This window comes from Ornithodoros turicata, chromosome 2 (genome assembly GCF_037126465.1).
Source record: "Ornithodoros turicata isolate Travis chromosome 2, ASM3712646v1, whole genome shotgun sequence".
Classification (NCBI taxonomy): domain Eukaryota; kingdom Metazoa; phylum Arthropoda; class Arachnida; order Ixodida; family Argasidae; genus Ornithodoros; species Ornithodoros turicata.
Window position 1 is genome coordinate 19,174,241 of NC_088202.1, and position 144,179 is coordinate 19,318,419.

General features: G+C 45.8%; 5 protein-coding genes across 7 annotated transcripts; 3 read left to right on the forward strand and 2 right to left on the reverse strand.

Moving 5' to 3' along the window:
- Positions 1 to 7,147: 7,147 nt before the first annotated feature.
- LOC135384369 (uncharacterized) lies at positions 7,148 to 9,185 on the forward strand. The gene is made up of 2 exons (XM_064613574.1): positions 7,148 to 8,389; positions 9,123 to 9,185. Exons 1-2 carry the CDS (start codon positions 7,148 to 7,150, stop codon positions 9,183 to 9,185), a joined length of 1,305 nt encoding a protein of 434 aa, XP_064469644.1.
- Positions 9,186 to 9,780: 595 nt separating this feature from the next.
- LOC135383183 (uncharacterized) lies at positions 9,781 to 88,368 on the reverse strand. Of its 3 annotated transcripts, none has more exons than XM_064612762.1 (7): positions 88,266 to 88,368; positions 85,748 to 85,827; positions 46,628 to 46,720; positions 44,496 to 44,580; positions 42,796 to 42,842; positions 41,736 to 41,819; positions 9,781 to 9,900 (listed from the first exon to the last, which is right to left on the reverse strand). In XM_064612762.1, exons 1-7 carry the CDS (start codon positions 88,318 to 88,320, stop codon positions 9,838 to 9,840), a joined length of 507 nt encoding a protein of 168 aa, XP_064468832.1. In that variant the 5' UTR covers positions 88,321 to 88,368; the 3' UTR covers positions 9,781 to 9,837. The 3 variants fall into 3 exon arrangements, with proteins under 3 accessions (XP_064468832.1, XP_064468831.1, XP_064468833.1); XM_064612761.1 differs by having other exon boundaries at positions 85,748 to 85,830; XM_064612763.1 differs by lacking the exons at positions 85,748 to 85,827; positions 88,266 to 88,368 and adding an exon at positions 63,638 to 63,916.
- LOC135386403 (uncharacterized) lies at positions 66,646 to 68,989 on the forward strand. The gene is made up of 5 exons (XM_064616317.1): positions 66,646 to 66,839; positions 66,904 to 67,065; positions 67,422 to 67,611; positions 67,726 to 67,845; positions 67,932 to 68,989. The coding sequence occupies exons 1-5, from the start codon at positions 66,646 to 66,648 to the stop codon at positions 68,835 to 68,837; spliced, it is 1,572 nt and encodes a 523-aa protein (XP_064472387.1). The 3' UTR covers positions 68,838 to 68,989.
- Positions 69,049 to 69,882, reverse strand: LOC135383182 (uncharacterized). The gene is made up of 3 exons (XM_064612760.1): positions 69,693 to 69,882; positions 69,550 to 69,614; positions 69,049 to 69,464 (listed from the first exon to the last, which is right to left on the reverse strand). Exons 1-3 carry the CDS (start codon positions 69,733 to 69,735, stop codon positions 69,081 to 69,083), a joined length of 492 nt encoding a protein of 163 aa, XP_064468830.1. The 5' UTR covers positions 69,736 to 69,882; the 3' UTR covers positions 69,049 to 69,080.
- A 38,865-nt stretch (positions 88,369 to 127,233) lies between the features above and the next one.
- On the forward strand, positions 127,234 to 131,397 carry LOC135383184 (uncharacterized). The gene is made up of 5 exons (XM_064612764.1): positions 127,234 to 127,280; positions 128,807 to 129,029; positions 129,369 to 130,309; positions 130,769 to 130,826; positions 131,189 to 131,397. Exons 2-5 carry the CDS (start codon positions 128,825 to 128,827, stop codon positions 131,356 to 131,358), a joined length of 1,374 nt encoding a protein of 457 aa, XP_064468834.1. The 5' UTR covers positions 127,234 to 127,280; positions 128,807 to 128,824; the 3' UTR covers positions 131,359 to 131,397.
- The last annotated feature ends 12,782 nt before the right edge of the window (positions 131,398 to 144,179 follow it).

The window sequence follows — 144,179 nt, forward strand, 5'->3', positions numbered from 1 at the left end:
CCAGATCTCCTTGTACGTTCTATCGATCGTCCATGGATTTATCCGACGTATCTCACCCCTAATCCGCATTCAGTGCCTTTATAACGATTTGAAGTGTAGAGAAGTGGACATTTCTTGCGATTTCCGTTCTTTCACTTGCTCACGCACAAAGGTTTCTAGTTAGTATTTATTCAAGTGTATCTTCGTTGCAACACTATTAATATATGTTTCGTAATTTGTAGTGCACTACTGCATAGGCATGTGATGTTAGTAGGCACGAATAAATAAATAAATAAAAACATTGTGAAATAAAGCACCATCATCAGCGAAGAAGCAGATTTGCGCATCGCAACAGCAATTTATCTTGACTCAAAGTGTCTCATTATGCGTACGTAATTCATAATATTATCATGCATCAGAAACAGCAACACAGAACATGAATGAAAACCGGCTAACAACTCGACGAAGAGAGGGAAGACTAGAGCACTAGAAAAACAAGTACCGCCTACTGCTTGAGTTGACTGGGCTTCGCCTCACGTAACCAGGCAACGCCGCCATTTCCCTTCCACGCTAATTTGACCCGCTCTGTTGACGCTCTGCGACGCTCTGCGCTATGTAAACTCGCGTGAAATTAATATGTAATGTGCCAGACGATTTTCGGCGCTACATAAACTAGTGTGTGTACAGATGTACGGGCATAGACAATTACACAGCGAAAAGGATTTTCTAGGGAGGCACAATATAATATCAGTTATACAATGATTTGATTGAAAAACACACGCGTCTGACTGTAGCATTTTGATCAACAGGGCCAGTGATCTATGGCAGCATTACATGTACAGGAGATAACCAAGTAAATAAATAAATGGAAGGGATATGGTGGATCACGGTCACGTGGGTGGATTCGGCCAATAACCTTCGCGGCGGCGAGGGAAGCGGCTGGCGGGACTCTGCAACTTGTTTTTCTAGTGCTCTAAGGACGACACAACAGCAACGCCACTGTGTTAGTTTGGCGGCTTCTGTCCGTGTGGGAGCATATCAGTACACTTCCTTAGGGGAAATCAGATGTGACTTCCGGAGATTCTCATTGATTTCGCCAATATCAACAACTTGTTTCCGACAAGCAAGATATAGTTCTTATCCACTGTGCAATATTAGCTGAAGTGCATAAAGACCGTAGTCTAAAAATCCATTTCTTTCGTGGTGGGTTCGATCAATTGTTTAACTCAATTCTAGAAACAACACATCAATCTGACCGTTTTAATCCATGACACTTCAACAATCATGAGCAACAGAAACAACCCATGCCGCACACATTACTGAACCCATATTAGCTGAGCATTGACGATACGGATCCAACATGGGACCCATTTTGCCAGGATTTCCCCCATATTGGCTCAAACTTGACAATATGGACTCCAGCTTGCCAAGTGTAACCCATAAGGGGAAAATCTCGGTCATATGAGCCCAATGTTGCCAAGTTTGAACCAATATGGGGAAAACCCCAACCCGTACACCCCATATTGACTGAAAATGCAGATAACGGTACGTACCCGTATCGGTATACTTGTACCAAGTGCCCAAGCAGCACTGCAAGATTGGACGTTGAAGCGTGTGAAATGCCCAACTCAATACATCGTTACATCCAACAACTTCTCGCAGACCACACGCATTGTTCGAAACAGTCAATATATGTGGCAATCCCACCGTAACGTGCACTGCAACTCAACAACTCAACTTTCCACTTGCTGCAAACAGCCGTCATCTTTGTTCGCGATGCCAATCGGTCGAACCAACTGACAGCGTGGTCGTTTGAGCGAAATCACACGTCCTACAACTGATGCGCATGCGCGACATTCGGATCGGACGTTTCATTCGGGATAAAATGTCGCTGGTTCCTCTAATGACAACGGACTTGCAGCAGGTCAAGCAAAAAACACAACGTTTGATAGGAAGGGATGTCTCTTCTGTAAAGCTAGGTGCTTTCAAGTTACTGCAGCCAGTGTGAGTTGCTGCGGCGTATGTCCCTCACCGTCACGAAGGTGTTTCGCTCCTTTGTACTCTAGGGGGTTGGAAATTTTTGTGTGATACACTGTTACGATCTCAATGAAGGCTTCTGAGAGATGTTTGGCATTGGCAGTTCCGTGGGACTGCCTGAGTAATTCGGCAAGTCGGGCGTAGCACCTGTTTTTCGTTTTGCGATGCACTGTTGTTTTTGTAACGCTGTGCAACGTGGATCAATTAGAAGGTCTGCAGAAATACAACAGCTGGTAATGCTGGAAACAAAAAAGGAAAAAGAAGAGAGAAGTAATATCAGTGGTGGATATTATACCAGATAATGCTTAATTATTACGCGGACTCACCGTTGGCGTTATCACAACATATTAGCGCAGTATGGGCAAAATGGGCTTCCCAGTATAGGCAGCCCATATTGGTCCAATATAGTGCCAGGTTGCACTCCCCATATTGGTCCGATATTAGACCAATATTGGTAATCCTGACAGCCCACATTGGTCCAATATTCGACAACTACCAATATGGATCCAATATGCGACCAATATGGAGAGTGCGACCACGCTGTATATTGGACCAATATGGGCTGCCTATATTGGCAAGCCCATTTTGCCCAATTACTAATCGCATATCACTGTTACGTCACTGCTTCAAACTCCGCAGCGGACATCACGGCACTGGGGAAGAAGCCAAGCCAAATGTCGTACCAAGCCAAAACATCCCAGACCTCCAGCGTGACGTCCACACAGGGTTTGCGGGCCTCAAGCCGGAATGTCGGTGGAACTAAAAATTCACTTTTCTGAAAGACTGCGACCAGTTTGGAGTAACTACTTTGCGCACATAACCAGTGTTCGCTAATGAACACGTCGTGTAAGAACCGTTCCGTTCTGTAACAGTCGAAAACCGGCGTAGCTGGGCTTTAAACCGTGCATGGAATGCACAAGGGTCAGCTAAAATGTATTCTCCATTGTTGAAGCCCGACCAAAGAAAGCAGGGCTTTCCCACACGTACACACGATGTAAGGAGTAATCTAAACGGATCCCCTGGTCCCGGCTGGGTTCCCAAGCGGGGTGGGTGGACCCCCTTTTTTAAAATCAATGGTGTCACTCTGACCTCGGATGGTTCCAAAAGTAACAGCTGGAGGACCACAGGTACCATTTTTTCCCCAGAATGGTAAACAGAAACCCACATGAGATCGCAAGCTGGGCAGCTTCCCCGTTTGAGATCTTAAGGGGAAGGATCCACTGTATTCCTTTCTGGTTTTGTTTGATCTACTTTAGATTTCGTTTGATCTATTGCTGTGATCTATTTTAGCACGTGTATCACCTCTTTTTATTGCCTTTTATTATGCTACGTCTGTGATAAAATATATGCAGTAACAGCAATTCGTGCCCATTTCTCATCCAGCGGCGTAGTCAGCAAAATATTTCGGGAGAGGTTCTACGGGGACTCTATATAGGAGAGCAGGATTCCTGGCGTTTCCCTCTCCCAAATCCACTACACTACCAAAGGTATCATTTCGGGAGGGGAGGGGTTCAACCTCGAGAACCCCCCTCTGTCTACGCCAGTGTTTTCATCTAAAAGTGAATATCATAAGATATAAGGTACCAGCTAAATGTCAAGAGACGCATTCCAAAATATGACAAAAAGTTAACTACCTAATTAGAAAACAAAGAAGAAAAGGGAATGAAGGATGCCATCAAGCAGACGACGTCCCGAAGCTGGGACGCTTGTATCGATAGCGATGCCGTACGGACAAAACACCGTTTGGTTGTATCGTGTCTTTTTACGTTAAAAGTACTCAATAAGCTATTTTTTTTTTTTGCATGCAACCTGAGGAAAATTGGTAATGTAAGCGCACGTAATGCAGTGGCTGATGCAATACAGATGCAATAGGTATGAGGTGGTGGTGGTGGTGGTGGTGGCGGTGATGGTGGCGGTGATGGTGAAAGGGCTTGCCGTTGTCGGCCTCACGTATGTGGGCAACATCACGACTGACGCCCTGGGGAAATATGCGTCCTGGGCCGACTTCTAGGGGAACTGTGCTGACATATGTCTGAAAGCGTCTGAGGAAAACCCAGGAAAACCCCCAGACAGCACAGCCGGCACCGGGATTCGAACCCGGGTACCTCCTAGTCTCGAGGTATGAGGGCGCCACTAGACGGCATGTGGCTGGCCAATTCAAATTCAAACCTTCAAACGGCGAGAGTGGGGGTGGTTGCAGCAGTTGGAACTTGGAAGCAGCGTTGCAACAAGTTGCCGTAGCGGGGATTGTGTATCTCCTGTGCAATATTTGCGTGGTTTGTTTTAGTGCGCTTTCTAACAGAACGATATAAGAACGATTCCTGTGAAACATATTGTCGATCCCGGAAGAGCTTCGACGCTAAGAAGACGTACATGGCGTACGGGAAAGAACCGGGCCATGAAACGGCAAACGAGCTGCACACTGTGCTTGTTCTGATGTTTGCAAGTAGGAGTCCTGACTGTAATTTTTTGATTACTATTAATTAGATGTTTCGTCTTAGAAAGTTAGGAGGAACTTAAAGAGAAACATGATAAGAAGACTCTAAGGATTGTGAACGTATAGTGAAGAGAATGGGCGTCCGATGAAGGGCAGCCTATATGATTCAGGCCCGCCTTCACCAACCCCGATTAATATTTGAACCGAGATCAGCTGTACCTCAACTTGAATTGAACCTTTAACCCTGCTTCATCAATGGTAGTCATTGTCACTGAAACATTCATCACGTCACTATAGCTAGCTTTGCTAAAATCGAATTGAGTTGTAACTGTAAGTTTTATCTACCATTGATCTCGGTTCAAAGTTTACCAGTGTTGGTGGAACCGGACCTCACTGTTTCAAAATTGGGACATAGTTAAATCCACTGTAAAGTCGTGGGTCAGAAAGCAACCTTCGGACTTTTTTTTTCAAGCTGGATTTGACGCTTAGGTTCGGCGATCGTTAAATGCTAAATAAAAAAACTAAAAAAGGTAAACGCTAAATCCGTTGGAAGGAACGGTGACTATGTGGAGCAGTAGCTCCATGTGGAGGAGACATCGGGCTATAATATAGGTAACTTTTGCCTTATCCGAGGAAAAAGTGAGTGAAAAGCAAAAACAGGTTCTAGCCTATATGTTTTTGTGGGTTTTGTTTTGGCTTTTTGTGTGCGTGCTGTGTGTGAATTGTCTCCAATGGATTCACAAAACAGGGAGTGCTGTGGCATTCCCGCACCTTTCCCAATTGCTAGTTTAGAATAAGAAAAACTTTCACCTCTTGTCAAAATTTTTCTGATATTGCATTTCGCGTTGCGTCCCGAGCTTTTCTGTTCGCCCTAACTCAGCTCGGTCACCGATTGTCGATCATACAAGAGTTTCAACGCCAAGAAAACGTACACGGCGTACGGGGAAGAACAGGGCCATGAAACGCAAAACGGGCTGCACATAGTGCTTGGTCTGATAATAGTAGGCAAGAGTGCTGACCGTAATGTTTTGATTAGTATTAATTAGATGTTTCATTTGAGAAAGTGAGGATTAACTTGACGAGAAACAAGATAAGTAAAGTCTAAAGATTGCCAACGTATGGTGAAGACAAAGGGGGTACATATCGCCACCTGTATGGAGATCAGGGGTGTCACCTTTTCTGAGAAGGCACAAGATGTGCGGTGGTCAACCAAAGGCCATGCTCGCTGTGGTCCGTCAGTGCAACGCACAGTCAACACAGGCATATACCTAGTCTAGACATAGCTAGTGAGTGATCACACGTACACTACGTGGTACATACGAGATGTGTACGTTGATTGTTTCTTTCTGCTCAGTGTGTGGTTTCAGCATACCAAACAACCTTTGCTTGAACAATATGTGCATTTCCATCTATTATTTTCAGTCATGCATTTATTGGCCCCACCTGTTAAGTGGCCGGCCCCGGCCCACTGGATCAATTCGAGTGGTTCCACTTTCAACTGGTCGCCGTCACTAAATGTGGGATCTGTCCAATAAACGACTTTGAAATAGTCCCAGTCCAGATTTTTGTCTGCGGTGATAGACAGTGAGTAGAGACAGTGGGGTGAGAATCATCTCTATTCAGGAAGAATTGCGCCGACATTCGTTTGGAAAGTCTGTCGCAAAGCCCAGGGAGAACCTTAGACAGCGGAGACCGTAGTATCATTCAAACCCACTACCTCCCTGTCCTCAGCACGACATTGGCTACCACCAACGAGCGGACGCTTTTATCCTCTTGGGCAGCGGATTCGTCGGCTCTTGCTATCGCGGTTGTCCAGGACACTTCGCAGGAGCCCTGTCTCGACGGTCCCTTCTCCCCACACGAATTAGACACTGCGCTTCGGATATCCCCCTCTCATACTTCTCCTGGGCCTGATAGCATTACCTACAAAGCACTCCAGAATCTCCCTCAGTATGCCCGCAGCACACTGCTGATGATCTACAACAATTGCTGGCGAGATGGAGTAGTCCCAGATGATTGGAAGCTTGCTATGGTGGTGCCTCTCTTGAAGCCGGGCAAATCCCCGCACGCTCTGGACGCCTTTCGTCCAGTCGCTCTTATCAGTTGTGTCGGGAAGGTTATGGAGCGCATGGTGTACGCCCGCCTGAACTGGTACTTTGAAACAACACGATTTTACCCTGAGGTAATGGCCGGATTCCGCCAAGGAAGATCAGCTATCGACAATGTGATAGCTCTCGTTTCCTCTGTGCAACAAGCGAAGTCGGAAGGACTCGTCAGTGCTGCCCTCTTTCTTGACGTCGCAAAAGCCTACGACAGTGTTCTTCACAGCGTAGTAATTGCATCGCTTCAGGAAGCCGGGCTGGGTGGCTGCACACTCTCATGGCTACGCGATTTTCTTTCGGACAGATTCTTGTTTGTCCGCACGCGAGAGGGCGATAGTGCCACGTACCCTGTGCGCCGAGGCGTTCCGCAGGGCAGTGTTCTGAGCCCCCTCTTGTTCAATGTCATCATGGCACACCTGCCCTTCAACTGCCTAACCATACCCACATCACCATATATGCGGATGATATTTGCATATGGACTTCTGCTGTGCGGCGGGATACCATACAACGCCGCCTGCAATCTGCTCTAGACGCTACTGTGTCATATCCCGCTGATCGAGGGCTATCGGTATCGCCAACCAAAACCGTGGCTATGGCATTCACGCGGCGCTCATTCTGCAGCTACCCCATCTTCTTGACAGGATCAAGACTGCCGTTTGTTGCCTGGTACAAGTACCTTGGCGTCATCATTGATCGGGGTCTGACATGGTCTCGACAGATTACTGCCCTCGGTGCCACCACAGGCTCTTATGTTAACGTGCTGCGCCGCCTGTGTGGGTCCTCTTGGGGTCCTTCTTGCACCGACCTCCTCCAAGTAAACAACTTTCTTATTATGGGCACTTTACGATACTGCTTGCCTGTGTTGCACGGAATTTCCCCATTCAAGGAACGGCAACTGATTAATCTTCAAGCTCGTAGCCTGCGCACTTGCTTGGGAGTTCCGAAGACTACGGAAACCTTCTCTGCTATCGCCGAGGCGCGGGTTCCTTCCGTGCTTATCATCCTGGACACGGCAACCCTTCAAACTTACACACGCTGTCTTGTACGGCACCCATGTCACCATCTTCGGGATGTTACGCAGCATTGCCCTGCTTCTGCGTACGGCCAAGCTGTTCTGCGACTACAGGGACAAATCCCACCATCGCATACCTTGGTCTCCTATACGGAACCGCTGTGGACTTTAAGTCCGCCCCCAGTGCACACATCTGTTCCTGGTCTCCCGAAAAAGAGCCATGTCCCAGCGGTTGTGGCATGCCAACTAACGCTGCAACATCTCTACTCCCTGCACTCAAATCGATTGGAGATTTACACTGACGGCTCGGTGGCATCCGATGGGTCATCATCTGCATTTTACATTCCTGAGCAATCATACGAACGCGGTTTCAAGCTGGTGCCCACGCTTTCATCAACCGAAGCAGAAGCCTTTGCTATCTTATCTGCTCTGCGGTACATCTCTTCGTCGACACCAAGAGCGTGGACTATCCTTTCGGATAGTAAGTCAGCCTTGGAGGCCGTGGCATCGTATTCGCCCAAAGTTATCAATGACATCTACACGGAGATCCTTTGCCTGCACGCCCAACTATCGTCTCTAGGTCACAGTGTGTGTTTCCAGTGGATTCCGGGCCACGTTGGTATCTTGGGGAATGCCATAGCCGATTCTGCGGCCAGGTCTGCTCGTGCGGCTGGGCCTGTCACTTCTGTCCAACTTACCCAGTCTGTCTGTCAGCTAGCCATTCGCCGCTACTGCAGAAATAGCTATCAGGCCTTCTTTCAAGACGCTGCCAGGACCAACCCTTTTCTGCGCTCTATTGACCCTACGATGACCCACACACTGGTAGGCCGCTACCCCAGGGAGGAAGAGTCCCTGCTTCACAGGCTGCGATTGAATGTGGCGCGGACTCCACTGCTCCTCTTTAAGATGGGCCACCTTTTGTCACCGAACTGCCCCACCTGTCATGTTGAAGGAGACATCCCGCACTTGCTCCTCTACTGCACTCGCTACCACCAACATCGTCTTCTCCTACGGTCGCGCATCGCTCGCCTGCCGGTTTCGGACTTATCTCTAGCTACGCTGCTCGGCCCCACACAATATAGTCAGGTGACAAAGGCACTTGCTCAGTTTCTGCGGTCCTGTGGCCTTCTGGGTGAACTGTGACCAGTTTTGTGTTTGTTTTCCTCTTTGTTCTTTTGTTTTTTCTTTTTGTTTATTTGTTTTTCCTTTGTTTATTTGTTTTCCTATGTTTGTTTGTTCCCCTTTTCCTTTGTTTTTCTTTTTGTTTGCCTTTATTTTTATTTATTTTTTCTTCCTTGGAATAGCAAGCCGCCATAGCGGTGGCTAACTTTTCCCTCTTAGTTTTTTTTTATATAATAAACATATTCCCCCCCTCTTGGGCATGCCGCTGGCATTCCATGGAGAAATATTCTGATATTATCTGCACCGGAACGGTTAATTCAGCATTTATTGTGATACCACACTGTACCAGAGTTATGAAATATAACGTTCCCAAGTAAATATCCGCGCATATCAATTTCATCTAATTCTGTCTTTATCCACATTTCGCATGCAGGCGGCGAATATGCATTCAGACACTGAGGAGTACTCTGAGAAGCCTCGTAGGAATCAGCATTGATGGGAGACAACAGCCCCTTATCATAGTCACCTTCGTCATTATCTCTGCATACGGGTAGCAATATGTACGTTCCCTTCTCTTATTTTTCCGATCTTGACATGCAACAAGACAATGATATTTTGATTCTTAGTCAGTCAGAGCAGGCTCCCCTCAAGTTCTTCGAGCCCATTTTTATGCTCAGGTAAACGAGCCGGGTCTCTTAGTCGGCTGAACTCTCGCCCCCTTCTCTCAAAATTGCTTGGTCCTTGGCCAAGTCCAACTCACGAACGCTCGGCCCTCAAAGCTATTTTGACCTTTTTGGACACCATAGGACTTCGATCCTTATTGTGAAGGGGATCATTATTTTTATTCCACACATCAACACCAGCAATGGGGTAGGGTACCGGCCCTGGCGATGAAACTCTCCATCCATCATCTCAAAATAAAGTTGTTGTTGCTTAGTCATCAAACTAGGGACTGATAAACTTCTTACACTTCCTCCCCTTACATATCAAATAAAAAGCGATCCGATGATTCTAACTGGGACGTAAATATTACACCGCATAGAGAAAACTAATTTCAACAGTTAGTTGTCGCAGAAACACAAACTCGTGAATTAAGTGTTTATTCTTTATTTTCTGTCTGATACGAGATATGATATTTTGAGCATCACCTATCGTATATCTACACAGTATCCATAGCCGTCACATTTTCCCTTCCGCGAAGCCTGTGGCATCTGAAATAAGGAAATAATGAGCGGTGTACGTAACATACTTTTTAAAACTACCATGTGTAGGACTCCAGCGCAAAGCAAGTAGTATGACACTTAAGACAAATATACTGTATGAGAATTAGACATTGCAAACGGCTCTTCGCAACGACCAGGGCGATCTAGCTTACCCTCTGTACGCTATCTAGGTCCACCGCACGCGATATAGGTCACCCCTTCTGTACACCTCCGCCCCCCGCGAGGACCCTGCGAGCCGTCGCAGTTCTCCATAGAAAGTATATACTTTGATTCAAGAATTAATTATTTAAGCACCTACGAACCCACACATAGACAGAACAGACATTCACATTTGTGCATGTGAAAATATGTGATTAATGTGAATTATTGGCAATATGCAATCAAAACAGATAGGTGTAAGGATAGAAAGAGGAATAGCAGCAGGCAACATTAATATTTTATACACACTACAAATTTTACGATATGCTAATATCTGAGGAACACCGCCAAAGCGATTGATACGAAATGGATAGACTCGATGACCCTGCGCACAGACAATCGCAGCGAGCCGTCGCATTTCCCCAAGCAGCTAATATTTATGAAATAACTTCCATGCAAGGAATACATTTCCATTATTATCCTAATTCAATCAATGGATCCAACACAGATAAACGCAACAAGTCATAGCAAGTATTAATTACTCGCGGCTATGTTATTATCACAGGAAGCGATCGTAGCAACAATTAAAATTATCTTTGGTGAGCACTTCCATTCGAGAAATAGGCAAGCAATTATTATTTTACACACACACGCACACGCACACACACACACACTATGTCCATACTGCTCACCAGTAACACAACTTTTACTTAAAAAGCGATTCACAATCAATACAATAACACTCGAAATTAGAATGTTGATGATAACACTTCTCAGCTTCCTGTATGTGACACCATGCTTGCGACAGGTATTCAACAGAGGAGCACAATCAGACATACCGAATCTGGGCAACAAATAAAACTAGGCATGGTGCGTACTACAGGTGTTATACAACAGCGCAACATCAGATAATCATCAGATAGATAGAATCAATCGCAGCAAGCGATCACAGCAATAATTGAAGCTAGCGATAGTCAATGCTACAAACTTTCAAATGTATGAGTGAACAAGTGTGGAATCGGTGTCTCCCTCTTTCACACATTCTTTTCCTCTTCCCTCGAAACGGGTGGGAGGACTCTGTCCACCCCAAACCGACGCTTTTCGCCATTAGACATTCTATATTACCATAATTCACACTACATGTAAACAACACAGATACATGTAAGGAATTTATTATTCTATGCTCACATTATTCAAAAGCTACCAAATACGACTCTATCAACTGAAGAGCACAACAGGGGAACTCGTAGATAGGTGGACAAAGCACAAGAGGTGTAGGGCCAGACACACCCAATCCTGACCATAATAGTAATATGACCTGACCAGACTAGTAATAGTCAATGCTAGAAATATTACACTAACAGATGAACATCAAAGAATCATCAGAAGTATAGAAAGGCAGCGAGCGATCATAGCAGTGATTAAAACTATCGATAGTCGATGCTACAAACTGCCAGAGGGACATCATTAACGGTGGAACAAAACTTTTAGCTAAATAAGAGCCATATAAGCATGCTGTCCTCGCGACCTGAGCTAGGGCGAACACAAAGCTCACAGAGCTCACTTCCTTGAGCATTGAGGACCATTACATGTGCGCACATAAATGCAATTTTGGCTCTCATTATTGCCTTTTGTTGAACATTTCCATGAGAAGAAAACACACACACACACACAGATAGATAGATATATTTATTAACAGACGTCTAGCAGAACAGGTTTCTCCCTCTTTCAAACATTCATTTTCCCTCTTTCCTCGAAACGTGCTCACCACCAACCAGCCGACGCTTTTTCCCAAAACACAGATGTACCCTAGAAACGTATCAATCGATGCATGATGTAAGTCCCCGAGACTAAGGAACACGAAGGGACAGACACAAACACGAAGTCTCAAAAGAGAGACTTCGATTTCCACTTTTGAGACGTCGTCTTTGTGTCTGTCCCTCCGTGTTCCCTAGTCTCGGGGTCTTACATCATGCATCACCTTCACCAGCTCGCTTGCTTCCTAGCTATTTTTTCATTGTATTAATCGACTCAAGATCTTTATGTGTATTGTGTCAGTATGCTTATTAGTGTCATTGGTGCTGGGAAGTGTGCCAATGTCAATTGAGCGAGGGAGAGGACACATGAAACAGACATGTCAGTCAAGGACGATACAATGAACAATTTTTCCACATCAGGGACTGGACCCAATTAATTGCATCATTTCTCAGCTAGCAGCATATATTCGTTAAGTGCAAAAGCGTCATGTAAACAGGGGAAAGGTTGCTCTACAAAGGAAACATTATCGTTTTTCTTTTCTTTTCTTTTTCAAAATCATTCGTACCACTAAAAATTTTGTTTTATACCCACATCATTGATAAGGCTACAGAGGAACAACATTTACACATGTATGAACATATTATTCTTTCACTATTCACAAGCACGAATTTATATTGAAGAATGGATTTGTCATGACAATACGTGCTCTGCGTGACGATTTGTAAAGGGTTCGAAGACTACTTCAACAACAACTGTCAAAATAAGCTACTTGAGAAAATGAATGTTGTGAAATTTTTGAGCCACATAAGTTCTGAGGATCACAATATCGAATACTACACATCGCACGGCACAAGTGGCATTAAGAAGGGGCAGCGAATATTGATTTTGGAAGCATGGCATGGGCGGGCAACACAACTTTTAATTAAATATACTACTGCCAATTTTTATTCTGACATTTCTAAGTGGTAACTCATGTTGTCTAAATAATAAGGTATATGTCCATTAAAGCTGAGAAAAATAATAAATGTACCTGGCGTAATGATTAGGAACTAATTGTCATCAAGAGGTTCATTAAATGCGTAAACCCCCCAAAATCACCTTTCCTGTTTTCTTTCTGTGCTCAGAGTTTGCATGAAATGAAAAAAATAAAAACAATAAAAAGAGCTTACTACCAATAACGCGGTCTAAATTTTTATTAACTGCCACGCTATTCCCGATTCTTCCTACAACATGGCGCATCAACCGTACCCAATCATGATTCTATCCTCATGGCATGTAGTGAAGCAAACTCATACTCAGGAGCATTAATAAATATACCAAATGTATACTGAAAAAAACCCTTTGCTATTTTTTCTCTAACGTGCAGTGAATATTTTGTTAAGCAGGCGGGGAACCATCTTCTTTTCTTTTATTAACTCACACACTAGCATTACCATCGACACTCTTTCGCATGGCACACTCTCTCCTCCAGAGCACAATTCGAGACCTCACTGACACCGATATCGTCAGTGCTGCACAGCGCGATCCAGTCGAGGGTAGTTCCAATCACGCGCCATTCGGGAAATCAGCCCCCACATCGACGCACGTTACGCTACCGGACTCCACAGCAATAATAGAGAGTTTTAGTAGACCGTTACGCAGCGAACGGAAGGAACGCTATTCTCCACGTGAGCAAGAGCGCGTGCGCGGGAACGAAAACGAGGCTTCCGCGTTTCACGTTGGAACGATCGGCTTATCTTTTTGCGTTCCGTCCTCTACGTTGTTTTCGTCGCACAAAACAACATGGCTGCCAGCAACACCTCGTCAACTGTGTCCGAAGTGAAGATTACGAGACTGCGCTTCAGTAGAGGCTACATCTTCTTCTTATAAGAAGCCGTACACCGTGTACCATTCGAAAACACGAACTTCTGGTCTCTGGATGCTGCCAACCAAGTCCGAGTGAGCAACAGGGTCCGCCATAACGGCGGGTGATAGCAATGTACTGACCGGCAGGGAGTGTCCGTTGTCCTATCATTTGTTGGTGGAACAACAAATTAATTTTCAAACACAAAGAAAACAAGAAAAGAGCACGGAAACGTAGTTATATTAGGAAATTCGTTCGAAAGCAGATGCCTAGACAACTTGGGAACGGTAGTTCATGTTATCGCCGTGGGATGGCAACACAGTTCTTACCGTACCGTTCGTAGCGTTGCCTGACGGTTTGCTAAAACTCTGCTGCTATCCGTTTGACGGTAAAGAACTACGTACTCTGCGTTAACGTTCCGTGCGTTACGGAACAGTCTGCTAAAACTCTCTATTAGAAAAAGTAAATAAATTATCTCTTCACTGTGCGAAACTCATCAACAGCACTTTTTCAGTAGGACGCACGGTCACCGACATTGCAAAGACAGTTTTTGGATCCCATGGTTGAATGGACCCCTGAAGATGAACTACCACAAGGACTTTATGAAGACTTCACCAGGAAAAGATTCATTAACGGCAATAAGATAGACGACTTACTGAACAAGATGGGTGTCCAACGAAATCGACCGAGAACAACGTGACTCAATTCTGTTCAAAATACCACATCATCTCGACGAAGCCTTAAAGAGATATTGCGGATACGAACACGTCATAGCTGTAGATATCCTTTAGGCTCTCCCCCTGTTACGCATGCTAGTCTTCTACTGGAACGAATGTTGTTGTATCATATCCGAAGCGAATGGTCGTTTCATTTTTCTAAAGATCGAGTGAAACTGTATACTGATCTGGTAAAATAAAGTTATTTCCCAACAAGCACTCTACTTAAAAATATTTTCGATTGCATAAACAGACTAGACAACGCTGTCTATGGACGACCAGTTGGCACCGATCCCGGGATCAACATGCACAACCTTGCGGCGATACAGAGACATCAAAATGAAGATTTAGAGCCCCAACATGGTACACACACCATCTACGGCGGACATCCTCGCTGGGGGAGAAAGCAATCGAAGATCAAATGCAAATCAATGATGTGCAAGCAGTCTATATTAGGCAATTCATTGCAGACTTTGGAATTTAAGGTGTATTGATATGGATTGCATTCAAGAGTAAAAATTCATTCATATCACGTGATGTGATCCCTTATCACATCCGTGCAATTATTTTCTGCTACCAGTTCAAACGGCCGCTGGGATCAACAATGACCCCTGAGCAGAAGTTCAAGGCGACACTACAATATTTCATGTATGTATCATCATTTATTGAAGCTCAATGACCATATCAACTGTGGTGGACCATTGAGCAAGTTTTACCTGATCCTATCCTGCACCCCTTAGAGTATACCAAATACCAAACCTATATACGAAAAAGCGTAACATCAACAGGAGATTGTGGAAGTTCGTGGCAATCAAGTGCCAGTTACTAAAGTGCTGCAAATGAGGCGAATACAGATCACCTGTACTAATCAACGTTGGATTCAAACGACCTATGATAAGGAACTACTGTACAGTACATTCTCAACTCATCACTCAACAAGAAAAAGACGGCAACCGAAATATTCGGACCTTGGGAAAACTATGTGAAGGACAGCTCTACCATACCATAATAGACAAGTGTATACTTGAAAGAATGAGCATCACCTCTGTTGTCAACGCATAGCAAAGTCGATGAAATTTCAACTAAACACGCGTGTATGCGGTATTTGAGACAAGAGTGGATCCCTGGTGAATTTGCACGATTGCGCTTTTTATCGTTGAATTAGTTTCAAATAATACGTGTTTCTTTTTATTTTCTACGTGTGGACTAAACACGCGTGTAAGCGGTATTTGGGACAAGAGTGGATCCCTGATCAACTTTGAACGTTTACGCGTTCTAAAGTTGGATTATTTTCAGATTATAGGTGTTTCTTTTTATGTTGTACGTGCGGACTAAACAAGCGTGTATGCGATGTTTGGGGAAAGAGTGGACCCCTGATGAACTTTGCACGTTTCGCTTTCTAAAGTTGAATTATTTTCAAATTATAGGTATTTCTTTTTATTTTGTACATGTGGACTAAACATCTGTGTATGCGGTATTGGGGGCAAGGGCGGATCCCTGATGAGCTTTGCAAGATTGTGCTTTCTATCGTTGAATTAGTTTCAAATTATGTGTTTCTTTTTATTTTGTACGTGTGGACTAAACACGTGTGTATGTGGTATTTGGGACAAGAGTGGATCCCTGTTCAACTTTGCGCTTTCTAAATTTGAATTATTTTCAAATTATAGGTGTGTCTTTTTATTTTAAACGTGTGGACTGAACACGCGTGTATGCGGTATTTGAGACAAAAGTCGATCCCTGATGAACTTTGCACGATTGCGCTTTCTATCGTTGAATTAGTTTCAAATAATAGGTGTTTCTTTTTATTTTGTACGTGCGGACTAAACACGCGTGTATGCGGTATTTGGGACAAGAGTGGATCCCTGACCAACTTTGCACGTTTAAGCTTTCTAAAGTTGAATAATTTTCAAATTCTAGGTGACTCTTGATTTTGTACGTGCGGACTAATCACGGATGTATGCGGTATTTAGGACAAGAGTGGATCCCTGATCACCTTTGAACCTTTACACTTTCTAAAGTTGAATCAAATTGTACGTGTTTCTTTTTATTGTGTGTGTGTGGACTAAACACGCGTGTATGTGGTATTTGGGGCAAGGGTGGATCCGATCAACTTTGCACGTTTACGCATTCTAAATTTGAATTATTTTCAAATTATAGGTGTTTGTTTTGACTTTCTACGTGTGGACTAAACACGCGTGTATGCGGTATTTGCGACAAGAGTGGATGTCTGATGAACCTTGCAATATTGCGCTTTCTATTGTTGAATTAGCTTCAAATAATAGGCGTTTCTTTTTATTTTGTACGCGTGGACTAAACACGCGTGTTTGCGGTATTTGGGACAACAGTGGATCCCTGATCAACTTTGCACGTTAACGCTTTCTAAATTTGAATTATTTTCAAATTATAGGTGTGTCTTTTTATTTTGTACGTGTGGACTAACCACGCGTGTATGTGGTATTTGGGGCAAGAGCGGATCCCTGATGAACTTTGCACGATTGCACTTTCTATCGTTGAATTAGTTTCAAATAAGAGGTGTTTCTTTTGATTTTGTACGTGCGGACTAAACACGCGCGTATGTGGTATTTTGGACAAGAGTGGATCCCTGATCAACTTTGCACGTTTACGCTTTCTAAAGTTGAATTAGTTTCAGATTATTGATGTTCCTTTTTATTTTGTACATGCGGACTAAACACGCGTGTATGAGATAATTTGGACAAGAGTGGATCCCTGATCAACTTTGCAAGATTGCGCTTTCTAAAGTTGAATTATTTACAAATTATACGTGATTCTTTTTATTTTGTACGTGTGGACTAAACACGCGTGTATGCGGCATTTGGGACAAAAGTGGATCCCTGATGAACTTTGCACGATTGCGCTTTCTATCGTTGAATTATTTTCAAAATATAGGTGATTCTTTTTATTTTGTACGTGCAGTCTAAACACGCATGTATGCGGTATTTAGGACAAGAATGGATCCCTAATGAACTTTGCAAGATTGCGTTTTCTAAAGTTGAATTATTTTCAAATTACAGGTGATTGTTTTAATTTTGTACGTGCGGACTAAACATGCGTGTATGCGGTATTTGGGACAATAGTGGATCCCTGATCAACTTTGCACTTTCTAAATTTGAATTATTTTCAAATTAAAGGTGTGTCTTTTTATTTTCAACGTGTGGACTAAACACGCGTGTATGCGGTATTTGAGACAAGAGTGGATCCCTGATGAATTTTGCACGATTGCGCTTTCTATCGTTGAATTACTTTCAAATAATAGGTGTTTCTTTTTATTTTGTACGTGTGGACTAAACATGCGTGTTTGCGGTATTTGGGACAAGAGTGGATCCCTAATCAACTTTGCATGTTTACGCTTTCTAAAGGTGAATTATTTCCAAATTATAGGTGTTTCTTTTTATTTTGTACGTGTAGACTAAACACGCGTGTATGCGGTATTTGGGGCAAGAGTGGATGCCCGATGAACTTTGCAAGATTGCGTTTTCTAGAGTTCAATTATTTTCAAATTATAGGTGATTCTATTAATTTTGTACGTACGGACTAAACACGCGTGTATGCGGTATTTTGGAGAAGAGTGAGTCCCTGGTCAATTTTGCACGTTTACGCTTTCTAAAGTTGAATTATTTTAAAATTATAGGTGACTCTTTCGATTTTGTACGTGCGGACTAAACACGCATGTATGCGGTATTTAGGACAAGAGTGGATCCCTGATCAACTTTGCACCTTTACACTTTCTAAAGTTGAATCAAATTGTATGTGTTTCTTTTAATTTTGTGTGTGTGGACTAAACACGCGTGTATGTGGTATTTGGGGCAAGAGTGAATCCACGATAAACTTTGCACGTTTACGCTTTCTAAATTTGAATTATTTTCAAATTATAGGTGTTTCTTTTGATTTTCTACGTGTGGACTAAACACGCGTGTATGCGGTATTTGAGACAAAAGTAGATCCCTGGTGAATTTTGCACGATTGCGCTTTCTATCGTTGAATTAGTTTCAATATTTATGTGTTTCTTTTTATTTTGTGCGTGTGGACTAAACACGTGTGTATATGGTATTTGGGACAAGAGTGGATCCCTGATCAACTTTGCACGTTTCGCTTTCTAAAGTTGAATTATTTTCAAATTATATGTATTTCTTTTTATTTTGTACACTCTAAATCCAGTAACTCTAGACGTTACTTTTAAACCGGCATAACTTCCAGAATAAGGGTTACTTGTCGATGACCGTAGAGGTTACGCCAGATTTATAAGTGGCTTCTTATGTCTGAGCGGTTTTTAGCGGTTACTACACATGAAAACAACGCGCGTAACTCGTAAAAGATTGGTTACGCATAGCCTGAGTTACCCTTAAAAAAAAAAGACAGTTACGATATGCCGCCAAGGATGTAGCTGATTTCGGGCGAACGGTGGACTGCGGTTGGCAACACTTCCACAGGAGTTTGCACAGGAATGTGCGCCGAATTTCATTTGGTTTGCGTTTGCGCTTCGTCGGTGCAACTCAGAGCTGGTGGAACGCTGGCTTTCGCAGCCTGGGAAACGCTGCGACAGTTGGTGAGTATACTTCTACAATAGCTTGGGGTTACTACTCAGTTTAATCTTGTGACATCAACGGATACAGGCGGATGACTTTGAGAAACGCCGGCGTCCGTGGCGTCCCGCGAGGACGCTGCACTGACGGGGACTGCGACTTGACTATGAATTGATGAGTTCGTTACTGACCACGACGATAATGGCTGTGCAACAAGGGTGCAGTGCTGCTACTGCGATCATTACCCGTCGATGCACGCAGCGTTAAAGGGACTATCGCATCCGGGAACGTATGTATGATACCGATAGGATAATGTTCGTCACCGTTTCAGAGTCAACTTTGCCAAATTTTTCTTCCGAAAACAGCTTAAATATTAAGTAATCGAGTTTTAAAGGTCCGCATTCCATCTGCAGCCAACACGATGATGACGTAAGCCAGGCACACGAATAGGAGCGCAGCGCAGGCGATTGTCTCCGAGATCGTCTGCTTGGCGTTCGCATCGCACTATACTAAGTGAAAAGTCCTCGGTAAATACGCTGGCTTTCGCTTACCAGTGTGAGTGCAGACGTAACCATGTTACGTGAAACAAGGCGTTACGCTCCTGACTGTACGAGCACTTTCGACACTAACCCAAAACAACGTTCCGAGAGAAGACGCCGTTCCCTAGCATTCCGCCTCGCTCGCCCGCCCGGCCGTCTGTCTGTCGGTTGCCAAGGCTACCAAAGTCCCTCCGGCCGCTCCGTGATTGGTATTCTCCATGTCAAAGGGCGTGCAGTGATTGGCCTCGTCCGTGTGACGTTTCCGGAGAGGGAACCCCGGAATGCGTCGTCTGCTCTTGCGAAGTTTTATATCAAACTACACAGGAACAACGCTGCCAATTCGCGTCGGGTTTTCGGTGTTATTATCAGTGATGAACGCGGAGTAAAACGGCGCTACAGTTTCGGAATCGACTGAGATGGATGCGATAGTCCCTTTAAGCGAAATAGGTATGTCCCGTGTTTTGACTCAGTGCGTGTGACTGTATGTTATATCGTAACCGCGGAAGCGTATGATGATGACGACGTTCTTCATTGTACCTCGTTTGAATAACACAGGTTCCTACGTAACGCAAAATACGTTCCAAATACCGTTTTTGTTCATGTGAAATACTGTTGCCTTTCCGTTGCTCGCGTTCGTGTCGTCAGGAACGTTCACAGCAGGGCCCGTTAGATCTAGATCTGCTGCAGTACGCTTTGTCGTGATGCGTGCAGTGGGTGACGCAGGTGCCTGCCGGCGTGTGACAGCAGCTGTTGTTCGTTTCCTCAGAAGGGTACCCGGAGCGGCAGGTATGCAAAGTCAGCAGTCTATGCGACGCCATCACATCAGTTTGCCGGTGGACGCCTACAAATTGCGTAACAAATTCACAATACCGTAAGGGCCGATCTGTTTTCGGCAAGTGAAGGCAGCTCCAGAGTTGTAGCGACTCGTCGGGAACAAACGCAAAGTGGAAAGTCGCGGAGTATCCCAAGCGATATATTTTCTATTAAAATCCGTTATGCAGCTTAGCACAATGTTTTTGTCCCTTTCTGGTGATTTATGAGTCAATAATCAGTCAACCATTCCTGGGATCTTTCTACTAGGGAACTCACATAAAGTGCAAGTGTGTGATCCACGTCAAGAGGAGACTCAATCGCCCGCCCCCTGTGTCGATGAATATGGTAAGCTCTAACATGACACACTGTGATGAGAGAGTATTTCCACATCTGTGTTGCACATCACAGGGCAGCCCAGCTCTGATTATGTGCACACCTCACGTTTTAACAGGGAATTTTAAAGCGGCTAGCACAGGCAAGGCTCAGTTCCCAGGTGAACAGCGATGTGCCATCATCGTCGAGGTTGACCAGGGTGGACGGCATCGAACCATCAGCATTGACACAGACCAGGGTGAAGAGGTAGCTGGTAAAGGAGGTGAGTTACATGTGAGCTCTAAAGTAAGCCGTATTTCATTGTGTACTTATTTTCATCCTCAGTCATTCAACCCGGATGGGCAATTGCCACCTAGACCTGCCGTTTTCTTTACGGAACCTGAGAAATGGCTTTATGGTGGCACCCAAGGGAAACGCATACCACTTCACCATGCTAGTACCTTGGAAAAGGCCGTCGTCCTGTGCCTTCTTATGTACGACATTAAGGACTGGTCCTACCCACTTGCACACAGCAAGACGCTGCTGCTGATGCAACAAGTAGTCGTGAATGACGACGTTCAAAAGGCATGCATGAATGGAAAATTGGAGGACCTTCTGAAGGCGGCTCGAGAAGAAGGACATAATTTTAGTGCAATATTTACACCAAAGCCAAGGGGAAGATAAGTGCCGTTTCGTTTTTCGTTCACATGTATTGTACTCGAAAGAATAAAAGCTTCTGTCGCACAGGTTGTGAAGAGAGGGAAGTCCAAGATCCAGTGGCGGCAGAGAGGGATACAAAACCTCAAGAATGGTGCCATCGATATTCCTAGCAGCGGCTGCTCCCTCAAAGTTCGCCGTCGTGATCATAGGTATAGTGCATTGAAAGGTTCGTGGAGACATGCTTAGAAGTTTACTTCATCATTTTGTTCATGAAAAAAAGCTGGGCGTGCTAACATTTGGGAAACTTATTAACACGTCACCACAAACCCTGAAGTGCATTGCCTATGATCAAGAAGGTGAACAGTTCGGAAGCAGCCCCTGCTTGAATATCGGCGGCGCCATCCCTGGGTTTTGTAACCTTCACGGCCTATATAGCATCGCGAGTAACCTGTATTTAAGGGTTACCAGTAAACCACGGCTCGGATGAAGTATGGGTTACTCTGTAACCCACCCCCATGGGTTACACGGTAACTACTAAAATAAAGGTAAAAAACCAGCACACTTTTTACTCTTATTTAGGGGTTACTAGATTTAGAGTGTACATGTGGACTAAACACATGTGTATGCGGTATTCGGGGCAAGAGCGGATCCCTGATGAACTTTGCACGATTGCGCTTTCTATCATTGAATTAGTTTCAAATAAGAGGTGTTACTTTTTATTTTGTACGTGCGGACTAAACACCCGCGTATGTGGTATTTTGGACAAGGGTGGATCCCTGATCAACTTTGCACACTTTCTAAAGTTGAATTATTTTCAAATTATATGTGTTTCTTTTTATTTTTTATGTGGACTAAACAGCTGTGTATGGGGTATTCGGGGCAAGGGCGGATCCCTGATGAACTTTGCACGATTGTGCTTTCTAAAGTTGAATTATTTTCAAAATATAGGTGATTCTTTTTATTTTGTACGTGCGGGCTAAACACGCGTGTATGCGGTATTTGGGACAAGAATAGATCCCCGGTAAACTTTGCATGTTTACGCTTTCTAACGTTGAGTTAGTTTCAATTTATAATATGTTTCTTTTTATTTTGTACGTGTGGACTAAACACGTGTGTATGCGGTATTTGGGACAGGAGTGGATCCTTGATCAACTTTGCACGTTTACACTTTCTAAAGTTGAATTATTTTCAAAATATAGGTGATTCTTTTTATTTTGTACGTGCAGTCTAAACACGCATGTATGCGGTATTTAGGACAAGAGTGGATCCCTGATCAACTTTGCACCTTTACACTTTCTAAAGTTGAATTATTTTCAAATTATAGGTGATTCTTTTTATTTTCTACGTGTGGACGAAACATCTGTGTATGCGGTATTCGGGGCAAGGGCGGATCCCTGATGAACTTTGCACGATTGCGCTTTCTATAGTTGAATTAGTTTCAAATTATACGTATTTCTTTTTATTTTGTACGTGTGGACTAAACCCGCGTGTATGCCGTATTTGGGACACAAGTGGATCCCTGATCAACTTTGCACGATTGCGCTTTCTATCGTTGAGTTATTTTCAAAATATAGGTGATTCTTTTTATTTTGTACGTGCAATCTAAACACGCATGTATGCGGTATTTAGGACAAGTTTGAATCCCGGATGAACTTTGCAAGATTGCGTTTTCTAAAGTTGAATTATTTTCAAATTATAGGTGTTTCTATTTATTTTGTACGTGTGGACTAACCACGCGTGTATGTGGTATTTGGGAGAAGAGTGAATCCCTGATCAACTTTGCACATTTCGCTTTCTAAAGTTGGATTATTTTCAAATTATAGGTGTTTCTTTTTATGTTGTACGTGCGGACTAAACACGCGTGTATGCGGTATTTGGGACAAGAGTGGATCCCTGATGAACTTTGCACGATTGCGCTTTCTATCGTTGAATCAGTTTCAAATTATATGTGTTTCTTTTTATTTTGTACGCGTGGACTAAACACGTGTGTATGTGGTATTTGGGACAAGGGTGGATACCTGATCAACTTCACACTTTCTAAATTTGAATTATTTTCAAATTAAAGGTGTGTCTTTTTATTTTCAACGTGTGGACTAAACACGCGTGTATGCGGTATTTGAAACAAGAGTGGATCCCTCATGAATTTTGCACGATTGCGCTTTCTATCGTTGAATTAGTTTCAAATAATAGGTGTTTCTTTTTACTTTGTACGTGTGGACTAAACACGCGTGTTTGCGGTATTTGGGACAATAGTGGATCTCTGATAAACTTTGCACGTTTACGCTTTCTAAATTTGAATTATTTTCAAATTACAGGTGTTGCTTTTGATTTTATACGAGTGGACTAAACACGCGTGTATGCGGTATTTGGGGGAAGAGTGGATGCCTGATGAACTTTGCACAATTCGGCTTTCTATCCTTAAATTAGTTTCAAATTATAGGTGTTCCTTTTTATTTTGTACGAGCGGACTAAACACGCGTGTATGCGGTATTTCGGACAAGAGTGAATTCCTGATCAACTTCGCAAGATTGCGCTTTCTAAAGTTGAATTATTTTCAAATTATAGGTCATTCGTTTTATTTTGTACGTGTGGACTAAACCTCACGTGTATGCGGTATTTGGGACAAGAGTGGATCCCTGATCAACTGTGTAGTTTCACGCTTTCTAAAGTTGGATTATTTTGAAATTATAGGTGATTCTTTTTATTTTCTACGTGCAGACTAAACACGCGTGTATGCAGTAATTGGGAGAAGAGTGGATCCCTGGCCAACATGTAAGATTGCGCTTTCTGAAGTTGAATTATTTTCAAATTATACGTGATTCTGTTTAGTTTGTACGTGCGGACTAAACGCGCGTGTATGCGGCATTTGAGACAACCGTGGATCCCTGATCAACTTTGCACGTTTACGCTTTCTAAAGTTGAATTAGTTTCAGATTATTGGTGTTCCTTTTTATTTTGTACGTGTAGACTAAACACGCGTGTATGCGGTATTTGGGGCAAGAGTGGATGCCTGATGAACTTCGCAAGATTGCGCTTTCTAAAGTTGAACTATTTCCAAATTATAGGTCATTCGTTTTATTTTGTACGTGTAGACTAAACACGCGTGTATGCGGTATTTGGGGCAAGAGTGGATGCCTGATGAACTTCGCAAGATTGCGCTTTCTAAAGTTGAACTATTTCCAAATTATAGGTCATTCGTTTTATTTTGTACGTGTGGACTAAACCTCACGCGTATACGGTATTTGGGACAAGAGTGGATGCCTGATCAACTTTGACTTTCACGCTTTGTAAAGTTGAATTATTTTTAAATTATAGGTGATCCTTTTTATTTTTTACGGGCGGACTAAACACGCGTGTATGCAGTAATTGGGACCAGAGTGGATCCCTGATCAACTTTGCACGTTTACGCTTTCTAAAGTTGAATTAGTTTCAGATTATTGGTGTTCCTTTTTATTTTGTACGTGCGGACTAAACACGCGTATATGCGATAATTGGGACAAGAGTGGGTCCCGGATGCCCTTTGCAAGATTGCGCATTCTATTGTTTAATTATTTTTGAAGTTGTAGGTGATTCATTTTACTTTGCACGTTTATGCTTGCTAAAGTTGAATTATTTTCAAATTATAGGTGATTCTTTTTGTATTCAATGTGTGGAGTAAACACGCGTGTATGCGCTATTTGGGACAAGAGTCTATCCCTGATGAACTTTGCACGACTGCGCTCTCTATTGTTGAATTAGCTTCAAATTATAGGTGTTTCTTTTTATTGTGTACGTGCGGACTAAACCTCACGTGTATGCGGTATTTGGGACAAGAGGGGGTGCCTGATCAACTTTGTACTTTCACGCTTTCTAAAGTTGAATTATTTTTAAATTATAGGTGATTCTTTTTATTTTGTACCTGCGGACTAAACGAGCGTGTATGCGGTATTTGGGACAAGAATAGATTCCCGGTAAACTTTGCATGTTTACGCTTTCTAACGTTGAATTACTTTCAAATGATAGGTGATTCTTTCTATTTTCCAAGTGCGGACCAAACACGCGGGTATGTGGTATTTGGGACAAGAGTGGATCCCTGATCAACTTGCACATTTACGCTTTGTAAACTTGAATTATTTTCAAATTATAGATGATTCATTTTATTTTGTACGTGCGGACTAAACACCCTTGTATGCGATATTTGGGACAAGAGTGGATCCCTGCTCAACTTTGCACTTTCACGCTTTCTAAAGTTGAATTATTTTTAAATTATAGGTGATTCTTTTTATTTTATACCTGTGGACTAAAGACGCGTGTATGTGGTATTTTGGACAAGAGTGGATCCCTGATCAACATTGCATGTTTACGCTTTCTAAAGTTGAATTATTTTCAAATTATATGTGTTTCTTTTTATTTTGTGTGTGTGGACTAAACACGCGTGTATGTGGTATTTGGGGCCAGAGTGAATCCATGATCAACTTTGCACGTTTACGCTTTCTAAATTTGAATTATTTTCAAATTATATGTGTTTCTTTTTATTTTGTACGTGTAGACTAAACACGCGTGTATGGGGTATTTGGGGCAAGAGTGGATGCCTGATGAACTTTGCACGATTGGGCTTTCTATCGTTGAATTAGTTTCAAATTATAGGTGATTCGTTTTATTTTGTACGTGTGGACTAAACCTCACGTGTATGCGGTATATGGGACAAGAGTGGATGCCTGATCAACTTTGTACTTTCACGCTTTCTAAAGTTGAATTATTTTGAAATTATAGGTGATTCTTTTTATTTTGTACGCGCGGACTAAACACGCGTGTATGCAGTAATTGGGACAAGAGTGGATCCCTGACCAACTTGTAAGATTGCGCTTTCTAAAGTTGAATTATTTTCAAATTATAGGTGATTCTTTTTATTTTATACGTGTGGACTAAACACGCGTGTATGTGGTATTTTGGACAAGAGTGGATCCCTGATCAACTTTGCACGTTTACGCTTTCTAAAGTTGAATTATTTCCTAATTATAGGTGTTTCTTTTTATTTTGTACGTGTGGACTAAACACGCGTGTATGCGGCATTTAGGGCAAGAGTGAATAGAGACTACTTGTGAACTACTCTATCTCCTTACCCATCAATCAAACGAATTTGACCATATATTAAAAGTAGACAATGTAGTAATTTTGCGCAAAGACACCAAGAATGAATTAATTTGAAAATCAACGCAAGTATGCTGTTATCTTCTGTGACAGTATATTGCACGGAGATCCAGAGTTCGTGTAAAAGAGGTTGACCACCGTTCATGAAGAGAACAAAATCTTCCAAGAAAAGTGTCCTAGCCAACAGCTTCTTTATTCAGTATGGAGCTTTGAATATTTGTTGTTGATATGTAGGGCAAGGTGGGGCAAGACGAGACATGGGGCAATACGCGACATCTTTTGCTCGACGCCGCCTGTCTCAGAGACTAGTTGCTCCACGCGCTCAAAACTTTACTCAAAGGTGGCTCTGCATGTCCGCTTTAGTGCGCGTGAGAATTGTCTGGATTGGTGTAGGCGTTGAAGAGAAAAAAATTGGTTACGTCTGCCTGGAATGTAAAGACCCGCCAAAAAGGCGCGATTTTCGGTAGTCTCTTTTCTTCTCATGTGTGCAGCAGCGTTTTGCAGGCTTTTTCTGTTAATGTAAGTTCACATCCTATTTCTTTATTCATTCATCTAGATATATGCAAAATATGAGCACTCTTGGTTAACCTGTATTGAACAGAACAATCAATGGGTCTGATGTTATGCATGGGGCAAGACGCCACAATTTAATGCAACTTAAATTCAACGCAATTTAAATTTAATGTAATTTAGAAACGGATGAGTGAACTATTAGGCTGATGTATGCTTGTTCCTCAGAGGTTTCTTCTTTGAATATTACCTAGGATTTTCAAGCAAATTTTCCTATTTCCTAGGATATTTCCAGGAAAGCAGAAGCGCGTACAAACGCGGGCGACCAGCGACACACCAGACGGGCGGTGCCTTTTTGCAAAGGACGGTGGAGCAAAATAGCACCAGGTTCCGTGTCGTTTTATTGCACACCATGTGTGCGGTGGGTACAGGGGGGTTGCGTAGGGGCCCATGCGCTTCACTTTTTCTGCTTGGATTGCAAAACCGAATTTGCATAGTTCATTATCCCGGTGTGTCTCATCTTGGCCAACGCGTTGTCTCGCCCTGCATTTTTGCATTTCTTGTTCCGTGTTTATATTAGACCGGCTACGTCCGTTCTGCATTTACAGGTCAGAAGCTCTAGACCCCGGAGAATCTGTTGATGGCTATCTTAAAAAAAACACGAAAAATGAAAGAAATCACGTTAAATTGCTAATTTGTGTCTCATCTTGCCCCACTTTACCCTATATATGTTGATAAATTGATATGAATGTTTTTTTTTACTTTTTAATAAAATCCATATCAATGGACAGATGGAATTTCAAACAATCTGAAATGAATCACGTGATGAAGACGACTGCTTGTACATGATTAGATTTGACTGCTTTCTTCATGAATGCAACTCCCGCGGCGAGGAGGTCCTATGTAGATGGTGTGTTTAGTATGTTTGCGCTCGAAATATTCATTTTGATGTGACTGTGTCGCCGCCAGTTTGTGCATTTGTGCCCGTGATTGTTGCAAACTGGTCGTCCATAGATAACATTGCCTAGTGTGTTTATGCAATCAAAAATCTTTTTATGCAGAGTTTTTGTTGGAAAATAACTTACCGGATCAATATAGAGTTTCACTCGATCTTTGGAAAAGTAAAACGGCCATTCGCTTCGTATATGACACAACAACATTCATTCCAGTAGAAGATGGAGAGCTTGAAGGATATTATAGCTATGGTGTCTTCATATCCATATCGCCTTAAAATTTCGTCATTACATGGTGTTTTTAACAGAATGTAGTCTCCTTGTTTTTTCCTTTGTTTTTCCTTGTTTCTCCGATTTCGTGTCGATTTCAAATGAGTGTCGATGGTAATGCTGTGAAATACTGTGTGTCCGCTTTAAAATTCTTCACTGCACTGTAGAAAAAATTGCAAAGGTGCTTTTCACTATACGGTTGGTAGATTTACTAACGATTCAGGATATGCGTTTATTTCACTGCATGGCAGGAAGATTAAATCATGATTGGGTATGGTTGATGCGCCATGTTGTAGGAAGAAATGGGAAGTGACGTTATAGTTAAGAGCAACTTCAAGCGCTTTGTTGCTAGTAGGCTACATTGTTTTCATTTGAAGCAAAACATGAGCACAGAAGAAAAGCTGCAAAGGTGATTTTTGGGGGCTCGCACATTTAGTAAACCTTTTGATCACTCTGAATGCCTAATCTTTATGCCAGGTTCACTTATTATTTTTCTCAGCTTTAATGGAGGCATACCTTCTTATTTACAGAGCATCAGTTTCCACTCAGAAATGTTATAAAAAATTGGAAGTCCTCTCTTCTTTAACTAAAATTTGTATTCCCCGCCCATGCCGTGCTTTCAAACTCAATGTTCGCTGCCCGTTCTTAATGTCACTTGTACTGGGCGATGTGTGGTATTCGATATGGTGATCTTTATAGCATATGTGGCTCAGGAATTTCACAATATTGATTATCTCAATATATATTAGCTCATTTTGATAGTTGTCTGTAAAATATTCTTCGAAGGCTTTGTAAATCGTCGCGCAGAGCCAGTATTATCAAGAAAAATCCCTTCTTCAATTAAAATTTATGCTCGTGATTAATGAAAGAATAATGTTTTGATACATGTGTAAAGGTATGTTCTCTCCTTCATTGTTATTCCTTGACATTAACACTCTCCCCAGCACCATTGACAGTAATAAAAATGCTGACACAATACCCATAAAGATATTGAGTTGATTAATATTAGAGATGTGCCAACCGAATCCGCGAATCCACGAATCCTCGATTCCTAGGCAGGGATTCAAGATTCGGGGATCCGAATCCCAGTGCGCAAAACTGCGAATCGAATCTTTCGAATCCACCAACCACGTTTGTTTGTTTCATTTTAATATCGGCGCCTCCAAGCCTGCTTGGCTGGCGGCCCCCGGCGAGCGACAAAGCCACAACATAAACCTCCGATATTAGAAGTTTAAACGTAACAAGGTTTTGCTTTGATTGCTTCTTAGTTTTATGGGGGAATTCAGACTCCTGAGTTTATGTATTTCCTGTCGATGAACAGCATGTTAAATAAGGTACACTTGGGTAGGTGTATATGCCCAGGCAGCACAAGATGTTGAAAATTTGTTGCATCACTGTTACGTCAACGTTGATGTGTTGCAGCGATGTTTCATGCCCACATTCGTCGTTGTAGCAATATTGTTACGAAGTGGGATATGAGGACGAAACTCATGCTCATTCATTCTCGCTCATTCTGTAAATAAACCTCGGGATACTGCTTGCACAGCTGTACGTTTCCTCTTCACAAATTGGTGGAGGTGCTCTATCCCCATCTACCAACACTTTAACCTGGAATTGCGGAGTGGATTTACCATCACATCAGTTATGGCTCCTCCAGCAACGCAGCCACTGCCACCCCCGTCTCACTCAACATCAGGAGCTGCCCGGTTCTTAACCCGTCAGCGGGACCCACCGTTCTTCTCGGGTGACACAGACGTTCACGACTGGCTTCTTCAAGTCGACCGCGTGGGGGCGTATAACAATTGTGACGACGCTACTAAGTTATTGAACGTCGTGTTCTATTTAAAAGATACTGCACACGTGTGGTTTGACAACCATGAAGATCAGATTCCATGATGGGAATCATTTAAAGCCCTTCTAGTTCAAACCTTCGGCAAAGGGACGACAAGGAAGTGAGACGCTACCTCAAAACTCAGTGTTAGGCAACAAGCGCACGGTGAGTCATTTACCAGCTACATGGAAGATGTCCTTGCCTTATGCCGCCGTGTCAATTCTAAAATGTCGGAGGTAGATAAAGTTGACCACCTCTTGAAAGGCTTGTCTCCTACACTCTATATTTCTGTCGCGGCGAAGGAATACGATAAGGTCTTAGACCTGGCAAACGACTGTAGTCGGATGGAAGAACGCCGACGGAAACGCATTCTCGATGAGTCGCATTCACTCCACCACATCGGTATTTGCGAAGATAACCCACGTTCGACGGACTATCTCACGCTGACGCACCTTGTGAAGAAAATAGTTCGTGAAGAACTTTCGGCCCTTTCTGTGGATGCGATGAACAGCAACGCAAAACCCGGTCCCAATGCTGAGCCCGATCCTGTAAAGGAGCGAGTTATCAGAGATCTGGTAAAGACGGAGCTGTCAGCTGTCACGATGCCATCCGCAGGGACGTACGCGAGTGTTTGCGCCTCTACCCCTGCGGCCGTAGCACCTCTTAAGGCGCAGATATAGTCCAACGTTTTTGGCGTCGCAGTCAGCGACAGCCGAAGTCAGACACGCCAAGCAAAGCGATCCGGGAAATATGCGTTTATAGTCAGACGCGCGTTAGCAGTGGCCTGCGACCGTTGCGCATGCGCAAAGTCGTTGTGACTGCAGCAGCGCGACTGCGACTGCGCTGATCTGACCGCGCGAGCGCGGTCGGCGAAAAATAGAACATGTTCTATTCTGCGCGGACGACGTCCCAGCGCGTTGAATGCCGCCGGCCGCGCTAGCCACTATAGACTATAGAGGGTGTGATTTCCCCCGGCGTAGCGCAACTGCGCAGCGCGCGTACGCGCAGCACAGTTACGTCGGACTATATCTGCGCCTTTAGTGTTGAGTCGCCAGCTCAGTGTGGGTGGTCCTCTACCGCACCACGTCTAAGACCGAGTTACTACCGACCGCCGGTTATCTGCTACTACTGTCGTCTCCCTGGTCATATCTCCCGATTTTGCCAGCAACGTCAGGAAGACTTTCGCCGCGAACGCTATCAACAACACTCCCCAAGACCTTATATTCCTCAGCAGCGCATTTCTAGTACTCGGTACCGCCGCAGCCCACCTTTTTATACGCCCTATGACCAAAATGAATGGCAGCGCTATGAAGATAATCCGAATGGTGATGCTTATGGCGACCGAAGTTCAGGAGTCTCGCCGCCTCCGCCAGTTGATCGCAGACAGTACAGACCGTCCCGGTCACCGTCGCCTCGTGCAAGGCGTCGATCGATGTCTCCTCTTCATCCTGCGGTTCTAGGTACCACATTAGCGCAAAACTAGGTAACGCAACCTGCTGTTTTACAGGAGGCCAGGTTGCGTAGTCCTATTCATCTGAAAGTCCTCCTCTTGCGGCGAATTACGTTTCTCGGTTTCTTGATGGGTGCGCCATTGATGGCTTAGTTGATACAGGAGCTACAGTGTCATGCATGTCGGATTCTTTACGTATTAGGTTACATAAGGTTTGTGGGATAAGTCATGTTCAGTCAAGTCCTGGATAGGTCAAGGATATGACGTGGTCAGTCAAGGATAACTCCAGTTTGTGGGATAAGTCATGTTCGTTTTGGAGATGCAGGTTCGGTTCGTCCATTAGGATATTGCACAGGTAGGGTCGCTGTTGGCGGCCACGTGTACGTTGTACAGTTTGTTGTTTTGCCTAGATGTAATGCGGACGTTATTCTCGGATGCGACTTCCTTCGCGCAATGTGCTGTTCCTGAGCCCTATCCGCGATTTTTCAGATTTTCCGGATGAACATTTGCCGCGAAATATTTCGGCTGTAGTAGTGAATACGACTCGCATTCCTCCATATGCCGTGTCGCCCATTCTTGTTAGGGCGGACACATCTGTATCTGGGGATGTACTTTTCTCGCTGGATCAGGATATCTTCCTGCTCTCTTCCCTCTGTGCCCCTCATGCTTTGCTCACGCTCGCTAAATCCGAGGCCACATTATGGTTGCTGAACATAACCGTTGAAGTTCGCGTCGTGTCTGCGGGTGCTCGCATCGGTCAGTTCCACACAAGTCCGGCATGTTTGTCCGCCCTTGTCTGTGGAAATGACTCGGCGCCCTATCTCCCGCAATTGAGCCCGAACAACTCGAGAAGATGATTTCTGCCGATCTTAATGAATCTGATAGAACGCAAATTTTCAGTTTGCTTCTCAGCTTCTCTGACATATTCGACTGCACTGGGCAGCCTCTTGGGCGCTGTAACTTAGTACAGCATCGCATTCATACTGGAAGTTCTGCATAGTGCATAGTCGACCATATCGCGTGTCACATAGCGAGCGTCGTACCATTCGTGAGCATGTAAAATATATGCTCTACAAGGGTATCATTCAGGAATCTTCAAGTCCATGGTCGTCTTCAGTTGTTCTTGTACGGAAGAAGGACGGAAGTTGGCGCTTCTGTGTAGACTACCGCAGGCTAAATAAACTCACCACTAAGGACACATATCCCCTGCCGCGCATAGACGATACGTTAGACTGTCTTCATGAAGCAACGTACTTCTCGCCCATGGACCTCCGCTCCGGCTATTGGCAGATTGCTGTCGACGAGCAAGATCGCGAAAAGACTGCCTTTGTCACACCTGATGGTCTTTATGAATTTCGTGTTATGCCGTTCGGTCTGTGCAATGCTCCTGCCACCTTTGAGCGCATGATTGACACACTGCTGAGAAATTTCCGGTGGTCTTTTTGTCTGTGCTACTTGGATGACGTCGTGGTCTTTTCTTCAGACATTGATCAGCATGTCGACCGGCTCCAGCAAGTTTTCCAGTGCTTCCGAACTGCAGGCCTCCAGCTAAATCTAAAAAAACTGTACCTTTGCCAGCTTACAAATCAAGGTTTTGGGTCACGTTGTCGCGGAAGACGGAATACGGCCCGATCCCGACAAAGTGCAGGCGGTCCTCGACTTCCCTCGTCCCGTTAACAAGAAGAGCCTTAGGTCGTTTCTGGGGCTGTGCTCCTATTTCCGGCGCTTTATTCTGGATTTCGCACGTATAGCAGCACCTCTGCAACGACTTCTCAAGCAAGCCGAGACCTATGTATGGGGCACTGACCAAGAAGAGGCGTTCGCTACTCTCAAATCTGTGCTCCTGTCTCCACCAGTACTCGGACACTTTTCTGAAACAGCCCCTACAGAAGTGCACACGGACGCGAGTGACCTTGGTCTTGGCGCCGTTTTAGTCCAGCGAGTTTCTCAATCTGAACGTGTCATTGCGTACGCTAGCCGTACACTGGCACCTGCGGAGCACAATTATACAATTACAGAGAAAGAGTGTCTAGCTGTCGTCTGGGCGGTTACCAAATTTCGCCCCTATCTTTACGGTCGCTCTTTCTCAGTTCTTACTGATCATCATGCGCTCTGCTGGTTATCCTCGCTTAAGAATCCGTCTGGGCGACTGGGCCGTTGGGTGCTTGAGCTACAGGAATATGACATAAATGTCTTTTATAGATCAGGAAAGCGTCACTTAGACGCCGACGCGTTATCCCGCAGTCCTGTTTGCAGTCCCTCATCTTGTGCTCCCTCCAGTGCCTTCGTTGTTGCTCCACTCTCCTTTGATCATATAGGTGAAGGTCAATGTGGGGACCACGCCCTAGCCCCATTTTTCCATGACCAAAACGGGCGATATTCTTCTGGCGCTGCCCGACACTTTGCCGCCATCAACGGGTCCTGTATAAGCAGAGCATGAGAGGGGAAGGTGCAGCGTGGCTCCTCGTCGTTCCTCGTGCTTTACAGCGGTCAGTTGTCAGCGCCTGCCATGACGATCCAACATCTGACCATCTCGGTGTCTTCGAGACGTATGCTCGGCTACGGAGGAAATTTTTGTGGAAAGGCATGTACCGTTCTGTGCAGCGATTTGTCAAGTCGTGTGTACCATGCCACGCCCGGAAAATACCAAGGACGCGTCCGTCTGGATTCCTGCAAACTATTAATCCCCCTACCATACCGTTTGAGAAGATCGGGATCGATATGCTGGGACAATTCCCTCAGTCTTCTTCAGGTAACAAGTGGATAATTGTATCCGTCGACTACTTGACGAGGTACGCAGAGACAAAAGCAGTTCCTTCTGGTGCTGCCTCGGATGTTGCCCTCTTTCTTGTACAGAACATTATCCTTCGACATGGTGCACCGAAAAGCCTTATTAGCGACAGAGGACGGTGCTTTCTTTCAGAAACTGTGCAAAACAACCTTAAACTCAATCATACGATTCATTGTGCCACCACGCCGTACCACCCACAGACGAATGGACTAACCGAACGTCTAAACCGCACCATCAGCGAAATGATGTCCATGTATGTTTCGTCTACGCACGATAACTGGGACATCGTGCTACCCTACATCACATATGCGTACCATACCGCTTGCCCAGCTACAAATGGCTTCTCTCCATTTTTCCTTCTGTACGGGCGCGAAGGTGTGTCACTTCTCGACTGTTTACAGCCACCGCTTGCCGACATCCCTCTCGATTCTACTTCAGCTCGTGCTCTCTGCAATGCGGAAGACGCGAGACAGCTAGCCCGTTATCGCATCATGGACTCCCAGGACGGTCAATGTCAACGATACAACGCAACGCACCGCCCTGTCTCGTACACTCCGGGAGATCTGGTATGGATGTGGACACCAACCCGACGAATTGGACGCTCCGAGATACTTCTACCGCGCTACACCGGACCTTACCGCATCGTGCGACGAGTCTTTGATTTAAGCTATCAAGTGGAACCTTGTACGCCACCACCCGACCGAAGGACCCCCGCCCTTCAGCTGACTCATGTCCTCCGCCTGAAGCCTTACACGCCATGAGGACATGGCCTTCATCTGCCAGCGGGGATATTGTTACGAAGTGGGAGAGGAGGACGAAACTCACGCTCATTCATTCTTGCTCATTCTGTAAATAAACCTCGGGATACCGCTTGCACAGCTGTACGTTTCCTCTTCACAATATACTTGCTTCAATGTTCATGCTATGTCTCAAAGATTGCGTAAAGCTAACATTGCGATGATATTACTGAATCAATGTTGAATACGATACAATCAGTTAATGTGGCGTTTACATTGTTGATGCAATGTTTGGCAAGCAATGGCAATGCTATGTTGTAATTGCATTTCTTCCAAAACTCATAATCAGCGACGTAAATTCAACGCTTGTGCAATATCTTTATTTCAGTGTATTTGCCGTATTTCAAAAGATGCGTAGAGCTAACAGTTTGATTGTGTTTCCGAAGCAATGTGCGTATGCTATACTCAAGAAATGTCGCAGTTACATTGCTGATGTGGTGTTTCGCAAACAATTTTAATGCAATGTTGCAATAGCATTGCTCACAAAACAGTGCATCAGTGACCTAATCTTGGTGTTGCAACACTAACATTCTATCAATGCGTCTGCTGTATTTGGATCCGTAGAGCTAACAGTGTGATTCTCTTGCGAGAGCAATGTTGCACATGGTACATTGAGGAAACGTCGCAGCTAAGAAATGTTCTCTAAGCAACATCTGAAACATTGCAGCAACATCGAAACAAACTTACTGGTGCAACGTTGCACGTTTTACATGCAGCATTTACGCGGCACTTGCTCCGAGTGCTTCAGTAACACAATGTTTGCACGATCTTGTTCTATCTGTAATTCCCACCAATAAACAATGAATGAAATGTTCGGAACTTCGGATTTGACTATGGACAAAAGGATCGAGACCACGACAACATCATCTCAATCATCTCAATCTGACTGAGAACTTGAAATTAATTACAATCCATTCTTACGCACATGTGAATGCGCGGTGACCCTCGATATGGCGTTCTTCCACAGAATCAGTGCGACCACATCCCTTGAGCCCTCACCTGGCATAGTAGTTAGAATGACCCCCTTCCGTGCAAAGACTGGGAGGTAACACGGGTTCGAACACGGATGCTGTCTGCGGTTTTCGCAGAGCTTCCCGGTAGGCTTTCCAGGCGAATGTCTGCACCATTGCCCTGAAGTCTTCCCAGGAGCAGGACGATTACTGAATATGAAGCATACTGTGTTCACTTGCACACATATCACCAAGACTGTAGTGCTCCTCCGGTGTTGCTTTTGTAACGTTGCTAAACTGTAAAAGAACTGGTCATTGGCAGTGTTGCATCAACATTGCAATATCACATTTTTTGCAATGTTGTTTCTGTAATATTGTTGAAAAATAACGAAGCCGGTCTCTAGCAATGTCACATTTCTGCAATGTTGTTTCAATAACATCGTTGCAGCATAACGAAAGCGGTCATTAGCAACATAACATCAATATTGCATGGCAATATTGGTGCAATGTCACTGCAACAATTTGGGCTGACTGGGTGGGTATGTTTTCTCCCGAAATTTGGTTTTTTTTATTAAACAAAGATATCAAATTCTGCTTCAAAACACTTTTCAGTGGAAGAGGTTTTTTCCTGGCTTTTTAAACTCTTTTTAAAGAAAGGATTCGAAAGATTCGAGATTCGTAAGATTCGTGGTTTTGCAGAACCTTCCTTGGATTCGGATTCGGATTCGAGAAATTCTGGATTCCTCCCATCTCTAATTGATATACTTTGAGGGTGCATCTGTGTTTCGGGAAAGAAAGTCGGTTGGGGGGTCGTAGCATTCTACAGCGCGTTTCGAGGAAAGCGTGAAAAGGAATGTGTAAAAGAGGGAGAAAGCGGTTCTGCCAGACATGTATCTGTGTGTGTGTGTTCTTGTGTTCTTCTCATGAAAATGTTCCACAGAAGGCAAGAACGTGAGTCAAAATTGCATTTAATGTGTGCACATGTAATGATCCCCGATGCGCAAGAAAGTGAGCTCTGTGAGCTCCGTGTTCTCCCTAGCTCAGGTGGCGAGGACAGCATGCTTGGAATAGACGATTTTAAAAAGATGCGCGCGCCAGCAAGCGGGCGGCGCAAAGTAGCATGGGAACTTTGAGGGACACTGCGCTGTGGTCTCCTTCGATTATGGTCTACCCCGGCTGACGCTGCTGCTGCGCACACCGGAAATGTTGTTCTTCCTCTACCTGTGCCTCTGGCCGTCGAACGCTTTCAGGCGTACTAACTTCCCATGAACCCTTGCATGCAAATGGGAGCCGCTCCCTCGTATACTGGATAGGGAGCCCCTGATAGCGCGGTCCGTCCTAGGTGGGCCTTGCCTTTGAACGCGTGACCTGCCAAACGGTCGTCGGGGCAGCATCGCCTACGGTGCTGTCTCCGGGAAGATTATTTTCCTAAAGGTGGCGCTTGCTTTGCTAAAAAGGTCTCCGCCACAGGTGGCGCTTTATTTTTGAAGCGTGATGTGGGCAAGCTTATGGTTGTCCCATCCTACACTTGGCAATACGAAATCTTCTTTAGGTCAAGGTTTTGTTCCGCGGTTAATATTGTCCCTCTGGTAGCTTGTACCATTGACTGTCAATAGTTTTATTTGCTGCTACGATCGCTTCTGTTATTCTATCCCTATAATGATTATTTGATGTTCCTCTGTTAGCGTAATATTTCTAGCATTACTTATTAGTAGTTTCAATTATTGATATCATTGGATGTGTCTGACCCTGCACCTCTTGTGCACTGTGCATCCATCTACATGTTCCTCTCTTGTGCTGTTCAGTTTATAGATCCGTATTTAGTAGCTTTGGAATAATGTGAGCATAAAATAATTAATTCATTTCATGTATCGGTGTTGTTTACATGTAGTTTAAATTAGGATAATATAAAATGTCTAATAGGGAAAAGACTCGGTTTGTGGTGCAGGGAGTTCTCCAACTCATTTCGAGAAAACAGGGGAAAGGAATGTAATGGAGAAACCGGTTCCACACTTGCTCGCTCATCCCTCGGACAGTTTCTAGCATTGACTAACGTTAGTTTTTATAAGTGTTATGATCACTCGCTGTGATTCTACACTGTTAGAAAAATTTATACCTTTTGGGGTATAAACGGCTTGTACCAGGGCGTGTACCTTTCGAGGTATAAACGCTATACCTTCCTCAAGGTATACCATCTTTATACCTCCCTGAAGGCATATTATTTGCACCTCAGGGTATAAACATATACCTCCTAGAGGGTATATTTTTAAGGGCTTTGTGGTATAATTGAAGAAAATGGTAATATTCGATTTGTTTCAGCGTCATATCCGAGTGGCGCAGCTTTCCAGCGCAGCTTTCCACAAATATTGAAGAAAAAAACAGGACAAAAGGAACGATAACAAAAAAGAAAATACCTAAGACACTCGCGCACAAACTCACAAAGCATGGATGTGAATCGGAGAGGAAAGAAATTAAGTAACAATTAGCATTAAATTGGAAACCAAGAAGCAATAGCGACAAATAGTAGTAAAAATATTTCCAGGAGCAGTTGACATTTGCTGGAGAACAGATACATATACAACACACCGCGGCTACGCATGGTGGAGACCATCCTTCGAGCGGGAGGCAACTTAAGAAGTGAGGGCGTGTAAATTTATTTATTTTGGGATCAAATAATTGGCTTCCAGATGTCACTACCCAATATAATTAGCATGCTGCTGTATTACTGACTATGGTTTTAAATTAACTTATTGTTTAACTGAGATGATATAATCGCCGTCACAAATTAATCTGATCCCAGATGTTTCGGGAGAAAAGGTATACAAAACGCTGAAGGTATAAACGTAATATAGAAGTACTCTTTTATACCCTCAGCTGCCGTGGAAGGTATAGAATCAGTTATCTGTACCTTACGCATGGTTTAAACAGCGTATAGAGAATGGTGATGAGGTATAAATGTCGTACTCTAAACCTTATTTATACCTTTTTTATACCTTTTATATACCTTTTCTTCTAACAGTGTATCTGTCTAATGATTCTTTCATTTTCCTCTGTTATGTAAGATTTATAGTGCGGACCATTGTTGTTTTTAGTTGTTGCTCTGATTGGGTATGTCTGATTGCGCTCCGCTGTTGAATATCTGTGGCAAGGATGGTGTCAAATACAGGAAGCTGAGAAGTGGTATCATAAACAATATAACTGGTTGTCATTGTATTGATCAATAATGTATTTTTTTTTAAATTAATAGCTGTGTTTCTGGTTAGTGATATGAACACGGGGTGTCCATAAAATAATAATTGCTTGCCTATTGCTCAATTTGAAGTCCTGACTAACGATAATTGTAATTGCTATGATCGCTCGCTGTGATTCTGATAATAAAATAGTGGTCAATAATTAATGCTTGCTACGACTTGTGACTACATGTATCTGTGTTGATTGCATATTGGTTGAAACAGGATAATATCGATAGTTTATTCCTTGCGTGGAATTTATTGAATAAATGTTAGCTGCTTGGAAAAATGCGATGGCTCGCTGTGATTGTATGTGCGCAGGGTCATCGAACCTATTCGTTTCATGTGAGTCCCGTTGACTGTGTTCCTCAGACACTACGATAACACAAAGTTAGTTGTGTGTATAAAATATGAATGTACAACGTACATTCATATTGTCCAACGTACCTCATTTTAATGTTTTGTGCAATGTAAAATATATATGTCCTCGCACACCTGTTCTGCCGCTCTCTTTTTAGTGTATCACTCGTTCACAGGAGTCGCAAATTTTTCTCCGAAGTTCGGATATTAGCTGAGCCTTAAAAATAAACACCGAAAAACTCTGATTTCCCAGATAATAATACACTCCGAGAAACAACCTCTGAATCTGCCCAAAACTAAACTCCGAAGACCCGTAACCCTAATTATTTCCCACATATAATTGGTTTTTATTGTTTGTCAATGAACTATTCAAGGTTTCTTGTAGAACCACTCTCGTTATGGCTGGTGTCTGAATGAGTGAGTGAGTGAGGAAGATGTATTAGAGAATAGGTAGGGCGTGATTGGTTGTCCGTCTCCCTAGTAGTTGAGGTACTCTAAACTCAGGAGAGAGTCCTGCCTGCGTGGTGTAACATCTCTGACCGGAAATCAGGAGGGTCTAGGTTCGTGCTCTGGCGTCAGAACCTTTTCCCTGTGTTGTTTCATTTCATTCACGGTGAACTTCGCCTTCAGTACTATAGGAGCGGCTTGGCTCTGCGAGTACTAACTGTTCCTGCCGAAGAACTGTGATAGCGTCCTGAGTACGAAGATCGTGGAGCTGTCGGGTCGTTTCCCGAAAATTTACCGGTGTGTGGTGCAAAAAACAAGAAATACAACTTCATGTATTCATTGAATATTTCCCGAACATAGTCAGTACTTCCTCGAAAATGTCTCCTACGTCTTCCTGCTAGACTTGAGCCGACGTCCTATCCCAGTTCACAAGGAAAGTTTTTACGATGAATGAGATTTGCGAAAGTAGATGCAAAGATACAATCAGTCAATGCAATGGTACTCCGCATTAACGCTATCCGGCAACATTGCAAGACGGATCAAGCAACATCGTGAGACGGTGCTACTCATGACACCAGAAACGACTTGTACCTACACAATAAACTTGTTTACGCTTTTTTGGTGTAAATGACCCAGGGCCCACACCTTTTTGGTGTTGCTTTTACACCCGAATGAAGGGTGTTTCTAAAACACCCTTTAATTAGGCGTGTTCCGCGTAAAGCGCTCTTATAATGGGCGTTTAAAAATAAAAACACTCTTAAAAGGGGAGTTTTCTATTGAAAACACTTTTTAGGATGGAGTTGTTTTCTGGCAAATACCCCCTCTCAAATGGCAGTAGCACACCAAGACATGCAGTTCGATGTTCTTTCTTCTATGTCAAGCACCACCCTGAACACTGGAGACTTTGAGAGGTGGTTCCATCGTACACAGTAAATCATTTCACACCTTTATTCGCTCGAAACAGGTGTGTTGTTATAAAAACACAATTTTCTATTCTGCTGATTGAAGCAAAATGTGTAAAAAGATCATCATTAAAGGTGTAACATCGACGTACACCACATTTTATGTCATGTTGATGGTTAGGAGTGTAAAAAGAGGTGTTGAAGAAGGTGTCTACGTTCTATACACCCTTTTTACACCCATTTGATCTGGGAATATGGTGTTGAAAATGGTGTTTCAAGTCGCGAAAGAAAAATTATATGGTTTGACAGCTCCTCTCATTAGGTAATCACACTATAGACGATAACCTGAGTTAAAAACACAATATTTGGCAGGGAGGGATGTCAGCAAGTTAGCTGATATATTTGACTCGTTGCAGGCGTACGTGCTAATTGGAAAGACACATTTTCGTCACCGTTACAGACGAGTTCTGCCACACTACACCTAACGAACGCACCCCAACAAATTGTATTTCAGTATATGATCAACCTGGTACGACAATATAGGCTACCAAGGTGCCCGTGCTCGTTGCTGGCATGGGGAATAAAAAGCACGATTTGTTGTGTACGTGAACATGCATCAACCTACTCAAACATATCGTTGACGCCCGAGTGAAACACGAGACCTCTTTGTAATTACAAGATTTGATTAGGTGTTGAAGTGGCGGTTGCTAAGGTAAAGACATGTCTACCATCGCGTAAATGTGATATTGTAATAACCTGTGACCTCTAGGACGGAATTGTTAACATACTTCTCAGAAATAAATTTCAGTCACAACGTTGGTTTGCAGTTGTTCAATAAAATTGCCTCTTGCAGTGAGTTTTGAACAGATTATTCGTGCTTACCAGGCACTTTATTCCGTCTGGACGGTTGGCATGGGTTCCACCTTCGGCGCAGTAATATTTGCAGCCGAATGGTCCGTAACTGTTCTGTTTACAAAAGAAGGAAGGGTCGTGGGTGAGGAGTGATCAGGCTGCTGCATTTGGGAGCACACTGAAATTAGAGGGCGACCTCAGATCGAGAATGATTACCGCACGTATTTTCTACTATATTTCGGTTCACAGTCTCTGAAATACTCGTATGCCTGTGCTGCTGAAAGCCATTAAGAAGTGCGTTCCTAGGAGGAAGGAGCATAGCGGTGACATACGTGGATCTACTGGCGATATGCGACGGAATCAAGAATAAAAAGACTAAAGCTAATTACATTGAATGTGGTAAGGCAACAGCGGCTCCGAGGCGAGCTTCCGCTTAGGGTAGAATTACGTGAAGTCCCCCGCCCCCCCACACACACTAGATGCCTCTCTAAACATGATGATGATTATTCAGGTTTTTATGGCGCACAGACAACTAAGGTCATAGTGCACCAAAGCTATGGTGAAAATCCTCTCTAAACAAAAATAAAATAAAAAATCTCGCGTGTAGTTCCAAGATCAGCACTGATCACGAGATCTCTTGAATCTCGTTTTCTTGTGCAAGGTAGCTTCCGAACCTGCAGAACGGCGCATCCACTGGCGAACGCGCCCGGTGCAGCTGCCCTCTCGCACACCATAGGAACGCCGCTGAGGAAGGCAACAACGATCGTAAGCAACGCTAGAGTTCTCGGCCCGTAAATTACTTCTCGCAATTAACTGTTGAGTAATTTAATTTCGGCCAGGGGAACGCTTGAGGAAATATATCATATTATATATATCTCCACCGTTGTGTAAAGAAGATTGTTTCATTGAACCGAGTGTTATGGTAGCCCATGATAGCGGTGCAACAGGATTTTCAGTGATCGAATGATCATGATTCACCAAGAGTAAGCGCGCTGTGTACTAATGGTGTGTGATATGTGTGCTGTAGGTATATTTAACTGTTGAACAATTATGAACTTTGAAAATCATTTCAATAAAATACAATACTTACATATAAATAATCATGGCCTGCCCCGCAATCTAAAGTTTTTTTCAGCTCTGCAAAGTACATAAACAAAAAACGTGCAGTAGGTATGTGGATGCAGAAGACTACATGGATCCGACGGTGACATTTGAGCCGTTTGAGGACATGTGGCGGATATAGCGCTTTGTGAAGAGGTATATTTAGGAAATCGTAAGCATTGCTTGGCATTTCGGGCCTCGAAACTCACGATCACAATCATCTGATAAGGCGTGAGTTCAGCCGCGCTACGAACTCACGTGAGTGCGGCTACGCGGCGCTAATATGCGGCACGATCGATCTCTTCGATACGCCTTGTCGACTATCACGTGAGTTCGTAGCCACGGCTGAACTCACATCCTATCGGGTGATTGTGATCGTGAGTTTCGGGGCCCGAGATGCCAAGCTATGACCATAAGCGCACCCCGGTTCCGACTCCGTATCGCTGTGAGATACCAACGACGTGATATCAGCCGCCACTCCAACGCAATGAGGCAATTGGCTTATCATGTTTTCGGAAATGTTATCGTGAAACTTTTACGTTCTCCTAAAATTCCCTAATGGAGAGTGTTAATAGACCGTTGATTATGTCACCAAGAAGCTATGGGTGCGTGCACGACTCAGAGTCTTATCTGTTGATTGTGTGCGGTAGACACGATACCTCGGAAGCCACGTTATCAACGGTCTACTAACACTCACTAATATTGGATTTTCCAAGGCCCCAGCCGCCATCACATTTACACACCAGACTAATCTTGCAGTACGTTCAGGTCTAAAGTCGTTTCAAGGTCGTGTAAAGACTACAGCATTAGAGGCCAATATTATTTCGTGTTGTTAACCTTCCCGTTGATTGATGGCATTTTATTATCAAGAATTTCTGCCTCCTGATATGGCGGCAGGTTGCTTGGGGCGGTCGTGCGTGCGCCCCGGGAACTGTGGCAGCACTTGCCGGCATACGTGTGCCGGTCTGCGTTGCAGGCGGCATGCTGTTTGGCTTTTTCGGTCTGGTCTGCACATGTTCTCCAACGTTTTTCTTTTCTTTTTTCGAATACTTCCGGCGCGGCCATAAATTTTGCGCTACATTGGCAACATAGTCCATATGAACTGTCATGACAGTCACATCAATGCACTCGAAGTTCGCGTGAAAGCTTATTATTTCCCTTGACGCCTTTGTGCTACTCCGACTCTGGATAACATACTCCTACGAAGCAATTGCCGTATGAAGGAGGGTCGAATCTCTGAAAAATTATAATACTGGGTGATACTCTGCCCCATTTCTGGTAGTGATGTGGGAAATGAAATAATGAGCCAATTCACAATAAGGATCGAAGTTCTATGGTGTCCAAAAAGGTCAAAAGAGCTGTAAGGACAGAGCGTTGGAGGGCTGGGGGGGATATGTTTAATGGGAAGTAAAAGAAAAAAAAAGGAAGGGGAAGGTTAGCCACGGTGTAGCCTTGCTATTCCCAAAAAGCTATCAAGCAAGGATGGCTAGATTTGGCCAAGGACCAACCAATTTTTGAGTGAGAAATGACGCGAGAGTACCGCTGATCAAGAGGCCCGGAATGTGCGGTTTGAATCCCTGTCACGGCTGTGCTCTATAAGGTCTACAGCATATTATTCTTCTTTTTGCGCTACATTCGCAACACAGTACATAAGAACTGTCATGACTCGAAGTTCACGTGCAATCTTACTCTTTCCCATGGTGACTTTCTGATACTCTGACTGTGGATAACATACTCCTCCGAAGCATCTGCCGTAAGGAGGAGGGTCGAACCTCTGAAAAATAATGATACTGGCAATGACGCAACATGATGGTATGATTGGGCGTTAAACGTGCCCAAGGTACGAGCACTCTTTCAAAACCTGCACAACCGTGATTTGTACATTTGTACTGTGCAGTCATCGAGGAATTACACCATTCACGAAAGGTCCGCGCTGTAGTACTACACCTCTACTTGGACGCAGGTCATTGCCCTAAATTTGATGCCGAATATTCGGCGCTTCTTCCAGGGCAAGGAACTGCGTCGGTGGATCAAGGTCTGGACGGCAACATCCGCGAAAGTTCGGCATGTGGAATGCTTGCGATGGTACGCTTGCTTCGCTTAGCTTCGCTTAGCTTTACTTCGCTTGGTGGTCCGTCACTACCCGACCAGACACAACGAGCCCTTTCTATTTATTATCGGGCGAAACATTTCATATTGTCCTCGACGTCTGGACTAATCCTAGTGTGCCTAGTGTATGTTTTTGCTAAGACGGAGTAATACCCACACTTTAGCCCTGAGTGCCTTCAGCTTGGAATTTGCTACTACCCGCACGAGCGCGACCAATTTCACGCCTACAATGAGAAGCGTCGCGTATGTTACTGTTTTGAACTGCAAGAAGCAAATATTCAAAGTGTCTAGTCTTCTCAATCTTTCTTCTGGTTCCCGAGCAATCGATTTAAGAAATGATTCGTATTGCCGTTCTGCTGGAAACCAGAAACAATATATTGAAGAATGGAATGTTCACGGATACGGAAAATATGGAAGAAGCTCAGAAGCTTTTTGGTAACTATGTTTGCCGCCGCAAACTGTGTCTATGAGTAGCGTACAGATATGAGGAACTATGCCGAAATTCGTCTGGAAAGTCTGCCCGAGAACCCAAAAAGACCTAGGGAAAACCTCAGACAGCACGGATGGTACCGGGATTCAAACCCGCATCACGTCCCAGTCTCTGTGTGGAAGGCAATCTTAACCAGAACGCCACGCAAGCTCGTAAATTCTAACCGCTGAACTCTAGGGCAGAAATGAATAAGCTTCATCCTATGGGGCGCCTTGTTGGAGTGGTGACGTTGGTTAGTGTTGAGTATACGTGTTTCCTGTCGTTTTCTTGGTTTTTCCACGAGTGCTATATTTCAACGTTTCGCGTTCTTAGGCACTTTAGAGCTTGCCTTGTGTTTGTGCTTGTGTTTGTGTTAGAGCAGTGATTTTCCAACGGCTCAAAAAAGGTAAGAACTCCTATCTGCAGCCATTTAGTTACGGGTGTAATATTGTTCTTCTACGCTTCGTAAGTCTATTTACATGTTCTTATTCAATAGTTCTCCTTCATAACGGGTGCAGCGTTAATACAAAAACGCACTTTTTTCCCGATACGGGCGACTAGACGTACCGCCATCCAGATGCCTCTGTCCATTGTTACGTCGTTTGAAGAATTGTAGCACCCAATCAGTCGCCAACGCGAAGGTACACATAACGTCGTTTGCTCTAGTCTGTCGGAGAGCAGTGTAGAAGCAGCAGAAGCAGCAAGAAAACGTGACGAACTTTTGCGGGTTAGTAATATGGTCTAAAATGGTGTGGCCCTTTCTTCAACTTTTCATTATTCCATAACGCGTGTTAAATCCATCAATTCGGGCCCTGGTGGTGGTGGTGGCGGTCATGGTGAAAAGGGCTCGCCGTTGTCGGCCTCACAGACGTGAGCAACCTCACGACTGACGCCCTGGCGGAATGTGCGTCCTGGGCAGACTTCTAAGGGAACTGTGCCGACATATGTCTGAAAGCGTCAGTACAAGTACAGACAACGGTGATACCCTCCCACTGTTATTTGGCGTAGGCGACATAGCGCTGTAAGAGCACTGGGGTATCCAGTCCGATCGTGTCACGGCTCACCTCGCCCCCCCCCCCTTTTTTTTTTATTGTTCCTCTAATCGTCCCCCATCTGACAGCGCTGACGGCTTCGTGCTTGATGGGTACTTTCTCAAGAGGAATGCAAGTTACGTTGGAGACGTCGGAAATGAAGTCCTCACGGGCCCTTTGGACAAATAACATGATATAGAACATTAGCTTACCAAACAAGATGATCCTTCTTTCTCAACTTGGTAGCATGAAGTGGACTTCGCAGGAGCGCACATATAGCTGCAGCTCAACAAGCTACCCTCATACTGCAAGTGATCGAAGCAGAGGTGTACATTAGAAGCAACATACATCTTCCAGTCCTGATATCAAAACATGCTCGTTGCGTCTGGACAGTTTTCTACGGTTTCCAACGTTTCCTTTCAGTCAGTGTTGCCTCCCGGTAATTTTTTTACGTGTATAATGTTAGTTGCCATTCATGTTATGATGATTGGTCTAATTTGTGAACTTTTTGTCAATTATGCAGTTACGTTGTACAACGCGGCATATGTTTTGCAAGAGTGCATCGCTCTATAATGTGCCTCAGTGTAATGTGTCTTACATGCACACCGTTACAAATACACTGGAAACTATTGCTATCTCACAAGACCTATGTAGCCAAGTGGACAATGCAACAACAATATGAACAATGCAATTTACACTGTAGCAGACAGAACATTTACGGCTATATTTGTCAGCCAAAAGATCGAAATGAGTGCTTCCACCTGTGTTTCTCTATGTTTGCATTACTGACTAGTAAAGTGCCTGGTAAGAATTACCAGCGGGGATGTAATATTGAACCAGGCGTGGCAGTGTATTAATGAGAACATGTTAAACATGCGGTTTGTTACAGTTGCAAAGTACGCGTAATTGAAGTGTAGTCTGAGTAACGCGTTTGATGTCAGTACAACTATTTGGACGATTCATACTTTCATGAAAATTCTAATCATAACACCTCGAACGCTAAATATATTAAGGAAGTGCAACACCCTCCTGCCTTAATGGCATTCCTCATGAGTTTTTCAAACCACATAACTTCGAAAAGAGAATTGCTCAATTTACGTAAAATATCTCAATATGTTCTGGTACTTAATGGTACCAGAAATTTATTTTTTGTTTTGGAAATTTTCCGCAGACATCAGAAATTGCGTTTCGTGCCTCCTTCAATTTTGTTGGCTGTTCACGAAATAAGTAGACCTAAGATGAGAATTTTTTATCTCATTCAGTACTTGAAAATATTTCGAAAATCGATATGTCCCGGAAGATCTTGTGTACGTCAAAGCACAGTGTTGCTGCACGGATTCTTGTGAGCAGTGGTTAGCCGATGCTGACCTGTTGGGATTTCAGCTGTATGCGATGGTGGCATCTGTCTGCATGCCACAGAAATCTGCACAAGGGGAAAACCGAAAGAATTGTCACAATCTATCCTGTGTCATGCGATAATAAATGGACCAAGGACGCGTAGCTGGCGCTCATTGTATTTGTATCCTTCTTTCCGTGGATGTGATGTGCCTCGACAGTCACAGTTTTTTGTTTGTTTGTTTTTGCAATGCGTAGCCGGAAACCTGTCTGCGCAAAACGGAAGAGATGCAAAGAACAAGCCCTGAACTTCTACAAGAGGAGGCATCGGGATAATTCTACAGTGGCACTGCATGCACACGAAGCAAGCAATATTTCGTCGAGAGCTGACTCAAGTGACAGTACGGAAGACGTGTCTGCTGGAACGTCCGGAGATGGACCCTATGCTGTTGAAGGGCGAAGAATGCACTTGTTCAACATATTTCAAGAACTGGAAATCCATAGTCAGTTCAACTGCACACTTGCAGACATTGATTGCAGAGCGAAATCATGTTGCACAGCAAAGCGTGCTGCTGAAGGCCGTTGTAGATACTGAGGGCCCAACAGAGAGTGTGTCAAATCGTATGGACGTGAACACAGCAGCTGTTTCTGGGACGCTATCCATTGGGAGTGGGTATTATTTGTGCATCTCTAATCATGCCGTACATAGCGAACGGCACGTTCGCCAAGTATCAGGACTAGCTAGCAAATGGCATTGAACAGGCAGGGTGGATGACGGGGCAATGTGTAAGGCGACGTTGACATGGGTATTTATCCCCCATTATCCCCATTTATCCCTGTCGTTGCGGGTGGAACATTGGACAAGCGATCGTATAAGACAAAATACGATTCGCTTTCGTGCGTGGTAAGTTATTTTGTGTGCTACTGTTTCCTTTATGGAGCGGTTCGTCCATTATCCCCTGTAGGGTCTCATTGTGGGCTTTCGAACGAAGCAGGTTATGTCAAGAACCAGTTCTGCACCAGCTGATTTCGGGAAGAAAATCTTGGTGAACAACTAAGCAAGCACGTGTGTTACAAGAATTGGACAACTGGTCGGAGAGCTCTTGCAGCTTGGAAAGAGCAGGTGTTGTGAAAGGCTTCCGCTGTAGCGTTTCAATGTATGGCGTCAAGTACAACGGTGTGATTGCTGACGGAGACTCAAGCATGCACAGTGCCCTGATCTCCGCGTCTCCGTATTCCGCGATGTACATCAAAAAGACTGAGTGCAGTAACCACATATTACAGAACTTTATAATTACCACAGGAAGCTTCTCGTTGACAAATCTGTGTCTCCTGTGCCTGCAGCAACGCGAAGCATACTGAATAGTAAGTGAGGCGCCTCAGGTACGGCATAACAGCGGTCATACATTACAGATCGCAGCAGGTGGAGTTTCCGTCCAGTCAGAGTGTGAGACTTCTTAAGAGTGACATCCGGAATAGCCCGAGCCACGTTTTTGGTGAGCACCGTGCATGCACTGCATACTTCTGCGACGGGAGTAAATGCATAGAAAAGAACCACGTTCCTAACGTGAAAAGGTGCGGTGTCTACACCGAGGTCCTTGGAACACGCCGCCGTGTTGCAGCAAATGCACATAGCTTGCTGATGAATATGGACAACAATGCAGCAGTGCATCCTAATTCTATAATCACAAAGTTTGTTGGAGGAAAATGTATTAATTTATGCCAGAGACGGTCATATGGCTGCAGTTTTCTCCATGAACTCACCCAAAGGCTTTCATACCACTGTCGCGGCCACTGTGGCTTTGCTCATGACCACCATTGTCTCTCGAAGTAAAGCCACGAAGCATACCACTATGCACAAAGTGATGTACCACACAAGCCCTGGAAGGTACAGTGAGCAACTTCAAGAAAGCCCTAGCGCAGGAGAAGCAACGATAGCTGATGGGTCAATTCCCAATATGGTTGCTACAGGAAGTTCGCACAGCGCCTATAAACACTTTATCGAATTCGTTCGTAACAGCTATTGGCGAAGGTCAATAGACATTTTATATGCAATACACTTTTTTTTTATAAGAAAGTGAATCTTCAAGCACAAGATATCAGTGGTAGAACAGAAAATATTTGGTAGCAAATGCAAAACATTACGGCCGAACACCCAAACTTGTACTGTCGCTGCTTATGATATAATGTCGGATTTCACTGCGTAGTAGTAGTTGTTCAATCGTATCGGCACGTAAATCGCTAGCAGATATTATGTGGCATGTATTCTATTTTTCTGTAAAACCTCATTTCAATACCTAGTTTTATACACATTTTACTTGTCACCTGATCATTTGTGAACACAGCGGTGTACTTGCCAACGTTGAGCGCATACTCCTCCGCTGCCGGACCTATATCAACGAGAGGCGTACACTGCAGTCACAGCTTCCCACCCTTGGCTGCCGTCCCTTCAACTTGTCGACCATCTTCGGTCCTTGGGACACCGCGGCCCACTCCAGGGCGGCCTTACGTCATGTGGTTGACTTCTTTGAGGCGACAGGCCTAAAGGACTCATTATGACCCCTGCAGCGCCCTCGGACATTCCCACCATCACGATCACGTTCAGCATCGCCATCGCCACTTCGATCATTCCCGTCATCTCTCATCGTCATTACTCATCATTGTCACCACTCATATTAGACCCCCTAGCTATGGGGTAGCGTTCCACTCCTAGAAACCCCACTTCATCATCACAATATATATATGTTGTTGTTGTGAACACAGCGCGCTACAAAAAAACCTGAATCATCATCATTTGTGAACACACAAAGCGTTTAGGCACTACATTTTTGAGCAAATTTTGCGACACATCATGTGTTCTTTTTCGTTGCTTGAGAGTATGAAACGCATCTATATATGTAATATAGTAGCATGCGCCTGTGTCAAATATTCGTTTGAAATAATGTCATAAAGTATAAAGATAGACAGCTATTATTAGCACCTCTTTAATCCTTCACTATTATTAAATAACTTTGGGAACTGTGCGTTTAATATATGTTGTCAACCGACATCCTGTGCACAACACACGAGTAACGCATGAGTCAACGCATGAGTAAAGCAATATGCTGCCTACAGGCTGCCTATGCACAACACATGATAGACAGAACATAAATAAGAAACCAATATGTAGTCTGTATGTAGCCGATGCACAACACGCAACAGACAGAACACAAACTAGAAACCAATTTGTAGCCTATAGGCAGCCTATGCACGACACACAACAGACAGAACATAAATAAGAAACCAATATGTTGCCTGTATGCAGCCTATGCACAACACACAATAGACATAACATACATAAAAAGTCGATACACAGTCTTGAGAGTTTGTTTTGATAATTCGCAATAAAAAATAAATATCAATAAGAGGGCGATAGAATGCGTAGATAATACATATGATGCTAATAGAAAAACAACAATCATTTTTATAAGGGAAATCATTTGGCAACTGACAGTTTGGCTGACGGTTAAAATATTGTTGTAGAACTTCGCGTACACTAAGTCCCCATCTCGATGTGAGGGAACGCAGGGGACTCGTTGCAAGCACGATGGTGGATGGTCGGCGTCCGCGTCACATTGGTCACAGTTTTCGCAGTGGACTCGCGTGAGAAAATCCAGTGCACAACTGGTGATGCATGGTACCACGTTACAGAGTCATGTTGCTGTCAGGTTGTTTCGTTGTTACTGCCTGCCCTTGCTGCTCACCGATGGCAATTTCGACGCGACCCCCTTCCCGACGCCCCTTCACGCTGTACAATCCACCACAAGCAGTGTGCCGGCACTTTGCTGGTGAAGATAACTGCCGCGTCGTGTACAGCTTCAACCCTATCCTTTTTGAATTTGTGTACAAATATGAGCGTCGAAATTGTGGCGTCGGTGCAACGCAGTCGACAAGAGCACTGTCAACTACACGGAAACGCCAGTCACTGTTCAGGTGATCAGATGCCATCAAAGCTGAGAATGAACGCCATGCAAGATCGCAATAAGTGAGTACAATAGGTCAGTGATGGACTTTGCTATAGGTTATGCAATAGCATATTTGAAATCCATGTAGAAGGGTTCATGCACTGATAGACGACACATGCTGAAGCGCTCCTTAACGATATTTCACAAGAGGGAACAAATTTCGATCATTGAAATATATACCTTCAGCTAGACTTGTTCGCTGAATGGTCTAAACCAGTGGTTCTCAAGTTATGTTAGGGGAGGGAACCCGTAATCGTGCCAGCACCGCCTCAGGTAACCTACTTCTGAAAGTTGCTTTCTAGAAGGGGCCAGGCGGACTAGATACCCTACAAGTAAGTTTTAACTATAATTTATGTAAGTGTTTGTTGTTTCGTAACACGATGTCGGCTTCAGCTTTGTCGCATTGATTGCGTTATCTGAGAGTACTTATCCGCTACTAACCCATCGTGGATTACAACTAATTCTTGTAAAGCTGAAGTTTATGTTAGCGAGGGAGTAGCTCCAAAGTTTCTCCAAACTAGCTCCGAATTTCCAGGTGCTTGCCATGCATTTTTAACACAAGAGAAAATTAACAAGAGCCCCACGTGGTGATGGAATTGCTTGCCGTAGCCGCCACACGTGGTGCTGTTAGATTGTCGGCTGAGATAGCCAATCATGAGGATGTCTGCTGGCTCTACCGTTTACAACGAGGGTCTGCAGCGGCACTTTGGTCCAGCGATATGTATGGCAATCGCGATGACAACGACGATATCTGCAACACGGACGGATGCGGAGCCTGAACGAGGTTGAACGGGGGTAACCCAAAACACAGCAAACAATCCACACAAGTTCAAAATTTAGACGTTCATGAACCCAAGTCGCCACAGTTTGATACTGGTACAAGCGCGAGAAAGTGTCGTCTCTAGACTTGGCAAACTTTGACAACCGAGGCAAAGGCCCAAGTTACCTAACCAAGTCAACCAACGTCGCTTCATTTGTGTTGCTGCAGCGCATCAGCCGTACTAAGCGTAGCTGTTCTACCGACATCGAAAATACGGGAGGCATACACTGCCAGGGGCGGATCTAGCGGGGGTGGGGTCCAGGGGTCCGGAACCCCCTCCATTCCAGACTTGAACATAGGGTTCAATGGACCAATCCCAGCATCCACGTGGCACTTGCCCATAGCAGACCCCCCCCCCCCCCCTCCTCGGGGAAAATCCTAGATCCGCCCCTGTACACTGTGCTCAGTGATACCCTATTTTGAAAAACGGTCATTCTAAGACCACGCAGATATAGGCTTTCAAGTCATAACTTTGAGTTTTGTTATTGTTGATATTGAAATCTCGAATTTTAAACCCTCGCGTATAGTGGTATAGGCATCGAGAGCGCTTCCACTCTCGGCACTTCGCGAAACCTCAGGACAAGGCCCGCGGAACCCCGGATGAGAACCATTGCCCAAGCAGCACGCCAATATTGGTCCAATATTGAACCGATGTTGACTCCCAGGATTACCAATATTGGTCCAATATGGGCTGCAAATATGGCACCAATATGGGGAGCGCAACCAGGCTCCATGTTTCTATTTTTTATTTATTTAAACATACTGCAACCCCTTTAAGGGGTTATTGCAGGAGTGCATCAAAGAAGCATTCACAGGAGAATTGGCGGACAGAACTATCCAGAACGTTCCAGTCTTCAACGCAACGAGGAAAAGAGCCATACTTAAAAACGTCAACACGGGTACAAATGGGGACAGTATTTAGCTGAAGAGAGCTTCTGAGTGCGGATGTTCCAGCGTATGATAAATATTTACTAAAAGGAATTTTTACTTTACCATTAATAATAGAATGAAATGTTCTAATGCGAAGAGCACGCCGTCGAACCTTTAGTGGAGTAATGTCAAGTTCACGAAGTGCTGCACTTGGTGAAAACCATGGATCGTAACGCGATAATATAAAACGTACTGCCTTATTCTGGACCGAGTCAAGTTCAGCAATATCAGACTTACTGTATGGGTCCCACACTTCGCATGCACATTCCAGGGCCGGGCGTATTATCGTTTTGTATGCAAGTAACCAAATTTCAGGTGTAGCAAATTTTAATGTCCTCCTCAAATAGCCAACCGTCTTTAGCCCTTTGGAACACATCATTTCTATATGTGTGACCAGGACAATTTGGGGTTAAGGATAACTCCCAGATATTTGTAACTGTCGACCGATGCTATAACCGAATGGTCAATTTTATAGTCAAAAAGGAGCGGAGAATAACGGTGTGTAAATGTCATTTTGGTACATTTTCCGAAGGTAATGAGCATGCCCCACTTGTTGCACCACGCAGTGATTCTATCTAAAGACTCTTGGAGTAATAATTGATCACTATGTGAAGTCAGCCTTTATAGATGACGCAGTCATCTTCGTAAAGCCTTATCTCCACTGGAACATCTGTAGCAATATCATTAACAAACACTGAAAACAGCAGCAGTCCCAACACAGACCCTTGTGGGATCTTGTGCCAAAGATCACGTGGGCATCTGCGGAAGTACACTGGTTATAAGAAACACTCTGTGATCGACATGAAAGGTAATCCTTAATCCATGATACAATTTTCGAGTTCTTCAGCAAGGACTGCAATTTTAAGAGTAGTTTACTGTGGCATACAAGGTCAAACGCCTTGCTAAAATCAATGAATGCAACATCTGTTTGTGTGTTCCTATTAATGCCAGATGACAGGCTGTGGAGAAACTCTATAACCTGCGTAACAGTGGAGTACCCACGCCGAAAACCGTGCTGATACTCAAACAACAAAGAGTGGGACTCCAAAAAATCGGTTATATGGTTACATAATACATGTCCAAATACTTTGCAGGCGGTAGACGTTAATGAAATTGGACGATAATTCTGCACAAGCTGCTTGTTGCCTGATTTAAAAATAGGCACAACAATAGCTTTCTTCCATATATCAGGCACCTGCTGAGAATGATCCGACTTATTGAATGTTATTTCTAAGTATTTGGACATCCACTATGCATATCTAGCCAAGAAGACGTTTGAGATTGTGTCGGGACCACTACTCTTCTTAGTATCAAGTTTCAATAGCTGTTTGAAAATGCCAGAAGCAGAGAAATGCAGATTGTTTATCGGAGGAACCTCATCGGCTAGAACGAAGTCTGTACCGCCCTCGTCATGTGAACCAGATACGGAAGAAAAGTAACCGTTAAAGTGGTTGGAAATGATCGAATCATCAGAGGAAATATCTCCACAGATTATAAAAGAGTGCACATTAGATTCTTTAGGACGAATTGTGCGCCAAAACTTCCTTGGATTTGTCTTCCGAAAATTAGAGAGTGAGACATTGTAATAATAATGCTTAGTAGCTTGCACCTTCGTTTTAGGTGACTGCTTAAGAGAATTAAACAAAGCATGTGAATAGTGTGATGATAAGTGGCGGGCACGTAAACGTCTTATTCTATTTAATCGACGCCTGAGGTGCAAAATGTCACGCGTTATCCACAGATTATTGTCGTTACATTTTTTAAACTTCGTTGGAACAAAAACAAACTAACACATGTTGATACCAAACTTCGTAGAGCCTCATACAAGGTATTGACGTCAGCTGACTCACTGAGCCGAACAAAGTCTTCCGATGCAAATGATAGTTCCTCAATAATAGCGGTGTCATTGGCCGACGTATAATAGAAAATCTGAGAAACCCTGTAAGTGGATATGGGAACACCAATATTCAAGTGAACGCTTGCGTTTAAGTGATCAGAAAGCCCTTCAGTAACGTTACAGTTGTAACCAAGACGAGCAACAGTGGAACTAAGAAAGATTAAATCTAAGATTGATTATGTGTCACGTTGGATACGCGTAGGACTATTAACAACCAGGATCAAATCGAGACTAGTGGCGAAGTCAATTAAGGATTGACCGAGGGCAACATGTCTCCCGCGTGTTATTAAGGTGTTCCAACATACGAAGGGTAAGATAAAGTCACCCATTAGAATTAGTTTGTGATGCGACAGATGATTTCTATATTTGTTGTCTAGAAGTCCGGGGAAGATGTCTGTGGTTGAGCCAGGAGGACGGTACAAACATGCCACGATAAAGCATTGCCGATACAGCTGAACTTCACACCAAACTAACTCGATACCCGCTAAGGTAGGAAGAACCGTGATCTGGAACTCGTTCTTAATCAACAAAGCGACACCACCTCCGCGAGAGGACCTGTCGTTTCGAATTGCACAGAGGCTACTAGGAACAAATTCACTATCAAGAATAGAGTCCGATAACCAGGTCTCGATGATTGCAACGATGACAGGTGCGTTGCTGTAGATACGATGTCGTAGTTCTAGGGCTTTATTTACTTTGATTCTGACGTTTACATTTACAAGGCACAAGGGATGGGCACACTCAAGTCAATTACTCTGCTGTTGTGCATTTCGCTTAGTGCTTAGAAGAACACGTTCATTACGTACATCGTTCCACTTGTAACAGTCACCATTAACAAAAAGCATATCGAACCGTAGTTTGACGTTATCTCCACGTTCTCTCTCTTCACTAGCGCTAAGCCACAACTTTGATCGAATATCTCGGATTCGCCATAAAAAATCTTCCTTCACTTGTAAGGAACTCCCCTTCAACTTCCGAGAGTTACGAAGTATACAAGGGTGGTTCCATAAGCTTCCGGCCCGAGGTAGAAAATGCGCGCAAATTTGAAAATGAGATTAAGGACGCGTGGCGTCATCTGTTGGAGGGCCGGAGCACCACCCTCAACCCTCTCCATGCTTTTGTCGGTTGGAGAGCGGCATTTCAAACAGCTAGGGTGCACTCTTCAGTTAAAATAGAAAAAATCGAGTACCGCGCTGTGATAAAATTCTTGACAAAAGAGAGACTTTGACCTAAAAGAATTAAAACGCGACTGGACAGCGTGTACAGGGAAGCCTCTCCGTCGTACACAACGGTAAAAGACTGGGCTAAGCAGTTTCGACTGGCGCGAGAGTCCATTGAAGATGGTCCACTCGATGGTCGTCCAGTGGAAGTGGTGACACAAGAAAATGTGTCTCTTGTTGAGGAGGAAGTGCTGAGCGACAGGCGTCTGAAGGTGAAGGAAATCTCAGAAAGGCTGGGGCTTTCCAAAACAAACGTTTTTCGCATCACCGGCGAGGGCCTTCACATGAAAAAGGTCAGTGCGAGATGGATGCCACGACTTCTCTCGTCAGTTCAAAAGCAACAGCGCGTCGTCTGTGCCAAAGATTTTTTTGAGCTCTGTCAATAGAACGAGGAAGAATATTGAAGTCAACTGTCACAGGGGATGAGACTATGGTGCTCTACTATGATCCCCCTTCGAAAAAGGAGTCGATGGAATGGCGCAAACCAGGAGAAGCACCCCCAAGAAAAGGTCACACAATCCACAAAGAAGATCATGACAACAATATTTTGGGATAGCCACGGGATCCTCCTCATCGACTTGATGGAGAGGACATCAAGAGGAACACCACAGTGAATGCGACTTACTATGCTTCACTCCTGCACCGACTGCGAGACACCATCAAGGAAAAGAGGCGCGGCAGGTTGAGTCGAGGTGTCCGGTTGCTCCAGGACAATGCCCCTGTCCACACGGCTTCTGTTGCCAAGGCTGCACTGAAGGAGTCCGGCTTCAAAGAAATACACCGCCCACCCTACAGTCCAGACTTGGCACCGAGTGACTACTTCCTGAAGAGGGATCTCAGAGGACGGAGATTTCAAAACGATAGTGAGGTGCAAGAGGCAGTTTTCCAGCATTTTGCGGACAAAAGTTCGGGCTATTTTTTCAAGGGTATAAGAATGCTGTTTGAAAGGTGTCAAAAGTGCATCGAAGTTTAAGGTCAGCTATGCCGATATCCCAAATAGTCGAAACTGTTGTCATATTCTGAAAGCCCACATCTAGCTCTCCCCAAAATGCACCTTCATTCGCTCAGTTCGGTACAGTACCATGTCAAAAAAATAGATAATTCATTCCGAAACACACATGGGCGCAGCCATTTTTATGACCTAGATGCACCCGAACGGGCGTTGTGACGTGTACGCGCCTTCCTACTTGTCAGTGGATTCCAGCTACGGCTTCTCGCGGGTTCACGTATCTGTGCTTGAAGATGGCGGACAGCTAGGTTCCACCGTTCCGCGATAAGTAAACAGCGCAGCAGCTGCGAACTCATTCGCGAACCAACCTCTGTGCGATGTTGTGACTGGAATTCGTCGTTTGTGTTTTGTGAGTACGTACAATTTGTATCAGGTCGTGTCTGCGTTAGCCCCTTTACAGCACTTGCCCATTGTAGAGACTGACGTTTCGACAGCCGTTTTAGCAAGAAAATGTCGACAGCGTTTTATTCTTGCAGGAAAAAATTATGCAATGTATTTGAGAAACCGCATACTGCTATGGGACAAGTTTTACGTATGATTTACCAATGTGCAACACCGTCGACGATGGTATATAACGACGAGAGACGTAAAACGAAATACAAATCACATTTTAAACTTTTTGTGGGATTCTGTACATTTTCCAGGAGCTTTCTTTGAACCACACACTCCCATGTCACGCTGCGTTGTGTGGCACGCCACAAACTACTCCATTTTATGTCTAACATCTGGATATTGTTTGTAATGAGCACCGTATCACAAAAGCATGCACACGAAAGCTCCAGAAGCCATGTGGTTGCACACTATGCAGACGCAAAAGGAGTACCAGGGCACATATTGCCACTTAGAAATGGTGTTTTTAGAAATGTGGGATCTGAAGAGTTAGGGCATAGCATAGATTCTAGAAATCAGGTGCACCTTATCCTTCTGTAGAGTGTTGTTTCAATTCACAATTCAGCCCATGGGGTGTAAAAGTGTTAGAGGCAATTATGTGACTTGTCGTCCTGGGTGACATCACTGGCCAGCCTCGGAATTAATTCCGTGCTCAGGAATTATTGTACAAATCACTTTGTATTTAATATTTATCATGTAGGACATGATCAGCAATATGTAAGTTGCAACCCTGTCTGCAGCATTCTCAATTGCCTCTTACCTGTACAGTTAGAGACATCATGTGAGCACTACAACAGGCAGCTTTTTAGGTCGCTCTTTTCGTGTTTTTCTATGGACTTTTCTTTTTTTTTCTGTTTTTGCAATAGCAAGCATGGCCATAGTGAAACACAAGCAGCCAAGGACAGGATGAGACATCTACAATGCGCCTGCTAGCTCTCAACTGATATATTTATTAGCAGACTCTGGAATATACACATATATGCTGCTACGCAAATGATAACTTAACCAATAGAATAACAGACAAGAAAAAAGGGTTATATATCTCCCCCTCTCCTCATTCTATTTCACAGGCAGCCCTAGTATACTTCTGAGTGTGCCCGTGCGTCTCCTTTGAGATAACGTATCTCGGACAGAAGCAAATCCTACAGCGGACTGCTTACACATGCAACTGTCTTGGATTTCTCTAACCACTTGTTGTTTAACCGCTGCCTTGAGCTCTGTGTTCTGGAAATTTAGGCAGCATCCAGAGTCCCTGCAATGTGTTACCATGTTTCTCGAGGGCATCAAAAGTCTGTCCTTGGCTGCCTCTGTTTCACTATGGCTCTTAGATAGAAACTACCCCATTTCAACACAGTAGGAAACACAGATTTGTAAATAGCATCTGTTGATTGCACTGTACATACCCCCCATATAAAGGATCATAGTGGATACTACATCTTGTGCGATAATGTCAGGAACACAAAAAAGCTAGATTTGAAACCACTCTTACGTCGTAGTAGTAGTATTTGGGTGAATCTACGCAATTCCTGTCCTGCAAATAATTTAAACCACATGTTTCATCTGCCAGCGTGATGATCCTCTGAAAAGCAATTCACACATGGCCGGAACTACCGGTTCTGAAACCTATCCCAGACATGTGTAGCCATCAGGGAGGATACCCGAAGGCTGCGGTGAAAAAGACAAACACAGACGGGCTATGTTCTCACTGTGTGTCAGCTGCTCTGGCTACTAAGAAGAACATGTTCCAAATTAATATAACATGGCTTGACATGATACGCCGGCGAAAGCTAACCAAAAAATTATTAGTTAAATGTACAATACACAAACACTTGCCATAACATGACACTTTCCTTCCTGCATTCATGCGCTACCATTCAACCCACATAAAGAGTGTACTGAATTTTTTTATAGCATTACAGGCTCGTTTGACAGAACTTGAACAAGATTACATAGCACAGGATAAAGGTAGAGTGAACATAATGTGCAGAAAAAATGGCTAGGAAGCAAGCGAGCTGGTGAAGATGATGCATGATGTAAAACCCCGAGACTAGGGAACACAAAGGGACATGTTTGTGACTGTCCCTTCGTGTTCCCTAGTCTTGGGGTTTTACATCATGCATAATGTGCAGCTTTCCATTCATGCTTAATGGCTTAATTCCAAGCGACGCCGTGCCAAAAAATATTCATATGCTTTGTTTCCGGCTTAGCAATAACATAGCAGCTGTTCGAGTGGATCGCAGTGGATATTCTGTTGAGCAGACCACAGAATAACGGCGCGCTTTATTCTGTTGACCAGACCATAAGATTAGTGGTGGCAAAATGCGCAATAATGATGCGTCGTGGCATAGTGGTTAGCATCCCCGGCTGGTAATCAGAGAGTGTGGGTTCGATTCCCGGTGGACTCACTTTTTTTTTTTCCTTCGCTCCGTGTACCCTTTTATCTCAGGCGCAACATTTGAGTCTTTTTTTTTTTAGCTATACAGTGAATGTGGACAATATCATGTGGGCATGTTTGGTCTAGCGCGCAGAAACAAAAGAAAAGCGCTGAATTTTTGCTACGAATAAGGTTAGGTTAGGGCCACAACGCCTTTCTTACGTTCTACATAGAATTAGGTTAGGTAAGGTTGGGTCAGGTTAGGTATGGTTAGGCTAGATCAGATGCAGTATGGCTTGGCATTTCTCCACACTTGAGGCGGACGCCACATGGTCTACAGCTTCGACAGCTAGCACAGAAAAAGAAAAATTGCTGAATTTTTTTCTAGAAATTAGGTTAGGTTAGGGCCACAATGCCTTTCTTACGTTCTAGAATTAGGTTAGGTATGGTTAGGTTTAAGTAATGCATGGCATTTTTCCACACTTGAGGCAGATGCCGCATGGACTGGTCCACAGAATAAAACGGGCGCCTATCCTGTGGTCTGGTCCACAGAATAAAGAATAAAGCGCGCCGTTATTCTGTGGTCTGGTCAACAGAATATCCGATGCGTTCGCTTATGTACGATGCACAGAGGACGAAACGAAAGAAGCCAAGCGGCCAAGCCAAAGACAGATAAACCGACAGCAGTGACGTCGGTGCGCCAGTGCGCAGGGTTTGCAGACGGTCTGACGGGCGGGCTTGAGAACTAAAAAAATGTTTCCTAAAAACTACGAACAGTTGGACCAAGACAGTTCGCACACATGCTCAGTATTCGCTAACGAACACACAGCGCGAGTATCGCTCAGTTATGCGGCACTTCAAAATCGGCATATCTGACCTTTAAGTGTGACTATGTCGAAAAGTGATACACTTGTTTCGTCTCTATGACTATTACAAGTTGGTCAGGCCGGAAACTTATGGAACCACCCTCAATTTTCTCACGGTAGTCCCCTAACTTAAGAATAACAGGTCGTGTATTACCGGCTCTTTTCCTGCCTAGTCTGTGGCAACGCCCAATGGTGCTGACATTTAGATCGAGTTTGTCCTTGAACAACTGGTTAACACTTGAAGAGTCGATTGAAGTTGATCTTGAAGTTGTCGATTCGTCGTCAGCCTCTGCCATACCAAAAACCAGCAGATTCACACAGAACCAGTAACCGCCCCTGGACAGCCGACAAGGGTCCGAGCATCCGCAGCCTAAAGTGAACATCGATTGAACGCCTCCAGGACGCGTTAGATGGGATGCTCCAATGAGTATACATCAGCAGACGTCCCACGTATATTAACATGTGGACACCGTGCGCACCCCATCCGCAGTGTGTCCACAAAAAGCCGTTTGAGCACTCCTTTTCGCTCTTCACACCCCAGCTCGTTCTTCTCTCCCTGTCTGTCGTCTGACTGCGTCGCCGCCAAAGGAGAAATCTGCGCAGAAGGCTTGTTTTTTCCGCAACACGCAGAAGAGAGAGTCATGTGATGCCATAGCCCGTTGTGCGAATGATTTTAAACGCCGCTGGAGACGCTGGAGAAACATGGCGGCGTCTGCAATGCCTCGGAGCAATACGGTAATTTTCAACGCGAACAGCACCAGTACAACTCTAATTTTTTGAAGAGTTAGGTGCATATGCCTTGTAGGTAACGGATTCTCCATCGGGGGCCACTATCTATGACCCAAATGCAGGTAAACGGCCGTGGTGCCTTTGTTTCCTAACGCTCGCGTTTAAGACTCATTTGTTCTTCAAGTCGCTTTAGCCCACCGGCAATCGATCCCAAATGCAATCGATCCTAGCTGAGCTTGTAACATAGGCATATTAGCATTGCGTGCTACTTTTATTTTGTTGTTCACTCACTGTGTTCTTGATGATCTTTCAGGAATAACGGGCTATACCGCTTAGCATCGGTCATTCATTGCTACGTGCGTCTCAGCGTCTTCCAGAGAGTATGGGGTGTTTTCTCTATGAGCAGTCTTGGAATTATTTACTGTCTTATGCGTTATAGGTAAGAATGTTAGGTAAACGAGAAGTACGGCCAAACACTGGTATGCGTATGCGCCATAGGCAGAGACCGATGATGCCTGATTATTTCTGTTGTTTTTATCAGTGTGCCTCGGTGGAAGAACTTGCCCAGTGAGTTCCAGAGGCCGGAAGACACAGAAAGGAACAATATCAAGACACCGGTAGCCATTCATAAGACGTGAAGGAGTGTGAGGATACAGTTGCGTCGGTTTCATGCAAGATGCCAACTAATTATACGGCGAGTAACATGGATGTTTTTTTTTCTTCTTGTCTTCATAACGTGGTGATATGGTGATCACGATCTGTATGAACTGGAATGATCTGGATATGGCACCTTGTCACGTGCTTTCATTATTTGTACTGCTTATGTGCCGGCAGGCATGTACGAATGCACATGTAAATAAAGTCCACATAGAAATAAAGTATTTTGGGAGCACACTTGCGTCCTTCTGTTTATCTCATGATTAAAATTACAATATTTCCAGAGCCGCGCGATACCTATAGGGTCAGAATAGAGATCCTCCACAGGTCCCTCGAAGATCCGCATCAGCGGTCCTACGACGTCCATTTCGCATAATTTTCTCTTGATCAGCACGGTAGTACGGGCGTAGTTGAAACGTAACCGGGAGCGAATGTGTACGTTCGTGAGACGTACCCAACATCCACAACCCGACGTTTGCTGGATGTTGATGGGCGGTTAACGGTTCTGTGGATTGTTTCGCCTTTGTCTGTTCTCCAAATCGTCTACAGCTAATTCTAAGCTACCAATATTTTTGTGAGTATCGCTCATGTTATCGTGGTACTTCTTAATCTCGTTAACAAGGCTGCTGGAGTTTGAAGCGAAATTCTCCAGTTCCCTTAGTCTGTTGTCAAAATTGACTAGTTTTGTGTGAATAGAGGCTTGGTTTACTTTCAGATCGTTAATAGACGAAGGCCAGCGCTTCTGGCCATCCAATAACTCCTTCAATAGGTCGTGTACATTATCATCTAGACCAGCCTCATCAGCTCGAGGATCATTCTTCCCGCTCCCCTTAGGGCCAGGGTTTTCCTCGACATCCCCAGCCAACAGTAACAGAATGGAAAAATTATAACGACACTCGAGCAGACAGGATACAATCACAGGTGGGCCAGGCAGCAGTACTAAAAATCGATCATCCGATGTATAACATTTTGACTGAGTGTGAACATTTACCTGTAAGATAAGACAGAAGTGCGTGAACTGCATGCTCTCACTGCCGCCTAAAGGCCCTCTGAAACTGTAGCACTGAGGTTGCGTTTTAAATGGTCGTAGATGGCGTTGCACGAAGCAGTTCCACATGTCTTGAACTGGTTGATATCAGCGGCGCAATCAGAAAAGTTTAGTTGCAAGCAGTTGTTTTGTCTATGAAGAAGACCAGGGCACTCCGTACTCGACGATAACAACAGCTGTAAGATAAGACAGAAGTGCGTGAACTGCATGCTCTCTCTGTCTCCTAAAAGCCCACTGAAACTGTAGCACTCAGGTTGGCGTTTTAAATGGTCGTAGATGGCATTGCATGAAACAGTTCCACATGCCTTGAACTGGTTGATATCAGCGGCGCAATCAGAAAAGTTTTGTTGCAAGCAGTTGTTTTGTCTATGAAGAAGACCAGGACAGCCCGTACTCGACGATAACAACAGCTGTAAGATAAGACAGATGTGCGTGAAGTGCATGCTCTCACTGCCGGCTAAAGGCCCACTCATATTGGACCAATATGGGCGCCTTTGTTGGCAAGCCCATTTAGCCCATATTCCGCCAATATTTCCGTGATAACGCCAACAGTGAGTCCGCGTAATAATAAAGCAATTGCAATAAAGCAATCTCTCAGGCAATTGATCCGAGAGGTGGTCCTGGTAGAAGTACGAGCTCTCCTCCGCCCAGAAGAAACCGGATCTCCTTTGGCCTCCATCGGGGCGATGATCAAGGAGTAGGTGCAGCAGGCACTCCAAGCGCCGTCACCCGTCGCCGAGGTACCGAAGCCCGCCAACCTACGCCGCCGCACTACGACAGCCACCAGCGGCAGCGCGGTACGGCAACAGCTGGGCGCATTCGCGACCCGCCCAACCTGCACCACTCAGCTACCCGCCACGCGCGCAAGGAACTCGCAAGACAGACGTATGGCGAACGTCAGACTTCAGGCCGCTTTGCTACCACTGTGGCGAAGCCAATCACGCCGACCGCCGTTGCCCGTACTGGCGACTGGCTCTACCCAAATTTTCACCCGACGCCCCCCGCCCTCAGCGCGGTAGTCGCCCCGCCGCAATTGAAGACTATCTACGGCAGCAGAATGCTTCTGCTGGCTCACGACGCGACCTGTCCACGAGCGTCTCCCACCGCAGCAGGTCTCCAGGAAGAGCACGTTCACCGGCACCGGCAAGACGACCTGTGTGGCGCAGCCCTAACTGGGAAAAGTGAAGACTGCAGCTCCGGGAGGTGAAGCTGCGGACCGACGAAAAGTTACAATTCCTCCAACTCGACGAACAGCAACGCAGCACCGCCGCGACGCTTGAAAAATTACCAATAACCTGCAAATACTCATCGACGGCCATGAGACGACTGCGTTAATCGATACCGGCGACGACGACTCTGTTATAAATGCTACGTTGCCTAAGAAGCTTCGCAACGTGCAAACGAAGTGGGATGAGCCTGACATCAGGACTGCTGGTGGACACGTCGTAACACCGACTGGCCGATGCACAGCAGTCATACAAGTGCGTGACATCCAGTACGTCGTCAGCTTCGCCGTCCTGCCGAACTGCCCACGTGACGTCATCCTCGGAATGGACTTTCTACTAGAAAATGAAGCGTTCATCGACTTCACCAACGGAGTAATTTCCTTAGAGACGCCAGAAGGGGAAGACGACGATAATGCGTGGCTGACACGTATAAGCCCGGAGTAGCGCACAAATACGCATGTGGCAGCTATAGCAAGTCAGCGGGTCAACCTTGCTCCCTTGTCATCACGTATTATTGCTGCTGTGAGTGACACAGCCCCGAATGGCTCTCTGTTGGAAGGAAACATTCATCTCCTCCTACAACGCGGCATCGGGATAGCAAGAGGAATTGTGCCTGTCAGAGACGGAAAAATGTAGCTACTGATTACGAACTTTAGCCAGGAACAGCAGCATCTCACAAGTGGCACAAAAATAGCTGTCCTTGCGGACTATTATCTCATCACAAGTATTTGTCTCCTGGACAGTGCACGTACCGACTGCGCCCCAGAACACCACGACCGCCCGTTCGACGTAAACACTCAACTAACTGGCGGCGCAGAAGCCCACCCTTCTGCAAGTACTACAGGCTTTCAGTGACTGTTTCGCTACTTCGTCCAAAGTGCGACCGACGACGGTAGGAAAGCATCACATCGTAGTCGACGAAGACATCCGGCCGATTCATCGTATGCCGTATCGGGTGTCACCTAAAGAGCGAGAAGCCGTCCGAGCACAAGTAGAAGAAATGCTGGACAACGACATTATCCAGCCGTCGACCAGTCCGTAGGCGTCGCAGGTAGTACTCGTGAAGAAAAAGGATGTAACAGCCAGGTTCTACGTCGACTACCGAAAACTCAACGAGGTCACGAAGAAGGACGTTTACCCGTTACCACGCATCGACGACGCACTCGATCGTCTCCAAAATGCGAAGTTCTTCTCCTCCATGGACCTCAGGACGGGGTACTGGCAAGTGGAAGTCGACGAACGCGATCGTGAAAAAACGGCCTTCGTTACTCCGGATGGGCTTTACGAATTCAAGGTTATGCCGTTCGGCCTCTGCACAGCTCCAGCTACGTTTCAGCGAGTCATGGACATCGTACTGGCTGGGTTAAAATGGCAAACCTGCCTCGTGTACCTCGACGACGTCGTCGTCTTCGCAATAACATTCGGGGAACACGAAGAACGGCTGAAACAAGTTCTCGAGGCCATCAGAGCTGCGGGACTATCGCTAAAACCTGAAAAATGTCGGTTCGCCTACCAAGAACTCTTGTTTTTCGGCCATCTCGTAAGCGGCGACGGCATAGGGGCGATCGGCTGGAGTTTGGGAGAGGCGCATCAGCGCCAATTTCTCCCCTGGCGGCGGGGGCTAAAACGTCGTGCCCGTGTGAGGAGGCGCTTGGACAGCAGAGTAGAGAGGGTTGCGTGGTGTTTGAGCTTTGAACTTCAAGGACCTTTTCGATCTGTTGCGTCATGGACTGCGAAGACGAAAACCTGGCGCCGAAGAGACGAAAGCCCGGAACCGTTTACTGTTGTGTTGTTAACTGTCACAACAATGTTGACAGCGCGAAGCGCGTGGACACGCCGATAACGTTCCATTCGTTTCCCGGCAAATGGTACGAGACGGCGCGGAGAGAAGCCTGGATAACGGCAGTTCGTCGCAAGGAGTAAGCTTACGATTCAGGGGTTACTTATTTTATACTAAATTGTTTTGCATCGTGTGCCTTCCAGTCCGGACGGTTCGCCTTGGCAACCGACGAAGAAGACGAGAATCTGCAGCGCGCACTTCGTTGACAACTGCGTCAGTAATATCGAGGGCCATCCTTCCTATGTGCCAACGATTTTCCCGCCAGTGTACCGGAAGAAAGCCCCCGATGCGGGAAGACACAAAAGGTAACGTGAGCGATTAGCACGTAGTAACGTTAGAGATTACACAAAAATCATCAAAGCAGCAGCCTGTATGCAAGTTTGCCCGAGCTCTCAATGGAGCTCCCGAGACGGTGCAGAGCGTGTTCGTTGAAATGCATGGTGAAAAAGAAGAGAAGTGAAGAAGAAGTGAAGAGAGACGAGGTCCGTCCTCGTCTCTCTTCGCGTCGTTTTTCACAATGGAGCTCCCGTCTTTAGCGACGCTGCCCAATAAAAAATCATTGATAGACGAGACAACTGCAAGAGCTTGGCTGTTCGCTTAACATGACACAAACAAAACGACCACAAAAGCAAGTTTAAGCAGCAGTGCTGTAAAATTTCAGGTGGATGCAACGGAAACACAATGCGGTGCACAGTCTGCAAAAAACCTGTCAAGGCATGTTAACAACAGACACACCGGAGCCCTCTGCCCTGCCCGATGAGCATGACCAAGAACGGAGCGAGGACGAACAGCTCGACATACTAGCAGATATTGCTTCAGCTGCCCCAAGGCTACCGACATACAGAGATGTGGTGAGTGCCTTCATATCCATCTTAGCCCACTGTAGTGATAACAAAAATCGTACATGTGCTGTGCAAATTATTTGAGTGAGGCATATAGAAATTTTGTTCAAATATTTCTTCTAGGGTACAGAAACTGAAAGCTCGTCCCATGCTGGCTCACTTAAGATGATGTTGTCCGTAACTGACGGGGTGAATGCCATGTGCCAGGTCAACCACTTCGACCACGTTGAACAAGTTGAACAAGTACGTGCAGATAAATCAAAAGATAATTGTCTCAAAATACAGCTTGTAATGGCCTTCTGTGCCTTTACTACAATATATGATCTTTCTCTTGTACTGAGCAATCATGGAGGAGACAATGTGGATTTCAAGGTTTCGCTACTCTGCAGAAGTCTGAGCAAGCTCTCCAAGACCTGTGTAATGTGACCCTGGCCGTGTTCACAGTTCTCCTCAATCTTCTTCCAGAGCAACGGTACCGGTCATCTGACGTCACTCGTGAGGACAGACTTGTGCTGTTCTTGATGAAGCTTAAGTTAGGAGTAAGCCTCAGAGCCTTTGCAACATTATTCGGGATCTCAAGATCGACTGCAAGCCGCGTGTTTCATGTAACACTTGACTATCTTTCTGTTAAGCTACAGGATTGGGTGTTTGTACCTCCACGCCATTGCATACGAGAAGCAATGCCTGAATGTTTCAAGCGCCAGTATCCTGACTGTACCTTTGTCATAGATTGTACCGAGGTCAGGACAGAAGCACCTTCACAGCCAGAGCAGCAGCACGAGCTGTACTCGCACTACAAAGGAACGTATACGCTCAAGTGGCTCGTAGCCATAACCCCAGATGGAATGGTGGCATTTATTTCACCTGCATATGGTGGGAGGTGTTCAGACTCTGAAATTACACGTCACTCTGGTTTCTTGACACTTCTCAAGCCTAATGATGTTGTATTAAGCGACAAGGGGTTCCCCTCTATAAGGACAAGTGTGTCTGACCAAGGTGCTGTGCTCGTCATGCCACCTTTTAATCTTGGGGGAGGGCAGTTATCAGTTGGAGACATGACAGCTACATTTGCTATTGCTCAAGTAAGGATCCACGTCGAGAGGGCAATTCAGAGGCTCAAGCAGTTCAATATTCTTAATAACCGTGTGCCACTTTCTCTCATACCAGAGATGTCGAAAGTAATGCGTGTGTGCAGTGCACTTGTCAACCTACAAACTCCCATAATAAGATCCTAGGATACTGCTATGCTGTATGAGAGATGAACTTTAATGTCCTTGAAGGTACTATGTAATTACCATTAACATGTTATTATCTTAGACTCATTAGTGTTTGTAGAATGATGTGATCCGTTGTCCATGTTCATGCACAGCAATAAACAATATATTTAGTCAAATCCGCCTTCTGATTTAGTCAAATCCGCCTGCACACCACACATGTAGCCACAAGTGTATTTACTTTATTTTCATGATTACATGCTCCTAAGAAAGTTCATTTATGAGATACGTAAAATAAAAATATTCCAATTTTGCAATTAGCTCAGACAGGAAGCTGTCATCTCTTGCAACGATTACGGTCACACTCTGCTTAGGACTGTACACAAAGAGGATGGCCTTTGATAGGTTGAGGATGTACAATTGCACTTGAATTTGCGTGTTGTACGCATGGCTCTTCTTCAGTGTCACTTGCCCATCCTCGAGCTCCAGGTACTCGACAGAGGACTTTCCAGTGTCGTCCACAATCGCAGTGTTTCGGCATCTGTGTGGACACTTGATCTCGGTGACCATGATGTCGTCCCCCACCTTCACAAGCCCGTCTGGGCTGCAACAAAGCCATGGCTGCGTGCACATTACAACAAGGCCAGTCTGAAACAAATGATTGCAGTTTGAATTAAAACAGTGCAGAGATAGAATTGAATCTCATGGCGAATGTAAAATGAAGTTCACAAACCTCAGCGATCTGCGCAGCAAGCTGTTCTTGCAGTAACTGCCGTGCACGTGCTTCAGTTGCTATACCTTCAAATATTTATGACACATTAGGCGCACAGAGATAAAATGTAACACATGTGGTAATCATGAATATTCTGACAATACCGTATTTCATCCCTGCACTGCAGAACGTGGTCCTTGATGCCATCCTCACGGCCAGCTCCTTGAACTTGCCCCTTCGTGTCCTAATGGGATGGGCGGTAGAGCTCGATATCCGGAGTCTGCGCTCCTCGTGCCACCTGTGCTTTCAAAGAGAGAATGCAATATGACACTTTCAAACAGACGTTCCTATAGCGCCTACCTGGAATTATGGGCCTGTCCCTTTGTTTCCAGTGCCAAGCAGAGCGGATCAGTTCTCAAGCATACAGATTGTCGGTAGAGGCCTTTTGCAGCATCACTTAGCGTCGCTAAGAAGTCGCGTGGCATTAGTGAAAACCTCTTCCGTCCAGTGGATGTCCCCGTTCGCATGAGGCTTTCAACTGGCTGCACTTCCATGTAGTGCCATGTTGCTCTCCTGTGGCCCATGCTTTGCAGCAGGTCGGTGACATGTTCCCTGTCCACCTTCTCTGCAACGTCCTCGACGAGATCTTGCAGAACATCTCTGCACACCCTCTCAGTTTCTGTTCTTTTCATCAGCACCAGCATGCGGGCAAGCGTGCTGTTTTCGGTGCCCATGCCATATGAATCCAGCAGCATCTGTGGAGGGGCTGGCTGCGCACTGTCAGGGCATGTTTGTGAACCACCTGCAAAAGTTGGTTGGTTGGTTGAGTTTAGAACGAAGGCGTTTGTTTGCAACGTTAAAAGCATCCCCTCTGACCAACACAGAAACAGAAGTGCAATCAAACCTGGGAATATCTCATCTACTGTTTTGGTTTCGCCCCTGATCGGCTTGCTTGATGGCTTGCCCCACTGTTGAGGCCTGCTCGTGCAGGACTCTTCACGGAATTCGTTTATGAACGCACAAACGGCAGCGGTATGCTTACACTTGCCGATCACCCCGGCTTTGCAGGTACACGCAGCAGATATGAGGAACCGGGTACGGCTGTCCAGCTGGGGGAAGAATTCCTCACAGCATTGTAACCTCCTCCGCACGAACACAAGTTTCATGCACGCGACGGTGAATTGTAATGGCTAAACGCAGTCACCACGCCTAGAGCCACTAACGTCGCCACTCTACGTTTCACATGCACAAAACACATGCATCACATGCACAAAACAGCTCGTACATTTTACACAAAACTGTGCCCAGGTGCTTACCTGTATTGTGATATCATAAACGAGGCTGTCCTTGACTTGGGAGACGCATTTGGCAAGGATGCTCACATCCATGTCACCGCAGACACGCTCCTCAACCGCAAATACGTGTTTGACCAGCCGTCTACCTTTTCGCACGTTGCCCTCCGTGAAGTGGCCACCCTCCTTTATCTTTCCGAATCCATGAAAGAAACGCAGCATGTCGAAAGTGACAGGCAACAAACTGATACCGAGCACAACAACGCAGCTGACACACTAATGAAGGGTCGCACACGGGCCCTTAGTTACGACGGTGCCGTGGGTGGCGCTGAAGGCAACGGTTTGGCGCGCCCCCTGGCCCAGCCGTCCTCCCCTATACGCCTGGATCCCGGAAAGACAGCGGCTATCGCCAATTACCCTGTTCCTTCTAACGTTAAAGCTCAGCTCCGCCGATTTTCGACTGCGACAGAATGGAGCCATGCTTGGGCTGTGCGTTCGTTTCCGCACAGGGAGCATACATGTGAAAAATTTTCACCCATTTGTTTGTAGTTTTTAAGAAAACAATTTTTTAACTTTCCTTGGCACGGCGGTCCTGTGGTCGGCAAACCCTGACCAATCCCGGCTTCGTCCTGGCTTAGCCGCGCTCGTGGCTTGGCTAGCGCCAAATCGTCGATGCGATGGCGGAGATCTATGGGCGAAGGTGAAGGTTTTGGGTGTGTTCCGTGATAATTGCTGTCGTTAATAGCCTCAAAGATAGTTTTGCCGGTCTTCTTTAACAAGCCTTACAGGATGGCCTCGTTGTGCAACGACGGCCGTCGTGAGCGGACATTCTGTGCCCGCACTGTGCTTCATGCTACCAACAAGACCTAACATCTAACGTGTGACGTACACTTACGCATTCTCAATAGCTTTGGCAGCGAACTATGCGCGGACTTGCTGCGCGTGCAGAAAGCACCACCAAAGCTATTGAGAACGAGAACGTGCTCGAAGACGAAGTATTCCTTATAAGAAACATGATAAAACGGTGCGGTGGTCCCCGATAGCTCGTGACAGCTATTTCAGCACGATACAGCGGCCATGACGGAGTGTAAACACAAACTGGTTGCCAGGCAGAGCTGGCTAGGTGTGGCTATCCAATCTGCGCAGTTCCAAGTATGACGTCACAAGTGGAACCGCCGCCCGGTAGTTTTTCTCAAATTTCTCACGAAGGAGTATGGAAATTTGGAAAGCAATGTGCGTTCATGAATGAAGTTGGGACCACGGTTCTGAATATCACAACGTCTTCATACTTTCGGAACAGCAGCGGAGCTGCACTTTAAAGACGCACGAAGTTTCCTTGGTCTCTGCGCCTACTATCGCCGCTTCATCCGAAGTTTCTCGAAAACCGCGTCACCGCTCAACGCACTGACGAATGATGGAGCTTCTTTTGAGTGGCGCGAAGTGCAACAACGGGCCTTCGACGAATTAAAGACACGCCTCCAGACTGCACCTGTGCCGGCACACTTCGACCCCAACGCCGAAACTGAAATACACACCGACGCAAGCAATAAAGGTCTCGGGGCAGTGCTGATTCAACTACAAGACGGCCTCGAACGTGTCATCGCTTACGCAAGCAGAACGCTATCCAGGGCCGAGAAAAACTACTCGACAACAGAGAAGGAGTGCCTTGCCCGTTCAACGGACGCCCGTTCAAAGTAGTGACAGACCATCATGCTCAATGCTGGCTCGCCGGCTTGAGAGACCCGTCGGTTCGATTAGCACGGTGGAGTCTTCGGCTACAGGAGTACGACGTCACCATCACCTATAAGTCGGGAAGAAAGCACAACGACGGAGACTGCTTGTCGCGGGCACTACTCCAGAGAACAGACAGGGGCGACGAGATCGACGACAGTTTCCTGGGCCTGGTCAGTACGACCACTATGGCTCCAGAACAGCACAGCGACCCACAAGTGAGGCCTCTCATCGACTACCTGCAAACTCGGGCTGGCGACGTCCCTGCCGTCTTCAGACGATCGCTCCCCAGCTTCTCCATACGTAACGCTGTCCTCTACAAGCAGAATCACGAGCCACAAGGCGCTACATGGCTTCTAGTTGTACCGTCAGGGATGCGCTCGGAAATACTCGCGTCCTGTCACGACGAGCCGTCTTCGGGTCACCTGGGGTACAGCAGAACACTGGCCCGCATAAGGGAAAAATACAACTGGCGAAAGCTAGCCAAAGCTGTCCACCAGTACGCGAGAACGTGTAGGGAATGTCAACGCCGAAAAACGCCACCAGTGCGTCCGTCTGGATAACTTCAGCCGGTTCCGCCGCAGTCGGCACCGTTTGAGCAGATGGGGATGGACCTACTCGGACCCTTCCCGCGATCGGCTTCCGGAAATCGTTAGATAATCGTGGCAGTGGACTACCTAACACGCTACGCCGAGACAAAACCCCTCCCTCTGGGGACTGCCGCTGAAGTGGCGAAGTTCTTCGTTGAATGCATTGTACTCCGGCACGGAGCTCCCACGACCATAATCACCGACAGAGGAACAGCATTCACAAGCAGACTCATCCAAGAAATTCTCCGTCTCAGCCATACCGTCCACCGCAGAAACGACGGCGTACCATCCACAAACAAACGGCCTCACCGAGTGGCTAAACAAAACTCTTGCCGACATGATTTCGATGTACGTCGACGTAGAGCACAAAACGTGGGACGAAATACTGCTGTACGTCACGTTCGCTTACAACGCGGCAGTCCAAGAAACAACCGGGTTCACGCCGTTTCACGTTGTGCACAGAGATGATGCAGCAACGATGCTCGACGCGATGGTGCTTCACGAGCCCAGTGAAGAAGAACGCGATGCCCTTCACCCAACGAGCCGAGGAAGCTCGCCAGGCTACGGATTGGACAGCAACAACGCGAGGATACGAGAAGGTGCAGTGCTGGACAAAAGTTTACGGAACGCGCGAGCGGCGTATTTTCTCTGGGCAGAGACACCCTAGCGGCGAGCGGAAGCCGGCGAGTCCACTCGCTCAGAGGGGGTGGATGAGTGCGCTTGTGGCGACCCTCCGTGGTAGTAGTGGTAACTTTGATTTCGAGTGTGACGAACGCCAAAATGGTTTCGTTTTCGGTGTACTGCACCGAGCGCGAGTAGCTATCGCGGGAAGGAACTCTCTCCGCTATCGGAGAGATAACAGGGCGCTAAGATGAATTGAGGTGACAAAGGGCTGCAGTACCTAGTATTTTTTCTTTTTTATTAGGCAAAAACAGAAGAAAAGAACGTGTACCCTTGAACACACACACACACAAAGAGCCCGAGGAGGCGATAGTGTCTCAATACTTTGTCGGCCCCCCTTTCGCAGCAATAACTGAGGCCATGCGCACAGGAAGGGGAGCGTATAGTCGACGGACAAGGTCCACGTCTTCACGTACCAAGGACCACTCTGCTTCTATAAATTTGCAGAGTGCGTCCTCGCTCCTTGTAGGTGTCCGTGTCTTGCTCATCCTATTCTTCAGGATGCCCCAGATGTTTTCGATGATGTTTAAGTCCGGGCTCTGCGCGGGCCATGTCAGCTGCGTTACGCTGAGGTAGTCGAGTAGGCGTTGGACAGTTTTACTACGATGGACGGAGCTGCCATCATGCTGGTAATGGTAGCACCCATCCGGGAACGGCCCGTCCAGAGCATAGGGGAGCAGAGTCCTCTCGACGACCTCAGCGTAATGCAGCTGACATGGCCTGCGCAGAGCCCGGACTTAAACATAATCGAAAACGTCTGGGGCATCCTGAAGAATAGGATGAGCAAGAGACGGACGCCTACAAGGAGCAAGGATGCACTCTGGGAATTTATACAAGCAGAGTGATCCTTGCTACGTGAAGACGTGGACCTTGTCCGTCGACTACACGCTTCCCTTCCTGTGCGCATGGCCTCAGTTATTGCAGCGAAAGGGGGGCCGACAATGTATTGAGACAGTATCGTCTCCCCCGCCTCTTTTTTTTTGTGTGTGTGTGTGTGTTCAAGGGTACACGCTCTTCTGTTTTTGTATAATAAAAAAAGAAAAAAGCTAGACACTGCAGCCCGTTGTCACCTCAATTCATCTTAGCGCCCTGTTATCTCTCCGATAGCGGAGAGACTTCCTTCCCGCGATAGCCAATCGTGCTCGGTGCAGTAGACCGAAAACGAAACAATTTTGGCGTTCGTTACACTCAAAAGCAAAGTTACCGCTGCTACCACGGTGGGTCGCCACAAGCGCACTCTTCCATCCCTTTGAACGAGTGGACTTGCCCCCCTTCCGCTCGCCACTAGGGTGTCTCTGCCAGGAGAAAATACGCCGCTCGCGCGTTCCGTAAACTTTTGTCCAGCACTGTACAATCTACGTCGACGAAACACACAGTTTAGCCCAGGAGACCCTGTATGGGTGTGGACTCCGATCCGACGACGAGGGTTAAGCGAGAAACTTCTCAAACGCTATTTCAGCCCATACAAAATACTCCGACGCATAGGAGAGGTGGACTACGAAGTAGTACCTCAAGTCAGCCCCTGAAATACCCCCTGAAAAATACCCCTGAAATAGTTCACGTCGTTCGCCTCAAGCCGTACTACTCCAGGTAAATTGGACGATCCCCGGAACCAGAAGAAGATTGGCTACTTCTTTACCTCGAGTACCTCGAGAGCCCGGAACTCCCGCCGAATCTGCTCTGGCGCCCTCGACACAAGTTCAGGCATCGGGACAACGCCACGTTTACGGAGGGGGCAATGCCACGTATCGTCTTTGAAGCGACAACACGGAACAACGGCAGCGGGCGGGCAGGCGTCGAGCGACAGCCTGAGATCCACGACACGCCGTGGCGATTAGCGAGCGACGCTTCCAGAAGCATCTGCTCCTCCGCTCGCATCAATCTCATGGACGGATCGACGACTTTGGAGAAGCTTCTCTACTTTCTCTTATTCGCCAACGCTCGCTTTCTGCCGCACGAGTCGTGTCGTCTTTCTGTAGCGATACGCTAGAACTGGTGACCCGAACGTGCCGACTTGCCAAACACTTGTATTTCACAACGATGACCGACCAAGAGACCGGGGGCAGCGCCAACCCTAGCTCACGACCCAGCATCGGACACGTCGCGGTCCGCCTTCCTTCATTTTGGAATGCTAATATTTTGGAATATATGCTTGATAATATGCTTGATTTTGGAATTTTATAATGCTAACCCTAACGTATACTTCTCCCAGGTCGATTGCCAGTTCCTCCTGGCAGGAATCACGTCCAAAACTACCACGTACTATCACGTAGTTTCTGTTTTACCCCCGGACATCGCCGCCGAAGTAGCTGACATTCTTTGTGGGTCCACTCTACCTCCATCATTCAACGAACAACAGCCTCCGAACGGCGACGACTCCAACAACGTCTGTCAGCGGAAGACCTTGGTGTCAGACGGCCATCTCAGTTCATGCGCCATATGCGAAACCTTTTAGGGGATCGTGCCTCAAATATTGACGAACCGCTGTTGAAGGAACTTCTCCTACAGCGCCTTCCTTCTACAGTTCAAATGCTGCTGGCCAGCGCGACAAATTTGCCTATCGGGGAACTCGCCGCACGTGCAGACAAGATCATGGAAGCACCTTGCATTACAGAACAGACATTCCTTCCTATCAAACATTGCGTTTTTTACTTGACTTCCTGCAATTCCATTGTCATTAGAGAAACCAGCGACATTTTATGCGGAATGAAACGTCCGATCCGAGTGTCGCGCATACCCATTAGTTGTAGGACGCGCGATTTCGCTCAAACGACCACGCTGTCAGTCGCCCCGTCGTCGGGAACATTTCACTGTGCAGTCCTTCCCTCTTCCAATGTCTGGAGTGGACAGTTGAACAAAACCCTCGTGGTAGTGACCACTTTCCTATCATTATAAAATTTCGTGGTCCAACAAATTCTTTAAGGTCACGACCTCCACGATGGAAACTTTCTGAGGCAGACTGGAACTTGTTTCAGAAAGAAGCCAACCTCGTATCATTATCTTTTGAGGATACTAGCATTGAAGAAGCGAATAATGTTATAACAAATGCAATAATAAATGCTGTTTTGAAATCTGTGCCACAGACATCTGGCCGTCTCCCCAAGCGTCCCAAACCTTGGTGGACAAACGATTGTGGGAAAACACGCAAAGAACAAAACAGAGCTTGGGGTATCTTTCGCAGATACCTCACTCCAGAGAACCTCCTAGCATTTAAAAGAGCACGGGCGAAAGCCAAATGGACGAGAAAGCAGGCCAAGCGCTCTTCGTGGTGCAGTTTTATCTCTTCCTTAACACACAACACTCCATCAAAGGTGGTTTGGGATAGACTTCGGAAAATTAAAGGAGATTATACAGGCTTTCCTATCCCCTTACTTCAGGTAAATGGGGCCCCATGTCAGAACTTGGGCGAGCAGGCTGACCTCCTCGGTCAGCATTTTCATAACATATCGAGTTCTTCTCATTACAACAAGGATTTCCTCTCTGCAAAGCAACAAGCTGAAAAACAAGCCATTCCAGTCACAGGTGGTGAGAACCTTCTATATAACAAGCCCTTTACCATGGTAGAGCTCCTGAGAGCACTGTCTTCAGTAAAGATCAGTGCCCCGGGGCCAGACCGCATTGCATATTCTATGCTCACTCACCTGTCAAGTGAATCTAAAGAATGTTTGCTTAAGTTTTTTAATAATGTCTGGGAAAAGGGCCAAATGCCATCAACATGGAAGGTAGCAACGGTCATCCCCTTCCTGAAGCCTGGGATGCTTCAAACCCAACCAGTTACCGACCTATTGCACTGACAAGCTGTCTGGGAAAAACTTTCGAGAGGATAGTTAACAACCGACTGATGTACTATCTTGAGGTTAATAACTGTCTCTTAATGCTGTGGCTCCATTTAGTATTCGTGTCCAGCGGGATGTAGAACGTTACAATTTTACGAGCTATAATCTACCGCCCTTGTTGTGCAGTAAGCTGGTATCTCCTTGGTATCCACCTGTACAACATGATACAACTCTTCTGAAATTTGACAAACAGAAATGCCCAGCCTTGCAAATACAACAAGAATTTGAAGCCCTCAAGCAAAACTTTGGCGACCATGTGGAAATATACACTGATGCTTCGAAAACAAATACAGGAGTATCATGTGCCATGGTATCTGGCGTATACACAAAGCCACACCGTTTAAGCAATATTTTTTCAATTTTTAGTGCTGAGGTTTATGGCATCATTGTTGCGCTCAACCATATCTTGCAAACGCACACATCATCATCGGTTATATACACCGACTCTCTTAGTGCAGTTCATGCCATATGTGGTCTCCACATGCACAAAAACCTGCTGGTCAGACGAGCACAGTATCTTGCGAGTCTCATACAAGGAAAGGGCCACAGTTTACGCATTTGTTGGGTGTCCAGCCATGTAGGCATAAAGGGAAATGAGAGCGCGGATCGTGCTGCCGCTGCTGCTCAGGATACCGACATTACGGCATTTGAGATTCCTCTCAGTGATCTCCTGAGAGACCTCAGACATGTTATCAACAAAGAATGGCAAAGCTCTTGGGACACGCAAACTCTTAACAAATTGCACACTATCAAACCACGGATAAGACAGTGTGCACAACACTTCGAAAATCGATTAAATGAAGTTCTATTCAGCTGTCTGAGAGCTGGACACACCTTCTTAACACACGGGTATCTTCTCCGAGGCGAGCAGATACCACAGTGCGAGCATTGCGGGACAGCCTTGTCCGTTACGCATATACTCATAGTTTGCACTCATCACGAACACCATCGTCAACAACACTTCTCACTGTTTTACAAGTATAGGATTCCTCTTCACCCAGCGCTTTTGCTGGGGGACGAGCCTCTCATCAGTTTTAACAATGTGTACAACTTTTTAAGAGACATAGGTTACCTAAACGACCTATGAACATGCAAATATTTTCAGTACTTTTTACCTTTTCTATTTTGACTTTGAATGAAATCGATTATTTTTAACTAGCTTTGATTCATACCATTGTCCTGGCGCTCTATGGCCAAAGTTGCCTTTGCGCCATTAAAATCCTAATCATCATCATCATCAGCTGTCAGTCGGTTCGACCGATTGGCACCTCGAAGCAAGATCACGGCCGTTTGCAGCAAGTAGAAAGTTGAATTGCTGAGTTGCAGTGCATGTCACAGTGGGATTGCCACGTATGTTGACTGTTTCGAAGAATGTGTATCATCCGCGGGACGTTGTTGGATGTAACGACGTACTCAGTTGGGCATTTCACACGCTTCAACTTACAATCTTGCCGTACTGCTTCGGCATTTGCTACAAGTATATCAATACGGGTACGTACCGTTTTCTCCATTTTCAGTCAATATGGGGTGTACACGGGCAATATGGCGCCCAGATTGACGGCATTTTCCCTATATGTTGGTTCAAACTTGGCAATACGGGGCCCATATGCCAAGTTTGAGCCAATATGGGGGAAGTCCTGGCAAAACGCACCCCATATGGAACCTGTATCGCAAATGCGCAGCCCGTATGGGTCCAATATTGTGACCTGCTTGGGTGATCTAAACGACGGCGTTCAGGGGCTGCGTACCACCCTGTTCCGCGCTAAGCGTGTATAACAGTGACATGGTACTTCATTCGGGAGCGCTGCGGGGAAGAGTTCCGCTGCAGACAAGACATGGCGCTCAGAATATCGGCGCGTGAGGGGCAGAGCGCACCACCGTCGTCGTCGTCACCGCTACAATGGGCACCCTTCTCGGGAAAGCGGAAGCGCCCAGTGTCCATGGTGTCCACGGGGCTGGTACCGTCGTGGTGGTGGAGGCGGTGTGCTGAGCGACGCAGGTGCAGGAGGGACAGGCGTTGTGTCGGACTCCAGATAAGCGGGTTTCAGGCGGGCTTTGGCGACAACTTCCTGCCGATTGGGGAGCTGCACCGTGAAGTGGCTGTCAGAGCGTGACAAAACTCTGAAGGGGCCGTCGTAGGGGGGCTGCAATGGCTTGCGCACTGCGTCGTGCCGCAGGAATACATGTGTGGCAGTATCGAGGTCGGGAGGCACGAACGGAGACTTTGGTTCAGCAGTGCGGGTCGGAGTAGGAGAAAGACTGTTCATCAGCGTCCTGAGGCGAAGAGCGTAGGTTGTGTAATCTGGCAGAGGTCGATCAGTCGACGGAAAGAAATCGCCGGGGAGACGCAGGGTGGTGCCGTAAACCAGCTCGGAAACCGTACACGCGAGGTCCTCCTTGAGCGCCGAGCGTATTCCCAGTAGGACGAGAGGGAGCATCTCAGTCCACGGCTCACCGAATGGGTAGGCTCGGAAGGCGGCTTTGAGCTGGCCATAAAACCTCTCGACTAAACCATTGGCCATAGGGTGGTAGGCAGTCGTACGAATCCGTCTTGAGCCGAGGAGGTGAATGAGGTTAGTGAAAAGCGCCGACTCGAACTGTCGGCCGCGATCTGTAGTTATAGTAGAGGGTACTCCAAAACGGCTGACCCAGCCGGAGACGAAAGCTTCTGCTATGGTCGCCGCCGTCATATTGGGCATGGGAATAGCTTCAGGCCAGCGCGTGAAGCTGTCGACACAAGTGAGCAAGTACGAGTGGCCCTTGCTAGGAGGCAGCGGCCCGACGCTATCAACATGCATGTGGCAGAAACGGACGTCGGGTGGAAGGAAACGGCCGAGCGGGGGAATGGCATGGCGGACTACTTTGGCCCGCTGACATGGAACACAGGAACGGGTCCAGGCTCGCACGTCGGCATTCATGTGGGGCCAAAGATAACGAGAAGTGACCAGGTGTTGGGTGGCGCGGATGCTCGGGTGTGCAAGACCATGCAGGGCGGCGAAGACGGGCTTACGGAATGGTAGTGGTAGGTATGGACGTCGGGACCCGGTCGACATTTCGCAGGTGACAGGTTCTTGGCAGAGAGGTAGAAGATCGTCCTCAAAACGGAGAGAGGAAGAGGATGAGCGCAAATCCCGCAGCTCAGAGTCTTCCGCTTGGGCGGCGGCGATGCCGACAAGCGAGGGTAAGGGCGGGCGCGGCAACGAGAGGGCGTCAATGGCAATGCGAGAAAGTGCGTCAGCTGCAGCGTTGTTCTTGGCGCTAACGTGACGGACGTCGGAAGTGAATTCTGAGATGAATGACATCTGCCGGAGTTCCCGTGGTGAATGGTTGGTGGAGGTAGAGGTGATGGCAAAGGTTAGGGCTTGGTGGTCAGTGCAGATGAAGAACTTGCGGCCCTCCAACAAGTGTTGGGAATAACGCACGGAGCTGTAGATAGCCAAGAGCTCCCGGCCAAAGGTGCTATTGTCGGAGAAAGAGGTAGACTAGACACAGGTTGCCGTGAGAGCCAGGCCAGTCGAACTAGAGCCCGAGCTGGCCGAGGCAAAGGTTTTTATTACCCGCGCGCCTAGGTTATTGGTGCGCGGGAATGGTAATGGCGATGCCGCTACACTATAACGTGCCTCGTGCGGTTTCAGCTTCCGGGAAAACAACGAAAGTGGCTTACAAATACCACCTGAACGCTGCTGCAAGACGGCGCCGAGGGCCACGTTTGAGGCATCGACCATCAAGCATGTTGGAGCGTCGGGGATGGGGTGGATAAGGAGGGATGCGTTGGCTAGCGCTGTCTTGATCTCGTCGAAAGCGGCCGAAATAGCGGGTGTCCACTCAAGGCTCGCACGAGGCGCTGCGGAAGAAACCAAGGCTTCCAGGCTGTGGATGACAGTTGAGCAGTGGGGAATAAATCTCCGATAGAAGTTCACAAGCCCAAGGAACTCGCGCAGCTTCGGTTTCGTAGTGGGCGGAGGAAACTTGCGGATGGCTTCCACCTTGCGTGGCAGAGGCCGAATACCCTCGGAAGTGACGCGGTGGCCGAGGAAGTTAAGTTCTGAAACGCCGAACTCGCACTTGGCGGGGATGATCACAATGCCATAGTCGTTCAAACGTTCAAAAAGCTGACGAAGATGGGTCTTGTGTATCTGCGGGTCCGCACTCGCTATGATGAGATTGTCGAGATAGGCGAAGCAAAGCAAGACCACGGAGCGCTTCATCTATAAACCGCTGGAAAGACTGGGCGGCATTTCGTAGCCCGAAGGGCATACGCACGTATTCAAAAAGCCCAAACGGCGTAGTAATGGCGGTCTTGGGGATGTCAGCCGGTTCAACAGGGATCTGGTGGTATGCTTTAATCAAGTCAATTTTGCTGAAGGTTTTGCAGCCATGGAGGTGGGTGGTAAAGTCCTGGATATTCGGGAGCGGGTAGCGGTCAGGAACAATGATGTTGTTGAGTGCCCTGTAGTCACCGCATGGCCGCCAATCCCCGGACTGCTTGGGCACCATGTGTAGGGCTGACGACCACGGGCTTGATGATGGCCGGACGAAACCGAGCTGAAGCAGGTGCTCGAACTCAGCACGAGCTACCTTCAGGCGCTCGGGGGCAAGGCGCCATGGTCGACAGTGGATAGGCGGTCTTGTTGTCTGAATGAAGTGGGCAACATGGTGTTTCACCGGTTGGTTGACGTGCGGGGGCCGGATAACGTCCGGAAACTCGTGCAGAAGCTCCTCGAACACTGTTTTCGGCGGTAGAGGGGAAAAGGTGGGATGCAAAGGTGATAAAAACAACGCCACGCCGAGCGTAACCGCGTCAATCAGGCGCCTCCGGCCGGCGTCGACTAGTAGTCCAAAGCGTTGCAGGAAATCGGCACCGATAATAGCATGTCGCACAGACGCAACCCAAAAGAGCCACTGGAAACGTCGACGAAGGCCAAAATCAAGCGTTACAGAGCGCTGGCCGTACGTTGCAATTGGGGAGGAGTTGACAGCTCTGAGGGGTGTGGATGCCTGCCGGTCTCGTTTGTCACGGAGCTTAGCCGGTAGGATGCTGACTTCCGCTCCTGTGTCAACTAAGAAGCGGGTCCCGGAAAGCTTGCCGGTGACGAAGAATAGGCGGCCGTCATGGGAAACCGAATCACTCGCGGCCGTCAGTGATTCGTCGTTCCGTTTCCCGAGGTCCAGGTGCAAGGATGCTCACAACGACGGGCCCTGCGTCGGAACCTCTGGTGGTACCAGCAGAGACCGGGGTTCACTCGTGAAGAGTTGCGGCGAGGGGGAGATGGCGAACGCCGTGGGTGCCAGACCGAAGGACGAGGGCTTGGTGAGCGACGTGCTGGCCGGGGTTGATCCATAAGGTGGGCAACGAGCTCCGTAAGTTTTGAAACTTCTTGACGGAGCAAGCTAACGTTCGTGGTGACCGTGTCTGCAGGGGCGGGCAAAGCTGCCACCAAGGGAGGTGCTATGTCGAGCACGCTGTCTGCTAGTTCGGCGAAATTGTTGAGGGGTAGAGAACGGGCAGCAGCAAGCGCAACGCGGACATTGCTGGGGAGACGCTGTAGAAAAATTTCTCTCAGAATTGCGGAGTCGATGGTGGCAGCCTTATCACCAAGAAGGTATTGCAGGTGGCGAAGCAGCTGCGTGGGCTTACGGTCGCCAAGGTCGTCGCAAGAAAGGAGTTGCTGAATGCGGCGCTGCTCCGACGTCATGAGCCGCGTAATGAGGGCATCCTTGAGTGCTGTATAAGCATCGCTGGGTGTGTGTGGGGGGGGGGGGGGCGTGCAATATATCGCAAACTTCGGCGGCGGCCGACGGGGGAAGCTTTCCACTAGGTACTGATACTTGCTCGTATCGCACGTTATTCGCCGCATGGAAAAGTAGTTGTCGACCTGGACAAACCAGAGGACGGGGTCATGGGCCCAGAAAGGTGGGAGGCGAACCTGTGCCTGCGATGCCGCTGAGATAGTGGAATCGTAGGAAGTAGAGGGCTGTGGGCCGCGCGGCGGAGAAACGTGATCGCCGGCGGAAGGCTGAGAAGCACGGTTCAAGTCCAGGTCACCAGTTTGTGGCAGTGACATGGTACTTTATTCGGGAGCGCTGCGGGGAAGAGTTCCGCTGCAGACAAGACAGGGCGCTCAGAATATCGGCGCGTGAGGGGCAGAGCGCACCACCGTCGTCGTCATCACCGCTACACGTGTACTCACGCGGGTCATCTTCTAGCAGCACACCTCATGTGGAGGCCCGTAAGAATATCATGACTTTTACCAAAATAACCAAAAAGCCAGATTTTTCAAAGTTTCAAATCGAATATGGATCGAGACATGCAGTGTATGACCAAAATATTTATTAAATCCTCGACAGCAAGTGCGCTGACGGCTAGGTTGACGTTTCGCAATACGCGAAAACGCGTATTGCAGCGCTCTCGCGAAGTCGAATTTGTTCTCAGCGCTCGTCACACCATCCGAAGGCGTAATGCGAGGACGACGCCTTTCGCATCCTACCTCATCAACGGCTGTGGAACTCTCTGACTGCCTTTTCTTTCTGCAGCACATCGTTGATTTTACGCAGCGAGAATGGGCAGTCTTCAGTGACTCAAAATGTGCATTGCAAGCTGTTGAAAATACTGGCAACGACACTTATCCGCACCCCTAGTGACGGAAGCCTCAATGGCTTACCACCTTGCGTACGAAACAGGACACCGTCTCGTTCTCCAGTGGGTTCTAGCCTATTGTGGTGTCGTAGGGAATGAGCGCGCAGCGCAGCAGAAGCACCCTTTCGTCTCGGAGACTGACGAGTACTTCGCTGCTGAAAGGAGACTGTCGTTCCGTTCTTAGACAACTAACATTCTCATGCACAACTCACATTGAACAACTCTCAATGGACAACTGACATTCTCCTACCCCCATCTATGCTTAAAAGGGTTGATCTAACGCTCGCTTTCCGCATGCCACGGAACACCTCTCGTCAAGGTGCTGCATTAGTTGATCGGATGCATCTCGATGTGGCTTTTACAGCTCAGTGGCGTTAGCGCTTCAGACAACTTGACTCTCCCAGCTGCTGTCACTGCGGTGCTCTAGAAGACCAAGAGCACATTCTTCTTCGTTGCCACACTACCTTCCCGAACCGCACTCTCACAGTCTCTTAATCAGCTGAACTCTCGCCCTCTCTCTCTCGAAATTGCGTGGTCCATGGCCAAATCCAGCCCACCAACGCTCTGCCCTCAACGCTCTTTTGACCTTTTTGGACACCATAGGACTTCGATCCTTATTGTGAAGGGGCTCATTATTTCATTCCCCACGTCACCACGAGCACTGGGGTAGAGTATCACGCCTGGCAGTGAAACTACCCATTCATCATCTCCAAATAAGGTTGTTGTTGAATTTATTTTCTTGATCCCGACGACGGTAGTTTGCATATTTTTGCTGTTCTTCACTAGTGTTTTCGTGCCCACTGACGCCGCCGCCAGTCAAACTTCCATTGGCGCACACGTCTACACTGCGGCCACCTATCGAGCGTAGTTGTCATACTGACCTCCTTTCTGAGAACATCGTGCACAACTCCACAGTGGGTCGATTACTTCACGCTGACGGACGGAGTTCATATTCCTTCCACTAGTTCTACGCATCTGCATTTCATGTTCGTAGCATTCAGTTATTATTCTGAGCATAGTCGGAATGATAAGTACTGAAAATATTCACGAACCTGTGAGAATCCGTGAGTGATTTTGTCCTTACGAAGTCATCCACTTGACTACTGATTTAAATTATTCATTTAAAACGGCGATTGAAATCACGATTCAAGTGAATTACTTCAATCGAAATTGTTAGTTCATTTCACCCTGAATTTGTGAATCACTTCCCGCCTCTTCGTGAGCTGGTCTGATATTTTCCCGCTAAGGACGTTTTGTTCTAGTCCGCCTCTTGTTACAACTCACATGTTAGTCTGTGAGACATTATTCTGACATAATCTCCAACGCATGAACTTAATTCGATAAAGGCGGTTGGAGAGAACTCACCATGCAGCTCTCCTTCTATGTTGAATTGTTTTATCCACTACAACGTTGCATAGATTTAGACCAGTGAATTTATATTGCCTTGCTTACCGTGAGACGCGTGTAGTCAAGACACCGTCCTGCAAATATCAAGACCCATTCGCACGAGAGGTCGCCACTGACAAGAATCGCTGCTGCAGTTGATAAACAATCATTAATTACACGTTTAAGGACAGAATCAATCGGTCGCATAGGAATCAATCATAAAATGGCGATGAATGTGACGTCAACTTTCTGCACCCTGAGGAGTAGCTAACAACATCAGTACAATGGCGGCAAGGCGTTCAGTTCGACATTTTATGGTGTCAACAGAATTAGCTTCTTCTGTACTTCCAGAGCGATGTTCTTGAGCAACGGGATGAGCGCAGTGTCTTCTGTGACATCATTTTTCTCCCATACTTTTTTGCAAACAAATCCAGACTTTCTCTCCCGTGCAGATCGCCAGGCTACCCATGAGAAGCAGTTTCTCCAATAACCAACAAGAAAAAAGCAATAACGAGCTATATTGCTCCTTCGCAGATCAATATGTCAACAACGCATTTCATCCAGTTGATCTGTGAACGAAACGAGTTCGCTCGTTATTGCCTTATTTTCTTATGAATTAGTTGGTATCGGCTTTCTGCAGCAATAGACGCGGACAAGGAGTTAGAACATAAATGGAACAAACCACCTGCAGGTAGTCTGTCCCATTTATGTTCTAACTCCTTGTCCGCGTCTATTGCTGCAGTAAGCCGATATGAACTTGTACCAACTACCCTGCTCCGTCCCTCTTGTGAATTGGTTGGTGCAGGAGTTGCTCCGAATGGACGGCATTCTGGTGTGTGCTGGAGAAAGAAAGTCTGGAATTGTTTTGCATAAAATATGAAAGAAAAAATTCAAGGACGGTTACGACCCCTGTAACGCGAATTTCAGCGTCAGTTTTGTGTGGTGGAGTCAGGACGCATTACAGTTTGTGCACAAAAAGCTTATTTCAGTGTCTCTTTTTGGTCATTGAGATGGTACGATGTCGTAGAGACTAAAACGCCTCCGGATTCACCCCACAATGTTATGAAGTCATAACATTACGTGCGGTGAGTGCCTATTGATTTCGACGAACGTCCCATTCTTGCCTTTGTCGACACTGGTGCTGCTCTGTCTGTGTTATATCCCGTGGTTTGTGCGAGCAATTACACACAGAGTGACTGCTCCTTTGACCGGCCCCCTAATGAGTAGTGCCGCAGGCAAACCTATTTTTCCTGTTGCAGTATGCAGAGCCCGAATTGGAATTGAAGACGTGTGTTAACCGGTGGAGTTCCTAGTTCTCCCTGCTTGCTCTTACGACGTAATTCTCCGTTGGGACTTTCTGTGCGACAACTCCCCAATCGTCGGCTGTGCCCCTCACGAGATGCATTCTATCTACTACGCCGACTTCAACAATCTTACACCATCTTCTGCCTTGCCGCAACTCTGAGCAATTGTCCACGTGCTGCACCCTCTCCCCACTTTTCGGTACCGGTATTGCCCTCTCCCGTTTCAGAGGCGTTTTGTGCCGAGTTACGAGGACCACGGAACTACCAATATGTCTGTAGATAACAGCTCCCACTGTGTAACGATATCACTGCACAGCTGCACCCCTAATGCGTTAGGCTAAAACCAGAGAGAGCTGCGTCACTGCTTCACGGACAGACTCAAGAATACCGCCCTGGAAATACTGAGGAAGCTAGCTCTTCTGACACGACAAAATGTCACTCAAGCTCTCTCGCAACGCAGGCTTCCTCATATATTCTAATCATTTCAGAGTCTCCACCTGTCGGTAGTTTCCTGCCTCATTCGGGTGAGGTTGTTTTAAGAATCATGGAGCCCGTGCGGTGATCTTGACGACCATTATACTGAGGTCGTTTGCAAAGACCGGACCAATTGTAGTGAACCCAATGAGCACGGCCTACCGTGCACGCAACGAAATACAAGGCGGGAGCTTCTCACGATAGGAACTTCCCCAACGTCCCCGGGAGCACAAGGTTCTCGCACTTGCAGTGGTACCATGCTATAACAGCATTATTTCGTTTCTGGTGCAACATTTATGGACTTGGACAACATTTATGGACGTTCTAAATAGCATTGTTAGTTTTAATTGATTCTACTTTTAGCTGGCTTTTCCTCTATGCACTTTCTGCTGGCCAGAGCGATGCCAGTTCGCTGTGGGGCGACTCAGATTTATAATAGAGCACCCAGACATAAATAATAAGCTGCGAAAGGAGCCGGTTGGTACATAATCTCTTGTTGCTTCTCCGTCGTCACCTATTCAGGTACCCCAATATTGTAGGTACCCAAAGAAACAGCGTTTCGTAGCGCCATTGCCCATGCATCAAACCCAAACCGCGCTTGGAAACCTCATTGGAAACCTCAAAAGTGATTTCCGTACGCGCAGCACTTGTATTTCCAATTAGAACATTCCCATTAAACTCCACTACGAACTAAATAGTGAACGACGCTTTTGATTAGAAGAAACCCTGCTCTGCTATAACTGGTTATATGGAAGGGCTTGAAGGGGTAAAAGGGGTGGTGCAACAGTAACCGAGCGTCCACTTACAGAACTCCAGATGTGCCAAGAAAGCTACGACGAACTTGGCGGTCAACCGAACCATGTCTGTCGCTCTCCGCTGTGGATGGAACACTGATTTGATGCGCAACACGCTTGAAGGCGCGTACCCACTTGCGGGAAAGCGGGAGGCCGTTTCCGGTACCGATTCCGGGTACACAGAGGGTTAGGAGGCAGAGAAGAGAATGGAGGGGGAAACAATGCTGCCCTTCTCTCCCTGGCGTCGTGAGCTTGCTGTATGCGGCAGCAGATATGTGCCGGCCCGCGAGTACTGTCACGATTCCTATCACCATAACTACAAAGTTCGTATATAAAAAAGCAACACCACTATTAATGGGAGGCGTGATAATACACGACTTCATACAGATGCCAGAGTAACTAAATTGCATTAAATATGGAACCGTAAATCTAACGAAGTCGATAACCATCCCCAACAGAACGACTTGTGCAACGGTTGTTATCACATTCACCTGTTTTCATTCTAAAACGTAGTTACCAGCATAGTAAGATACGAGGGTGGTTCCATAAGTTTCCGGCCCGACCTTTTAATAGTCATAGAGACGAAACAATTGTATCACTTTTCGACATAGTCACCCTTAACTTCGATGCACTTTTGACACCTTTCAACCAGCATTCTTATACCCTTGAAAAAACAGTCCGAAGCTTTGTCCGCAAAATGCTGGAAAACTGCCTCTTGCACCTCACTCTCGTTTTGAAATCTCCGTCCTCTGAGATCCCTCTTCATGTGTGAGAGCAGGAAGTAGTCACTCGGTGCCAAGTCTGGACTGTAGGGTGGGTGGTGGATTTCTTCGACGCCGCACTCCTTCAGTGCAGCCTTGGCAACAGAAGCTGTGTGGACAGGGGCATTGTCCTGGAGCAACCGGACACCTCGACTCAACGTGCCGCGCCTCTTTTCCTTGATGGCGTCTCGCAGTCGGTGCAGGAGTGAAGCATAATAAGTCGCATTCACTGTGGTGTTCCTCTCTTTGAAGTTGATGAGGAGGATCCCGTGACAATCCCAAAATATTGTTGCCATGATCTTCTTTGTGGATTGTGTGACCTTGGCTTTTCTTGGGGGTGCTTCCTCTGGTTTGCGCCATTCCATCGACTCCTTTTTCGAAAGGGGATCATAGTACACTCTAAGAAAATAAAGGAGTACTTTTACTCCTTTTGGGGACTAAATGCCTTGCCACAAAAAATAGTCCCTTTCGGGAGTAAATGTGTGTCACAGAGTGTAAACTGCATTTCCCGCGCACTTGTGAGAGTTCCAAGTACATAATTCATGTACATGCATGAAAATACTTTGAAGCAAACCGTCAACCGTGATATATCGCGTGATATAAAATCTTGCGCCATACATAGGGCACAATTTGCGGAGAAAGATGCGCTAACTGTTTCTTACTCTGTGTGGTTAGAATATTGCTACGTTGTCTGAGTTATGCAGCCTTATGCCGCTCAAATTGACCAAGGGAACATATTTACGTAGACTGTTGCATTCAGGAGACCATGCGCGAAGTTTAGTGACGATTTGTTGTCCTGGGGAGTAAATGTCGGGACTAAATGTCGGGTTAGGGGACTAAAATGGGGAGTAGACCCAGACTAGGGGAGTAGAAGCTGCAATTACTCCCCATTTTACTCCTTTTTTTTTCTCTTAGAGTGTAGAGCACCATAGTCTCATCCCCTGTGACCGATTGACTTCAATATTTCTTCTTCGTTCTTTTGACAGAGCTCCAAAAACTCTTTGGCACAGACGACGCGCTGTTGCTTTTGAACTGACGAGAGAAGTCGTGGCACCCATCTCGCACTGACATTTTTCATGTGAAGGCCCTCGCCGATGATGCGAAAAACAGTTGTTTTGGAAAGCCCCAGCCTTTCTGAGATTTCCTTCACCTTCAGACGCCTGTCGCTCAGCACTTTCTCCTCGACAAGAGACAAATTTTCTTGTGTCACCACTTCCATCGGACGACCATCGCGTGGATCATCTTCAATGGACTCTCGCCCCAGTCGAAACTGCGTAGCCCAGTCTTTTACCGTTGTGTACGACGGAGAGGCTTCCCTGTACACGTTGTCCCTCTCCCGTTGTCCCTCTTTTGTCAATAATTTTATCACAGCGCGGTGCTCGATTTTTCCATTTTTACTGAAGAGTGCACCTTGGCTGTTTGAAATGCCGCTCTCCAAACGACAAAAGCATGGAGAGGGCTGACGGTGGTGCTCCGGCCCTCCAACAGATGGCGCCACGCGTCCTTAATCACATTTTCAAATTCGCGGGCATTTTCTACCTCGGGCCGGAAACTTATGGAACCACTCTCGTATTTAATACGTGTATAAATGGATAAAATTAATGGCGCGGAAAAGTGCTTTATCCGGAATACCGAACATGGGGGATGTCGCAAAAACTTTTGTGTGTGGGGGGGGGGGGGGGGAATCATAATTATCACGGTTCCCACGGAATTTGGGAACAAAAATTCAAGGGTGTTTCAAGTCCTTTTGAAGCTCAGCTGTCATTCTGCCTGGCATTTAAACTGGGGGAAAAGTCAGGGGATGTCTCCAAACATTTGGGGGTGAAAGAGAGTCACTGAAAAGGTTAGCCAGCTGTAGGACTCGAAACCACATCTTCTGGATTGCCGGTCCAGGGCACTACCAATTGAGCTAAGCTAACACGCCTTCTCAGCGACTTCCAGGGTGCGTCATCTTGGGGGTGTAGGGAACTCTGGATAAATAACTGCAGCGGAATACACATAACATTACTGAAAGCCAGTTACATCAAATTACCCTTATGCTACACAGTTCCTGCTCACTTGCGACTTTTGCTGTTTCTGCTTCTGCTTGAATTGTTTGATACCCGATAGTTGATAGCTGATACCAGATGAGTTGTTTGGCACCCGATATGTACCGCATGAAAGAGGACCCGCACCCGGGCCAAGCGGTACACATGAGGTACAGTCCTCAACCAGAAGATACAGTTCGCGACGACTGCGAAATTCAAGCGGTACAAGGGCTCCGAGACCCTTCCGTACCGGCTAGGTACCTTTTAAGCGCGGTCTGTAGCAGCTGTACCTCATGTGTACCGCGTGTTTCCGGCGCATAAGTACGAACGCCGTCTCACGATATCCATACGCTGCAAAGATATTTCGCGTGATTCCGAAAACCAGGCAATAAATTCCCTTACGCAGCAGTGCCGTAATGGATCTGCACTATCATTCTATCAAAGAAGTGCAATAACTAGAACCCGTGACCGTGAGGGATCGCACGTTTGGGAAGAATACGTTTCTTGCAACCGCTGCAAATCAGTTTGTTTTGAAACGTCGGGGAGCGAGGACGAGTATGCTCGGTCTTTGAAGAAACTCGTTCGACGCTTTCAAGGTTGGAGCAATTTAAGGTGCGTATTATATCTATGAAGTAATTATTCGTCCGCACGACGCATTTTCGTTCATCTTCGCTCCGATTCCCAGTGGTCGTGATCACCGGCAGGCTGGACACAACGACTGAGGGACGGAGACAACAAACTTTGCGCTTCACGCACGAACGTTGATGCGTGAATTAGAGAAGCCTAGATTGCACTTTATACCTGGATTACACAAGCAAGTAGGCATGTTTTTCAGGCAAGCTATTTCTGTTGTTGGATTTTTTTTTTTTTAGATTGTATGTTCTCCTAAGTTACGTCCAGGCGATGTCGAAAATGGGTGAGTGAATCATCTGCTGTGGTTGGTGTTACGTTCTGCGGAAGAAACGGAAGTTGGGGAAGAACAGCAATCAAAAGGTGTGGAAGAGATGAAGAAGCGTGACCACAGAGCAGCTACAATGGTGAAGGAGTGATGCAGTGGTCAGCGTTCGTCCATAGACGTTGTGACCCTTGTGTTCGGCGTTTGTGCATCATGACAATGCACGCTCGCGATAGACAAGCATCACCCCTGAAATGGCTGTAATTTTAGAATAAAGGTATTTGTTTGTGATATTTATCGTACAGCGTCGCTTCCTGGGGCTGTTAATATATCGTGGAGGGAAGCCACCCCGACGGGTAGGCCTAAACCGCTACGCGCTATCCGTTCCATGTGCCGCATGTGAGGGCGCGTGTACCTCTCAAATTTAAGAGGTGCATTTTTATTAAAAAATTTACGTCTTAGCCAAGCGGTACTTAACCGTTACATATGCATTACCTGGTTTAGAGTGTACGCTTCACAGATGACCATCGTGGAGCTACCGGGAAAGGAGCGGAGACCTTGTATCGACTACCGCAAGCTCAATACCGTGACCATAAACCAGGTATACCCGATACCAAATGTGGAAGAAGGGGTTGAGCAGGTCAGTCGTGCGGGGTGGATCTCAACGCTCGACCTCGTCAGAGGTTACTGGCGGGTTCCAATGACCGACAGAGCTAAGCGATACGCCGCGTTTATGACGTCGTTCGGTACGTTCCGGCCTTTACTGCTAAACCTCGACCTCAAAAATGCGTCGTTCTGTTTTTTCGAAAGGGATGAAGCAAGCACTGCGTGGGACGGAGAAATATGCCCTTCCTTATTTGGACAACATCGCAATCTCACAATATCACATAAGAGACATCTTCCGTAGGCAAAGGCACATAGGTGTGGCGGCCCGTGGAAGACGATGAAGATGTGCTTCTGCTGCCACGCGCTACAGCGCTGACACTACAGTTCTACCGGCACCGTCCTAGCGTGAGGCGACGTCCATCTGCCCGCTGGGACTAGCCCGCCATACTGGGACATTCCATCATCGCCGGTCAGGACTCATGTAGAGGGACACCACCTCCTCTCTCACCTCCTCTCTCCGTCAGAATTTTGCAAGTTTGAATTCTATGTGCTTGCTATATGAAATAAAACTAACATTTCAGATGTCACATCGAGATCAAACTTACGGTTATTGCAGTCATATGGTGCTCGAACGTGCAGACACACCTGGCGGAAATACATAATTTTAGCGGTAAGAGACGCCAGTGATATTCCAGTAACTGTGCGTGCCTTCGTAACAGCGTCGCAGTTACATGTGCATCTGTGGCTGACAACACAGACCCAACTGATTTAGAATCTCAACACGCGCAGGTATAATGAGCTTATTTGACCTTTGTGTATTTCCCTGTCAGATATTTTCTACTGTGAATGATATTTAATATCATGGAAAGCAATACTCGCGGTAATCAAAGTCAGTTTGTTCCCTAAGGCTTCTGGACACCTGGTGGGGAAGTGGGCGTATTACATTTATGTATTTCTCGAAGAAACAGAGTTAAGGTGCTCCCTTGTGTGTGTTTCTCTGTGTGCATTTTTTTTTTTTTTTGCGCCATTCAGATAAAACATCAAGAAGCCTCATAAAGGTTTAGCGCCAGTATCCGTTGTTCTTTACACCAGAGAGTTGAGTTAACACAACATGTTCTCCCGGAGTGTTCGGAGCCAGTACACAAACATCACCTTCTACCACACGATTTCCACATCAACGTAGCACATTCTCGCTTTCATTTCACTTCCTCAGCAGGTGTTCGCAAGCTTTAGCAAACAAACTGGCATTAATTACCGCGAGTATTGCAGATTGCTTTCCATGATATTACCATATCCTTCGCAGTAGAAAACATATGAAAGGGAAATACGTAAAGGTCAAAGAAGCTCATTATACCGGCGCGTGTTCACATTCTAAAAGAATTGGGTCTGTGTTGTCAGCCGCATATATACATGCAACTGCGAGGCTGTTACGAAGGCACTGGAATATCGCTGGCCTCTCTTACTGCTACAATGATGAATTTCCGCCATATGTGTACGCACATTCAAGCAGAATATGACTGCAATAACCAGAAATGTTTATCTCCATGTAGTATCTGATATTTTAATATTTCATGTAGAATGGAATTCGAGAGAATTCAAACTTGCAAAATTCTGAGTATCTGGGCGACACTGCTACGGGATACAACGGCCAACCCTGCATGAAAGCACTTCTCATTGAGCAGAGGAACCTTACGAGCAAGGACGGTAGAATCGAGGAGTGTTGGACTCGTTAGTAGTTATTCATCAGTGGAGAAAAACGCACAAACACGATGAATGCGCGGGAAGAAACACCCTAGCAACCCAAAGTTCATACCTGCGATGACCCCCGAACCACGCATTGGGGCGATGCGTTCGTTCCCGGGACGAACGCCAATCCCTCCCCCCCCCCCCCCCAAAAAAAAGAAAACAACTTGTGCGCTCGAGTAACGTCCCGGCAAGCTACCCAGTACTCACGGATCACCCGAACCATCAAGCTGGGATGATACTGCGTGCGTCTTTTGAGGTATTACAGCGAAGCCTGCGTGCACCCCAGAGAACGCGGTAGGCCCTCCTCCCGCTACCAGCTCACTACCCGGGCTCAGAATGGCAAAGAGCACTGAAACTCCTGCTTTCGAATAGCAGTAAAACATATTTATTTCCGAAGCACAAATGGTCTTGTACACACCACGTACTACAAACGAGAGTACACAAACGCCACTGTGGGAAAAAACCTCTGAAACACAATGGAGGTGCAAGGTACTACCTATTCTCGCTTCACAAACACATTCACAAACTTCTCTCATCTCTCTCGGAAGGGAAAATAGTAGAATGGTGCACTTAACAGCAAACTGAGAAATTTTTGTATATAGGGTGTCCCAGCTAATGTGATCCACGGGTTTGAAACAGTCGAAGCGGTCTACGCGAACAGCAGCTGCTGAACTTTGTTTTTGAGAAACGCCATTCAGCTCCTGTTTGGCACGTACTTTTTTGTTCGTGATGCGATCACCTCAGAATATCCAAATCTCGATGTACCCAGGATATTCTCTTTGGGACGTACAGAGGATATACTAAATTGGATATCCCCAACAACTAAAATATTTTGAGGAGACATTCTGGGCGTCCATGTGACGTCCATGGAACATAGCTACAGTTGTGACATCTGCGACATAATTTGCATCACATCACGAATATCCATGGGACGTACACAGGATATCTCGACGTCTTGGACGTCTGCGACACATATTGGACGTCTCCAGGATATTCGTGGTTTACTGGGTTGCCACTTTTCGATACCAAGCAGGCTTGTCTTTCTTGTGTCCGGACACATGCAACACCAATTCTTTTATATTAGAACCAGCGATTGTTTGGTTGTTACGAATGATTTCTCCCTTATCATTCCAAGTCAAGCTCCTAGGTAGCACTGAGACTATGCGTCGTACTTTTTTAATATTGGCATTAGTAGGAAGAGAATTGTAATCAAACGACCGTCCCATTGGAAGTGACTCTTTTTTTTATGTGCTGATGTATTGGGTGCTGGCTGTTTCATTAGAGGGTTTGTGATGATTTTTTATAATGTAGTACATGGAAGTTAACATTCGTTTTACTTTAATAGCATCGCTTTTGTTAGATTCCAGAATTGATTTGATAGGAGTCAATACCGACCTTTGTAGCCATAGCCATAGTCGACCTTTGTAGCCATTTTTTAGACACCTGCCGTTTTCGCTAGAGCACGACCTGCGACACCACCGAGCACACGCCTGTGAGCAGCAAGGGGAGCAGATGTACTAGTCCTCCCCTCTGGTGATACAGGAAGGATCTTAGTCTTTTAGACTTCTTAGACTTCAGAAAGAGCTTCTATGCTCTCAGGTGGCGCCTCCTTTAAAATCTCATCGCGCTCTTTAGGAGTACACGTTGGAAGGACTTTTAGAAAAGTTAAATGATGACACAGGCTTTTCATTTTGGCAAGAAAACAAACTGGCGAACGTTTGCAGTAATGGCTGTTCGCAGCCAAAATTGAGACTGCGTCAGAAAGTGTAGGTCAATCACTAGATAACCAAACGGTTTCTCTGTTGCCTGCTCAAATGCACAGATAAAGTAGGTAATTGAGCTTTGCCGAAACTCTGACGTCCTAAAAGTTCCAGTTGCGTGCGTGACCTTAAATTATTAAATAGTATTATATATGTGCTACTGTGAGATAATGTTCTATAGTTGACATCGTTGTGAAATAAGTACTGACAAAGACATGATTCTTATGATATGATTCTCTCGTATATGTAGCATGGTATGTACGCGTGCTATCGCGTGGTGATAAGATATCGCCTTGTCTTCTGTGTTTGGGTTATGCCCCCATCACGACTTACTTAAACAGTGATATACAATAAACATCGTTCATACAGCAGCACCTTCTTGGTCGAGTGCCGTTCCTCATGAGTGGGGTTAGCCAGTCAATGCTACTTTTTTTTTGATTGCGTGTTAGCGCCGCGAAGCAACTGTGGCTATGAGCGGCGTACAGATGTGGACAGACGGAGAGAGGACAGCAGGAAGGAGTGGGGGACAGGGGGATTAGTATGCGTCCTGTGCCGACTTCAGGGGGAACTGTGCCGACATTCGTCTGGAAAGTCTTCGGAAAACCAAGGGAAAACCTCAGACAGCACAGCCGGCAGTAGGATTCGAACCCACCACCTCCCAGTCTACAGCACGACCTTGGTTACCACCAACGAGCGGACGCCTTAGCCCACTCGGCCATGCCGCTGGTTCAATGCTACATGGTGTCAGGAGTGGTCCCGGATGCAGGGCACATCTACGCCGCCAAGTCCAGCTACACTTTTCACCAGTTTGCTTTCGCCACCAAGGCCACTGAAAGTTTCAACAGTTGACCTCGCCACAGCGTGGAAAAGTTGGATAAGTGAGTTTGGTCTTTTCGCAACGGCTACAAACTTAAAGTCTCAGCACAAAGAAGTGCAAGCGCCGACGTTCCTAGTAGTTGTCGGTGAGGAAGGACGGAAAATTTGTCAGGTGCTTGTTTTTGACAGTGGAGATGAAAAGCACGACATTGAAGAATTGCAAAAGAAGTTTGAGGAATGGTGCAAGCCAGCAATTAACCAAGTATATCAGGATTACGTGTTTGGAATTCGAGACCAGAAGTCTTATGAAAGATTTGATGACTGGTTGACGTATTTAAGGCTTCTGGCGAAGCAGGTCGAGTTCAGGGAGATGGAAGAAAATGCTCCGTACTAGGATTATACTCGGCACGAAACATAAGAATTTGCAGCTTATCAAAGCTTATGAACGACAATCCTAGTTATGAGCGCGTTGTTACAGTGTATAGGCTGCACGAAAAGAGCAACGAGCAATGTCAAACAATTCAAGCAGAAACAGAAACAGCAAAAGTCGCAAGTGAGCAGGAAGTGTGTAGCATAAGGAACGCACACGCTGTAAATCCTAAGAAGTGCAACTACTGCGGCTACAGTGTACATCGTGGTAACAGATATCCTGCTAGAGGCAAACTATGCAAAAAGTGTGGAAGAGAAAAACATTTTGCTAAAGTCTGCAGGACCGAATCCAAAGCATCAAATGGTAAGAAGCAAGTTAGAAGGCGCTACAAAACCAGGGACGGGATGAGAATGTTGGGGTGCGATGACGAATCAGTCGTGTCTGAAGACGGCGACTACTATTTCGATGCGTTGCAAGTGAACGCAGCTGCGCATAATTCGTCCTATTGGAACGTCGAGATTGAATGTGATGGACAGAGGAAGCTAGCAAGAATAGATTCCGGCGCTGACTGTTGTGTGATTACCTACGAAGAATTGAGGAGTCTTCAAAGAGAATACAAAATGCAACGCTGTTCGGCAATACTACAGGGATTCTTCGGTGATAAAATACAGGCTGTAGGAAAGATAAACCTGAAGTTGAGCTATATGGAAGCCACAGCTGAGCCAATGTTTTTTGTTGTAAAACAGTCGGTTCCCCTAACACTAAGCGGGGAAGCACCAGAACAACTGAAATTACTCAAGCGGCTTTACACCATTGAATGCGACTCTGAGTTTGACGTTGAAGAGCTCAAACGTTTGAAGGCTTGGGAAGATAAAGGACGCCGTATCAAATAAGAGGTCAAAGCAGCAGCAGGTCATAAAATGAGGGTCAAAGCAGGCAGCAAGCGAGTGATAAGCCCGGCACGAACTGTTCCCCTTGCATTCAAAGAAAAGGTAAAGAACGAGCTAGATAGGATGGTACGCGATGGGATTGTTGAAAACATAACAGAACCGACAAGTTGGGCCAGCCACATGGTTGTGGTCAACAAGGGAGACAAAGTTCGCATTTGTCTAGACCTGCAAGAATTGAACAAAGTGCTTTTGCGCGAACACTACCCCATGTCCACATTGGATGATGTAACCCAGAAACTTGCTGGTGCAAAGTTTTTTTTGCAAAACTAGATGCAGCACACGAGTTCTGGCAAATGAAGTTGGATGAAAAAGTTATAAACTTTGTGCTATGAATACACCGTATGGCCGGCATAAGTTTCTGCACATGCCTTTCGGCATTTGTACTGCCCCAGTGTTCCAGTGGATCATGCATAAGATATTTGAGGATCACCACAACGTAGCAGTAGTCATGGATGACATCCTAGTTCGGGCGCCGATTCAGAAGAACACGATGAAAACCTGCGAAAAGTTCTGGAGACATGCCGCAATGCGAACCTGAAACTCAATCGCCAAAAATGTTTGTTTGGACAGAAGGAAGTGTCATACTTAGGCTTCGTGCTCACCGACAAAGGAGTTATGTTGGACCAGTCTAGGATTCAGGACGTGCAAAATTTTCCCGTCCCGGTCAACAACAAACAACTCCAAAGCTTTTTAGGTACGGTAACATACGTGTCCAAGTTTATTCCGAACATGTCTACCACTAGTGCGCCGCTACGTAAGCTGCTAAAAAAGGGCGTGGTATGGGAGCGGGCTAAAGAGCAGGACACTAGTTTTGATGAGCTGAAACGTCACTTAACTATGACACCAGTGTTGTCCTATTACGATACGTCAGAACCAGTTGTGCTAACAGTTGATACCAGCAGCGAAGACGTTGGAGCAGTAATGAGCCAAGAAGATTACCCAATAGCGTACGGATCAAGATCCCTCACGGATCTCAGTGCAATTATTCGCAAAATTACTTGCTATTGTTTTTGGTTGCACTAAGTTCCACGATTGTATTTTAGGAAAGCCTAAAGTGAAGATTCCGACAGACCACAAGCCATTAGGGGACATCTTTAAGAAACCGCTTCCACAGTGCCCACTACGACTACAAAGAATGCGTTTGTTTCTGCAACAGTACTACCTTCAAGTAAGGTATCAGCCGGGAAAAGACATTGCTATGACTGATGCGCTATCATAGACTGATGCTAAGTTAGATGAACATGGCTTCGTCAGCGCTTTGACGATAGTCTCGGCAAGGCGCGAACGGTTACAACAAGTAAAGTTGGCAACTGCGGATGACGAACATTTTGTTGTTCTTCGCAAGTTTGCAACAACCGACTGGCCCGAAGATTAGCGGGATGTTTCAGAGCCGATTCGACACTTCTGGCCGTACAGAGATGAAATACATACCGAAGAAGGCATCGTCCTACGAAGTAATTGGATCATTGTTCCACCGTCCATGAGAAGGCAAGTACTTACTTCTCTACACGATCCTCGCACAGGGATAGAGAAGATGCTACATAGGGCAAGATAAATATTCTACTGGCCACAAATGCAGTCGGAGATAATGGAGTTTGTGAAGTCATGTGGCTACTGCCAACGAAATATGCTTCGGAATTCTAAGCAACCGATGATAAGCCACGAGATTCCCGACTATGTGCTGTTGCGACCTGTGCCAACATAAGGGTAATGAATACGCCGTCACTGTTGACGCGTACTCTTTCTTTTACGAGTTGCGTCTGCTTTGACACTCAACTGCAAACGATCTGATCAACGTGTGCAGTAACGTATTCGCCACACATGGACTACCAGCGCTGCTCAAAAGCGATAATGGTCCTCCCTTTTGAGTTATGAATTGAAGTATTTTCTTCACAGCCTCAAAGTCAAGCATGTCACCTGAAGTCTCAGGAATCCCCGAGCAAATGGACTCTCCGAAAGGGCCGTCCGAGAAGCTAAAAACCTGCTGAAGAAATATAAATACGGTACCGTACAGTTCTATACTGCCTTGTTAGAATGGCGCAACCAGTCCCGAGACAGCATTTTAAAGTCTCCAGCAGAACGCTTGATGGATCGGCACACAAGGACTTTGGTGCCATTTCCTGAAGCCACACTGTTTGCAAAAACTATACCTGCCCAGGTGGTGGCTACACAACTTCGGAAACTTCACCGACGACAGGCAGAGTACTACAACAAGACTGCCCGTCCTCAGCGTGACCTGGAGCCTGGAGAAACCACTTGGCTCTACAACTACGACCAGAAAAACTGGAGCCCAGCAGTTATAGCAGGGAAGGCAGTAACTCCACGATCATACGTCGTTGAAACTTCCGACGGTCGGCTGATTAGACGCAACAAAGAAGCTCTTCGGCCTACAGAACAACCTGTAGCACGTCGGGAGTCTGAGCCTTCATCGCATGAACGGAGAAGCAAAAGGCCTCGGCGACCACCTTGCCGCTATCCAACTCCGGAATCTACACCTGAAGACTCGGTTTTTGTTCTTGTATTAGTTGCATACCAACATGTTGACATTCAATTGTTTACTAGAGGGGAAGATGTAGCATGGTATGTACGCGTGCTGTCGCACGGTGATAAGATATCGCCTTGTCTTCTGTGTTTGTGTTACGCCCCATCACGACTTACTTAAACAGTGATTTACAATAAACACAGTTCATTCAGCAGCACCTTCTTGTCGAGCGCCGTTCCTCACGACTGGGGATAGCTAGTCAATGCTACAGTATAGAGATGAATCATTTCTCGCATCACATTCTTCGCAGTCATCACATCGTCGACTATAATCAAAGTAGGCACGCTCTCATCCCATGTCTTTGGTAGCTCTTTCTGAAATGTAACCTCATTTGCGAATTCATTTTGCCAGGTTGCATCATATTTGCTAACGTAAAATATTTTCTCTGGGACTACAGTGAATACTGTAAGATTTCTTAGAATGATATGATCGCGATAGGCTTTACCCGACATGGAAGGACCGCAAATAATAACCTTTGCAGGGTGGATAAAAGAAAGCCGACCTATGTCAGACATCACGTTGCAAAAGTAAAGGAGACAATGAATAAGTGATGATGTGAGAATCAGATTTGTTGTACATCTCACCAATACCCATCGATTTGATCGCCTGGAGTTTTTGCTGAACACGCTTCATTTCTATAAGACGCTCGTGTGCGAGGAACCTCCTCACACCTTCTGCTTTTGCTTTATATATTTCTTGTTTAAGTCGCCATTTTTTCTCATCCGTTGTCTCCCTCTCATCCTTTTTCTTTCCAAAACATCGAGTCAAAAGCTTCCATTCAGCTCCCATTTTTGTGAAGAAAGTTGATAGGTGAGTTGATAGTTGATAAATGAGGATTGAACCTCCTCGTTCGTGGATGTAATAAATGATGTGGAAAGGGAATAAGATGTATTTTGGTTGGTGGTTATGTACTTTGCATGTTGATGCATGTTCAAACGCGAGAAGGAAGGCCCTTTGTATGCAACGCGCGGCCGCGAAACGCGAGGGCGGTCATGGCGCGCGCTCCCCGGCTCAGAGTATCCTGCACCAAATACCCTTCGATATTGGACGGGGGGGGGGGGGGACCGATGGTTACAAGTATCCTTGGTTCTTAAAATCCTTCCCTCAGTACAACTTAATTGGCCGCGGAAAAGTATCACATTGCAAATTCCTTGCATAAATGATAAATGTTCTTTTCAACTGAGATCTCTAACAAAGAAAAAATTTGTGCTACAGTGGATGTAGTAAAGAAAAAAGAAAGACATTAACTACCACTGCGAATATTCAACCCCACGAGAGCAAACAGGATTACAGGAGGGCGATTTCATCTCAATGCAGGCAAGGCTGTCCATTTGGGTTCTTCGATATTCGTCATTATTTTTTAGGTGAAAGCACATCGTGTGTTCTTCTGTGCAGTTCTATGTGCAGCGGTTGCGAAAAAAAAAACAAAAAAAAAAAAACAAACGTCAACCCACGCGAACAACAGCGCGTGCCCAAAATGCACTCTCCCTGAACTTTGCCTCAGTCGCCCCGTATAGAAGCCACACAGTAATTTTTTCCCACATATTCTATGCCTAACAGACTGTTACCCTATGAACAAAATTATTCAAACTGGTGCGTACTTATTACGTACTTATTATTGCGTACTTACAAATTATCGCAAAAATGCTACTTAATACAATTTCTGTCAATGGTTGCAGTCGGTTTGTAAATGAGGCATACATCTCCAACAAGCAAATTTTATAAAAAAAATGAAGCTTATTTCTCGCTCTTTCTAGCGATGTATTTTGTTTACTTATTAGCTCCACCAGAGAGGTGTAATATTCCTTAGAATAGACCATGCTTCGCTCACTTATGCAGTAGGACGTTACCTTTCCAATGGTATCACTTTTATACAGGCTAAGAATGTAGAACCGCACTTACAAAATGAAAAACGGCTGCCAAAACCGTGGGCAACTCCACTCTCGCTGCTGCGTTAGCTGCATCGCAAAAACACGTGATGTGTGTTTCGCAACAAAAATAACACTTTTTATGTTGTACACACCTTTAAATTTGCGTTGACTTGGGGGTTCCATGAGAGAAAGTGAATAGTTACATTGCAAAAATAGGCGGATCGACTCTGTATTGGGGGAAGGACCGTGAGAAATGTCATTTTCATTAGGACGTGTCTCGACGGAGCCGGATTTTATGGCAGGGCACGTCCTTTTGCGGAATATGCGACCTAACTAAGATGACCTTGCTGGTGCACAGAATCATTCACTGCTTGAAACTTCTGGTCAGTTCTTTTCTGAGTAAGTAAACGCGCGAATCGCTGAGCAAGTTCTGGGCATTTTTGAAGGCTTTTCTCCCTTTTGGTTATCCTTCGTGCAACGCAGCCGTGATGGCACAAAACGTGTACAGTACAGAACATGTGCATTGTGCGGATTATGCGCATCGCCACAAGAAAAATATATCCAACCAACACGGATTCGTTGGCGTTTCAAATTTGGACTTCAGTCCACTGAACGGTATCTCGTATCGGAAACGGACCAGTATTGTTCTGCTGAGAGGAGACCGCCGTTCAATTCTGCGACGCCTAGTGACACCCCTGGCTTCGCGCCAACGGACAACCGACATTCTTCCCCGCTCTATGTTGAGCAGAGTTGATCCAACGCTCGCTTTACGCATGCCACTAAACACCTCTCGTCAAGATGCTGCATTAATCCACCGAATGCGCCTGGATGTGGCCTTTACAGCTCAGTGGCGTTAGCGCTTGAGACAAGTTGGCTCTCCCACCTGCTGCTACTGTGGTGCTCTTGAGGACCTGGAGCATATTCTTCTTCATTGCCCTCACTACCAACCTTCCCGAACCACACTCTCCGAGTCTCTTCGTCAGCTGGACTCTCGCCCTTTCTACCTATCGAAATTGCTTGGTCCCTGGCCCAATCCAGCCCAGCAACGGTCTGCGCTCAAAGCTCTTCTGACATTTCTGGACACCATCGGACTTCGATCGTTATTGTGAAGGGACTCGTTATTTTATTCCCCACATTCCCACCAGCAATGGGGTAGAGTATCGCCTGTGGCGATGAAACTCCCCACTTTCAAAGGTCAAAAATATAGTAGTAGTTCGGAAGCAAAAAGAAGTTGGGGAGGCTTTAAAGGAGCATGGAAATTATCGGAATAAAATATGACGGGAGAAGTAGAAATTAAGATTCTGAGCCCTGTGGTACATATTCGCACAAAAAGTTTGAGTGTAGCGCGCAATCCTGGCGCCCGAAGGAGCTTTGAACCTCGCGGCAGAAATGCCTCCTCTCTCGGCTGCCAGCCGCTGACGCCATGTGGCCACGCAGTCTTTGTCTTTTTTTTTTTTTTTGCGATTTGTCCGGCGTCGTCGCGCCGTCAAGCCGACCGAGCAGGAAGCGGCGTTGTTCATCAGACATCGTGGAAAGGACAGGTGATGAACTGCACGCTGTACAGGCGACACATCTGCTCTTCTTGACAAAACTTTTTATGGAGTTGGAGCCCAACCTCCGCCAGCTTTGATTTGGAAACACGAATGTCCCGGAGACCCGTAAGTGATGCTGCTAAGTGTGAACAAATATTCGGGTTGAAATACAGTGCTTCTTCTTTGTTACAAATGCATAGTCATGAAGACGCGGCGCAGAGACCAGTGTTTTCATTTGAAGCGGTCGTCGACCATCATGACCTATCCGTTTTGTGGTCAGCACTATGGGCTCTGAACCGCATGGACACTGGCATCTCCGAGGCGAGAGCGGACCGATGGATGCATAGCTGTGTAACATTGCGCTTACCATATCGTACCGATACCAGGACGGCTACATCTCCAGAAGCACAACAACATAGATACGAGTACCAAAGTAAAGTAGTAGAGTTCATCTGCTCGCGATCTGTGGGAAACCCCAAAATACATGCAAATAAGCGTTTTCTTTTTTTTAATGGTCGTATGCAGCATGCAACAGTGGCACATGGAATAAATCTCCAACTGACAGGAATGTATTTAGTCGTATCATATATATGCTGCACACACAGGCATAATACTGTTCCCTAAGTAACGACACGTCAGCACAATCGGAACGGAAACCACAACCGCGTACGATCCACCTCAACCCGAGCCTTCACGACAACACAGAGGCCTAGCCATACCTTTTACACTGCCCGCAGTCTTGTTTTACGCAAAACGGACGAGACAAATCATGTGAGAACGCAAGTGAATGACAAACGCAAATAAATACCCACAGCGTCTCAGTCGATATGTCGCCAAGATTCCGGAGCTAGCACACGATTCTGGCTGTTGTTCTGGCGGGGAGCGGACGCTTCCGGCAGCCAATGAAGTGCTCGACCACATGACGTCACCACACGCCAGACTCGGCTTGGGGGAGACTGTCGTCGCGGAGCGCATTCCTGCAAACTAATTTTCTCAGCAAATTCGCGCTTTTCGAAGGAAATATTTTGCGTGACAGCTTATGAAGGTAGTATGTTCATATCAAGCGGTGAAAAATATATTTTCCAAATGATTTCCATGCTCCTTTAATCAAGTCAATACGTCGCAGGATAGGGACTGCATACGACGCCGGCGAACCGACCACATCAAGTGCTGGGTGTAGCAGATGCAAGAATTTTATGGACGATGACAGGGAAGCCTATAGCAAGCGTACGTCACGTTAAGAAAGATGCCGAGTGCTAACATTGCTCCGGGAAAGCATTTACAAAAAGGAAATTCGAAGACTCATACCTCAGGCTTCGAAGTGCCTCATAGAGAAATCGAGATCCCTCAGAGCAAAGCATGGAGTCCGGGCACTTCCAGAGAAATATGGTGGACACTAGGGTTGCGCAATGGGGTCACCTATTCCATTCCAATTCCATTCCGAAGAATGGAAATTTGTGAAAATTCCATTCCTTTCAGTTCCTCGGAATGAAAAGGCGTGGTCAATTCCCACTCCTCGGATGGCTTGGCAGTTCCATTCCATTCCTTTAATTCTATCAATAACGAAAAGGGAGCCGTTAACCGTACTGGCTAGCCCAGCAGTGCTAGAGGGGATTGACATTACCCAGTACCGAAGAAGTACAAAGACAAGGTTATTTCACCCTTGCCCATCTCATCTTGTCTCATCTTCTTGGCAGCAACAGGGCCCCTGCATGAATTTTGAACATTCATCATCTTCTCCCTCTCAAGCAATGGGATAGGGTGCTGCCTCAGCGGCGAAACATCCCACTACATCATCATCACTTATTTGTTGCTGTGGTAGTGCGTGTGTACAAAGGGCGTGAGGGCAGAAACCAGCGGGTTCAAACCAAAACCACCAACAGGGCACACAGACCATTTCCCATTCCAATTCCATTCCTAGGACAGCTTCCGACATTCCATTCCGATTCCATTCCGAGCTCCGATCAACCTAGAAAGATTCCGGAATCATTCCAACTCCGGAGTGACAACTCCGCAACCCTGGTGGACACCCTATTCTAGAAAGTGATGTAGATACTGCTTTGATGTACTACTTACAAGATGAAATGAACTGCTCCATCCAAAGCCCAAACAAAAAGGATGTAGTCCACATATTCACTGATGGAAAGAGGCAACCCGTAACCAAACGTTTCATGATCCGTTCCATCAGGGAGGAGTACAGTATTTTCAAGACTGATCATCCCAGAAAACCAAATTCTACACACTTTGTCCAAAGTGGGTTCGTCTACAGCGACGTCAAGAATTGTGTGTTTGTACCTATTGTGCCAATTTCGATATGCTAGTGGCGGCCATGAACAACGCATCTGCACAACGAATTAGGAGTGAAGCCTTAAAAGTACTGTTCCTCTGCGACGAGCCAACATATGCGTGTCTGTACCAAGAATGCAACCACTGCGCTGGAGGGAACTCACAAAAGCTGCGAATCCAGCGAGACGACGAAGTTACATCTGCTTGTTGGGGAAACGGATATCTGATTAGGAATACATTGAAAGCGGCAAAGGGGCAACATTTCTAAAAGAAGTAAGGGAGTTGACTGCACTTTACATTAAACACGCACAAATACACAATATCCAGAGGAACGCCATCAGGATGGAGAAATATTTTCGGCAGCAACGGCACATTGTTCTACATTTTGACTTCGCAGAAAACTGGACGGTTAATTTTTCTAGCGAAGTGCGGGGGCACTACTGGAAAAAAGACGAACTTTCCATATTCACGTGCGTCGCCAAAACGATGCTTGCTACGAGGAGCTACGCCACGGTGAGCGAGTACATGACCCACGATACAGCACATGCGATGCTTGCATTGGAAAAAATAATTGGGCTTCTGGAGGATGCTCTAACTCTGTTCTCTCATGTAATCTTCGTATCCGATGGTGCTGCAGCAAAATTTAAAAATCGATTTCAGTTGCATTAGATGAAAAAGAAAATCTCTCTGAAGTGTCTTTTCTCTGCAACTGGACACGCAAAAAACGCTTGTGATGGTGTTGGTGGCTCTTTGAAGCACACTGCTACGTTGCACAACATGCGCTGCCCAGTTGTTGACGCAATTCAAGCCCAGGCAGATTTCGTCCGTGTATTTACAGAAAAAGGCCATTCAGCTGTTCTGTTTGACCCCCCGGCCAGTGAAGTCAAGAAGTTTCAGGAAACCAAACAAGAGGAATAGAAGAAGGTAAAGACAGTTCAGGGAATTCGTTCATCGCATGTCTGGTACAGGAAATTCGCCCGTGATTGCGGCCTCAAAGTTCTGATGGCAAAAACAGTTGTGGACATTATTTCGTCACATTGACGTGTGTTCTTGTCACGCTTAGATGGACCACACCGAATGTGAAATACGCTGTTCGCGGGTTCCGCTCGTAGGCACCCGAACTGGACCTCAACAGACCTCACACGTCCGCGTGTCTCTTCTGGCATATTTCATATACAGTTTTATGTGTGTGATGTATGCATACGCGTGTGTTTCTTTCACGGAGATGTCGTTCTGTGAATAAAGGCGCACTTTTCTTGTGTGACATTGGATGTCATTGTATGTCTTGCATGTGCGGTGTCAACTCCTGAGCGCTTCAGAAACTTCCTGAGCTGTTCAGAAATAAATAATTGAGAAGTCCCTTCTTTTCCACGCCAAGAAGAATGAAAATACCTTGTTGCGAAACGCACACCACGTGTTTTTGCGATACGGCTAAAGCACCAGCGGGAGCGGAGTTACCCACGATTCTGGCAGTCGTTTTTCATTTTGTAACCGCGGTTCTACATTCTTAGCCTGCACAAAAGTTGTACTCATTGGAAATGTAACGTGCTACTGCATAAATGAGATTTTTTTGTGAAAATCAGAGCAGGTGCTTTTGGAGAACAGGCTTACGAATACGGTGCATTTTTCCGAAGCATTGTCTATTCTAACGCATGTTATGCCTCACCGGCAGAGTTAATAAGTGAACAAAACGCATCGCTAAAAAGAGCAAGAAATAAGCTTCTTCTTATATTAAATTTGTTTGTTCGATACGTATACTTTATTTGCAAACAGACTACAAATGTTGAGAGAAATCGCACTAGGCAGCATTTTTGCGATAATTTGTAAAACGAAGTACGCACAAGTTTGAATAGTTTTGTGCATAGAGTAACACTCTGTTGTGCATAGAATATGTGAAAAAAAATTACTCTGGCTTCTGTACGGTGCGACTGAGGTGCTCTAAAAGTGCAGGGAGAGCGCAGTTTGGGCACGCGCTTTTGTTCACGCGGGTTGACGTTTCGTTGGTGAACTTGTTCATCACACACGGTGTGCTTTCACATAAAAAATAATGACGAATATCGAAGAGCCCAAGTGGACAGCCCTGCCTCAATTGAGATGAAACCGCCCAGGAGGCAAATAATCCATCCACAAAATTATACACTGGATGTACTTTCGAGTGGGCAACCTTCTAGTTATTTGAGCGTGCATGAAAACATGATGAGCCAGGTTCATGGCTGCAAATGGATGGATGGCGCTGAAGTTTTTTTTCCCTTTACGACCCTTGTAACTGAAGTTCTGTGCAACATCATCTGACATGAGTTGACACATGACCCATCCAGTGTTTTCCGGAGCGACCACAAGTGGTGTCGCGATCGATTTTAAAAAATGGCGGCGCCCGCTCCGAGCGCATGGCGGCTTCCTACCCGAAGTTTTGCGGCAAGGCCGGTAAGCGCACTCGTTCTTTTACTCATAGCAGTGCATTTCCAGTTAGATAAGGTGGCAGTACAATAGCAGTGGGACCGGTGGCTTTTAAAAGTTAGTGAGTGTATTTAAAAGTGAAATAATGCATGGAAGTGAGAGAAGGCCATATACCGAGTCTAAAAATACAAGAATTATAAAATTATGTGGTCTAGAACCTCTCTTATATGCATTTCATTAACAGCATCTGAACCACAGAAAAACACGGCCACGCTAAGCGTAACGGCTTCGGATGGGTGATCTTGCGAAAGGTATGAGCCTTGGGTTAGGATAGGTAAGCGCCGTTTAGTTAGGTTAGGTCAGGTGAGATTACACAGATTGGGGGAGGAGGGTCTGGGGGGGCGCCGTTTCCCCCCCCCCCCCTTCCAGGCACGGATTAGGCGGTGCGGGCATGAGACTGTGTCTGACTAAAGTTGGCGGAAATCAGTCCCATTGGATAGTATACCCGATAAGGTGCTATTTGTTGGAATGCATTATTTATATGTGTTGGAAACCACCCCTCTGTCCTCCCTTCCTGTAATATTGGATTTAGCGTATCATGTGTGATACAGTGGGCATTTCCTTGTATACCGAGCCTACCTTATCACATATGATACGGCGCGTGGTTTTCGTCAATCCGACGCAGGTTCCCTGTTATTTCTGGCGCCATGTAGGCCCTTCTGTACGGGACATCCAGGAAACAGTTACAACTGCCAACTTCAGCGATCTCTCAGACGACAGTGATGAAGTGTACAACAGTGATCAACGTATCAGCAGCGCGCCTAGATGAGCAAGGTGCCATCGACGACGATGAGGATGGTGACCGTGCGCTTTCGTCACCGTGTTTAGGGCATAGAGGAAGAAGATGATAACCGTGGCAGAAAGAACCTTAGTATAGCTGCGTGACAGTGTTGGAGAAATTTTCTGCGAACTAGACTCTATGGATTCATAACATGTGATGGGTCGCAGTAGAAGACACGGACCGTGGAAAACACACGCGAAACGCTCTGAATTCACCACTGAATATGCTACTATATGGGAGAGTGCAAGGTACAGTGCTGCAGCAGATGTCAAGCTATGAAATTGACTAGTGACATTACTTCATTGGCAATTTACACGTAACTGACATGGACAAGACCGACAGGCCATAGAAGAGAAAGCCATCGTCATTTCGCATTCAGGAAAAACTATCAAAATGGAGTAGGAGGGACTCAATACGGTGCAGATAAAATAGCTAGTTCCTAGTAAAAATAGTTCATTTTCCGGGATGACTATAGTAATGCGCGAGGTATCATATATGATACACTTAATAAAAGCACCCTACTTTTGTCAAATAGACGACCTCAGCAAATCCCATGATGCGGCGCGAATTCGCGCAGTGCACGCTGGGCGCTACGTTCTTAGCAATTCAAGATGGCGATCGCGCTTGTCCGGCGGCTTTGATGATCGTGGTTGTGGTGTTGTTCCTTCGTAACGAATTAAGTAATTCGTAACGAAGCGGGACACAAAGAAACCCTGTTTTTTGCTTCCTCTTCCTCTTCTTCGAGGACTCGCATGTAGCGAAGAGATGACCGTTGTCTTCTTCTTTTCTCCTTTTTCACGTTTATGAACGCCTGATGTCTTGAGCAGCGACGCACGTAAACAACACCTATGTGTAGGATAGTAAGCGTTAACGATAGTAAATGAATTATAAGGTGCTGCTAACTGTGCAAGAGAATTTATGACAAGGAATTGGCAGACGTACCCGCTTCGTCAGTGCGTCGGTGTCAACCGTGCCAGGTGTCAGCGCCCGGCATAGCAGACATCACCCTCGCGAGCGAAAAAACGTATGTCCCATGATTCCCGGAGCCGCAGCGACGTTCCCCTCTGGCAGCGCAAGTTATTCAGCTCGTGCATTAGCACCATTTATTTGCGACTATGTCTCGCGGTGCCCGAACCAAGAATGAACGACAAACACACACACACACACACACACACACACACACAAAAAAAAAAAAAAAAAAGAAACAGTTCACGTGCCCCCGGCACGGTCGTTGTCTCCTTCCCTTTCTATCATGTTTCCATCCATGAGCCCAAAATTGTTACACGCAAAAATGTTCTAGCCCCTCCCCACCCCCTAAAAAAAATGGGCTGGCACGCATTTTCAACCGTTGGCCAGTTCTAGCGGATACAGCAGTTGCACCTGTCTTCTTTGCACTGTCCCATCCGGTAGGCGTACGATGCAACTCGCTCCGCTCGTACTCACTACGCAACTCTCCGCTACTCGCTCGTACAGTGCAGCCTCGCTCTTCCACGGTCATGTCTCACCCTTCAGTCCCACCCATTGCGCAATCTCAGCTCATGGCAGACGCTATCAAGTTGCCTTCTTTCTGGGACAGGAACCCGGCAGTCTGATTTGCCCAAGCCGAAGCCTAGTTTCACTTGTCTGGCGTTACATCCCAGCTGACTAAGTTCTACTGGCACCGTCCTAGCGTGAGGCCACGACCATCTGCCCGCTGGGACATTCCATCATCGCAGATCAGGACTCGTGTAGAGGAACATCACCTCCTCTACCATATGCAATGCTGTTCTAACCTACTCGAAAATGTTCCTACCCTCTGCAGGATAATCACTGCAGCATCTGCTGCTGGGGCTGCCCATCTCGTTGATTCCCGCTTGGGATATGCACAGCTGAAACGATTTGCTCTACTGTTAGTTCACCATACAAGAGCCAACGCGTCACAATATTGTTTGGGAGCATCTCTATTCGCATACCATACTGTGAAGTTTGTGCGAGTCGTTGCCTTATTGGCTGGAACTGAGACAGTTGGGCTGACTGCCTCACTGGCTGAAGTAGACGCTCATCCATTTCCCTCGTCTGTTCCTCCCTTACAAAAATATCTGTGTACTTTCAATTTGCAGTCAATTGACTAAGTCAACATCATTCGATATAATGCCGATTGACTGTCAACGCACAAATAGTTGACTTTTTGCTAACTTCTTATTGATATTTGGCCAGTGCTTTTCAATTGAATGTCAATTGACTTTCAGCAATTGAGTTTTTGCAGCCTTTCTATTTACTTTGGTGTGCTTTTGGAACCTTTTCATCAATTGACTTTTGGCACACTTCCTATTTACGTTAGTCTGCTTTTTGAATATCATATCCCCAAATTTCCCACACTCAAATTGCATGCCTTTCAGTGATAGCAATAAATGAAACACACCATGAGCAATATAGCAGGTGCTGTACACTTTATTGACTATACGTTTTAATAAGCACGTTGCTCAGTCTATGTTTTATAGCACCGGGGACATCAGACTTGGCACAGGTGTACCCTGGAATATACTGAAATATACAGTATGAGAGGTGATCAAAATACAGGGTGTATTTTTCGTTAGAGGCTTTACGAATAAACTGAGAGTAATACATAAGCAATTTTTGCAGGTTGGTTATATGGCTAGGCAGGCACCCCTTCGGAAATTCAGATCCCCATTGGTAACCAGCAGAACTGAAGCCAGGCACTCTTTGAATCGAAATGTTCTTTACAAAAATCCTCACACAAGGATAGACTCCAACATGTATACTGCCAAAGTTTGCTATGCAAATGAGCCGACATTAGAACCACACACTTATACCCATGTCACATGGGCAACAATGACAATGTAATGTCAGTCAGGTGCAGAATGCCATACCTTACGATAGTCCTGCTACATGCGAGATTGGAATGACACTGAACGCGACTATGTCGATGCGGGTTCCCCATTAGGCGCATAAGATATGCAATACTTGAAGAGCATAAACGTGCTCAAAGAGATTAAAAAAAATACTAATAATAATAATATCCCGCAGAATAAGAAAATTGGCCTATTTCATAATCGATGGTCCATACTATGACTGGGAAAGCTGTTGTGATTTTCCCTGTCAGGTGGCAGTCTACACCGAGCACAAATATGCAAAAAAGCAATCTTTAACAACGCCAGGCGTTTTCGCAGAAATAATGCTTGTTTCCTCGTAATTTATCAAAATAGTGTGATGCGCAGTATACAGTGGCTTTATGGAGGTTTTAAACTGGTCTTGTGCTTATATAATGCAAGCAAGGGTACCAACTTCATGGCGAATGAGTTGTGGCGACCTCATGGCACATAAAATGTCATTCATTTCGGACAAATGACATTAAATTTCTTAGTATAGCACTGCATGAATGAGAGTCAGACTTCACTCAGTACGCACTTAATGCCATTTTTAGAACCAGCGTATCGGGGGTATTTAAACACAGAAACAACATGGCCTTCGCTTATTGGAGCCCGGCCGCATAACCTGCCTGCAGAAACTGCATCTGACCAGTTCTCACAGCTTTTTTGTTCTTGTAAAAACCTAACAAATCAGAAATGCATACCGTATATATACCTGTACCATGTCGATGACCAGTTGTATTAGGGGGTTGCATCTGCTCATAGAAAACACACTTAAAAGACAGAGCATATACAATTGATTGGCACTTCATGCAAGCACTACAAACGTCTGCGCTTATAGCAAGTGTTAGAGTAAATAAACACATGGCATACCAATCACAGCATTTAGCCATACAGCATCTAAAACCTCCTTCTGAGGTTTGTCTTCGTGGGCATTAGACTTCGCCCACATAAGGACTTATCCCGAGCTCATCTTCAGCAAATATTGTTCGAAGAAGGTCTCTTGCAAACCTTCGGGGGTTTCCAGGGGGAGCATTTAGCCGGGACAGGACACTTCTCTCCACAGCCACGCCACCACCTATGTCAACCTGCACAATCATAATACAGTGAAAATATCAAACCACCATTGAACAACACTGCCATAACCTACGACATTTTCACGCCTATAATCCATGGCCTGTCTGTTAAAAAAGTTATCTGGGGGTCCACTGCGGCTTGTCTGAGAGCCGTTCCTCCTGGAGTCCTACCCAGCATAAAGGAGGCCCTAATACGTGACCCACATGCCTTTGAGTGTGACTGACCAGGGGTTCCCGTCTCTATTCCACGAGGTCAGGGGCTTAGCAAATGACCACGCATGCACACAAAATGCTTTCTCACTCTCCTTTCTCTGAGTCACCACAGGAGCCTTCTAGAGCAGGGGTGCCGAACTCCTTCGTGTCCGCGGGCCGCTTACAACAGGTTTCGGATAGCCTGTTCCTGATGACGCAACACATAACTTCCGACATAAAAGTGTATATTTGCGTTGCTGAATCACATGGTCAGCAAATTTTCTTTATTTGCTGTGTGCTGAGGAAAATTGGCACCTCTCATTTTTGGTAGGACTGTACTAGAAATATCAATCAAGTCATATCAATCAGCCACGCAGGGGCAGATTTAGACTCCATCTAAACCTGCCCCTGCGTGGCCTTATTACCTGCCGAAGTGAAGAACACGCGGTATTTTAAGTCAGGTAGTAATCTACAGAAGATTAACTCTGCTTGTGGAAAAATACTTACTCTGCAATACTCCTCTATATGAGCTTGATATCAGTGCTCTTCTTGAGCACTGGGGTATTTAGTCTGCGACACAGGGCCTCGATATTCTTCCCTCCTTCTTCAAGTCGCAGAATACATTCTAAGGAGACGTGAAGGAAATCCACCGAGTCGGCACCGGCCTGATCAGGTACCTCCCACAAAGGCTGTACACAATATCAGCAGGGCGCGCAGATTGTCCCTGCTTGTTCCACAGGGCATTGCATTTCTTGAACACTCCCTCGGATGTCCGGCCGTATTCAGTATCTTGGTTCGCTCATGCACCGTCTGTTGTCGCAATGACATTTAGCGTATGTGCAGCACAGCGCTGATGAGGTGGGAGGCGCATTTCCGGGCCGTCTTCAGCCAGGACTGAAATCAGGTCCTCTCTTTCTGGACGCGACTCGTCGTCTTCGCCGTCAGAGCTGGCCTCATCAGGTCCGTAACAGCTATACAGCAAACGAAGGCAGACGCATAAACGAACCAAACGTCGATACAAGAACAAAGAGCTCATTCAGCGAAACTCCTTACCGAAATGCTTTTACTAAATTGGAGCAATTGTCAGTGACAGCCTTGGTAACCTCTCCTTGGAGGCCATAATCGTCAAAGGTATCGGTGAGAGGTTCAGCAAGCTTCTCGAACGTAGCGCTACCGACCAAGCGATGGCAGCAACTTTCCGTTCCAAAGTGCTCGGCTCCAGCCAAAGTGCAGTAACACCGATAAAGTGCCTGGGTACACGACAATAAATTGAGCTCAGTTAGAAATAAGGCATGTCGCAGAAGGATCGTATGAATGTAGAAAGCGGACACAGCACAGCATATTCAGTGAAACGAAGTACACATTACCTGTGGTGAGATGACCAGCAGTCTGCCGTCACGGTCACGTACTGCAGACGCTGGAAGGTGTCTTGCAACCTGGACTTCAGCTTCCTTAACCGATTTTCAATCGTTGTCGTGACAATTCTTCTTGTCATGACTTTCTTGTTTGGCGCAAGACATTGCAACATATTTACAAATGATGGCTCTTCTACGACAGAAAATTCGCGAACTCCGTTGACGAGAATGTCGACGACCAGGTTGTCCATTGTCTCGTGACGCACGCGACCACAGCCAGCGACGGATTCATTGAGGCGAAATTGCTTCATGGACGCTCCGTTGAGAGACTACTCTTCCTTTTCTTGTTGACTGCCGTTTCAAAAGCGACTATCTTCGTTTAATGTACGCCCTAGGGAATAAAATGCGATCATGATGGGATGTAACGCTCAGACTCAGGCGCTTGCAAAAAGCTCTCAAACTCAGCACATCCAAAGAAATGAATCAATTCGCTTACCTTCACATGCTTCTTTAGATTTGAGTACGATGTCTTGGACGTGCTGATACTTTTTGTAGGAAAGCAAAGAAGACAGGAATATATTAGGCTGCTATTATCTTTCGCTCTCTTTAGTCGAAATATATCGTCTAGAGCTGGCCACGGTGACACTGTCGCTGCCTCGACCATCTTACTGACAGCGTGGGCACATTTTGTACAGAAGGGGGAGGTAAGCCCATTTTAAAGTCCTCTGGCAGACCTGCTAACCTAGCCAACGGAGAAACCGAACAACCTTTTCCAAGAACGTGAACGTCATGCGAACTCCGGCAATGAACTCCCGGGCTCTAAATCGTCGGATTTCTGTGATCTTTCTTATTGACTACGGCTGTGACCGACCGGTTTCAAGCACATTCAGTGAAGCTAAAAGACAAGGGATGCTGTTCACAGTAACATGGCCACGAGCTTTAGGTTAAAAAGATATGTTAAAGAAGAATGGAACAGAGGTTAGACAAAGACGAGGTCACTAACCAGTGAACAACTCTTTCAGGAACAGGCCACACGGAAATACACGTCACTTTTAAGTAAGGCGGTTACAAGCAAGAAAGGGCTGCTTAGGGAAGACTGGCCATTGTAGCAGCGTGTAACATTTCCCAAATAGAGCTAAACCGATGTTGAACAAATAAGAACCAGAATGCTGGTCTTTTATTCTATGAACACGCTGTTATTCATGGGCAGGTGTGATATGCCGCGAAGAAAAAATTCCCAGAAGGTCCCGTGGCCAACGACACGCACAAGCCACGTGCTCACAGGTCGCGGAACGCGGGAAACTTTCGCTGTGCCGCGTCGCACGCCATCGTACGCTGGAGGAACATGCAGAAACAGTAAAGGGTAACGCGTTGGCACGTTACCGAATTTTTGTAACGAATTCCGTTACAAGTTACACATTTTTTAAGAGTAACGAATCGTTACTTCGTTACCAGAAAAAGTAACGCGTTGGCAAGTAACGAGTTCCTTGTTGCACGTTACGTACAACCGTGGCTTCGAGTACTCAGCGAGGACGACGAAAGTAACACAGAGACCCAGACGGAGACGTCCAACTTTCAACCTTTAATCATATGATTAAAAGTAGAAAGCTCGACGTTCCTTGTCTGTCTCTGTGTTACTTTCGTCGTCTTCGCTGTTGTCATGTGCCATCCGGCCCCGTTCCTCTCCAATTTAGAGTAATCGGCTGTTACAAGCGAATGGCAACAATTTTCTATGACTAACCAATGCAAGATAAACTGCACGAGTACAGAGCCCGGTCATTGGATGTACTAGTTCCCAACTCAACCTGGATACTGCCTTTCATCATGGTAGTATTGTTGGCCAGACACAGGTGTTACTCTGATACTTTCTATGTCTATGAATTGTACCGTCAGCAGAAGCAGAGCTGTAAGGGCAATGAAACAATGAATCAGGGGACGTAGAGCTTACTCATGTAGCAAACTGAACGAAGTAACTGAACATTCAAGGACAAACGATCAAACGCAAGCCACAATGCCCCCGTTGCATATTTCAATTGTTTTCGATTTCTTCAACTGCCATCATTTAATTGACGTTCAGCTTTTATTGTCCGCAAAAACTGACACCCAAAAGATGCAGAGGACAACTGTAAAACCCATGTCTGACCAACAGCAGAAAAGTGCTAGCATCCAACAGGGAACGACGTCACCAGCGAATTAGTGCAACAATTTATATGACTTTCATGTGTGTCATTGAATGGAGTGCATATTTCATTACCCATTCACACCTAAAAAAAGAAAACTCTCCCAGTTTCACAAATCAGAACAGAAAATGGTAACACTCATTTGGCTGTGATGCGTTTCATTACCTACCTGCAAGCTCACCCCTGTACAGGGCGCGCAGGAGCCTTAGGGACCATTTTTTTCTTAACCCCACTGAGCAGTAACCGATGAACTTAAAAGTTCAAGTGCATAACAGAAACATGAATTACAGCACCTATTTAAACATGCGACAAATATACCGTGTGAGCTGCGAGCCTCCAAAAGGTCCCCTTGAACAGTCGCCTCCAGTTCACGTATCTTTTTACGACTGCGTTTTGCCTCTCGGCGATGCTCACAGCAATGTGCTGCCTGTAAAAGCAGTGGAAGGTTCTGTTATGCTGCATATGATGTATCGTGTCAAGTAGAGTCACTAGTGTCAAGAAGGCTAAAATATGAAAAGGATGAGAGTACGCATGCACAAGGCACATGATATGACAGTTTAGTGGCGCCCAATAGGCACAAGGGCCCCCATATTGGTGTGCATTCACAAATTCCCACCAATGCAGTGAAATGTCGAATGTACTGTCACGCGTGAGAAAATGCCACTAGCGAAAAGTCTAACCCGATAATAAACTTACGTGTCCGCCCTGCTGAGCCTAACGGCCGCCAAAAAGGTGGTTTCATTCGCTAATACGTTGTTAAAATGTGGTTATATGACTTCGACAGACACCCAAAACAGGTGAAGTCGGGAGGTTGATTAGTCATGTCGAATTTTTAGACACGACATGTCATCGGCGTACAAGAGAGAGAGATACGGACACAGGAGACGACACACGAAAGTTCTCAGAAATGCATCTTACGAAGCAATCAAGCATATTTTTGTTTGGAGACCGTCAAATAGGGAATTTCCTCCCGAATAGAAATACGCGCACAACAAATACAATCTAAATGTCAATTCACTGAATACTTACAATATCGAGGGCGCCGACCTCCATGTGCTTTTGTACTATGCTGTTCCGCTTTCTTTTCAGATGCTTTTCAGTGCCTGAAAGTTAGTGGATGAAACAGTCTAAAATGTCAACTTACCAACAGCCATGACGAACGCACTGTACTCCCCGCCCTCCCACTCAATCGTGAAGATTATACCATGCCGGAGCTCTGTCATAGTTAGATCAGCACATAATCTTGCAGCCATATCTGCGTCTTCCCAGTTTTCGTCACTGACCCACCTCACGAGGATGTGAGACATGTTAAGGTCAAGGCACAAGATGGGCGTAAAATGGAAGTACCTGTCACTGTCACAGCACGCACGACAGTAACGACAGGACGACGGGACAGCACCCCTGCACAGGACAGCACACTGCCCGCACTACGTAGTGGTGGCCAGCACGAAATTTGGACGTGAATGTGCCGGTACCCCAGACCAACCCAAATTACCTGACTGTTTTACTAGCAACACCATAAAAATGGAGCAGAAAATGACCATATATAAATAGCTTATTTCTTAGGCAATCATATTTCCCTCGCTTTGCAAGGATTATAGACGCTGTTTTACTACAACATGTGGTTTCGGTGTCTTGCACACATGACGTTATTTCTCAACACTTCAGAGTTATATGCGCCGTATATTTCAACAGACGCAACGCTAACATTTCGTCGCTTTTGTTGGTCGTCGTTGGTATAGTGTTTGCTTTGTTTTATTACGTTTTATTGGGATCGTCGTTCGTTGCGTCGTCATGGTCATTCTGCTTTTCTAGGTTTTCGGCGTTTTCAGGGTTGCGGAACATGTATGTAGGCATGGAATTCACTGCGTCAACCGCTTAGTAAATAGTTTTGTGGCAGTGACACTTTGATAAATGCCCCGAAGGTCACACGGTCGCTACAGATGGGATTGAGAATACTCAATGCCGGAGCTCTCTGAACATCGCACGTGAAGAAGAAGTAGATTTGAGCTACGTAAGCGGGCGTTCACATGGGCCAACTTTCTGCACCAACTCCCCCAAGAACACTCGCGATCCTCAGGACGTCCTCAAAGTGTCATTGCGTCCTCGTCCGTGATGGGATGTCCGGAGGAGATCCGGAGAGTGTCATCATGGGATCTTCCAGTGATAGTCATTTGCGTAGGTCCTGCGGCCGCCAGCCGGAAGACATATATAGGGGAAGTAAATTAGTTTAATAATGCGATGTGCATTTCTATGCCTGCACCCATTAATTAGTGTTTCGGTTTGTTTGTCATAACCAAATTCAACCAAATCAGCGGAGATCATTTATAGACTACAAAAATACTACAAATAGAAAATACAAAAGCTACAGTGGTACAAACACAAATTTAATGATTTCAACTGATACTCCACGCACTGGGTTCAATGTGAGATAAAATATAGCTTGCTAGACCTTTTACTGTGATCTTGTTGCCATGAATATCCGTGCAACGTCCCTGATGGGATGCTGCCCGGAGCATTTCCGTGGAAGATACAGAAAAGTGATGGCATATTGCAGTGCGTGCTTGACTTTCGGTGGATGTTTTAAATCAACTAAGTAGAAAACACGGACGTTATCTTGGTTGTATCCCTATCATCCAAGGAATTCGTCACTGGTGTGTTGCTTATACATGAAATTGAATTAAACTTAGGTACTTCACCCTTGATTTTGACTGCGATGCTAGGAGGACTCTCGCACATGCAGGAGTTTGCAAGATAAGCAATAAATGGTATATGTTTTATCTGCGAAAGAAAATGCCACTGTTGGATATTCCTTTCAAAGTCGGCTCTCTTAGTCTCACACTTAGTGGCACATGGCCTTTTATATTTTTTTGCTTTTTATGCCACGGCACCCATCGTTCGTCATCGAAAAACAATAAAAAATGGGAGACGGAAAATGACAAGCTGGTGGCCGAGGTTGAAAACTGCAAGAGAGAGAGAGTCCGTTTCCACTGTAAACGTCTGCACACTTCTAGAAGTGAGAAATTAAAGCAGATTTACTGGAGGATTTTACATGATCCTATAGTGCTCCTGAGTGTATCCCAGTCTTGTCCCCAGATGTTGTCCCTAGGACCATCTCTGGAGTCTCATTCTAACACTTTTTTTAACAAATTGAAGATCATGTGGGGATATTCCCAGGATGTCACTGCTGTCCCGCAGTGACATCCTCAGGATAAGTGAGGGATGTCAGCATGTTCTTGGGGTCGGACTAACTTTGGAGTTGGTGGCTGTCGGCCGACATCACCAACCATGACCAACTCGAATTGCTGGGAATCGGTCGCCGAGCGAAAACTTCTGAGAGTTGGTGGTGGTCCAACCAATCAACGTGAGGAGCACTGCCACGTGACCCTCGAGGGCGTCAAGCGATTTCGTTCCTGTCGTACTGCCTGTCATGGGTTCAAATCCTACAGGGGTACTTGATATTTTTCTTTATTCTTTTGGTTACTAGCGCCATATAAACATATCAATAGGCGTTTTTTTTAGATAATGGTGACCTTCTGGTGAAATAAAATGACTTCGCTTTGATTAATGACAGTTAAGGCTCATTCACACATGCGTTTCAAAAAGCGGCGCCGCCTCAGCGTTCGCGGCGCCGCCGAGAGGGGCCTGTCACACATAGCCGAGCCGCCATCCTGAAAACGCGCTTCGTTATTGTTGCTACGTCAAGATCGTACCGACACTTCCAGCTCTCTTCATCAAAATTTACATTGTGAAGCATGTTATCCATTTTATAATTATCGTGAAGCATTTCTGCTGTAATCATCAATCGTTGGAACGACAGACGCGACACAATAGCAGAGAAAGAAAGGCAGAAGAAGCGAGACACATGTTTACCTACCCACGACCAACACACGGTCACACACAAGTCGTATTTATTTTCGTCGATTCCGTGGTTTGCGCAAATTCCCAGCTCATCGTTGACAGCTCAGACACCAAACAACTATTGGTGACAAGGAATTTAGTCATGCGGTGGCAGCAAACACACACACACACACACGCACAAATGACAAAAGATCCCAGCGCGGAATCGGGAGGCCCGCCGTTGCCCGCCGGCGCCAAAAGGAAGCCACCCCCACCCCTCCGAGGGTTCCGATTGACTGGATGAAAAGCGTTCGCGTTTCTGCCCTCCGAAGTTGCAGCAGGCTCCAACAGCTCCCCATAGAGCCCATAGTTTGAGATAATTCACACAACTCTGGGCACACGACCAATGAAATTGTGACGTGGTGGATATTATGCACAACCAGTCGGCCAATCAGGAGTCTCCATGTCTGGCTGGCTTTTCGGTCGGTCCTGGCTACCATCGACTTCTACTGGATTTCAGGCCTGCCGCCGTTACTCGGTATTCAAAATAATTAAAGCGATTTGGGGGTAAAATAAAGATTTATTTGATACAAAGCACTAATTCAAAGATCTGATACATGGGTGCACTGTGCGTACAAAGCCCACTGCGTTGCTGACACACTGGGACAAAGTTCGAACATGAAGCAGAACGAGCACACCATTCAACTCATAATACCGAGCCAGTCTCACGAGTGCGTACCATTTCATGATGAGCATCTTCTTTCGCTACCTGCGGTGCATCCATTATAGCGAAGCGAAAAGCACTTGTGTGGCACGTAATCCTGTCTTTGTTGACAGTCCTCGAAATCCAACGGCGCCCGAACTTGTTCTTCACGCTCCAACTCATGAAGCATTCCGGTAGCGCAGTTGACAAATTGTTCGTGGGATAATAGTTGTGTCCGAAAACAGCACAACACGCGTAGATTCACAATGACGCACGAATACACCCGCGATCATATTTCTGCGAACTGTTCTGTCGATTGACACCACCGAACACAGGAGGACGACATGCCGGCCACGCTATTTTGAAACTATGCTGAAACGGCCGAGACGCTGTACGCACATGCGCGCGTACAAAATGCGATTTCAAAACGTTCTCGACCAATCGGAGCGCGCGCACAGTCTCTGCCAATGGGCTTGCAACATGGTCTATGGGCGCAGTGGTACATATACTCTACAGCCGCGTCCGCGGGTACCTGAGGAGGACTGGTTGCAGCACGGAGCGGTTCTCGAAAAGCGTCTGGAAACGCTCCGCGGGTCGCATTTCGCGGCGCCGCGAACGCGTAACGCGTTCAAAAAACGCATGTGTGAATCCAGCTTTTAAAAAATTCACCAGCGGTTGGACTTGAACCCATACACCCCGATTGCCGTAAGGTTGGTTGTGGGCGGAGCTAACGAGTTGCACGTGTGAATGTAGAGACGGTACCGTTGGTACCGTCTTGAAGTTGGTTCAAAGACGTTGCTTTGAGTTGGTCTGAGTTGGTGCTGAAAATCGGCCGTGTGAACGCCCCCGTAACACTGATGCAACTTCAATCGAGGATGACTTGCCGTCGGGCAGTGAGAACAGCTTTTCGTTTTCTCAAGAATCAGAGGAAGCACCTCTTGTAGCCCCGTTTGAAAATATCGTTTTGAATGGAGCTGCTGCTGGTTCAGGTTCAGCTTCGCCTGAAAACACAGACCTCAGAGGACCTACACATGCGAGATCGCGCCAGACCTACGAAAATTCAGTTGAAGACGTTGCCGCAAATGTAGGTCTTAATTTATTTGATGGGGCAGCTGTCGTATTGTAACTACCATTTTCTTCAATTTCAGAATGAAAGTCATGTGCTCCAAGACTTTGATGGCCACATCTCGGCTCTCAGTGACAGCGACTCTAGCGGTTCTGGTGCTGAGGATGAGAACCCTGCTATACACCAAGAACACCCTCCCCAGGTAGTGCCACTCACATCCTTCATATTGCATATGCTACAAGGATGCAAAAAACAAAGGAAAAGAAGGAGAGAGAGAGAAAGGTTAAATCTTGATAGCTTTTGGATTTTAAAGGAGTCTTTTGAAGTATCCTCAAGCCACTGGCTATTTATCATGGGAATGCATGTTTGAGTGATATGTGTGCCTTTAATGCCAGGCCGCTTGACTACAGACAGAAACAAAAAAATAGCCCAATTGTGTCCATGTCACCCACACGACTTCACCTCAAATTTCAGACTTATGAATAGCACACAATTGTCGCATCCTCTCCCGCCCCACTCCGAGAGCGGAATTTAACCTGAAATAGCCAGACCCTATGCCTATATACTTCATGCACACATTTTTTTGTTTTCGAATTCTGTGACAATGTGATGGTTAAATCTGCTGGGAGTGTGAATTTTGTTGTAATGGCCCTGGAATGGACTATGACATAAATATTTGTTTTTTTACATCATGACGCTCTCCATTACCTCTAACCAGGGATTGGAACTGCTATTTCTTTTTCTGTCTCGGGTTCAGGTTCAGGCATATTGGTTCGGTTAGGGTTCAGCTCCGCAGCAGCGCAAGATATTGGTTCAAACCGGTTCAAGAAATTGAATTTCGAGCAGATTGCCATGGGTAGCAGCAAGCACATCCTTGCGATTCTGAAATAACACAGATATACTTTTATTGTTACTGATGCAGCAGGGGTGCACAGCAACACTGCGTGTTACAGATCTGCATTTCGGGCACAACGTTATGGTAGCGTAATGCTCTCTCTATGTTCACATATACACCCTGTTAGATCCTGCTGAAGGAGGGCAGCTAACGGTCACCAACCTCACAAGAACAAGACGCAACTTTGTAATCACACGTGCGCCATCTAACATTACATAGCGTGCACGCTCAATGTTGGCTCAGGCCCGTTGGACCATTCGGTGCCTTCCTGTAGTGAGACGCTACTTTTTCTCCTTTCAGAGAGAGAAAGAGAAAAAAAAATGAAGAAGAAAAAGAGAAAAGTAACTCCCCATAGCACCATCTTCAGCACAATTTTCTTTAAAATGTCATTTCAACCTATTATTTGGTGTCCGAAGTACCCGTTCAGTGGTCGGTGTTACCTCAGCTGGTGAAATCAAGCACTGCCAAACCTCAAAATTTACACAACTGAATGAATGCAATATCTGCAAGGGGGAAATACGAAATACCTTATGCACTTGGGCTGCAGTTTTGTACTGTCCAGTTTCAGTTTCAAATTTGTTTGCTGATGCGGTTCATTCGGCTGCTTAAATTGTAGTTCCGGTCTCTCACAACACGCATTACGTCTGAACCGCTTGGCAAACTGGTAACCGCCTTTTTTTTTTCAGTTCAGTTCCGGTTTGATTCAACGTGAGAAAAAAATAGTTTGGTTCGGTTCAGCGGAAAACACAGGTTTTCAGCGGTTTTCGGTTCAAGTTTAGTTTCGGTTCTGATCCCTGCCTGCTGCACGCTGCCCAGTGCTGCTTGCACGTATATGTGGTTTAAAGTGTGGCTAACCTGAAAACTCAAAACACTAATGAGGGCAGATCCACTTACATTATTGTGGATGCACATATGTGCAATATGTGCTGTAAATATTTAGTCACGTGGACATACCTGGTGTAGGTTACACCACTGCAACACAGAATTATAACACTTAATCATTGTCAGATAGGTGTCAGCTGATACAGAGCACATACGTTTGTAGCGTGCATGTGTCTTTCTGCAACCATGTGCTCATGTTTTTCGTCTCACGTTAGCAGGGTGAAGAAGAAGAACTCTACCCTGGTTGCAGGATCAGTCGGTCAAAGAGCCTTGCTAGTAATGGGCCACATCCTAAGGCACCACGCAACAAAGGAGGCAACAGAAAGTCTTCTCACGATCATAGAAGCACATTTGCCGAAGGCAGCAAGTTTTCAGCAAGTATTTATTTTTTAAGGAGTTCACGGAGGGCTCTCACGCGGCGAGGCAGCACTTCTACTGTACAACTTACTTTTCCTACTTCCGGACAGTTTCTACAGCATGTGAATTTGCATGCAATACATGCAAGACTGTGCATAACAGCAGTGCACTTATGGATAACGGATCATATTTCATATTGCTCGACATAGAACAGCAGCTGCGCGATCTTCTCCAACAGTCGGATTATGGTACACCCACATTACCTCTGAAAGGGTGTAACAACTCCTTAGCGGGCGAGCGGCTTTTTGGTCTACACTGGTAATTGGGCGATACCCTAACTGATTGAATTTTTGGTGTAAATCAATACCCTTAAGCAATGGCGTAACGTGTGCAGCTCTGTTTCTATAGTTTCCATATCATGCATGTCAGCCAAAGTAAACGCACAACATGAACATGTAATGATTGTGCTCTCCCAATATAGCAATTCCAAACTGGTGCTATATTGGACCAATATACGGTCTGATATATACGGATAAAGATATACGCGCTTGAATTTCGAGATAAATTTGAAACATCAAATAAATGGTATGGCGAACCAAAAGCTCACTTAAAAAGGAATTTGCTTTCTAAGGCAAAACATATACTATATACATTCCTGGTCTTGCGAGCGTTTGCAAATTCGATAGCCTTGCTCGCATTCCAGTAAAAATGAAGCGTGAGGTGTCTAAGTTTTTTCATTATATACACAACCTAATTTAAATAACAGATTAATGGAACAACAACAAGCAAAAGGAATTTCTTGGTGTATCAAGTCACTATCAACATAACGTTTGTATTTCTTACTGGTTTTGGTATGAGAGAAAATTAAGACTCAGGGTATACGCCATTAATATTCCACGACGGTGTTAAACATTTTAGGATCAGTCTCTAAGGGGTGTAATATGAGTGTGATCTGGGTGTATAATGCAAAATACACCTCTCTTACACTAACACAGGTGTAAAAAAATTTAGCGTGTACGTCCGGGTTGCGGAATGGGATCACCCATTCCATTCCAATTCCATTCCGAGGAATGACAATTTGTGATAATTCCATTCCTTTCTATTCCTAGGAATGAAAAGGTATGGTCAATTCCCACTCCTGGAATGGCTTGGCAACCCCATTCCATTCCTTTACTTCCACCGATAAAAGTATTAGTACCGGTAACCGTACTAGCTAGCCCAGCAGTGCTACAGAGGAGATCGCCCTTGACCGCGTGGCACCCAGGTCATTAGGTTCCAATTCTATTCCGCCTGCGAAAAAATGCCTAATTCAATTCCCATTCCATTTCCAGTACAGTTTCCACCATTCCATTTTAATTCCATTTCGAGCTCTGATAAATCTGGAATGATTCCGGAATCATTCCAACCCCGGAGTGGCAACTCCGCAACCCTGGTGTACGTTCTTGTTTAATTTCTTGTTCGATGTAACCCGCCGAGACAATGATAAGGAAAGTACTAGTTAAATGTATAGGTTTTCAATTAAGATAAAACTATACAATGAAAGCATCAAAGAAGATGAAATAAAACCTTAAAGCTACAGTGCGTTTAAAAGGCCAATGTTATGAAAGAAGTTAAAAACGCAATAAAACGGCAGAAGGGTCTCATCCCCCAACAAGAGGAAGGGAGTTGCTGAATCCATAAGTGTAAATGCAGCAAGGCCTGCGGTACGTCATTAGGGCTTTATGGTACGAGTCTTATGGTTAGAGTTACTATATACGTACATAAATGCATTACTTCGTTTGCATTGCCGATTCTCAGAAATGACGTCCCTGCACATTTCACGTTTACGAGCTCCTGGTTGTTACATTGGTGAGCATACTCAAGCGATTTCGCCTCCAAACCTAACTTGAGCTCGCTGTCCGTCCAGAATGAGTGAGGATTCCGCACTCTAAGAAATTTTTCTAAAAAACGGAAGAATTACCCGAGTCGTTACTGTAAAATTTTACGGGTCGCTTACGTTATCCTAATTTAACGGAACTTTCCGGGAATAGCGCACTTTCGGCCATTTTCGACGCTCCGCGCCGCTGTTTACCAGTTGGGATCAGCGTAGAAACGCCGACGAACACCGGCAAAGCAGCAACACTGTGTCGGCTCATCTATGAACAACTGGCGAAGTAGGAACGCGTGGTTTTGTTTGTGCTTCCCGCTGCTACGCTTTTTTTGTCTTCAAAGGTAAGCATGACTCTGTATTGTTAACATGAGCATAAAGTAGCGATGTCTGAGGTATTGTTTACTGCATTTTACAGGTTGCAATATCCAACCGAAGTGTATGCGTTTGTGTTATGCTCCTTCCCGCGCGAAGTTAACATTTCGCAGAACATTAATTTGCCTTGTGTAGAGCAGCACACTTCGATTTGCTGGTTCGTAGCTCATTTTATCGCGACATACTAGGAATACGCAGTTTTCTAACTCTATAATAGGTTGTGACTGGAATGAGTAGGTTTTGGTTTACGTTAGCGTGCTTCTTCGCCGTCTAATTGCCCTGTAACGTTATTTGAACACTTTCCGCGTTTGGCAAGAGATACGTTATTGGTTTTTACGTTTTCAGTGTCGTTGAGCGGGGGGTTCAGTTTCGGCTGTACAAACTGCCGCGCGAGCAGTCTCGCCTTTTTGTTGGTTTCCGTTTTAGTTCAGTTAGTTTGACCTGTTCCAAGGAATAATCATTGTGTAGTAGAGCTGTGCACGGACCGTGGGTCGGCTGGACCGGGGTCGGGCCGTCTATTCAGTGCGCTGTGGGCCGGGCCGACATCGATTTTGGTTGGCCCACCCTGCTTGACTGGCCCGACAGGGCCATGTCAAGCAGGTAATTACACACGACGAAGAATCATCACGCAATGTACGCATGTTTGCTCTTGTATTTTTTGTTGTTGTTTGTTTGTTTAGGGGACGCCCCGTTTTTGAAAGAATAAGTTATCAGAGCCGCATAGACGTCATTTTTGCATGCCTACGTTTGGTGCGGTGGGGTCCAAGTTTTGTGAGTGTTTTTGCCCTCGTTGAGATTTAGACCTTCGGCGAACGCGGCCCTTCCGACGCAAGTATACGCTTTTGAGTTATTTTTCTGTGCCGTGTCGCAGGTCTTATCGTCGTTAAACGCTGTACCTCGACTGTTCACGCGCGGTTACCGTCAACTGGGATGACCGTCACAGCAAAATTGCCTTGTCATTGAAAGGTATTTGGGGTATTTCAGCTGCATATTCAGAAAAGTGGAATGATGCGCTCTACTTGCATGCTGACTCGGACCAGGCCTGGTCGGGCTCTATTCGCTGCGTTATCGGACCTGACCGGGCCAGATAGTTGAGGCAAACACGGGCCGGGTCGGGCTCGATTCGCTGTGTCACTGTGCTGAGGCGAACCACATCAAAACAGGATGGTGCGGGTCCAGGTTCCGTGCGGAGCTCTACTATACTGCAGCAACCTATGAACTGCATTTTAAATACTTTTTTCTCTTGTGTTGCGGTGTTGACTGGCTCTGTAGAACCCACGTGATTCACTTTGCAGGCTTGACTGTGCCGCGGGCATACAGGGCAGGGTGTGCGCTTCCTCGCAATATATGCCCTAATTTTCTTTTTCGTTATTTGCGATGGGAAATCAGAACTTTTAGGTTTTGATAAACTTGCTTGCAGAAGCTCGGCTTCCTTTGTTATCCTAACTTGCAAGGTGCCAAGCCTGTGTTACATTTTTGCCGTTGCTTTCCGCAGTACGAGGCCGTCCAAGGTATGTGTGAGCTGTCTGCAGATATCAAATCAAGACTGAATCAACTTCTCCCAGACCTTTCGAGAGAAAAGGAAGCCCTGCTACATCAATGCCTATGGGACTTGGGAGTTCGCAGCACTGGTGATGTTACATATGTTCAAGAGAGGGAATTATCAACTATCCTAAACCCCATCCAAAGCAGGAAATTTTTGCACCTCTGGAATGATTGTAAGCAGGTGTACCATTCAGTGCATAGGTTGTGCAAAACAGAAGTGCTTCACTTGTACATTACTTAGCAATTTGCATTTGCAAATGATGTTGCAAGGTTACAAAGCCTGTATCTTTGAAATGCAGCTGTGGTAAATTTTGATTGCTGCTGTAGCACTATATTATTGTGCATTAACATGAAAATGTTTGATCACAATTACCTTGTGAGATAAAGCTTGAAATTATAATTATATAATGTATACGTTCAACTAACATTTGTGGCAAGAATGTTTTCGTATCCTTTGCATATTTATACAGCTGAGTAGGAAACATTTCATTTACTTTACGTTGAACTTCCAGTTGACAGCACTGCTCTAACTGTGTCACAACCTCCGGGCAACAACCCAGAGTCACAACTTCTGGAGAACGCACGACCGCCAGTGCCACAACGTGTCAGTGCTGACTGGCCAACAACATTTTCAATACCGTTTCATCGTGCAAACTCTGGCTTCCTGAGTGATTTGGAACAGAAAAAGCGCCCGAAAAAGAAACATCTGCTGGAATTTGTGCGGCTGGTGTGCAGTGACATTCACAATATTTGTGCCAGGCCAGGACGGGCAGCCCTTGCTGAAGTTGCCAGGCGGATTGTGGAGGCGCACCCAGTCTCACTGTCAGATACTCTAGGTGGAGCTGTTGTTGGCTCAGGGTATGACTCTTTGCGTGCAAAACTTGAGAACAGACTCGACAACCTAAATCGTGGCTCTGCGGAGGCAGTGCCGGTGGCACGTGCATCACACAGAAAACGTGTAGCCAGTGACAAGTGTGGTTGTATTGAATGGAACTGCTCCCCACCAGCAGGTGAGACTGCTGAAACACAAGAAGACAAAAGAGCTGAACTGGAAGAAATGTTTGCCATCGAAAATGCAAGCCTTAGCCGTGCAATAGACATGATGCAGCAGACTTATTTTCTACAAAGGGAACACATCAATCAAGGACTATCAGTTTCTCAGGTCCAAGACAAATGGCCGTGGTTGTTAACGACTGAATGCCTACTCAATCATTTCAAGAGGCTCACTGGTATTGATTGTAAAGAACGATTTAGTAATGCTATGTCTCAGAAGGTAAAGGCTGTACTTCAGTTCCTAACGACAAGTCAAAATGAAGAGGTGCAGAAGATCATGCAGTCTGTCAGTCAAGCCTTTCATGAATCTCAAACTCATTACGGAGACCCCGTAGGGATGCTTCTTGGGACCATAGCAAGCTTGAATGAGGACTCGTCCTACCTCATTGTGGAGCTTGGGGTGAGATCGTTATTTGAAGCACAGTTGCATGATTCTTTACGCAGTGAAATTCAATACTGGAAAGGGATGCTCCTGCTTCTTGCGTTAGTCTAGAGAATATATTAAGGTGTTTGTTTTGTTTTGCTTGCCAAGCTGGTTTCGGAACTGTTGAGGCTATGTGTACTGTCACCTTCTGTGTTTCCTTTCTCATTTACTATCGAGTTGGCTTTAGATCCAATTGAGCATGTGTTCCAGTGAGGCATACGTTCTCATCTGCAGTCAACGCATTCAGCTCTGTTTTACTTACGTCTGCAAGCTAATTTTTCTGCCAAGCTGAGCCCTGCGTCTAGCAGTGTGCTGCTAAAATTTTGAATGAATTATCCTTCGTTCCCAGTAACACAAACTGCCACACAACCTGCTGATTGCCAATTCTTGGCTAGCGTGGTCAATTTTGCCATTCCCATTCATTTTTTTTTCCAGACCGATGTGCTTATCCAAGATGCTCCTCTCTCCCTGACACCAGTGATTGTGTGTGCTGGTAGGTGTCATACAATCTTTGGCTGTGGCGCGTTAGGGATATTTGTCTTATGATGTTCTGAAATGAAATTTGTCCGTAAGACCCGTCCTCCAGGTAACAATAAAATATTACATTTTTATTATAAGTTTTAGCACCAACTGTACAATTCGCTTGCTACAGTAATAGTCCTATCGGTATTGCAATAGGAGACCGCCAAAGAAGGTCATGACTTACGACTGGGCGGGGTGTTATGAGTGAAAGGCTTGTAATTCCCATCACAGTTCACAATTGAAAATACTATACTGTCAGTCAGCCTGAACCTACGAACGCATTTTCAGTGTCGAAGGATCTCTTGGAATTGATCATGTTTCCTCTTCTGACAGGGAGCCCCTACACTTGCCGTACCTTCATGGTTGCAGCTGATCAGCAGATTGTGATGACTGCTATCTCTGATTTTACAAATGCACTCTGCGCCCTGATGGCTCTGTACTTCGTGTTCAACATCGCCTACCCTCGCCAGGCAGAAGCTACACTTGACTTCCTTCAGATGTAAAATAATGTCAAATCACAAAATAAAGTTGCAAAAGTAACAGTTCAATAGTGCACATGTCTCTTGATTTTCGCCATGGTAACGTATGGGACTGCACAGGGCATGATTGTGGTGTAACCAATTTACGTCATTTTATACGTGAAAGAGTTTCCTGCAATTTTTCTCGAGAGCTTCTTGGGGTCTCAGTATAAATAGACATCTGTGATGTCACAAAAAGAAGGAAAGCAATAAGGCCCGAAGAAATAGAAAAAAAAAGTTTTTGTAAAGACTAAGTGACTCAACAGAAAAAGTAGGGCCGGTTGGTACAACTCCATTTTTAGCGGCAAGAATAAGGACACTCGGTTAGACACTGAATAGGAAAGAACAGGTCGCAACTTTCAACGACTTTTACTGGAATGAGCGAACATAAAACCAAATACAATCTTCTCATCCGTACCCTCCCCCTCTTCTGGCTGATTGGCGCAGTGTGCGGCACTTAGGTATGGAAGAAGAGGGGGAGGGTACAGATGAGAAGATTGTATTTGGTTTTATGTTCGCTCATTCCAGTAAAAGTCGTTGAAAGTTGCGACCTGTTCTTTCCTATTCAGTGTCTAACCGAGTGTCTTTATACTTGTCGCTAAAAATGGACTAAGTGACTAGCTGACAGCTTTGTTTGGCTGCACGTACTGTGTTTTTCCACGTTGCCCTTTGTTCTCACTTGCATTCAATATGACTCTCCACACGTTCATTCCCAGCCCTGCTCTAGCAATAACCCCTAAGGACTTGCAGTTGTTTACCCACACCTCGGGTCGTGCACTAAGATTTTTCTTCTTGTACACATTCCTTTTGACACGTCATCAACCTAGCCTTTAAATACGATACCCACGAAAAGGGTGGTGCCCCTAAGAAGAACAGTTTGTGTGCGAAGTAATAGCGGCTCCCCACTGAGGCTTTCTCTCATTTAGTGTTCATTATGTTACATTATCGTTGTAAAGTAACTAAGCTACTTATCTCTCTTTTATACTTTTGATTTTTTTACTGTGATTCTCCTTTTGCCGTCATAGTACTCATCACAAGCTGCAATCGGCTTATTAAAGATGTATTTCGTACAAGTTGTACTTCATCAGCATTTGCTTTGCAGGTGCTTCCTCCAGATAAATCCTGAAAGAGGAACAAAAGCCAAAAGCAAGAGGCGTGGACCTGGAGTTGTGACGCAAAAAGTGCTTTCATTTGTGGAAAAAATCAAGCAATATGAGGCTACGAGCTGGGTGTTTTGTTGAGACAACAACCTGTATGCATAAGTTTTTATTCCGACAGTCATTCCAATTACAAGCTGTAAGCGGAGACCATCACCACGCAGATGCTATGTCGGCTTACTTGGCTCATGCTGCTCCATTCTGACATTATCACAGTTATCATTCTAGCAACGTCTACAAGTACTAGTCTTATATTTGTTATACTTCTTTCACAATGTGTAGTTGAAGCGCAAAATGAGCGCACCCCTAAGACACAAGCAGCAACTCTTCGATGCAAGAAATTTCCCAATGAAGAAAATAAAATACATATTCATTTGTTGTTTCAGAAATAGGTTCCGTGTGGTTTCTGATCGGGTACAGGACAGCAAACTAGCGCAATCATTCCAGAAACATGCTCCAGTCCCAGTGTAACACCTTTTATGTACATGTAATTCCATGTTTCACTGGAAGCATTCCATGGAAGACACTGTACAGGATGTCTGTTTTTATTGGAAGCTGGACAGTTCACAAACACAGCAATGAAAGAAAATTGGCAATGTTTTTGTGGTACTTGTACCTTTAGCAGGGGGTATTTTTCTGTTGTCCCTGTTGGTAACACAAATACCACAAAAGTAGTGTCAGTCTTTCTTTTATAGCTCTGTCCGTGAAGTGTTCGGTTTTCAATAAAAATGGACACACTGTTACACAAACAAAACAAGCTTTCCGTAAATGTAACAGATAAACCTGTTACAACAACAGGTTCCGTCCTTGGGTTAAAACTGGCATTCTGTAAAAGCAACAGATGAACCTGTTATATCAACAGCCTTCTGTTCTTGAGATAAAACAGGTCCTCCATTAAGCTAACAGGTGAGCCTGTCAGCTCAACAGCCGCGCGTTATTTAAAAAAACGTGAACCTCTGTAAAATAACAGCAGGATATGTTATATCGACAGACACCGTAATGCTTATTTAACGAAACACCCGTATTGCACAACGGAATGTCTGGGGTATAGATTTCCGGTAATTCTCCGTTGAAACAACAGAGAAATTTTTCTCAGTGCGGCCTGTAGAAACCATATCTTTAACAGCTTCTACATGTGCTTCCCATTTTATACCAACGGATCCGCATTCACGGCATCTGTCGCTTGGCTGTGACGCTGTTCGTTAGCGCGGCGACATAGCGTCGTCCATAAATCGCCGCTGATCGTTGGATTATTTATAGTGAAACAGCGCGTTGCAGCCATATCGTGTTTCGTTTCTGTTCGCTCATCGTCTCTTCGTTTGTCTGCTCGATCGCTTGTCCGTTAACCGAGGTTAGCGCGTATGCCGGAGGCCAATGGATGGATATGCTGTCGTCGTTCACGATGTTAGAATTGTAAAAAAAAGATAGGCAATCCAAAGCACTGGAATGAAATACTGCGAAACGGCTCCTGTATTTCCGGTAAAAGATTTGCGGCTCCAGTAGCAGATCACCTATTACTGGCATGTTAGAGCAACATAACTCAAGCACCGGTCGTAGTATTATACGCTGTGCTCCACCTGCACAGCGTCGTGTCCAATCAGTTGTACGCGTCAGCTTCGGTCTTCGAACGGGCGATGGTAGGTCGGCAGCGCACCTCCCTGAACTAGCGCCCTTGAACTGTTGGAATAGAATGAGCAGAATGGAGCTTTTTTTTTTTTTTTCAGTGCAAATGTGTTTGCTACAAACACGTTCCAGTCCATAGGCTCTAAGGCCGGAGTCACACTGGTTATACACGTGCTCCAAACATGTATGACAACATGTCTTCAAACATGTATGGCGTATGTATAATGCTCGGTCACACTGGTCATACAATTCTTGTTTGACAACATCGTTTGATTCAAACGCTTGTATCATTATACATCGCCTCGAACATGTGTCGTTCAAACATCGGTCAGACACCCGTTCTGGATACACGGATATACGCCAAGCAAGAGGGCACCGGTAAGAACAAGAATACTCGTATCTCTGCGAAGGCAGTTAGTACGTGCAGAAACCGGAATTGCAAGATTCACATTTGATCGATTATTCTCAGGTCCTCCGAGGTGCGGAACACCGAGATTGCTTTCCCGGAAGCGTCCTTTACGTACGGAAATCCACGTTGAAATGCCAAAGAACCAGGCAAATATGTAAATACCGCCTGAAAGCCAAGCTTCATGATACTGGAAAGCAAGGCACGAAGCATGCCTCCTCCAGAAGAGGCTTGTTGCGAAGAAACTCTGTGATCTGTTTGTTAACTATGTAATTTATTCTTTTGCAACGCCTGTGCAGTGATTCGGAGAAAAGTAGTGACCTCTCATTTGCATATCTATGAATAAGCTTGATGAATACAGTGTTGCTGTTCCAATATCTGTGTTTGTCACTTTGTGACGTCCGCCTCGTAAACCAGTAGAATAATCAGTGAAAGGCACAGACAGCACAGAACCGCAGCGCCGCAGAGCGCCCCGTCATGTTGGATAAGCGTGAAAAAACAGCGTCCTCGGACGAATGCGATACCTCCCGCCCTATCCAAAATCATAGCGAATGCGCATGCGCAGAATTCGTCTTGCAACCACTGGGGTCGTATTTGGCGCTGCTGCTGCCCGAAAAACGTCCCTATTGGAGTCTATGAGTATGCCCCCCCTCCTCCTTGTTGCTAGAACCTCAAAAATAGAGCAAACGGTACAGTAGCACAAGGGCAATAAGCGTGGAAAAAAAGTAACTGAATGGCTTTAATGGCTACGAAGATACGAGGCCTGAAAATTGCGATGAAGCGCAGAGCTCGAAATGGTCATTCTGGAACCATTTTTTTAAAGCACTAAGCTAAGCACTAAGCCTAAGCACTAGGCTTCAATATATGTTGGAAGTGGAACGAAAAAAGTCTGAGAGGTCGACTGGACCACCTGCTTGATTCTGCATGACATCACCCAGTAAACCGCTAATATCCATAGAATATGCCTACAAGGTCGTGAACATCCTGAATATCTGGACATCTATGCGATATCTGTGGGATGCCCCAGAACAACATTCGCGTTTTTGTTTTACCTAGTGAATAACAGATGTCCCAGGTACGTCTGCAGGATATCGCGCTTTGGATGTTTGAAAGGAAGCAGCCTGCAGTACCCCGGGATATCCATGGCAGATCCAGTACACTAGATTTTGGGAACTGAGTGAACGTCAGAAGAATATCGCCAGGACACCGCCTGGAGATATACGGATAAATATGTTATGTTTGACATGTTCCCAGAGCAACGTTTTTCTTCTGCTGAGAGCAAGCAAAAACTTCTGTGGACACGTGGAAACGTTATAGATTTCTTTCGTGCGCGTGCTGCTGGCCGTGTAAATTATTTATCTGTGCGTAACACTCGTCAAGCAACAGAGGGATTCGATAACTTTTACAGCGCCACTCAGCAGGTGATCACATGATAAACCAGGAGTGCCGAACTCATTCGTGTCCGCGGGCCACATTGATCCATGGAGAAACATGCGGGCCGCGTAGCTCGGGTTTGGGGTAGCCTTTTTCCCGTATATATTTGCGTTGCTGAATCACATGGTCAGCAACCCTTTTTATTTGATGTGTGCCAAGGAAGCTTGGCACCTCTTGTTTTTAACTATTGCGTCAACATCGGGTGAAAGTAATTGCGCAGTTGCAATCTTAAGGACTGCGTTGAGGTATGTTGTCCCGAATTCGTCTGTTGTACCGAACATGGATAGGTTTCTCTGCGACAACATACATACCTTAGGGTACTTTCGTCTAACGTTAGAATAAAACGAAGCCGCACCAATTTCCACAAATTTCTTCTATACCACTACGTCGCACTGCAGGTCAACCAGTTCCACTTGTAAGTCATGAGGAACGTTGTCCACAGCTACGGAAAACGGCCACCGAAAAAGCTCCGTTACAAGTCTCCTCAACTCGAAGAATCTTTGCTCGAATTCACTCGGAAGATCTGCACTTGCGAGTGAACCGGTCCGTTTCTGGTGGCATTGAAGGCACTTGAAGGCATTGAAGGCGGGTTAAACTTCTTCAACTATGTTCTGGTTCAATTTAAATACATTGTGAACACGGCTAGAAACAAAAAGTGTGACAGTCCTAAATATGAAGGACCCGAAAGCGCAACGTGCATGTTTTTGCTGAGCTGAGAGGACATGCCTTCGTTTGAAAAATACACACAATCTCAGAATTCAGGTACAGTTGCTCATAAAATTGGCTTTACCTGCCTGCAGATCACTACCGTAGGCGCGACGTAATTTAGTAGTTTCGATAAGATAGCACAGTATACTGAGTGTTGCACACAGTGTCGTCCACACCTGGAAGTATGGATTAGTTCATGCCTGTTCCTGTAGAAGCAGAGCGGCTGAACATTCGCCAATATGACTCTTTCGTTAACTAGCTTAACTTGCGTAGTTGCAAGTCCTGCGTGTCAGCGACAGCCCAGCAGCTAGCGCATGCCTTAGAGCAGTTGTGTAGGTTGCTCTGTCGCTGGACATTGGTACAGACGGCGCTGATCCGAAGCATGCCTTTCATGGTGTGTGATGTCGGAAAAACACTTCAACGTGGGATGCTGTCTCCGGAGGTGTGACATGTGATGTGACGGAACCTTCTCTGGACCGCAGCTCGATGTCGATTCAAGTCGTGGAGAGCAGGAGATAGAATTGATGAGTTGTGCAATCCAGATCGGGGGTCTGCTGTTGAGGATTACTGGCAGAATCATCCTGCCGTCGACTCCTGAGTGACGGCTCGAAATTTGTATGAGGGCAGACTTGGTCAAGAGTGACCGGAGAAGGCGAAGGCTTTAAGCGAGTGTGGTCAACAAGACTGCACTAAAATTGATGCCACCGACGTAGCCATAGAACAAATGCACTTGCCCATGCGCTCATGCGCGGCCAGAGTCCGTGTGTTTCAGAAAACGAAACTACCGTCGTCTTTTATTTCGGTGTGACTATTGGAGCGCTAGCCACTACCATAGATGTATTGGGGTCTTCGAGCTGAAAGTAACATCCATACAGACAAGAATCTGGGACTCAAATGTTGTACCGGTTATCTTAATCGATCAGTTAATTGATTGAATTAATTCAATCAATTAATTACTGGAGAAAATCACCAAGTGTCGACGCGGTTTTCTCAATACTTTTTTTTAAATAAAATAGAGGTTCCGGAAGCGTCCAGTAAAAACTGGCTTTTGATTTAATTAATGAGCGCATGCTAATTGCTATGCTCAGTAAAAAGAAATCTTTTAGATATGTAGATATCGCCACTTGTTTACGAGTAATTCAACCGCAGGCCTTCATAAAACACCGTACAAGACCGATGATAAGCGCCGAGAAACGTATGCTACCGCTTCATTCAAAGATAGGTGAAGACAGCGACATAACTGCGACCACATTGAAAAAGGACTCTCAGCAGCTGGCTCATTTACTTGTTTGCTTACTGCCGCGAGTGGTTACGTCGGGTACGTACTAAAAATAAGTGATCCCGTAAATGTAGCTACGTTGGTACTGATTAACGAACAGCAGGTCTGCAATAGCGATCTCTGGACGCCCCTGTCTACTATTTTTTAATTGCAATAGAAAATATTCTCGAGTACATCGTTCATGTATATATTAATTTCCACTAAAGGTTACACTAAGGCCATAGCTGCCTTTGCATCATGAAATTGTTCACAAATAGACCAATCTATCTACCGTGGCGTCGCTCATGATCATAGTCGGCGCCACCAATTATTAATATTAAGATGGTGCCTTTCGCTACCAATCATTTCGCTTCACGAGCTTCTACAGCGCGATTTTTGATTTCGCAACGACATTCAACCAACAGAAAAGGCTTGATGCATGTTTCAATTCTGAGCCACGCGTTGCATTCTTTTTTTATTTTTTACCTGAGCACGAGCTCTCGTGCGTGCCCCGCGTGCCCACAGTGTTATTGCCATGCAGATGACGTTAAAAGCTCTCTTTCTTATCTCTCCTCCTCGTCCCTTCCCGAATTTTTCCTCCTCCCATACCCGCGTGCAAATATGTCAAGTCGGCTTTCTTGAATGGTTGTCTGCTATCCCGCGAAGCCGGCTTTCTGTGTCGTGTCCCTGAATTCTGGTCATGTATCAGAAATCGGCCATGTAGGGTTTCATCCGAAATTTTGGTAAGAATGTACTAGCAATATCAATCAAGTAAAAATCAGCCACGCAGGGGCATGTTTAGAGAGCATCAGCAAGGTACATATAAATGGTAGCGAAGGCGAGAAAAAATACCAAATCTGTGTTAGCAACCCTGCGCCCTTCATGATACACATGCGAGCGTGGTTGTTGAGGGGCAAACTACGAACGTAAACAAAAATAATTTGATCGGAGGCGCGAATAATGTGTGTATTAATCCAATATGCATATTTTTAATATAGCAATTCGCCCGGTCTGCCAGTAATACGTAAGATTATAGACAGAGCCGAGTACGCTTCCGGTTCCTGTCTCTCAGCATGTTGTTAGCTACGAGTTTGCCGTAAGTTGACTGCGCACTTTGTGACTGTTGATAGCCGTTTTCTTCTTCATCGTCGTCTTTTCAATTTCAAACAACAAAGTCAAACAGGGGACACTTCTCGGAGAACTAAGGTAAGTTAGGCACACACGAACAATGGTAAAACACAACAGAACGCCGGTAAACCTGTTCCTGCAGGCTCTACCGGGAGACGCACCATGTCGAGGCGCGTACATAAGCGGTGCCTCCTGAAGGAGAAAGGAAACTGTGACGCCGATGACACTATGGGCGGTATAAGTTTCCACCGTTTTCCTCGGGACCCCTTGAGGTGAGTTCCTATATATTATAAGTGTCTACGGCCGAGAACGGAGCTGAGTCACTTGGTTGAGGACGTGCAGTGTTTGCTGAAGTACAATGCGTACCTCTCCCCCCGAGTTTTATTGAGAGCGGTGAAGTGAACATAGTGCAAGTTACATACGATTAATAGCGTTTCAATGGTATCACCTGTTTTCCAGCTTTCAGACTGTATGGACACTCCCTGGATAGGTCATCCTTCCACAGTGAGGTGGTAAACATGTAAATATTTAAGCATGTGGCTGCTGGGCTGCTTTCAACGAGGAGTTTTGCAACGGTTTGCATGTACGGGACACAAAGGGCTGTGCTGCATGTGCTTACATGTACCCAATGCTAGCATGTTAATGGCTTGCTTTGCTTGCTGATTTTTTTCTTTTTTTTAGCTCTGAATGTTGGGCATACAGGGTCAGGCTGCTGTAGCTAGTGCATGTTTTCGTGGCACAGCTTTGCATAATTCTTCAACAATAAAACTGCTTCGCAGGTACAAGGCGTGGCTGGAGTTTTGCAACCTGGAGGTGGATACGAGTCTAATTTCCATTTGCTCTAAGGTCCTGTGTTCCCAGCACTTCGCACCAGTTGCTTATTTGCGCACAGGAAAGCTTCGGTGGGATGCAGTTCCTACATTGAAGCGCACACTGCATGGCGTTGGTAAGTATAATACAAGTCGGTATGCTCAAGTTATCACATGAAAATGTTGTAACTCTAGAGGCAATTATTGCGAGTGCTACTTTTGGTTTACAGGAGGAAGTAGTGCCAACGCCAATCAGAGCAGACTTGAAAGCAGTGGGCCTTCAACGGAGGAACGTGTGCAAGCTGTGGTAGCCTGCGATGACGACAGTACAGGAGCAATACACCTTCACCAGATGAGTCATCCTTGCCTTGCTGAAGGTATACTTGAGTAACGTTGTTGTTGGGTTGGCTAACTGTACGACATCATCTGCTTCATCAGAGTGTGGCACTGAAGAAAGACAGCAACAGCGTGATCTGTCTCATCAGGACCATAGCTACGCACAACACGCACCAGCCTTGTCAACACAGAGCACTGTTGTCTCCCCACTAGCTGCAGTTGTCACTCCTCTGCCAGGAACGTCATCTGATATACTGCGTGCAGTCTCGTCACCTCAGCACTTAGGAGGTATGTGACAAATACTCTACCGCCATGAAGTCCGCAGACTTGTGAATGCTTTTTGATCACCATTTGCAGGTGGAAGTGGCTAGCATCCCCCCAAAGATTGCCCATCGTCCAGTAGTCTGGCAGCTCCAGCACAGCCAACAAAAGGCAAGCTGGATAACCTCCGCAAGAAAGTGCACCAGTTGCAAGCCCGCAACAAGAAGCTTTAGAGAGACCTTGAAAGGCGTAGGCGAACGAGGACCATCCGTGACCTGATGGAGCATGTGAGGTGTCACGTCCCTGGAACTGTCGCAGACTTCATTGAGGCACAGATAAAGATGGGAGGTGTGTGCAAATTTGGGCGCCGTTGGTCACCACCAAACAAGACATTCGCGCTGACAAGACATTCGCGCTGACAAGACATTCTTTCTTTTCCAATCCAATCCAACATTCGCGCTGAACTTGTACTTTCACAGCCCCCGTGGCTACAGGTACTGCCGAAAGCTGTTCCACTTGCCGTCAGTGAGGTCACTACAGCTGTGGATGAAACGTATCCCACTACGACCTGGATTTTCAGATGAAGTCTTTGATGTTGTGAAGCGAAAGGTAACAAACTTCTCTGAAATGGACAAGCTTTGTGTGATAATCTTCGACGAGATGCACATCAAGAGGGAACTGCCCTACAATGCAACAGAAGACTGTTTTGAAGGATTTCCGAGCTGATGCAACTATGCTCACTCCGAGTTGGCAAACAAAGCACTTCTCTTCATGGCTAGAGGCATTTGTACCCCATGGAAGCAGGTCTTAGGCTACTTCTTCACTCACAGAGCAGCATCTGCTTCAGACTTGGAAGAGAAACTGCTTGAATGCTACCACCGCCTCCTGAGTGCAGGATTGAGGCCAAAAGTTGTGACATGTGACCAAGGAAGCCAGAATATCTCTCTACTGGGGAAGCTGGTTACAACTGCGAAGCCGTATCTCACTATTGGTGATGAGAAGCTGTTCTTCATATTTGATCCACCCTACCTGCTGAAATGCCTTCGCAACATGCTGTTAAAGTATGACTTCCAGGTTGGCAACCATATCATAAGGGCGCAGCATATCCGGGATGCTTTTGCCATTGACAAACAGCTTGAAATACGGTCCATGCCACGGCTAACTGATGGGCACTTCAGTTTAACGTTCAGCTCAAAAATGAAAGTCAAACTGGCTGCACATATCTTCAGCAACCATGTTGCAGCCTCAATGTTCACCTTATCCACTTTCCACCAGCTACCACCTGATGCCATCCACACAGCCAGATTTGTTGAGCGCGTCGACCGTCTCTTCGACACTCTTAATAGTAGCCACCTGCATGGCAAGACGAAATATTCTTCGGCAATACAACAGGGGTCTGCTCACAAGGACTTCTTGCTGGAGTGCCTGTCCGAGTTTGAGAAGATTACAGTTCTTGGATGCAAGAGACCACCCCCGTGTATCCGTGGCTTCTGCTTGACCATCACTTCCGTGCTTCAGCTCAGCGAAGACCTGCGAAACTCTGGCATACAGTACCTCCTCACTCGAAGGCTGAACCAGGATGCACTCGAAAACACCTTCTGCATAATTAGGACAAAGTGTGGAAGCAACCCTGACTCCAGCTGCATTCAGTTCCAGGCAGCAGTAAGGCATCTGCTACTCGGACAACTTTTTAAGACTACGCAGGGCTCAAACTGTGCTGAAGACGTGGACTCCCTCCTGGCGGCAATACCTATTGGTCCTAACTACATGAGCAGACTTGGATGTTCTGCTGCCACGCACATTACTGACGATGTCATCGTGGCACCCAGTGAGTCGCCATCACCGCTAGGGTCCAACAGCACAACATTCTTTGCAGGGTGGCTTGGTGCAAAATTTCTCGCTGCTCACACTTGCCCCTCTGAGCAGAAATGCAAACTGCTGGAAGACAATGCCACATTTCAGGACAGTACCCAGCTATTACTTTATTTGAGTGTAAAGAATGTGGACAATACTGACTTTGGAAAGCTGTCAGTTCCTCTTCCTGCCTTTGCGATGTTTGTGGGTGCGTGCGAGGAGGCCTTCAAAGCAAACGTCAAGACATTCTTCACCTCCCAAGGGGTCAGGTCCAAGCTGTGTGAAGTGTTGGACACACTTGTGCCAAAGACATTGAGTTTATGTTCTTCATCAGTGTATGATGATTTATTTCACTTTTTTCTCAGGGTGCGACTGTTCTGGTTTGCACGACATAGGAATGAGGAAGTACGAAATAGTACGTTACGTCAAAAGGCACTGCAGCAGGCAGTGAGACTAAGTTCATAATCTGTGCACGTTGTTTTGATGTAACCAGAAGTTATTTTCTTTCCATGCAAAAGCATATGCATGGTTCTGTTGTCTATCCAGTGCTTTCGGTTGTAACCTAGATTGCACATGATCTCTTGTGATTATTTCATTCCTGTGTAGCGTACGATTGTCATAGTGCACTTTTACACATAGTTCCTTACTGTGTTGTTTGTATTTTGACAGCCATGCAGAGTTCAGTAGTGTGTGCGTATTTATATGTTTAGTGTATGTACACCTGTGTTCATAGATACCTAGCATACATTTTCTATTTTGAATCTTCAGCAGTTTGCTATTCTTTGATATGTATTAGGTGTATCCCTGTGGAAGCCCCAGCCATCATCCCATAATAAAGTTGTTGTTTGCTTCCCCTTGTATATAGATTCCTAGCATGGATTTTCTATTTTGGATCATCAGCAGTTTGCCCTCTCTTTGATATGCATTTAGTGTATACCTGTCTACATAGATCCCTAGTACGTAATTTTATATTTTGGATCCTGTGCTGAGTTCAATAGTTGTGTGCACAACTGCCAGTATGTACGTGCAGTTATGTGCAGGGCTAAGCACTTTGTGCAGCTTGAAAACCTACACCACGTGGCAAAATGTGCACAAAATAGCAGAAGCAGAAAACATTGTCAATGCTTTGACATGCCTTTAATACAAAAATGCTGTTGTAATCAAAGTAGTAGTCATGAACAGTGTGTATGCTCTGAACAAGGTTGCCATTGCTGGAAGCTGATATTATTGTGGCTGTTTTGCAAGATAAAGTATCACAGACTTCTAAACTGAGCTAATGGACTTGTGCCTTCTAATTCCTCCATAGCATTCATTACGAATGCCAAAAACTGTTGGGAGACATAGCACCACACAGCATGCAAGTATCATATAATGTGACCCAAAAGTGCAAATATGTTCACTTCCGCCTTCTTGGTACGAGAGATATGTGGAAAGCTCCAGATGTGCATGGGGACAGCAATAGTCCTGGGCCCTATCTATGTTTGCTGGAATTTGTACATTATCTTTTTGTGCTTATTCACTACATAGGCTGTCATACTGGTTATTGCACATTATTCTGTCGTGGATGTTTATACTGGAGTTGGACGGACTACATAATACTGTTTATACTGTATTTATACTGTTTACAATGCCATGGCGAATTTACCTGTGATAAAAGAAAGCAAGCCCCCACCTGGTCTCCTGTGTCCTTTGTTGCACGCATGTCGCTAGTGTTAATTCATCTCTGTTCACAAATTGTTCATGAGCTTTTGCTCTTGGATTTGCTATCAACAGCGATTGTGACATTCTGCGGCTCGGCATCGCGGTGGAAGGAACGCGCAGCGCGAGCGCCT

Coding starts and splice junctions, on each gene's coding strand:
- LOC135386403 (XM_064616317.1), top strand. CDS start 66,646: ATGGACTGCGAAGACGAAAACCTGGCGCCGAAGAGACGAAAGCCCGGA. Junction 66,840..66,903: donor ACGGCAGTTCGTCGCAAGGA/GTAAGCTTACGA, acceptor TGTGCCTTCCAG/TCCGGACGGTTCGCCTTGGC. Junction 67,066..67,421: donor GATGCGGGAAGACACAAAAG/GTAACGTGAGCG, acceptor GTAAAATTTCAG/GTGGATGCAACGGAAACACA.
- LOC135383182 (XM_064612760.1), bottom strand. CDS start 69,735: ATGGCATCAAGGACCACGTTCTGCAGTGCAGGGATGAAATACG. Junction 69,615..69,692: donor CAGTGCAGGGATGAAATACG/GTATTGTCAGAA, acceptor AAATATTTGAAG/GTATAGCAACTGAAGCACGT. Junction 69,465..69,549: donor TTGCTGCGCAGATCGCTGAG/GTTTGTGAACTT, acceptor CATTTGTTTCAG/ACTGGCCTTGTTGTAATGTG.
- LOC135383183 (XM_064612761.1), bottom strand. CDS start 88,320: ATGGTTCGGTTGACCGCCAAGTTCGTCGTAGCTTTCTTGGCACATCTG. Junction 46,721..85,747: donor TTGACTACACGCGTCTCACG/GTAAGCAAGGCA, acceptor GATCACTTGCAG/TATGAGGGTAGCTTGTTGAG. Junction 42,843..44,495: donor GAAAGTCACCATGGGAAAGA/GTAAGATTGCAC, acceptor TGTACTTTGCAG/AGCTGAAAAAAACTTTAGAT.
- LOC135383184 (XM_064612764.1), top strand. CDS start 128,825: ATGTGTGAGCTGTCTGCAGATATCAAATCAAGACTGAATCAACTTCTC. Junction 129,030..129,368: donor TTTGCACCTCTGGAATGATT/GTAAGCAGGTGT, acceptor TTGAACTTCCAG/TTGACAGCACTGCTCTAACT. Junction 130,310..130,768: donor ACCTCATTGTGGAGCTTGGG/GTGAGATCGTTA, acceptor TTTTTTTTCCAG/ACCGATGTGCTTATCCAAGA.
- LOC135384369 (XM_064613574.1), top strand. CDS start 7,148: ATGGCATTCACGCGGCGCTCATTCTGCAGCTACCCCATCTTCTTGACA. Junction 8,390..9,122: donor CTACGATGACCCACACACTG/GTAGGCCGCTAC, acceptor TTTCGCATGCAG/GCGGCGAATATGCATTCAGA.